We start from the raw sequence: 115995 nt of genomic DNA, 5'->3' as shown, positions 1-115995 counted from the left end.
GCCAGAAAGATACAAGGACACGCACAGACAGAGGGAGATGGAGAGAAACGGGTGCATCGACCAGGAGATCGTGACAGCATGTAGATGGGACGTGCAGTAACCTGGAGAGTTTGTTAGAATGATTGTTGTGTGATGTAATGCAGATTCTTCATATTTCTTTTCTCTGTGAAACTCGGAGCTTTCTGTGTGAGAACAATCTGCTGGTTTGATGTTCATGTGTTGCAGTAAAGTCCTACGAGTCTTTGACGTAGGTCTTCTTTTGTGTTCTGTTTTTTTATGCTTTCTGATGGCAGCATGTCTCTGTTGCAGTCTGGTTTATGAAACCCTGGTTGTTCCTGCCTCCCTTTCTGTTTCCTCAGTCATGTCTTGTTTGGTTCTGTCAAGTTCACACGTCTTAGTCTTGTTTATTTAGTGTGTTTGTTTAGTTTTTTGTTTAGTGCAAATAATACAAATTTTAATTTATCAGATGCCTTACAAATATCATTTATATAAATAATAAATTTTGAAATGCAAAAATATGAAACAAAACGCCCCAAACTGTCAAAGCTGAATAATAAACAAGAATGGATCTCTTCAGTTTTGAAACGCTTCCCATGAGAAGTCGCAATATATCCATAATGTCCTTAAATATCCTGCCTATGAACGCAGCTCAGGATTACATGATGTTTATTTCTTAGTGTAGTTGAGTTTGTGTGTTTCTGTGTGTTGTAGAAAACTATAATATTGTTGTTAGCGTTTAGAAATTGCAGGTAATAAAACAGTATGAATGTGTTTTGAAACATGGCGGTGCAGCGTTTATCACTGTCAACTCACAGAAAGGTCCTGGGTTTGAATCTGCCAGCCAGCTGGAGCCTTTCTGTGTGGAGTTGGCCTGTTCTCCCTGTACCTGCGTGGGTTCTCTTTAGGTACTCTAGGCTCGTCTCACAGTCCAAACACATGCATGACTGTGTTTGGACAGTCATGCATGTCCAAACACATGCATGACTGTGTTTGGACATGCACAGTCCTGTTAGACTGCTAACTTGTCCAGGGTGCACCTTACCGTTCACCTCCTGGCACCTGCATAGGCTCCAGTCTCACCACAACTCTGGATTCGATAAGTGATTCAGAGGAAAAAAAAGGAGATTTTCAAATGTTTTTTATGTGAAAATTTTCACATGAACATAAACTACAGAAGCATTAGAGCGACACCTTGTGGTCTCTCTTCGCAGCTGCAAATAATAATCCTTTGATTTGAATCATATTCTTCCTCTGCACCATAAACACTCAGACTCTTGGACTCTGACCACGAGTGACGTCCTAGTGGATTCATGAACTGTCAGTGCAGATGCTTGTCAGACACCTCATGTGTCTGACAAGCCTCATGACATTGAAAATAAGACTGTAAGTGGACTCCTGATTAACGACATAAGTGACCATCTTCCAATTTTTACAATCTGTGATAGGAATTACAAGATCAATAAAATGGACAGTAAAAAAGAGTACAGACGAGTAAGAACAGAAGAAAGAATGAATGCATTTAAAAAAGATTTATTGAAAGAAAACTGGGGTGAAGTATATCAGGAACGGGACGTTAATAGTGCTTATAATGAATTCCTTAGAATATTTACATTACTGTACAATACCAACTGTCCAATAAAGCAATATAGTAGGAAACAGAAATATATGGACTGTCCATGGATAACAAAAGGTCTGCAAAATGCATGTATAAAGAAAAATGCTCTATACAGAGAGTTCTTAAGAACGAGAACTAAAGATGCTGAAATCAGATACAAAAGATATAAAAATAGGTTAACTAATATACTTAGATATAGTAAAAAGGAATACTATAAGAAGCAATTAGATATAAATAGAAATAATAATAAAAGATTATGGGAAATCCTGAACAGTGTTATAAAATGTGGGACTGGACAAAAGAACTATCCCAAGTATTTCATTTGTAATGACCATGAAGAATACAATATGGATGTTGTGGCAAATAGTCTCAATGAATTCTTTGTAACTGCTGGACCAAATTTAGCAAGAACAATCACTCATCCTGGGAAAGCACAGGAAAAACCCGATACACTGATTGACAGAAATCCATATTATATGTTTCTCACAGCCGTTGATGAAAATGAAGTTTTTGAAATTGTCAAAAAATGTAAAAATCAGAAATCTTTGGATTGTAATGATATTGATATGATAGTGGTTAAAAGAGTCATTGAGGCTATTATAAAACCATTTACATACATCTGTAATTTATCATTTCAAACTGGTCGATTTCCAGACAGAATGAAAATAGCAAAAGTTATACCTCTATACAAATCGGGAAACAAACACCATTTCACAAACTACAGGCCTGTCTCTTTACTACCTCAATTCTCAAAAGTTCTTGAAAAACTGTTTAAAAACAGACTGGAAAAATTTATAGATAAACATAAACTACTCACTGAGAGTCAGTACGGATTCAGATCAAGCAGATCAACATCATCGGCACTATTAGATTCAATAGAATACATCACAAATTCCATAGACAAAAAGCAATATGTGGCTGGGTTATTCATAGACTTGACAAAGGCATTTGACTCTATAGATCATGATATATTAATAAGAAAACTGGAACTTTATGGTGTCAGAGGGGTAGTTTTAGATTGGGTCCGAAGTTATTTAAGTGACAGAAAGCAGTTTGTGAAAATAAATGGTGGTTGCTCCTTATGTATGGACATTGCTTGTGGTGTACCCCAAGGGTCAGTTTTAGGTCCAAAATTCTTCAACTTGTACATTAACGACATCTGTAAAGTGTCCAAAGTATTAAAAATGGTTCTCTTTGCTGACGATACAAACATTTTTTGCTCTGGTGATGATCTGCAGAATTTATTGGAGGATATGACCAATGAAATAAGTAAAGTGAAGTTCTGGCTTGATAAAAACAAATTATCATTAAATTTGAATAAATCTAAACTGATGTTATTTGGAAATAGTAGTTTAAATACAAATGCAAAGATTCAAATAAATGGTGTTGATATTGAAAGAGTCAGGGAAAATAAATTTCTGGGGGTAATAATAGATGACAAACTTAACTGGAGAGCTCACGTAAGATATATTCATTCCAAAGTATCACGAAGCATTGCAGTACTAAACAAGGCAAAACAGGTATTCGACAGAACATCACTTCATATTGCCTATGTTTACTGGTTTCACCATGCTTAAGCTAATGTGCAGAGGTCTGGGGCAATAACTATAAAACCACATTACATTCACTTTTTACTCTTCAAAAAAAAGCAATTCGAATCATCCACAATGCAGGTTATAGGGAACATACAAACTCACTATTTTTGCAGTCTGAAATATTGAAAATTGACGATATAGTGAAATTCCAAACAGCACAAATTCTATTCAAAGCAAAAAATAAAGAACTGCCAGGTAATATTCAGAGTATGGTTTTTTTTGAAAGAAGGAAGTTATAATTTAAGGGGTTTTTGTAACTTCAAAACAATGAAGGGACGTACTACAAGAAAAGGCTTTTGTGTTTCTGTTCATGGAGTGAAACTATGGAACAGTCTGAATATGGAGTTAAAGCAATGTCCAAACATAAAACTGTTCAAAAAGAGTTATAAAAATATGATCTTCTCGAACTATAAAGAAAAGGAAAATATTTAAATTAAGTGAATGTCTCTATTTAAAAACAAACAAACAAAAAACTCATGATGTGATATTATAGTATATAGTATATCAGAAATCTGTTCACTATTTTTATCACAAATTATATCAGTAAGGAAGCTGACTAAACATTAACTGATAATTTATGGCAAAGGGGTGGGATTAAATAAGTGTATACTTCTTCCCACTCCCTTTCAACATGTAAATTAATCAGAATGTTTTTTTGTATGTAATTTGTATAGTATTTTTTTCTCTCTTATTTTCTTTTCTAAATGTACTTGTATATTGTTCACATGTTGAAATAAATTACCAATCAATCAATCAATCAATCAATCAATGTGTGCTAGTTTTTAGTGTGACAAAGAAACAATAGACAAGACTTCAACACAGGAAAGAAGCAGCATTTGTTTCGCAATGACTGTGGTGCACAAGTGGTTTCAGCATCCGCACGTTAATCAGTTAGTGCTATAACGTATATGTAATTAACAAAAAAAACCATGACAACCAGAGGCTGTATATAACTTTATGCTTATATGCTCTGGATGGGTTAGAGGACAGTGTCTTATTGCCTAGAGAACATCTTAACATACATTTTATTGCCGTTTCTTTTTTAAAACCCGATTTTTTGTCCTTTTGTCAGCATTTCCAACAACACTGCAGGTCCTCTTGTTAGGAATCAGTCTGCTCCACTGAGGGAAAGACACGGTTGTTTAAAAGTTTTTGACTGTGTTTATTTTCTCATAATTAAATCTGGACTTGTTCTCCTTAACATCCCGAATAGATGGAACATATTTAATAAAAACACACATTTTATCATCATACATGATGGTTTACTTGCAAAGATGGTTTCATATATGACTTCAGAAGCATCACTTGGAGCCCACCAAAATGACATTTTTTTTCTCTTCTCCCAGCTTTTTGAATTTCATGTGTATCATGTTTGCATGTTTTTCAGTTGCTAAAAATGTGTTGTAGAATTCCTATGTTTTGTTTTACGAGAAACAAATCACTGATGATGTAGAAGTCTCAAAAACTCATGTATCAAATATGATGCACTTGGCTTTACTGGGTTAAAAAAGTCTTGTTAAAGAGAGGGATGATGCAAAACATTGGGAAGCCTGTCCCTGTTCTTCTTCTTTTATCGTTCCTCTTTTTTCAGCTGCTCACTCACCACAGGAAATCATCTGCCTCTGCATCACCATGTGAATGCTATCCTCCTCTGTCACACCAACCCTCTGCATGACCTTTTGTCCTGTATATCCCCTATCCCTCCTCTCCACATGTTCAAACCATCTCAGTCTTGGCTCTCAAACTTTCTCTACAAATCGCTCATCCTGAGCTGTCCCTCTGATGCACTCTGGCAATTACAAAATACATGTTATTAAACTAGCTGGGATAGGCTCTAGCACTTATCCTGAAAAGGATAAGTAATTTTTACTTGATACTTAAAAACCACAGCAGGGTTAGACTGGTCTGTTTACATGGTCTATACACAGTTTGATATGAGCCATAAACTCCACATACAAACATGACTGAGGGACAAAATGCAGGCGGAAGAAATCAAACATCGGGGGGAAACCAATGAGGATGGAGCATAAAGGAGCAGGAAGCAAAAGACAATGAGACCATCAGTGCAGTGACTTACCTGCAGTTAACGTTTGAATGGTGTTTCCACAGTGTTTCTGAATTGTGTGGGACTACTTGAGACGAGAAAACTGTGAAAAATAAAAATATGTGTCAGGGCACAGCATGTGCTGGGCTAATGTCAAATGTATTCAACAGATATATTAATGATGAGACTTTAAACCTGTAAAATCTGGAGACAAAAACACTCTCAGAATCAGTTAAAGGAACTTGCAAAGAAAAGCGCCTGGACTTCTTTTTTTTTTTTTTTTTTTTTTTTTTTTTTTGGCCTGTCCCGTTTGGCTCTTTTGCCATCAGAATTGTTGCCTAAAGGCAAAGAAAGATGCCCAACGGATTTACTTTACCATCCAAGCCTTGCCGTAATGGTCCATTTGATTCACCTTTTATTGTTTATTTTATTTTCACTTACTGAATACGGGACAGACTTGACTGGGGGAAAGAAGGGGAGAAAGAAAGAGGGAAAGAGAAACAGCTGAGAAGAGGGACGGGGGAGAAGGGCAAAAGACAAAAACCAACAGAACGGGCAGAGAAAAAAAAATGCATCTATCAATCACCTGGATCACCTGCTGAGAAAGAAAAAAGAAAGCAAGCAGAAGAGAACAAGAGTAATAGAATAAACAACATCACAATGATATATGGGAATATGACAGTAAATACTAAATGTTAAACATTATTGTGCAGCACATAAGATCAACAGAACACAGTGTGCTTTGAGGTAGGAGCCAAAAAGGGTGTAGTTTGTGGGTGTGATCACCCGTGTGTACACCTGTGAGCATGGACGCGCTTGTTTTTTGTTTTTTTAAAAGGTTCCTTCATGTAATAATCTGCTAGAGGGTGTGGGGGGGCCACAGCCCCGTCCTCCAGGGCGTGAAGCAGGTGTGGAGGAGATCAAAACTCCAGACATCCAGAGGCCCCCAGAACACAAGAGACCAAGGAAGACCAACAGAGGGGCAGCCGCGCCACTGTCCCGGAAAGAGCTGAGGACAGTCCCAGATGAGGGCTCACTCAGCAGCCGCGGAGCAGAAGCCAGGGGGAGTTGCAGTGACGCGCCCGTGAGCTCCGCCGGCAGCCAGCTGCGCCTGAGTGACCGAGCCCCAGGCCGAGAGGCCGGGGGCACCCCACCTCCGAAGTGGCCCGAGCGAGCCCCAGGCTCCAGGCCCCGATAAGCGGCCGCCAAGGAGTGAGCCAGTGTGTACCTGGACGCCCATCCCCGGACACAAAGAACCACCAACGCACCGATGTCTGAGGGGGTCCGCCACTGGCAGGGGAAGTGGTGGTAGGGGGAGATAGGCCTCCAAACCTTGGAGGGCCTGAGATGTCCCCAGAGAGGTGGCGCCTGACACCCAACCTGACATATAGACACAGACATACAGGCACACACAGACACAAACATCCATTCCCACCCTCATGCTCTCATATGCACTTACTCCACACTCAACCAACGTGGAGACAGACATAAAGAGACGTTGTACACACGATCACACTCCCCAAGCGTACTCTACAAACCGGGTCTAGGTGCCCCCGCCCCTGGAGGGGGGAACTGCACCCAGACCCAGGTGGTGTTTCCCTTTTCCCTGCGGTGGGGGGAGGCAGACCGCCCCGACTCCGCAGCAGCAGGAAGGCTCCACACTCCAGACCGCAGTCGGACGGCCAACTCCTCCTCCTAGTCCTAGCCCCCCTGCTCCAGCAGGTCGCAGAGAACGGGGGTGAGAGAAGACTCCGAACCTCCCTCCACCCGCTCATTGTAATGTTGATGCATGTGTGTTCTAAGGTGCATTTAAAACCCAGGAGGGCTTGGAGCTACCTGCCAGAGAGCAGCAGGTAAGCGCATGGTCCCTCCTGCTAGCCCTCAATGTCTACGTGTATTTAAAATTGAGAGGTGGGCAACGATGCCAGGGGTGGGGTGTACACCCTGATGGTACTTTGGACTCCGTGTATCGTGCCCACCCCCAAGATCCTATATGTATGTGTAATGAGAGTGTGAGTAATGTGAATGTCTAAGTTGTGGGATAAAATTGAGGCAGAGGCAGCCAGAAGGGGACGGGGGGGGGGGGGGGGTAGCCTCCTCTGCACCCTGGTGACATACCCCTACTCCAAGGCCCTGCATGTGTGGGTGGTTGTGGTGGAGCGGGAAGAGGGAGGCAGCTGGAGATGGGGAGGGAAGGAAGGGAGGGGCAAGTGACCCCTCCCTGGGGCCAGCTCCCCCGCTGACCCCAGTAGGCACCCCCATACTCCGCGACCCGCCAGGGAAAGGGGGCCCAGGCCCATCCAGACCGGGTCCAGTGCAGCAGCGCCGCCCGGCCCCACAGAGCCCGGGACAGTCCACCCAACCCCACCACAGAGAAAACTGCACCCACCCCACCATCCACTCATCTTCCAGACTACATAAGACAATAAACACCCAGGCTGAGATCTTCCTCCACCTCTCCTGTATCTCCCCCTCCTGCAGAGGCAGCTCCTGAGGAGAGGAAAGCTCCTGCAAGATGTGACAATCTCCCCCACCAGTTGAAGAGCCCCCCAGGTGGCTCGACGCACCGGCGGCACCCTGCTCCAGGGCTGGGCCCCCATGCACCCACCCGCCCACAACCCCGGCAACACACCAACCAGGACCCAAGCCCCCGAGGCCCGGTCCGGGTCCCAGCCCAGAGACGGAGCGCCCCCAGAACCTCACGCCCATCCCGGACCCACCCAGGGGCAGCCAGGCTACCAGGTCAGTAACCCACGTCCGTCAGCACAGACCCTCCCCTAGCCCCGCTGCACGCAGCCGCGAGGAAACAGTCACCGGAGAGCCAACAGAGCCCCTAACCGGACATGACCGCTACCCCGGGTTGAGCCCCCCAAGGAAGATGCCTCCGGGGAACCCCCCGACGCCCTAAGCCTGTCCCTACCCCCACACCAATCACAACAGTGAAGGCGGGACCAAACTATGACCCCCCACCCCCACTAGGTGATGGAGCTGATCAAAGGAGCCCAGAGCAATTGATCTGATGTGGTGGCAGAGGCTGTATCAAGACTAATGTAATCTAATAGATAATTTCTATATTGGTTAGAATTAAGATTATTTTTATTTTTCCAGTTCATGAGGACTGTTTTCTTGGCTATGCATAGGGCAGTGAAAACCATATGGGCGATATTCTTTTCTGAAGTGACATTATCTAAGCTGCCCAACAAGCACACTAAGGGGGAAGTTGGAATGTTACATTTCAGACACTTCGATAAGTCTTCACATATCTCGCGCCAAAACTTCTGAACTGGTGGACAGAACCAAAGAGCGTGGATATAATTGTCCGGTGAATTGGTTTGGCAGTGTGAGCAGTTGTTGGTAGACGTAAAGCCCATCTTGAACATCTGATGACCTGTATAGTGCACTCTATGTAATATTTTGTATTGAATTAATTGAAGACTGGGATTTCTAATTAGATGAAAGGTTTTTAAGCAAATCTGAGACCAGAAGTTTAGGTCTAAGTTAACTGATAAATCCGCTTCCCATTTTGCAATAGGAAGTGATATTGATTCATCTGTTTTAGAAAGCATTCTGTATATTTTGGATAGTAATTTGGGGGGTTTAAGAGTAAGAAATTGAACCACACTTGGTGGTGTTTGTAGTTCAACTTGACCCGGTTTAAATTTCTTTTTTACTATGGATTTAATTTGTTGATATTCTAAAAATCTTTTCTTGTTGATCCCATATTGTGTAACTAGTCCGTCAAATGAAATAAATTCTGTTCCTTCTAGTATATGTTCTAAATATTTGATTCCTTTATCACTCCAATCTGAAAAGTTTATCATATTATTGTTTTGTAATATGTCAGGGTTGTTCCAGATAGGTGTACGTTTGCATGGGATTAATGAAGACGCCGTCAATTTTAGAAACTCCCACCATGCTGTCAGAGAAGAGCTGATGTTGATGCTTTTAAAGCATTCATGTCGTTGGATGTTTGAGCTGATAAATGGTAGGTCTGAGATCTCTAGATTATTGCAGAGTGCTTGTTCTACATCTAGCCAAGATTCATCTAAGAGGGTGTGTTTTAGCCATCCTGAGATAAACTGAAGCCTGTTGGCTAAGAAGTAGTGCTGAAAGTTAGGCAGTTCTAGTCCTCCTTTATCCTTGGTCTTTTGTAGTGTTTTTAAGCTTATACGTGGGGGTTTATTTTTCCAAAGGAATTTGGACATACATGAATCTAGAGATCTGAACCAATCTTGTGGCGGTTTAGTTGGGATCATTGAGAATAAATAATTTATTTTTGGTAAGACCATCATTTTTATAGCGGCAACCCTTCCCATGAGTGATATGGGTAGACATTTCCATCTAGCCAGATCATCTTCTACCTTCTTTAAAAGTGGGATATGGTTTAATTTAGTTAGATCTGCAAGCTTGGGAGAAACATTAATACCTAAATATTTTATATTTCCCGATTGCAGTGGTGTAGAAGAGGAATTATGGAAGGAGCAATTAATCGGTAGGACTGTAGATTTTGACCAGTTAATTGAGTAATCTGATATTCTTGCAAAAGAGTTTATCAATTCAATCACCCCAGAGATATTGGTTTGTGAATTTTGGAGAAAGAGTAACACATCATCCGCATAAAGGCTGATTTTATGTTCCACGTTCTTGCATTTTATGCCCTTAATTACTGAATTCTGTCTAATTGCTGCTGCTAGTGGTTCAATAAAAATTGCAAATAGTGAAGGGGAGAGTGGGCATCCCTGCCTGGTGCCCCTCAAGAGACAGAAGCTGGAGGATGTCTGGTCATTTGTTCTAACACAAGCTGTTGGGGAATTATATAATATTTTTAACCAGTTTATGAAAGAGGATCCAAAACCAAATTTGTGTAAAGTTGCAAATAGAAATTTCCAGTTAACTCTGTCAAATGCTTTTTCTGCGTCTAAAGAGAATATTGTAGTTTCTAGGTTTTTACTGTATGAGTAGTCTATCAAATTAAGTAATCTACGTGTATTTGTTGATGAGTGCCTACCTTTTATGAAACCAGTTTGGTCAGGATGAATTAAGAGGGGGGTTATTTTCTCCAGTCTCTTTGAGAGAGCTTTGCAGATTATTTTAAGGTCTACATTTATAAGGGATATTGGACGATAGCTTGAGGGATATACAGGGTCTTTGCCTGGTTTTAGCAGGAGATTAATGTTTGCAGAATTCATATTTGATGGAAGTCTGCCCTTTTCTTTAATTTCCAACAACGTTCTGTAGAAAACTGGTGCTAGAATCGACCAGAATTCTTTGTAGAATTCTGCAGGAAAGCCATCTGGACCTGGAGCCTTATTATTGTGCATACTTATCAGGGCTTCCTGGAGTTCACCTGGTGTCAGTGGTGAATCCAGTGCCATTGCTTGAGTGTCCAATAATTTTGGAAGAGTTATGTTGTCCAAAAACTGATCAATTTCTTTTTTAGATGGGTTTATTTGTGGTGAATACAGCGTTTTATAGAAATCCCTGAAAATGTTGTTTATTTGTATTGGATCATATATTGTGTTCCCAGATGAATCTTGAACAGCACATATAGTTGTTTTTTCTTTATTTATTTTTAGCTGGTTTGCTAGAAATTGACCGGATTTATTACCATGTTCATAATTTTGTAGGCGTAGTCTTTGTACTAAGAATTTTGTTTTTTTTATCAATTATCTCATTTAATTCTAGTTTTGTTTTGCGTATTTTGTTCAATGTTTCCTGATCTTGGTGGGACGCGTAGGCTTCTTCTAGTGATTTGATGTTTTTTTCTAATTCCTGAATATTTTTGTTTTCTTTTTTCTTTTTATGTGATGAGAAAGAAATTAGCGTCTGGACTTCTTTAAGTTGCTTGAAGACGTTTCACCTCTCATCCGAGAAGCTTCTTCAGTTCTACGGTCAAATGGTGGGGAGTCCCAGATTTAAACCTAGTGGGAGTGTCCCCCCACAGAGGGACAAAAGGACCCCCTGATGATCCTCTAATCGCCTGAGCCAAGGTGTGAAACTGGGTGTGGGTCCCAATCAGCCAGGGTTTCGGGTGAGCTCTTTTTGAAACCTGGCCCCACCTTATCATGCGAATTCCTGAGGTGTGTCTGTGTGTCTTTGTGTGTCTGCAAAGACGTGACGTCCAACACATGCAGACACACAAAGACGCAGACGCACTCATAAAGTGAGTCAAGTTTGTTTCTCTAGCACATTTAAAGTACAGCTGTTGACCAATATGCTGTACATCTAAAATAATTAAATAACACCCAACACAGGATGAAATTACAGAGTTTAAGAAAGGAAACATAAAATTAGAAAACCTGAATAAAAACAGGACAAATAATTGTCATCTACACAATGAATTGAGATGCTCTTTTATTAAAAACTAAGCCAAAAGAGAACATAAACTGAGAAAAAAAAACTGGCTCAAGGAAAAATATCAGATGCTAACAAGGCTAGACCACATGAAGATACTTTCAGGGAAGAAGAAATAAAAATGAAAACGTGTCTAATGGTCAGTGGAGGAATTTACAAAATCTGTGTTAGTTTTATATCAGCAACACTCCTCAAAGTTTTAAGACTGCTTCCTACACCTTTGCAACAATATTAATTCTTAAGAAAATCTCTTTAATGGCCAAAATATAAACACAAGAGGTTGGTCAAATACCTTTCATTTTATTTATTTTTTGCCATTTGTTTACAATTCAGGTTGAAATTCAGAGTCTGATCAAAGCTAACCAGAAAGAAAAAGGAAAAGCTTGTTTATGCGCTGGTATATGTTGCTTTAACAGCATCGCTGAAGGTTTATGCCAAAGGATGGTTGCACACAAGCATCACTTCATGCCTTTGGACTTTTCAGAGCTCCAGATTTCTTCGCACTCTCTGTTCACCACCAGTTTGCCGTCATCAGTCAGTTGAAGACGGCACATGTTGCAGTCAGGTCTGACAGAGCTTGTGTGCCACCTAGGCGTGTCACACTTGTTGTACATGACCAGGTTGCAGTCAGCCTGCATGCACAGACGGACGGCGTCTGATCCATAGGTGTCTGAAGCCCACAAAGGCTTCCAGCCATAGATGACAAAGTTACCATCATCCTGTAGCCATAAATTATATGTTAGATAACTGTCAGCACGCATGACTGGGAAACAAGGCTTTTATGAGCTTCTGAACTGAGAACATTTAGTCACCTGAAATATAGCTTTGAACTGCTTGTTGTTGGACACCAGGTAGTCTCCCCTGCGGAGCTCATCATTTTTGGACAAGAAGTTTCTGCTCATGATTCTAAAAGGAGAGAATATAGATGAGCTTGTATCCACAATATGCATTTAAAAGTATCAGGAATGTGTGAATCAATCAGTCAGTAGAGATGCGTAGAATACTTACAGGTTTTAATATTTCACACCAGCCGGTCTGCAAGCAGAAGAGAAGGGAAGAGTTAAAACTGAAAGCATATCACTTCATCTTTATATAATCTTGACCGGGGGTGGAGTCACACTCACTGCCCTTTACAGTAAAGGAATTGCATTTCCTAAGGTGTGTGTGTGTGTGTGTGTGTGTGTGTGTGTGTGTGTGAGGAGGGGGGATTAGTGGAGCAGCAATGTAATGGAGTGGAGCAATCGCAATTGCTGACGTGTTGTACAGGGGAGCTTGCTGCTGTGTTCTCCAGCTGTCCTTTGGTTGGGGTGAGGGTAGGGTTGCCAACTCCCTGAAAAATAAATAAGGGACACCTCGTGGCCAGGGCCGGGCAACCCAGTTGTCTTCACCCTTCCCAGTGTGGTAGCTCTTTTTTTGTGTGTGAAATTATTTTTTAACCATTTGACTTGAACTTGATTTAAGCAGATGCATATTCTTTGTGATATGACCATATGGGAAACAAATGATCATTTAGCCATTTATTTTTAGCTCACAATGACAACATTAACACAGTAAAACAGGTCTCTTTCTTAAACAGAAGCCTGTCATGCTTAACTTTTGAGAATATAAGTAAATCTTTCTTTAAAAGAACTCTGTTCTGCTTAACTTAAAATTATATAAATTAATAGAAAGCAATAGAACGAAAAATATTCTTGTAACAGTGCACATTTAGTGCATTTAGTACAGTTGGCTTCAGTTGAGGTATTATTTCAGCTTTTCTAATGCTAATCAGCTGCTCCTGTTTGTAAACCCACTTGTTCCCATGATTACGCATCTTAACTCATCATCATTATTCATCTATGTATTACTTTTATGTATTAGTGATCTATTTGTTGTAATCATCTATCCTTGCAGTTGTTTATTACACAAAATAAATTATATTATTACACTTCTGGCCACATAGCCCTGATATTCACTGCACATGCCCATATTAACCTTAACCAGAGGGTTTAAAAAAAACAAACCAGTGTTTACATACCATATCTGCTTCTGCCATGGCCTGGCGGACAAAAAATTGGTAAAGGGTTCCCCGAGCTTTCACGCCCCTCATGTTCTTCATGTGCCCACCAATAGAAGCATGCCTATGGAAAAAGTGCGCCAGCACACAGTGCAGTGCGCTTTATAGTGCACTTTTCCAGCCAGGTGTTTTCCTTTTCCCATTCCTCCCTGTACTTTTGCAGCCTTTTTTTTTCTTTCTCTGAGCGAACAAACATTGCTGCTCTAATGCTGGGCTCACACTGTGCGATTTTTGGCCCATTTTGAGCCGATTTTTGAGTCGTGCGACCGATTTGGTGATCAGCCCGATTTTGGCCTTCATCGTGCGTCGTGTAGTATACGTGGGGTAACGAGAAGCGATTAACACCTCACGACCAGCTCCCGATCATCAATCGCTCGTGAGGGTGTCACCGCAGCTGCTCACGCGCAAACACGTAAACGTCGGTGAAAAAGACTTGCAGCACAGCTGTGCAGCGTGTGATCTGGACACAAGCGATGGAGGCACAACTTGTAGAACTTTGGAAAGCTCATCCGAGCCTTTTCCATGTGGCATCACAAAATTATCACGACCACAACAACCGTGAAAATAGTTGGATTTACATTGCTGCTCAATCACAGCTGCCTGATCATGTTTTTCATTAGCAATTTAGCAAAGTTGATGTGGTGGTGTGTCTGTGTGAGTGAAAGACAGAGAGAGCGAGCGACAGATTTTCTGTTATAACCTTCATTTTATGGACGCACAGTGTGCCGTCCGAGACTTGCACCGCAGTGTCGGCGTTTGTTTCCCTGTTGGCCATGCTTGTTGTTGTGGTCATCGGTTGTCTTCCGGTATTTTCTCCGTAAGCGACCTTTCCTCAACCAATGAGATGAGCGGTAATCTGACTTGTCATACTCGAATTGTCATAAGTGTGCTGTCAGCTCATTGGTCACAAAGCAGGAGAGGGGCTGGGAATTATGTTTTCAAACAAAGCGTTAATTCCATTAAAAGTTATAGACTACTTTTGATTCTCACTGTATTACGGGACAAAGTGCGTCCCTTATTAGCTCAATACGGGACGTGTACTTTTGTTTCGAAATACGGGACGATTCCGTTTTTTAAGGGACGGTTGGCAACCCTAGGTGAGGGAGAGGGGATCGGGGGGGGGTTTGTTTTATGTGTTGTTGGAGTGTCTCTTTTTTCAACCCACAGAACTCATATTGGGTGTGTATAGGAATTTCTTTTACTTGTGTATTAATCACATTATTTTATTGTATAATGCATTGGTGCCACTTGATTTTAACAAGTCTCACACTCATACAGTAAGACAACTGGTGGAGGTGTAGTAAGGAAGTTGGGGGAAGCAGGAACTCCACAGGAAGAGTCTTTTGTCTCTTCGAGGACTCTGGGAGGTAGCAAGGGAGTGTGAACCTTAAGGTGTGAAACAGCTGTGTACTGCCTTTTGTTCCTGGAGAAGGTATTTAACTGAGAGCCATGCTAGGCTCAGGGAGACTCTGCTGACCTGCCCCGCAGTCATGTAGGCTCTCCACAAGCTTGGTTTTCTGTTCTTTGTGTGTTTGGATTAAAGAATGTTAGCTACCGCTCACTGCTCGTCTGCAGGCTTTATTCAAATGGAAAACTTCCACAACAGGTGTTATACCATGTTCTGTTCTGGGCTTCTCTCATGCTTTTCTGTTTTTGCATCCCTTCATTATCTTTCTATAATCTTACATGATTAGTCCCATAAATCTGCTCAGCTGGAACGTTAAACCATCCTATTAAGAGAGGAAAGGTTTTTGCTCAAATTAAACAAGAAAATGCCTCCATTGCCCTTTTACAAGAAACCCATGTCAGAGGTTAACTCAGGGCTTATGTCTCGGTGGGCGGGGCAGCAGTTTCATTTATGTTTTGAGGCCAAGGCCAGAGGAGTATCAATTCTCATCAGCCCCAGGGTTCCATTCAAACAATATGTTATTTCAGATCAACATGGTTGTTTTGTCATTGTTTCAGGGAGGTTGTATAACGTACAGGTAGTTTTGGTCAATGCATATCCTCCTAACACAGATGATCCCAAGTTTTTCAAACATCTTTTTTCGAATTTACCAGACGTAGGCTCGTACTCTTTGATACTTGGCGGAGACTTAAACTGCTGGTTTGACCCTGTTTTCAAGGGTTCAAGTTTCTTTATTTGTCACATGCATAGTTATACAAGTATGACACACAGTGAAATGTAGCCTGACACGCTCCTCGACATGTGGAAAAATGAGGGGGGGGGGGGGGGGGGGGGGTAGAGGAAGAACATTATATAAATATATAGTATATACATTGGGTGAATGAATGTGCAGTAGTAGCAGCAAGCAGGTGAATTCTGTACATTAATATGAATAGACATCTGACTATTTTACAGGATAGACAATATAGACATATTTAAAATTAAAGGAATTTAAAATGTACATTGTGCCTTGGTTTAGTGTCTGGAAGAGTCCTGACTCAGTCAATTATAGATGATGTGAGAGGGCGGGTGTGTGTGTTTAGGGCCCGGATGGCTTGGGGATAGAAGCTCCTCTTGAGTCTCTCTGTCCTTGCCCGGAGGATGCGGAACCTTCTACCAGATTGCAGAAGTTGGAACAGTTTCTTGCCAGGATGGGACGGGTCCTTCAGTATCTGCGCTGCTCTAGTCCGGCATCTCCTGGTGTAGGTGTCCTGAAGCGGGGGGAGAGCAATCCTGCAGCAGCGTTCTGCTGTACGGATCACTCTCTGGAGAGCTTTTTGGTCCTTCACACAGCTGTTCCCAAACCACGATGTCATGTTCTGTGTGAGGATGCTCTCCACAGCGCCTGTATAGAAAATCCTGAGGATCTTTGGAGAGACCCTGAACTTCCTCAGTTGTCGTAGGTGATACAGGCGCTGCCTAGCCTTTTTGGTCTGGACCTGAATGTGGGCAGCCCATGTCAGGTCTGAGGAGATGTGGACACCAAGATACTTGAAGGACTGCACCCTCTCCACTGGAGCTCCATTGATGATAATGGGCTTGTAGTCTCTGTGCTGACCCCTTCTGAAGTCCACCACCAGCTCCTTGGTCTTGCCGACATTCAGCTGGAGGTGGTTGTCCTGGCACCATGATGCCAGATTCTTCACTTCATCCATGTAGGCCGCCTCATCGTTGTTGGAGATGGCACCCAACACCACTGTCGTCAGCAAACTTCACAATGGTGTTGGAGCCATGGGTGGCCACACAGTCTGAAGTGTAGCGGGAGTAGAGCAGTGACCAGAGGACACATCCCTGAGGTGCTCCTGTGTTGATGGTGATGCTGTTAGAGACGCATCTACCCACCCTCACCACCTGAGTTCTGCCAGTGAGGAAGTCCAACACCCATGCACACAGACGGCTGTTAAGTCCCAGATCCCTGAGCTTTGTGAACAGTCTGCAGGGCACTATTGTGTTAAACGCTGAACTGTAATCAACAAACAGCATTCGCACATAGTTACCCTGTTTCTTGTCCACGTGGCTGAGAGTGGTGTGTAGGACGTGGGCGATGGCATCCTCTGTGGATCTGTTGGATCTGTAGGCAAACTGCAGCGGATCTGTGGTGTCTGGGATGGAGGAGGAGATGATGTTCTTCAGCAGCCTCTCAAACACCTTCATTACTACCGAGGTCAGTGCAACTGGCCGGTAATCGTTCAGGGATGAGGGTTTGCTGTTCTTGGGCACAGGGATGATGGTGGATCTTTTGAAGCATGTGGGGACCACAGACTTCGCCAGGGACTCGTTGAAGATGTAAGTGAACACACCTGCTAGCTGGTCCCCGCTGCTTTCCTTGTGTTCACTCTCCTCAATGCCACTCGGACGTCATGCTCCGCGATGCTGGTCACCGGTCTCTCGCTGATGACGTCACTGTCCTCGGTAGTCAGGCGGCAGATAGCATTAGCCGCCTGGCTAACCTCGAAACGGGCGTAGAACCGATTCAGCTCGTTGGTGAATGCAGAGTCGGCGTTGATCGGCGCAGTGTCCCTGGCTTTGTAGTCCGTAATGGTGCGTAGTCCGTGCCACATACTCCGTGTGTTGCCCTGGTGGAAGCAGGATTCCACACGTTCCCGGTACCGGCGTTTGGCATCTCTCACCGCGCGCCGCACGCCGTATGAGGCCGCATTGTAGGCGCTCATATCGCCAGTGGCGAGACCCGCGTTGTAGGAGGCGGTCCTGGCGTTTACTGCAGTGCGGATCGATCTGTCCATCCACGGTTTCTGGTTTGGGAATGTGGTGACTCTCGCAGTGGGGATAATCTCCTCCGCTAGCATATTGACGAAGCATACTGCTACTTCCGTAAACTCGTTGATGTCGACTGCGCATGCTCTGAACATGTCCCAGTCGACGTCGTTGAGTGCGTCCTGTAGCGTAGCTTCTGATTGGGCAGTCCACCGTTTTACCTCTCTCGTGGTTACGTCTTCCATCCGTATGCTTTGTTTATACTGGGGAATGAGGAAGATGGCATTGTGGTCAGACTTCCCAAAAGCCGGGTGTGAGACAGCTTTGTAGCCCTGCTTGTATGGCGTGTAGCAGTGATCCAAAATTCGATCCACTCTCGTTGGACACAAGACATGCTGGTAAAAGTTTGGCATGACTTGTCTGAGGTTCGCTTTGTTAAAGTCTCCTGCTACAATGAGGGCTGCGCCCGGGTCCTTGTTTTGAAGCAAGCTCAGCACATCATGTAATTCGGACAAAGCCATACCTGTGTCCGCTTGGGGTGGGATGTAGACCACCGTGGCGATGACCGAGGTGAACTCACGGGGCAGATAGAAAGGGCGGCACTTAATGATCAGGAACTCCAGATGTGGCGAGCAGCCGCTGGAAAGAGTAGAAATGCTCCTGGCATCACACCACTTTCTGTTTACCATGAAACACACTCCTCCACCTTTGGTTTTGTTCGACTCTGCCGTTCTGTCCGCGCGGAGCACAAAGAATGAATCCGATGGCGTTACGGCCTGGTCCGGCACGGTGGGGGTCAGCCATGTCTCCGTGAAGCACAGAATGTTGCAGTCCCTCATGTCACGTTGGAAGGTGACCCTTGCTCTTAGGTCATCGAGCTTGTTCTCCATGGATTGTACATTTCTGTTAATAGAATTTTGAGTCTTGTCATTCATTGTGTTTTCTGTGTATCTTATGTTTCCTAGTTCAGTTTGTTTACACTCTTGAGTTTATTCAGTATTTCTAGTTCCTTGAGCTCCATCAGTCTGCGCCTCGGTGTGTGCGTTCCTCGTACTTCATGTTTTACTTTCAGTAATGGTCTCCTGTCTGGTGTGCGTCATTTTCAGTTTTGCATCCACCTGTCTCGTCTGTTAGATTTTTGCCAGCTGTGTTTCCCAGATGTTTCCTCTTTGCCTTGATTTCCTCTTGTATTTAGTGTCTGCGTCTCCCTCTGTCCTGCATCCCGGTCTCCCTCAAACAGGGAGAACGAACAGTCGGGGGGGGGGGGGCTGTGTTCTGCCAGCCTGTTTGTTTAGTTTTCCTATGCCTCCCAGTTTTGTTTTATGTACATTTGGTTTCCAGTATTAAAGCTGAGGATTAAGTTTAGCCTTATCTGAGAGTCTGTATTTTGGGTCCTCAATCCTGCCTGCCTCACACAGTACATGACTAGTCCTGAGTGTTTGTCACGTTTCTCATAATGTTCTCTTATGCATCCCTGTCTAATTCTAACCCTGTTATCTCATCATGACCCAGAAACATTTTCTGTAAGTCAGTTCATGGAAGCAAACTAGCCACCACTAATCGGAAACAGAAATTTAGTTGAGCAACTTTTGGGTGTAGAAAGTTCAGAAAAAATGGATGTGAAAGCATGAGTGGTTAATTTAAAATAATCTAACAAAAACTTACAAAATCAAGTTTGCTGATGGTTTGGTGTGCAGTGGGGAAAATTCTAGTTTTCACATTGTCAGACATTTAGATGTAGGTGTTTATAATCTCATTCTAGAATTTTTGTATATCCTTTGCATGCTTGGATGAAGTATGTGAAAACTGCTCAGCTTTGCTTAACGATGTTTGACTATGTTATCTGCTAACTGTGTAGGTCATAGAAGTACAAAATTCCCAAGATGACCAGTGCCAGGAACTTCCTTGGAAAAGATAGTGGGAGTTGCTCTCTGCCCAGCAACAGCCTGTGGGACAAAAACCTGTTGTAACTAAAAGATACAGAGAGTTGTGTGTGAGGGGATAAAAGGGATGCTGCTAACAAGTGCTCATGCTGACATGCAAAAATGCTCCACATGCACACAGACTCTGTTGCAAGAAGCCATTGAACACTTAGAATGCATTTCATGCCATCCAAAGGGCACTATGTACATTTAACAAACAAAGCCTATAAATCTCTGCCTATGTATACAATGTCTGTGTGTAGTGAGAAGGTGGAATTTCTTGTAGACTCCGGAGCCACTCACATCCTGGGCCATCTGACTTCAGGAAATCACATGATACGGTGAGGTTAGGTTTCACAATGAGCTCACCCGAAACCTTGGCTGATTTTTGACCTACACCTGTTTTCATACCTTGGCTCGTGTGATTAGTTAGAAGATCATTAGGGGGCTCATTGTCCCTCTTGGAGGGACACTCCCACAGGGCTTAAATCTGGGACTCTCCACCATTTGACCCTAGAACTGAAGAAGCTTCTAGGATGTAAGGTGAAACGTCTTCAAGCAACTTAAAGAAGTCCAGACGCTTTTCCTTAATTCCTTAATTCAATTCAATTTTATTTATATAGCGCTAAATCACAACAACAGTCATCTCAAGGCGCTTTATATTGTAGGTAGACCCTACAATAATACATACAGAGAAAAACCCAACAATCATGACCCCCTATGGGCAAGAATTTTGGCGACAGTGGGAAGGAAAAACTCCCTTTTAACAGGAAGAACCAGCAGAACCAGGCTCAGGGAGGGGCGACCAGTTGGGGTGAGAGAAGGAAGACAGGATAAAGACATGCTGTGGAAGAGAGACAGAGATTAATAACAGATATGATTCAATGCAGAGAGGTCTATTAACACATAGTGAGTGAGGAAGGTGACTGGAAAGGAAAAACTCAATGCATCATGGGAATCCCCGGCAGCCTACATCTATTGCAGCATAACTAAGGGAGGATTCAGGGTCACCTGGTCCAGCCCTAACTATATGCTTTAGCAAAAAGGAAAGTTTTAAGCCTAATCTTAAAAGTAGAGATAGTGTCTGTCTCCCAAATCCAAACTGGAAGCTGGTTCCACAGAAGAGGGGCCTGAAAACTGAAGGCTCTCCCTCCCATCCTACTTTTAAATACTCAAGTAAACAACAACAAGTTGGCCTGCAGAGCGAGAGCGAAGTGCTCTAATAGGGTGATATGGTACTACAAGGTCATTAAGATAAGATGGGGCCTGATTATTTAAGACCTTGTATGTGAGGAGCAGGATTTTGAATTCAATTATGGATTTAACAGGAAGCCAATGAAGGGAAGCCAAAATAGGAGAAATATGCTCTCTCTTTCTAGTCCCTGTCAGTACTCTTGCTGCAGCGTCACACTAGAGATGTTGCGCAAATGGAAGAACGCAGTCTTACATATTTGTTTAATATGCGCATTGAAGGACATGTCTTGGTCAAAAATGTCTCCAAGGCTCCTCACAGCGTTACTGGAGGCCAAGGTAATGCCATTCAGAGTAAGAATCTGGTTAGATACCATATTTCTAAGATTTTCAGGGTTTATTACAATAACCTCAGTTTTATCTGAATTAAGAAGCAGAAAGTTAGCAGCCATCCAGGTCTTTATGTCTTTTAAGACATTCCTGCAGTTTAACTAATTGGTGTGTGTTATCTGGCTTCATGCATAGATAGCGTTGGGTGTCATCAGCATAGCAGTGAAAATGTATGCTAGCACCCAGCACTGAACCCTGTGGAACTCCATAATTGACCTTAGTGTGTGAAGAGGACTCTCCATTTACATGTACAAATTGGAGTCTATTAGATAGATATGATACAAACCACTGCAGTGCAGTACCTGTAATACCTACAGCATGTTCTAATTGCTCTAATAGGATATTATGGTCAACAGTATCGAACGCTGCACTGAGGTCTAGCAGGTCAAGCACAGAGATAAGTCCACTGTCAGAGGCCATAAGAAGATCATTTGTAACCTTCACTAAAGCTGTTTCTGTGCTGTGATGAGCTCTGAAACCTGACTGAAACTCTTCAGATAAGCCATTCCTCTGCAGATGATCTGTTAGCTGTTTGACAACTACTCTTTCAAGGATTTTTGATATGACAGGAAGGTTGGAGATTGGCCTATAATTAGCTAAGACTGCTGGGTCTAGAGATGGCTTTTTAAGTAAAGGTTTAACTGCAGCTAGCTTGAAGGCCTGTGGTACATAGCCGATTATTAGAGATAGGTTGATCATATTTAAGATCGAAGCATTCATTAATGGCAGGACTTCTTTGAGCAGTTTTGTAGGAATGGGGTCTAAAAGACACGTTGATGGTTTGGAGGAAGTAATTATTGAAGTTAACTCAGAAAGATCAACTGGAGAAAAAGAGTCTAAATGAATATCAAGGGTACTGAAAGTACCTGTAGATAATATTACATCTGTGAGATGATTTTGAGTAATTTATTTTCTCTAATTAAAATTTTATTTGTGAAGAAGTTCATGAAGTCATTACTAGTTAACGATTGTTGGCTCAAAAGAGCTCTGACTTTTTGTCAGCCTGGCTACAGTGCTGAAGAGAAACCTGGGGTTGTTCTTATTTTCTTCAATCAGTGATGAATAGTAAGATGTTCTGGCTTTGCAGAGGGCTTTCTTATAAAGCAGCAAACTATTTCTCCAGGCTAAAAGATGATCTTCTAAATTTGTGACACGCCATTTCCTCTCCAGCTTACGAGTCATCTGCTTTAGGGTACGTGTTTGAGAATTATACCACGGAGTCAGGTACTTCTGATTAGAGACCTTAGTTCTCACCGGAGCTACAGTATCCAGAGTCGTACGTATTCTTAAACGTAGTTAAAGCGCTTTCAGAAAGACATCTACTGTAATGAAGTCTGTTCTCCACCGCTGTGTAATCAATTATCGTAAATGTAAATGTTATCAGGAAATGATCAGACAGGAGAGGGTTTTCAGGAAACACTGTTAAATGTTCAGTTTCTATGCCACATGATAAAACAAGATCTAGAGTGTGATTAAAGTGGTGGGTGGGTTCTTTTACAGTTTGAGAGAAGCCAATTGAGTCTAATAACAGATTAAATGCCATGTTGAGGCTGTCATTTTTAGCATCTACATGGATGTTAAAATCACCCACAATAATTATTTTATCTGAGCTGAGAACTAAATCAGATAAAAAGTCTGAGACAGAAAGTCTGAGTTTCTGCCTTACACAGACAGAAACTCTGTGTAAGGCCCAGGTGGACAATAGATGATAACAAGTAAGACTGGTTTCTGAGTTTTACAGCTGGGGTGAACAAGGCTAAGCATCAGGCTTTCAAATGAATTAAAAGTCTGTCTTGGTCTTTGGTTGATTAATAGGCTGGTGTGAAAAATTACTGCCACTGATGCTGCCGCTGATACTGTATTGTTCTTTCTTTGTGATTGTTTATGTTTAAGTTGTTTGTTGCTGGTTTTTAGTTTGTTTTTTGTCTTTTTGGGAGCTGACACAGTCTCTATTGAGATGGGTTTTTGGGGGGGGTAGCAGGAGGAGAGAAGCTGCAGAGAGGCGTGTAAGGCTGCAACTCTGCTTCCTGGTCCCAACTCTGGATAGTCATATTTTGGGGGGTTTAATAAATTTGTCCATGTTTCTAGAAATGAGAGCAGCTCCATCCAAAGTGGGATGGATGCCGTCTCTCCTAACAAGACCAGGTTTCCTCCAGAAGGTTTGCCAATTATCTATGAAGCCCACATCGTTTCTGGGACACCACTCAGACAGCCACCAATTTAAGGAGAACATGCGGCTAAACATGTCACTCCTGGTCTGATTGGGGAGGGACCAGAGAAAACTACAGAGTCCGACATTGTTTTGGCAAAGTTGCACACCGATTCAATATTGATTTTAGTGACCTCCAATTGGCGCAACCGGGTGTCATTACTGCCAACGTGAATTATGATTTTACTGAATTTACGTTTACCCTTAGCCAGCAGTTTTAAATTTCCTTCAATGTCGCCTGCTTTAAAGTATTTAAGTGCATATGCATATGCTTAGTTGTGACACTGCGATAGACTTCAGTGAAAGTTTCTAAAACTACATGAACCTATTTCAGCCTCAGCAGTTGGAGAAGACAACTCCCTTTACAGGTGCTGATAACGCAAAGGCCGTAAAACAGTAGACCCATTGTTCAGTTAGGTTTCATAGCGAGGCGCGTGATGTGTGGTATGATCAATTTGTAACTTCCTCCCTCTTCCTTGGAATGCATAAAGGAGTGGGAGCACCAATTCTGTTTCAGAACGCTCATTACCTTGTGTCCCTTTCTGTCTGTCCTGTTTAGTTCTGTCAAGTTCATATGTCTTAGTCCTGTTTTTTTTGTTTTGTTTTGTTTTTTTAGGGTGTTTGTTTAGTTTTGTGTCCTGTTGGGTTGTTGGATTCTGTTCACTTGTGTCTTTTCCCCAGCTGTTTCCTCTCTCCCTAATTGCCTTGTGTGTATTTAAGTCCAAAATTGCTGTCTGCTTGTTGTCTTGTCCGTCCTCGCAGAATGTTTTGTTTGAAGATTCGTAGATGTTGAATTCTTTGTTTGGCTGGCTCTTTTGAAAATCTGGATTATTTGTTCTCAGTTTAAGTTAATAAAGCTGCTTTTTTACTGAATTTACGTTTACCGTTAGCCAGCAGTTTTAAATTTCCTTCAATGTCGCCTGCTCTGGCCCCTGGAAGACAATTGACTATGGTTGCCGGTGTCTCTAGCTTCACATGTCTGAGAACAGAATCACCAATTACCAGAGTTTGACCCCCGGCGGGTGTGTTGTCGAGTGGGGAAAAACGGTTAGACACATGAACAGGTTGGTGGTGTACCTGGGGCTTCTGTTTAGGACTATGCTTCCTCCTCACTGTCACCCTCTTTCCCCAGCTGCTTGGGGTCTGCCGGGGAACAGCTACTGAGGCCTACGCTATCTTCGGCTTCACTGCGTATAAGGGCCTGGCAAGCTACAGGTGAATAAAGGATGCGAATCAGAGTCTCCAATTCAGTAATCCTGGCCTCCAGAGCTGCAAATATGCTACATTTGTTACAAGTATCATTTACCATTTACTAAAGGAGGCCGAGGAGTAACTAAACATCTGACACAATGAGCAGAAAAGTGCAGGAGGGACAGGTGAAGAGGCCATGGTGCTAGCGAGTCAGCTACGAGCTAAGCTAGGCTAGCAAAACAATAAAGACACAATGAGTGAATACTTTGGCTATAAATTAGGGAGTGACTACGATGACCTGGATGACTTAGTACCTTCACAGACACAGAGTTGAAAATGATAAACTAACTGTGAAATATTTATTTTGAAGCTTTACATTTGCTGTGCTTGTGATTTCACTCACTGAAGAACAAAATAGTTGTATGGATGCATTCACCCCACACATTTCCCTTACTGGGTCTACTGACTGCAGGTGGGAAGACCTGGGCAGACTTGTGCGCAATTGTAACAGAACGTGTGACTGGCAAGTCAGGGAGGAGCCAAAAATGTTGTTCTCCCTAAAACTGAATGCTTATAAAACAGTTATGCTGTCTATTGTTATACTGTTCACTGTGTTCGCTCAGTTGAAAATGGTGGTTTAATTGTTTATTGCAGGTCACACCCTGTGCAGACTCCTCTCATGCACTGGTGTCTGACAGCCTGTGGGCCTCATCTAAATATGATGCAGGAATGATTAAAAATTGCAAACCAGTTTACCTCATCTTTTCCTGTCAACTTAGTTGGTTAAGAATTGATATATAAATTAGTTGATTGTTATTAGATCAGGGAAAGATCATTTGATCATAACACAAGTGAATAGAATGTTGCAAATGAGCGGAGACTAACAGACGGAGTTTCTTGTTTCTGATGTATGTGAAGCTTGCACCTAGACATACATGCACGCCTGCTTCAATGGAACAAACTGGCTTTGTCAAATACATGACAGCAATCTCAAACATTTTTATTTTACAAGCTAAGTACAATGATTGGGTGTGTGACTAAACTGAGTGCAACAGTACAAACCTGGGATGAAACATTACAATGAGGTGTTTAGTAAGCATCTGACAGCAAACATTAGTGTTGTGTGAACTGTGCAGCTGCTAACAAAAATTTATTATTGTATTCAGCAGGTGGAACTATGCCAGTTGACACCAGACCCCAGATTCTGTCAGTTAGTTGTGTGGATGCCTGCTATGACTTTTGGTAGTCATAACTTTTATACTTTTTCAGATATTAAGCTTTTTATGTCATTTTTTGGCCCATTTTGCTGAATAGGACCACATTATCAGTGTGATCACAAGTTTTGCTTGCTTGGCTGAGCCATGTTTTAGCTCAGTGAGATAAGCAGCCGTTCTCAGAGAGGGAGGCCCGGGTTCAAATCCAGGTTGTGGCAACATTTCTTTCACTTAACAGTTAAACTTTTTTAACTCTTTTCAACACAAATTTCAGCTTTTTCACCGCTTATCAGCACAATTTTCAGTTTTTTCTGATGTTTTCAGCACAAATCCAAGCTTTTTAAGCTGTTTTCAGCAAAAAACCTCTTTTCAGCAGAAATTCTGCTCATTCAACTCTTTTCAGCAGAAATTCTGCTGATTAAACTCTTTTCAGCAGAAATTCTTCTTATTCACCTCTTATCAGCACAATTCTCAGCCTCTTCTGCTCATTTCAGCACAATTATCAGTCTCTCCACCTCTTCTTTGTCAGAAAGATGTTGGCGCAGTGAGATGAGAACCTGCCTTGAGTACCAGAAGGGCCAGGTTCGAATCCTGCTCAGAGCAACATTCTTTGCTTTTTTTTTTTTTCAATTTTTTCAGCTTTTTTCAGCAGACATCTTCAGCGTTAAGGCATCCACACAGCATTTTCGCAGGAAATGCAAATTTTTCTAGTTTTGGTTTGTTTCCTCTTTCCAAGAGAAAGGCAGTTTTATGCTTGGACATGTCCTAAACAGTGCACTTAAATCAAACCTGTCAGGTGTCATCCCTCCAGGGAATGATATTTTGTGTGTTGTTGATTTAATAATCAGCTCTCTTTTCAGCAGGCCTGCAAAATTGATACTAAAGCGCTATAAAATATTCTTATTGAAAACAATCAAGTGTGATTCTCCGGATTTCAATGGGCTTATAAATTCACTTATCTGGGACACTGATCACATCAGGTGGTAAGTCCTGAGTTTAAAAGTGTTGTAGCAATAAAAAAAAAAAATTTTATTGGTTGCATTTTGCATACAAATGTTAGACTTAGATGAAGAAAAGAGGTTAGTGAGAGTGAGGATGAACATGCAAAATTTTCCCTCTAACACTTTAGAATGATGCACATAGTGAACCTCTCTGAGTATGCTGTTGATGCTGAATGGTGTTGAATTGGAAATTTTGTTTTGGTGATTTTATAAAATAATCAAAGGTGGGATGTAATAGAAAATTTCTATTATATTCATTTAAAGTATTTAAGTGCATATGCTTAGTTGTGACACTGCGATAGACTGTTCAGTGAAAGTTTCTAAAACTACATGAACCTATTTCAGCCTCAGCAGTTGGAGAAGACAACTCCCTTTACTGGTGCTGATAACGCAAAGGGCGTAAAACAGTAGACCCATTGTTCAGTTAGGTTTCATAGCGAGGCGCGTGATGTGTGGTATGATCAATTTGTAACTTCCTCCCTCTTCCTTGGAATGCATAAAGGAGTGGGAGCACCACTTCTGTTTCAGAACGCTCATTACCATGAAACTGATGTTTTGATGTGTTCTCCTGCATGTAGTAATAAATAGCGTGACCACAGCTGACTGTGTTGCAGACTTTATTTACAGAGAATTCAATGACACCAAAGTGCAGTTTGAACAACGCCGTCTGTGATTAATGCAGATGGAGTGTTTACAATCTTACGAAGTCTTTGACTTAAAGGTCTTCTTAGTCTTTTTTTTTTTTATGGTGTTTAAGTTTTGTGTCCTGTTGTGTTGTTGGATTCTGTTCACTTGTGTCTTTTCCCCAGCTGTTTCCTCTCTCCCTAATTGCCTTGTGTGTATTTAAGTCCAAAATTGCTGTTTGCTTATTGTCTTGTCCGTCCTCGCAGAATGTTTTGTTTGAATATTCTTTGTTTGGCTGGCTCTTTTGAAAATCTGGATTATTTGTTCTCAGTTTAAGTTAATAAAGCTGCTTTTCAGTTTATCCCTCCTGTTTCTGAACCCTTAATTTGGGTCAAGCTCTCCCAGTCATACAGCAAACTTTTCCAATTTCACTAAAAATGCAAAATATGAAACAACAGGCCCTGAAATCTCAAAGCTGAGTAATATTCAAGAATGGATCTTGGCAGTTTTGAAACGCTTCCCAGGATAAGCCACAAAATGTCCTTAAATATCCTGCCTATGAACGCAGCTCAGGATTACATGATGTTTATTTCTTAGTGCAGCTGAGTTTGTGTGTTTCTGTGTGTTGCAGAAAACTACAACACTGTTGTTAGCGTTTAGAAATTGTAGGTTATAAAACAGTATGAATGTGTTTTGAAACATGGCGGTGCAGCGTTTATCACTGTCAGCTCACAGAAAGAAGGTCCTGGGTTTGAATCCGCCCACCGGCTGGAGCCTTTCTGTGTGGAGTTGTTCTGTTCTCCCTGTACCTGCATGTTTTCTCTTCAGCCTCCTCTCACAATCCAAACACATGCATGAATGATTGTGCGTCTCAGTGTTACTCCTGCAATAGACTGCTAACCTGTCCTGGGTGCACCTTACCGTTCACCTCCTGGCACCTGCATAGGCTCCAGTCTCACCACAACTCTGGATTCGATAAGTGATTCAGAAAAAGGGGATTTTCAAATGTAGTAATTTTCTTTTTATGTCAAATGTTTCACATAAACTACAGAAGCATTAGAGCGACACCTTGTGGTCTCTCTTCGCAGCTGCAAATAACAATCCTTTGATTTGAATCATATTCTTCCTCTGCACCATAAACACTCAGACTCTTGGACTCTGACCACGAGTGACGTCCTAGTGGATTCATGAACTGTCAGTGCAGATGCTTGTCAGACACCTCATGTGTGCTAGTTTTTAGAGCGACAAAGAAACAACAGACAAGACTTCAACACAGGAAAGAAGCAGCATTTGTTTCGCAATGACTGTGGTGCACAAGTGGTTTCAACATCCGCACTTTAATCAGTTAGTGCTATAACGTATATGTAATTAACAAAAAAACCATGACAACCAGAGACTGTATATACCTTTATGCTTATATGTTTTGGATGGGTTAGAGGACAGTGTCTTATTGCCTATAGAACATCTTAACATACATTTTATTGCTGTTTCTTTTTTTTAAACCCAAATTTTGTCCTTTTCAGCATTTCCAGCAACACTGCAGGTCCTCTTGTTAGGAATCAGTCTGCTCCACTGAGTGAGAGACACGGTTGTTTAAAGGTTTTTGACTCTGTGTTTATTTTCTCATAATTGAATCTGGACTTGTTCTCCTTAACATCCCGAATAGATGGAACATATTTAATAAAAACATACATTTTATCACCATACATGACGGTTTACATGCAAAGATGGTTTCATATATGACTTCAGAAGCATCACTTTGTGCCTCTGGACCATGTGGAGCCCACCAACATGACATTTTTTCTCTTCTCCCAGCTTTTTGAATTTCATGTGTATCATATTTGCTTAATGTGGCATGAAAATTAAAGTTTATGAATTTAAAACTGAAATCAGATCTGCACTCGGTGCCTGGAAACACTCGACAAGGAATTGGCTACCCTCCTCTGACCTACAGTGGCTTGCAAAGGTATTTGGCCCCACTTTTCAGTTATTTATTTGTAAAAAATGTTTGGAATCATGTATGATTTTTGTTCCACTTCTAACGTGTACACCACTTTGTGTTGGTCTTTCACGTGGAATTCCAATAAAATAGATTCATGTTTGTGACAAAATGTGGGAAAGTTCAAGGGGGCCGAATACTTTTGCAAGCCACTGTATATAAGTTGCTCATGGATTCTGGGTCCCTCAGACCCAGGTCCCTGACATCTAAAGTTATTGGAGAAAACCAAACAGCATATCAGCACAAACACCTCATAACAACTGCGCTGCCCAGTGGTGGAGGGATGGTGATGCAGGCTGGCTTTACACCTACAAGACCTGGGTGCCTTTCAGTCATTGATTCAACCATAAGCTCTATATGCCTAATTACTCTAGATTCAAATGTGATGTCTGATAGCTAAACTACTACCCCCCTGCACCCCTGCTACTGTCACATGTGAAAATGATCCCAAGCACAGCAGCAACAACACCAACAGGATGACTGAAAATGAAAGAATGAAGGTGTTTGCAATGGCCCAGTCCAAGTTTGAAATGCTGTAGTGGAAGCTTAAGAGAGCGTTACATTAACAAATGTCCTCAAACCTCAATGGACTGAAGCCACATTGTGAACAAGAGTGGGACCAAAATTCCCACACAATAATGTAAGAGACTGAAGATGATTACTATGCTGAAAATTTGCACTCTGTGCCTCCAATTAAAATAAAAGCTCAAAGTAGTTATTTCTGTACTGTAGTGATGGGTCGTTCGCAAACGAAATGGCTCTTAGAGCCGGGTCTTTGACGTGAACGACGCCAGCCGGCTCCTTATCGCGAGCCGTCAAGTGGGTTTTTTTTTTTTCTTTCTCTCAGCCTCTCTTGCACTTTCTGCTTCACTCAGCAGCAGCCTTGTGCTTTAGGCTGGGCAGAGGGGGGAGGGGCGGTAATTACACTCAGTAGCACAGGAACAGAGCCAGAGGGGGAGAGAGGGAAAGAGAGCCAGGGACCAGTGTTGCCAACTTAGCGACTTTGTTGCTATATTTAGCGAGTTTTCAGACCCCTTAGGAACTTTTTTTCTAAAAAAAAGTCGCTAAAAAAAGACGTGAAAGCGCGTATCGCTTTTACTCTCAACAAGCAGCGGGTGCTGTAACGCAGTCAGTTCTTCTTTTACTCTTTTACTCTTATGCTGTTTTGTGGATCACAAGGTTTAAAACTACTTATAAACACACACACAAAGTAACTCCACCAGAGTGCCTATTTCGGGTCACTTTTACTGGTCCAAGCCCGGGTAGAGGAGCAGGGTTGGAATTGTGACATTAAAAAAAACAATAATTGCTAAAAGAAATTTAATTTGTAGTTCTAAATAAACTCTAAATGCATTTAGGACGTTTTTAACTCACTTTATGTCTCTTCCACGATGTTATTTCTCTCTCCAACAACATAGGTTACAATTAGATTAGCATGACCAATTATGCAAATTAGGCGATGATGTCATTTAGCGACTTCTAGCGACTTTTAGGACAGCCAATAGCGATTTTCCTTACTGAGGAGTTGGCAACACTGCCAGGGACAACAACGTCACATTAGAAAGGTATAGTAATCATCCACAACTATTTTCAGTTGCAGATGATAAAGGATTCAGAAAGTTTATTCATGCAGGTCCATATGACAGAGAATATGCATCTTCTTTTTGTTTTCATATTTTAATTTATATTTAATTGTGTTGTGGTTTGCAGTGTTTTGTGTTGTTTTCACTTTAAATTTGTAAAAGGAAAAAGCTGAAAATTTAAATAGTTAAAAGTTGAAATGTGAATAGTTGATTTTTGTATTAAATGATTTATTTATTACATTTTATGTGGAGTGAATAAATAAAAGTACATTTACGGTGGCCCCTAGAGACAAAGCACATACAAACTTCAAATCACGTATGAACTCTGAAGTAAGTACAAACTCTGAAACACGTAAAAACTCAGAAGCACATAAAAACTCAAAACACGTACAAAAGACAACAGAAGTGCTCCAGGATGCTGGGCGCAGTGTTGAGCTTTTGTTACCTAGTGGCTACACAAGCCAGCAAGTACCAACAACCGGATTTGGTGTGTGGTAGTAGCAGGTAAATGAAAATTTTTTTTTAAATTATTTGAATATATATATGAGTGCCTGTGTATAAATACACAAACAATACACATATGCTTTCAATTGTGTAATTTAAGTGATCTAGTAGCTCTGCTTTGGAAGTTCAGTTCATGCTAGAAATGTGTTTTGGAGTTGCGGGACCACCGCATATATTTATATATAAACATATATAAATAAAACCACTTTTTTTTACGTTAGTAATTCCTTTTGTGCATAATTTTATATTATTGTTAATAACAAATTAATTGCAACAAAACAACTTGAAGAGCCGGTTCGGAGCCGAAAGAGCCGGCTCTTTTTAGTGAGTCGAACCGAAAGAGCCGGAAATCCCATCACTACTGCACTGCTCACAGCCAGTCTTTGTGGCATTAGTACTTACTTTAACAAAGGAAAACATGTGTTTCAAACAGGTTAAAGAGTCTAAGGGTGGGAATGTCCTGATGTGAAGCAACAGCTTGTCTACAGTTTTGGAGCCACAGATGAAATGAGGTACTGTATTCGTTTTGTAAACTGAGCCAAAGGAGAGTATATAAACTGAAAAAAGAACTGGGCCAAGGAAAAATATCAGTTGCTATTAGGTCTAGACAACATGAAGATACTTAATTCAGGGAAAAAGAAAGAAAAATGAAAGAATGTTTAATATTCAATGCAGGCCAGAGTCATCTACAAAATCTGTGTTAGTTTTGATATCAGCTACATATCTCAAATTTTTATTATTTATTAATACTTAAGAAAATCTGTTTAATGGCATGAATATAAACACAGGGAACAAGAGGCTGGTCAAATACCTTTCATTTTATTTTTTGCCACTTGGTTACAATACTTTGTGCTTTACAGAGGGAAGCTGTAAAGAGAAAAAAATGCACATTCAGAGCTAAGATTCAGAACCTTGCAAAGCTAACCAGAAAGAAAAAGGAGCGGCTTGTTCATGCGCTGGTATATGTTGCTTTAACAGCATCGCTGAAGGTTTATGTCAAAGGATGGTCGCACACAAGCATCACTTCATGCCTTTGGACTTTTGAGAGCTCCAGATTTCTTCGCACTCTCTGTTCACCACCAGTTTGCCGTCATCGGTCAGTTGAAGACGGCACATGTTGCAGTCAGGTTTGGCAGAGTTGGCAGAGTTTGTGTGCCACTTAGCCGTGTCACACTTGTTGTACATGACCAGGTTGCAGTCAGCCTGCATGCACAGACGGACGGCGTCTGATCCATCAGTGTCTGAAGCCCACAAAGGCTTCCAGCCATAGATGACAAAATTGCCATCACCCTGCAACCACAAAGAAATCACACATTAGATAACTGTCAGCATGCATGACTGGAAAACAAGGCTTTTATGAGCTTCTGAACTGAGAAAATTTGAAGTAGTCACCTGAAATATAGCTTTGTACTGCTTGTTGTTGGACACTAGGTAGTCTCCCCTCCGGAGCTCATCGTTTTTGGACAAGAAGTTCCTGCTCATGATCCTGCAACACACAACAAAGTCAGAATTTTATTTGCGCACATCAATGAAACCTGTTCTTCTTACATTCATTTTTATCCAAAAACTTGATAACAATTGCAAACTTCTCTTCATTTGCAGATATTTAACAGAATGCATTTATTTTAAAGTATACTTACAGGCTTGAATGTCTTCGACCAGTGAGAGTTCAGCAAATTCAGAGAGGTGATGTGTGAGAGGTAAGATTTACATTTTTATATACCACAGATGAGGGCGGTGACAAAAAGTGAAAAGGGGGCTGAGAAAGGGGCATTAAGCCCTCCTTTTTACGCTTTTGTTCGTCTGACATTTAAAATTTGACAGACTATACTTTAATCGTTCTGACCTTTCCATCTTGGCAAATCAGTAAACATCTTTGTATAGAAAAGTGTGATTATACAGCATGCAGCATTCAAGGTCATGCCTTCAGGGTCTTTACTAAGTACCTCTTCAACAAGTTTTGTCCTGTAAGGGCAAATCCTTTTCTAGGCAGCCCTGTGCTTTGAGTAATTTTAAGTAGTACTTTGAGTTAGCTACGTTAAGAATTTCCATTTCTGTCTTCTCACTCTTTTCTCTTAAGACTATAACATTAAAAAATACATGTAATCTGTGCAGTTTAACGGAAAAAAACCTGGCTGTCATTCTTACCTTTTTACATTTTTATTTTCCGGTTCTGTTCTGCTCAGTTGTTCAAGTAATACCAGGATATTAAAAGGTGAAGAAAAAAAACAATCTTCAAGGTTTTCAAACAACCTTTAAAGCTTTTAGAATTCAACTTTGAGCCAAATTTAAAAATCATGTTAATTACATGAAATAGTATTTAGGTTATTGTAGAATTAAATTTACTTGTACGTATTATTACAGTGACATCTGCAGTCTTAACCAGCTTAACGTTGCTGTGTTCCTTAGAAGCCCTGCAGAAAAGTGGTTATTAGATGAGACAGTTTTTCTTGTTAGTGGGCATGTTTCTATGATGAGGAATTTGGCCTGTAAAGAATCTGGATTTCTAACAAGTTTAAACAACACAGTAATGCATTGTTACATTTCCTGGGTAATGCAACGGTTGGGTAATTTATTACACACACAGCTGTTTGTCCTCTTTTTTATTATATGTCACACATGGAATGCAATGAGTTCAACAAGAAAAAAACACTTCTTTCACACGTTTATCACAAATGAGTGAGTGAATGATAAAAATTAAAGTGGAGTATGCATTTAACCAGTTAACTAATGGTTACTACAGATTTCTTTCCTTATAGCTTTCTGGATATATTTGAGCTGCAATGGGAAATCTATGCTTTCACAGCCAAAAGTGTAGGAGCGCCACTGTGGTAGACCATTTTTTTGTAGTGATCCTCCCTGGCTTTCTTCATCTCCTGAATCAAGAAAGAACACAAAAAGATGAATGTGTGAATATTATTCACACATAGAAAACTACACGGAAAGCTAAAAAATGTCCAGAGTTTTAAAAGTAAAATAGAGAGCAGAAGAACATCAAAAGCAAAAACATAGAAAAGGACAACAACCCAAAATGTTCTTATTACACATGAGTAATACTACCTCTGTGAATCTCGGTTTCTGGATACAGTGAACGTATGGGTTGGGTTGGGCTTCTATCTGTTCTCCTGATGTTTTGTAGCAAACTGCACAATCCATCAGAGGCTGTGGAGCAATGACAACATGAAGAGCATAACAGTGGTGCTGATGCTTTGATAGACGGTAAAGTTAACACTCCTTTTTTAAAAACACATTTGCTCACTCGATCATTCCTGTAGGGGCATCTCTGAGGGTCAGTCTCAGTTGTTCCTTTCGGACACCTGGTGGGTTTCAGGTGGAAGTGGTGGTAGAAGTATCTCATACCAAATCCACCCTGAAAGAGAACATAGGATAATTTTATGGGGAGCTACAAACACGTTGTTTGATACGTCTGTTCAGCTGATTTGTCAATGCAAATATCTTAACAGACAATCACATGGCAGCAACTGAATTGATGTAAACACTGCTGAGACAACCTACTAAAGTTCAAATAAAGCATTAGAAAGGGGAATTAAGTGAAACTAAATCTGGCATGGTTGTTGGTGCCAGACAGGCTGCTTTGAGTATTTTGGAAAATGCAGATCTGTTGGGATTTTCCAACACAACCATCTCTAGGGTTTACAACAACTGGTTTGAAAAAAAGAAACTATCCTGCAACCTCAACATTTAGATGAGACCATGGATCCATCCTGTCTTGTATCAAAAGGACAATGCACTGTGTGGACTTTGCATATTCTCCCCATGTCTGCGTGGGTTCTCTGCGGGTACTCTTGCTTTCTCCCACTGTTTAAAGACATGCAGTTAGTGGGTTTGGGTGACTCTAAATTGCCCTAGTGAATGTTGTTGGGTTGTTTTGTTTGTCTTTCAGTGTTAGCCCAACATTAGGCTGCTGACCTTCCTCTTGCCCTATGCTAGCTTGGAAACCCCGCAACCCTGATAAGGATAAATGGAAGAGAATTGATGGATTGAAAAGGTCGAAAGCACGATGGTTAAGTGGAAACTGCACCTTGGACAGAAACAGCTGCATTATACTGCTAGGACAACTTCAGCTCTTTGCAAGTATCTGCACACAGCATGCTAACATTGAACTAGCCAGACAGGATGCTAACGTTAAGCTAGCCAAAAACCCAGAGTGATTTTAAAGTTGACTGAATGCCGACCCCAGCCCAGCAGCCAGACCCTGAACTTCAACAGGTAACAAACCAATGAGCAGTCAGCTGCCTCTTTTTCTAGCTGCTCATGTTTCTAAAGTTGATCATTTTAAAGTCTCTGTGTGCTGTTTTTCATTTTTGCTTTGTGTTTGCAGCTTTGTGTTCAACTACACAGCAGGCAATTAATTTGCACAAATGTAATGTCTTTGATATACTGCCTAGTAATTGTGGTGACTCTCAAAATAGAGCCATCCCAATGAGAATCAATAAGTGGTAACAATAATTCTAACAAAATTATTGATTCGATAACAAAATCCTTATCATCTTTCTCATCCCTAATGGCTGATAAAGCCCATAAAATAAATGCAATAAACTGAATCTTTAATGTGTTTGTGTGGGAACAGCAGCCACAGAGAAAAGGTTCCACAGAGAAATCTGTTAGAAATGTAGTTTCTTGATGTAATTCCAGTTCAGTGTGCACAGCCCACTAACAGGCTTCAGAGCTTTTCTTTGGTTGTTTGTGATGGTCAGAATTTAATCTGCAGGGGCTGTGGCCTCCACTTCGCTCCACCTCCTAAACTATGAGACAGTTTCTGGAAAGAGGACACATGTCAGGATGCCAGGAGGCAGAATAAAAGTCCAAATAAATCTTCATGCGCAGAGGTCATGCAGAACAAGGCAAACAATCAAGGACTAAATTCCAAAAACAGCAAACTGATAAACAAGTAAGCAGGCCAAAGGGAACATAAGGGAACCAAGGACTACGAGGAAGACGTGATGAGTGTTATAAACACAAGTGAAATGGAAAACTGGCGTACTAAATAGTAGCATATGGGTAATTTAAAGCAACTGACAACACCTAACTACTGATTTTATTTTCTGTTTATTGCAGGTTATTATGCACAAGCTCATTTTCATCAAAGTTTGGAGAATAAAGAACATATTTGCCTGAAATAGCAGATAATCCACTGCAGCTGAGCCTCTTGGCTTGAAAGTACATCACCAGATAAATTGCACTTCCGCTGGTGACAGCCAGAGCTTTATTATGAGTGTGTGGAGATATCCACCAAATATCTCTCTGTTCTTCAGTATACGTGCAGGTACAGTAGCAATACTCAGCTGAAGTGATCAGCAGATCTGAGATAAAACCAGCTGCAGTTCAGTTATCTGCCTCGCTCTCTCCCCATAGCACCCTGCATCTCACCATTCACATGTCCCCACATGTACATCCTGATGTGAAATCCTACAACTTTTTACCAGATATACATCTTTTTTGATTGTAAATGGTAAATGGGCTGTTTCTTAAATTGTGCTTTTTTACTCTATTTGAGCACTCAGAGCACTCTATACAACAATACCTATTCAAAAAAGCATGTTTTATTCTATGCCTCTTCCTAACATTCATATACATTCACACCACAATGAATCCTTTATAGGGCAACTCTGGGTTTCTGTATCTTGCACAAGGACACTTTGGTATGCAGACTGTGAAAGGCTCCAGTGTTTGAAAGTTTCACATTCAACACTTTCAGTTTTAGCTAAACCTCCTCTGTAAGGCCTTATATTTGAAAAAGAAAGGAGTGAAAGCAGTCTTTAATGTGTACATTCTCACAGAGACACACCTCATCCTGTTTTTTTCTCTGCTGGAAACATTTTCCTCCCTGACATTTAACATCTTGCGTACAGATAGGAAAACAAGTATGAGCCAGAATTTCCCGGAGCAAGAGAGAGGAAAAGTGTGCCAAGTCAGTGTTAACTGAAAGCAGACTTTTGGGGTTTTTTCTCTTTTTAAGATTACAATTCAATGTTTGTCTTTTAAATTTAGGCTGAAAATATCCTGCACACATTTGGGAGAGTGTGGTCTTTATCTCACCCCATCAGTGACGCTACATGTTTTCAAAGTGGGTGTCATTATGAAACAAAAAAACCCGAAGAGCTTGTAAAAGAGCTAAAGTTAAAAGATGCTTACCTCAGTTTCTAACTTCCCCACAGTTTTCAGAAAGCGATAATGCTGTTGGACCCTAGCGTGGGTGCTGAGCTGTTGCATTGCCAGATCCACTCCTTTCTTGTAGATTTCAGGCAGACCATTGTAAGAATCCTGAGCTTCAGCAGAGTACAGCACAGCAACTGCACAAACCAAAAGCAGCAAGCCAGCAGCCATTTTTCTCTGAGTCTGGGAGGAGAGCAGCTTAGAGAATAAAGACCCAAGTTCAAAACAAGTCCTATTATGGCTCTGGGAATCACAAGTGAAACTAAAAACATTGATCATTGACAGACCAGCAGCCGTACTCACTATTTACTTAATATCCCACCCGCTTTCCTGTAACACTCAGGAGGTCATAGCTTAAAACTTTCCAACAGAAAACATGCTCAGTGCCAAAAGAGGACTTAGATTATTACAATCAAGCCATGGTTCACTGATTCAGATCCTGGAAACAAGCTAAGTATGTGGTGCCAAGCTTTTAGCACCAGGACAAATCTAAAGGTTAGCAGTAATTAGATGAAAAGTTTTATTTTCATTTCATTAGATGGCTCTTTGTTTTTACCAACAAAAAAATAAAACCTTTATTTCTGCCAGCAGAACACAAAACAGGCCTTGTGGTGGCTTCAAAACATGATGATCCTTGTTGGACATCGGTGGCAAAAGAAATCAAAGGCTCAGTACTCCAAAGAAAAGTACTTAAAATTCTGCTTAAATCAAAAAAAAAAAAAAAAAGTGAATGCACAGGTATTACAGAAAAATGTCCTTGTTAGTGTAGCAGAGCCAGTTTTACACACTTTATAAATATAGTTCCTTAAAAGGTTTCATGATAATACAGTTAAGGAGAAAAAAAAGCAGCAGTTTGTAAGCATTTTGTGGGGATTACATTATTTTTACATTATTTTTCTCCAGTAACCTCTTTGGGCCACAGTAGAAATCATGTGACAAGAGATCTAACTGAGAGACCTTTCAAGGGTTGATGGACCAAAAAGGTTGGGAAACACTGGTTTAACAAGTTCACGGATTAAATATTCTCTGTGTTTTTACAGTTTTTCTCAGTCGCTTTGGTGCTTTTCTCAGATCAGAATGAAAATTCTCAAAGCCATTAGTGCAACCTCCACAACATTTAGTCATTTGTGCACATCATAGTAGCAATTTCTCCTTCCTCTGAACAAATTGTAAATGCTCATGGACATGTATCAGTTGCTTTCATACAATTCTCTGCCGTCGACAACATTATCATTCGCTTATGTCATGTCAGTCAAAATGAACTATACTTTTAGATGCTGAATAGTCGTTCCCAATAAAACTAATAGTCTTCAATCATTGCATACAAAATTGGTGAATTAGTTTTTAAATGCTGAACTTCAGCTTTCACTGATGAGGAGGTGTGTGAAGTATCAGTTGTAATCAATGATAAGCCACTTGTTCACAGTCACTCATCAATCAATCCCATGAACCCTCAATTGGCAAGCATATATGAACCGAGCAGGACATAGTGTGTACCATTTCTACGATTCTGTGACACAGAAATGGAAGGTCAGCATCGTGGAAGAGGGGTGAGGATGCGGTGGGGACAAAACAGGGGAAGAGGGAGAAGACGCCAAATACATAGGCCGATTCCTAATGAAATTAGGGCAACACTTGTTGACCACGTTGTCAATCACGGCCTTACTGTTCTGTAAATAGTTTGAAATGTTTATTTAAAAAAAAACACATTGGCTGCATTTTTAGGTAAACCGCTGCAAAAAACTTTGTTGTTTGCATAACTCAGTAACTTTTTTAAGAAGTAACTATATAATTAATTGCCCAACATTGGTCATTATTTACTGTATTTTGCAAACAGAGAGTTACTGGACTCTCTCCCAGACCACAGACTCATAATAAGTCAGAGCTTTATTTTTTTTTTTTAAAAAAAAGTTTTTTCAAAATTGGAGTTCAAGTTATTTTTACTTCCAATAGTGTTAAAATACTACACAGGTCATGAACAAGATTTTTTTACATTTTCATTGTAAGTGGGCTAAAGCACTTAATTAAAAGTCTAACATAAATGTAAATGCTGTAATTTGATTATTTTAATAAACCATGTAACTTGGATGGATTCGATGCTGGCATGACCACAGTGCACACGTCCAATGTTGCTCACAGTGGTCCAAGGGATCGCTCAGGGAGTTTGTGTGTTCGCTCAGACACATGAAAGATTAGAGGGAATATTGCTGCTCAGTCACCTGCTCAGCACTCTGTGGCTCCCACGCCGCCGCCTGTTCCTGCTGGAGGCCCAGAAGAGCCCCTCCAGCAACCTTTCTCATTCGCTGGGGGTTCAGGAGAACCTCTCCAGACTCGTGCCACGTCAGCTAGGGATTCTGGAGCGCCCTTCCAGCTGCCTGTCTCTGCTGAAGGGTCCGAGATTTGGGTTTGGGTCCTTTTCCTGCCTGCACACAGCCGTTTTATGACAAAACCTCAATGACCCAAAGCAACACTGTAAAGAAGACAGGGCCAAAATTCCTCCACAATGATGTCAGAGGCTGATAAAGTCAAACCAAAGATGATTACTTCAAGTTTTTGCTGCTAAACCTCGTTAAATTAGCACTTAGTATTTGCAATTAAAGTAAAAGAATTGGGGGGGGGGGGGGGGGTTTCCAGTTTTTCTCACAGCTGCGGTGGCAGAGTGGTGAACGAAGGGCTCAAATGCAGGCACTAGCTTTGATGTGAGTAAGCTTTATTTTCAAAATGGTGAGAATACAGACTGAGCGAAGATGGGAAGGACAGAAACTAATATAAACCTAAACTGGCAAAAACTAAAGAAACAAACCTGAAACCATGAATCGCAGAAGAAAATGCAGAAATTATATGCAGAAAGATATGCAGGATAACACGCAGAGGTAACACAGATGGACCAGTCACAAGCAGAGGAAAACACAGGGCTTAAATATTCACAGGAGCAATCAGGGAATGGGAGACGGGGGGAATCAGAGCTGAAGAGACAAGGGCTAGGAAAACCAGACACAGCTACACACAGGAAAGGAACCATCAAAGTAAAATAGGAAATATAACAGTTACACCCAGACATGAGCTTAACACTAAGACATCAGACATGGGAACAGGGATCGAACACCGGAGCTCAAAACAGAAGCCAAACCCTAAGAACAAGAAAATCTTAAGAATTAACCCGAAACATAAGATAATAATAATTAAAACCAAAACCACTGAGTCCACAGACTCAGGACCATGACAGTTTTTTACCTTTTTTCTAAAAAAATATATTTTACTGTTCTGTTCTACCTAATTGCTGAAATAATGGCATGATGTTAAAAAGTGAAAACTTTCAGGATTCAGCCATGAGCCAGATCAGCTTAGGTAAGTGAAATGGTAGCCTGACCTGGGTTAGTATTTGAGTTATTATGGAATCTGATTTACTGGGATTTATTGTTATTACAGTATCTGCAGTCTTAATTAGTTAAACACCAAACCAGTGCAAACCAGGGCAGCTATCCATGACAAGGATTTTGGTCTCATCATGGAAATCTTGCAGACACTAATGCATTGTTGGTCGCTGACCCAATGTTTTGAGTTTGCTCTGGACTTATTATTCATCTCTTTGGAATCAAGAGATTTTCATGTTCTAGCTATGAATTCGTCTTGAGTTTAGTATTTCCTAATACCTCTGAGTTAGCTGTTGGTTCCTGTTTGATTATGTTAGTCACCTCTTTGTGCCCAGTTTGTCTCTTCTCTGTTTGGTCTTTCCGTGCCCTGTGTCTTTTGTTTTCTTGTTTCCCTCTCAAGTCCTGGTCCCTGTGTTTATCACTTCCTGTTCCCTTGATCATCTCTCTGTGTTTCATTCTTTTGTGTCAGTCATGTCTCCATGTCTGTTCCCTGTATCACATTTTCACATCTTGCTCTGTGTCTTATGTCCTGTTTTATTTAGATAGTCACTCGTTCATGTTCAGATTAGCTTCACCTGTCTCGTAAATAACACACACATCTGATTTTCTTTTCATTGTGTAGTAGAGAAAGCATACAATTATCATTATCTTCAACACATTTATCATTAGTAAGTAAATAGTAGCAATCAAAGTGACACTACAGTTGAGTATGCAAGCAACCACTTAACTAAGGTAACTTAGTAACTAAAATATTTTCTTACAGCTAAAAAAAACCATATATTTGTGCTGCAATGAGGAATTTATTTTTAGTTGGCAGTCAAAGCAAAAAGTGTAGGAGCGCCACTGTAGTAGATCATGTTTCTGTAGTGACCCAACCTGGTTTTCTTCATCTCCTGAATCAAGAAAGAACACATAAACACATTTGGTTATTCACACAAAGGAAACTAAACAAAGAGATCCAACTTTATTCCAAACCGATGAAGCCATTTCACCAGGCTCAATGGTTTGGGGGCCATCAGAAGAGCAGTTTGAGACAAAAAGATTGACTTATTGCAACATTTTTTTGATAACAGGTCAAATATCTAGGAAATTAATGTAGGAGAAGAACATAAAATGTAAGACACTTTTTAAACATTTACATTTGAGCAATAATACCTCTGTGAGTCTCTGTCTCTGGATGCAATGAACGTATGGCTCGGGTTTGCCTTTTATCTGGTTTGCTATTGCTTTGTAGCAAATGACACAATCCATCAGAAGCTGTGGAGCAATGGTGGGTTTCAGGAGAAAGTGGTGGTAGATGTATTTCCCGTCAAATCCACTCTGAAAGAAAAGCAGCAAGTCAATGGATTTGGGCAGGTAGACATGGTCAAGCAAACCTGCCAAAGTTCAAATTGAGCATCAGAAAGAAGACAGGGGAATTAAGCGACACTGAACATGGCATGATTGCTGGTGCCAGACAGGCTGGTCTATTTAAGAAACTACTCGTGTACTGGGATTTTGTGGTCGACGCATCACTGCAATACGGACCACTATATCTGAGGAATGTTTCAAGCAACTTGTTGAATCTATGCCATGAAGTTTTAAAGCACATCTGAAGGCAAAAAGGAGTCCAACCCAGAGAATGGATGCATGCTTACATTAATGCTTAAATTAATGAAATGTTTTTATAAGGTAAACACATTCAAATTCATGCAACCACAGAGAAAAAGTTCCACAAAGAAATCTGCCAGAAAAAAACTGTTACTCAACGTAACTCCAGGTCTATGCCCACAGCCCACTAACAGCCTACAGGGCTTTTCTTTGGTTGTTTGTGGTGGTCACACTTTAATCTGCAGGGGCTGTGGCCTCCATATGGCTCCACCTCCTAAAATATGAGACCGTTTCTGGAAAGAGGACCCAAGTGCAGGATGCCAGGAGGGAGAATAAAAGTCCAAATGAATCTTCATGTGCAGAGATCACGCAGAGGAAGACAAACAGTCAAGGGCCAAATTCCAAAATATATCACCGTGGTGAACTCAAAATATAGAACAGTGATTTTGACCGGTGCACAGAGGCTGTGATGCTCATGGTCAGTGTCCGACTACATCAAATGATTCAGAGACTAATTCATTTAATTCCACCTTAATAACAACTGAACACTGTCTATAGTATAAAGACAATATACAGTATACTACAGTAACAGTATTAAAGTGGGAAATGGCAGTCAGCCAAGATAGCTCATCAAGCTTATATCTTGTTGAACTCAGCTGTGTAAATCCACAAAGAGCAGCAGGTCAGCTGATCACAGTCTGTACACTAAGAAATTATTGGTTTTCCTCACACTGAGCCCCTACAGCCAGTTTTAGGTTTCCCCCACTTGCTGAATCCCACTTTAACCCCTTATTGTACTCATTTTCCTGTTTAGATGTAGAGTCAAATTCACCCTCTACAATGTAGGCAACACAAAATAGATATTTACTTTTTTACTTTGAGTGCATTTCGGAGCCTGGACCTTTTCACTTTTACTTTAGTAAAGAAGTTGATTCAGTATTTAATCTTTTACTGGAGTATTTTTTTCTGTATTTTTACTTAAGCAAAGAATGTCTCTACTTTTGCCACCTTTGGCTATTCTTAACTTTAATGTCTAATTATGCTGTCGTGGCTGTGCAACTCATTCATTATCTGCAGGAAGAAACGTGAAATCCTGCAAGTTTTCACCAAATACACATCAGTTTTGATTCTAATGAACAGCTGTGTGGAAACATCAGTCTGTTAAATAGCACTCCAGTCTTTGCACCTCATTATCTAAACATAAACTGTCAACAGTTTCAGTTTTATCAAACCTTTTTCTGTACAGCTGCTATTTGGCAAAAAAAAAAAGGAGAGAGGAAGAGAGAGAGGAAAGTGCGTCAAATCGGTGTTACCTGAAACCAACATTTCAAGTGTTTTTCTCTCTCTTTAACATTAGGATTTAACATTTGTCTTTTAAATTTTAGCTGTTTCTGTTCTTATGCAGACCTTTAGGAGACTGTTGACACAGTCGGTAAGGTTATCACACCCCATCAGTGAGGCAGCTACAGGTTTCATTAGAAAATAAAAGAAAAAGGGGAAGAGTTGGTGAAAGAGCAAACATCCAAACCAAAAAGATGCTTACCTCAGTTTCTAACTTGTCCACACTTTTCAAAAACTGATAACGGTGTCGGATCTTAGAATGAGTGGTGAGCTCTTGCCGTACCAGATTGACTCCTTTTTTGTAGATTTCAGGCAGCCCATTGTAAGGCCGCCAAGCTTCAGCAGAATACAGCACAGCCGCAGCACAAACCAAAAACAGCAAGCCAGCAGCCATATTTCTCCAAATGCGTGAGAAGAGCAGGGAAAACCAAGCACTGAGTGCAAACCAAGTTCTATTATAGGAGATTAAAACACACTCAGTGGGTAATATCACAGAAGACCACGGTTGTCAAATGAGAAGTTAGACTACATCCTAATGCATTATTACAATTAAGTCCTGGTTCACTAATCCAGATCCTGGAAACAAGCCCAACATGTGGTGACAAGCTTTTGGCACCAGGACAGGATATAAAGTTTAGCAGTAATTAGTACAAATTTTTTTTGTTTCGACTTCATTGGATGGCTCTTTGTTGTCACCTGCACCAAAAAACAGTTGTATTTGGGCCAGGAAAGCAAATGGATGGTCATTTAAATATTTTATTTCCATGAAATGAAAACTCGTGAAGATTTCAGAGTCAAACATAGGCCTTATGAACACTTAACAAACGTTGATCCATGTATAGTGCATCCAGAAAACATTCACAGTGCGTCATTTGTTCCACATTTTACAGCGTTATTCCAAAATGGATTGAACACATTTTCCACTTCAAAATTCCACACAAAAAAATGACAAAGTGAAAAAAGTTTGCATGTAAATTTTTGCAAATGTATGTACTAATATGTACCTTATGTACTCTCAGCCTTTGCTTAATATTCTGCTGAAGCACATTTGCAGCAATTACCTTTGCTGCAATTATCTTTCTTGTTGCTTGTTTGAAAATAAAATTTGGCCTGTAAAGAATCTGAATTTCCAACAAATATAAACAACACAGTCATGCATTGTTGTTGGGTAATGCAACAGAGGGGTGACTTATTGCACACACAATGCTGTTTTACTCTTTTTATTTCATGTAACACATGGAATACATTTAGTTTAAAAGGAAAGAAGCCTCCTTTCACGTGTTTATCACAAGTGAGTAAGTGAATATTAAAAAAGTGACACTACAGATGAGTATACATGCAACCTCTTAACTAAGGTAATTAAAGATTGCCTTTATAGTTTTGTGGATATATTTGTGCTGCAATTAGGATCTTATTAGCCGCTAGTACGAGACAAAAGTGTAGGAGAGCCCGTGTGGTAGATCATCTCTCTGTAGTGCTGCAGCCTGGCTTGCTTCATCTCCTGAATAAAGATAGAACACAAAAAGATGTCTGGTGATTATTCACACTCAGAAAACTAAACAGACACCACAGACCATCCAGATCTAATCTAGGTTTTTGAGCCATCAACAGCAAAAAAAAAAAAAAAAAAAGGTTTATGCAGCAAAAAGTATAAAATGTAAGAAAAAAAAAAGAATTTTTTTAAACACATGAGTAAAATTACCTCTGTGAGTCTCGGTCTCTGGATACAGTGAACATATGGATTGGGTTCATCTTGTATCTGGTCTTCAAATGCTTTGAAGCAAATTGCACAATCCATCAGAGGCTGTGGAGCAATGACAACATAAAGAGCTTTAGTTCTGATAGGCAATAAACTACTTTTTTTTTTTAATGTTAGCATTCGCTCACTCGATCATTCCTGAAGGGGCATCTCTGAGGGTCAGTCTCAGTTGTTCCTTTCGGACACTTGGTGGGTCTCAGGTGAACGTGATGGAACAAGTATTTCACACGAAATACATCCTGAAAGAAATAGAGGTAAATTTTATGAGGTGCAATTGCAACATGGACTAAAACCTAGCAGGTTTCATCGCTGATTTTTCTGTAGTAGTCAGCTCACGCAAAGCACTGCAGAGGTCATGTACAGGAAGGCAACAATTATGGGCCAAATTGCAAAAACAGTCTGAGAAAGTGGTAAACAAGCAAGAAGACTACAGTAATAGGAAACACTTTAGCTTTAGTATGTTTCAGGCTTACTAAATCCACTGCAGCTGTGCCCCTTGGCGTGCATCAACAGATAAACAGATACATGTTTACTGTATGAGCCCCTGCGTAATTATGAGTGTCTGTAGATACGTAGCAAACATCACTGTCTTCTTGGCAACAATACTCAGCTGAAGTCATCAGCAGATCTGGGGAGCCGGGGATGAAATCTGCTGCAGTTCAGTTATCTTTCTTACTCTCTCAGTCTCACATCTGTACACTCTTTGTTGGTTTTGTTTAGTCTGTTTGGCCCCCAAAGCACCCTGCATCTTACCTTACACATGCAGCCACATGTACACCACTCATACCCCTGATATCAGTCTAAAAATCCAACATGATTTTTGCCCCATTCAGATTTGTTGCATTTTCAAAGTGTTCCTTTAATTTTTTGAGCAGACTGTAACTGTTTTGTTTTTCTGCACATAAATCTAAATGCTTGTGAATGTTTTAAGTTTCAAAGTTCACATAATCCAATAGAGATGGGAAAACAAGTTTGAACCTGAATTCTCCGGAGCCACAGAGAACTGCGGCTGAAAGCACTGAAAGCAGAATTTAAAGTATTTTTCTCTTTATTAACATAATTCAATGTTGTCTTTTAAGTTTTAGCTAGAAACATTTATGTTCTTCAGCAGAGCTTTAGAAGACTGTTGCTGCAATCAGCAAGGCTATCTCACCCTATTACAGATCTGATACTGATGTTTTTATACAGAATGTTAAGCAAAAACACTGATAACACTGATTCTGGTCAAGAGTTTTCAAAAGAGTCGACAGCCAAATCTAAATGATGCTTACCTCCTGTTCTAACTTCTCCACAGTTCTCAAAAAGCGATAATGGTTTTGGACCTTATCGAGGGTGCTGAGCTGTTTTATTGCCAGATCCACTCCTTTCTTGTAGATTTCAGGCAGACCATTGTAAGAATCCTGAGCTTTGGTGGAGTACAGCACAGCAACTGCACAAACCAAAAGCAGCAAGCCGGCAGCCATGTTTCTCTGAGTCTGGGAGGAGAGCAGGGCAGCTTGGAGAATAAAGACCCGCGTTCAAAACAAGTCCTTTTATGGCTTTAGGAATGACAAGTGAAACTAAACATACCTATCAACAACAGACCAGCTGCACTCACTGTTTATATCCCCCAGTTTCCTGTAATACCCAGGAGGCCACAGACTAAAACTTTCAGATGGAAAACATGGTCAATGTCATAATAAGAATTTGTTCTTACAATAACTAACTTATCCAGAATACGATCTAAAGTGTGATTAAAGCTGTGGATTAGCTCATTGACAATCTAATGATACATTTAAAGACGACCATCTTCAGCTTTTATGCTCTAGGAGCAGAAACATTCTCTGCAGGGATGGGGTTACATAACACCTGGGGATGCTTACGTAACAACTTCATTTCAATGAAACCACAACTCATAAACATTTGTTAGTCACACACATTGCAGCAAATTATCACAGCAAAGAAAACTCATTTCATTCTACTTAAACCAAAGAAAAAGTAAATGCACAGGTATTACACTGTTGTAGCCGTATATACTACATAGATCAGAGTTCCCAAAGAGGCTTCATAATAATATAGTAAAGGAGAGAAGTAACAAATGTTTATAAACATTTTATGGGGATTAGATTGCTTTTATCCAGTAACTTTTCTGGACCACAAATGACACCATGTGACAAGAGGCCCCACTGAGGGACCTTTCAAAGGCTCGTGGGCTAAAAAGATTGAGAAGTACTGGTTTAATAACTTGCCAATATCCTCTGTTTTAAATGCAAAACTTTAACATCAAGAATAATGACTAGTTGAACAGTTCAGAAGATTAAATACATGTCATCAGATCAATAGAGTGGAAAAAAGTGAAATAATCGTCACTGTTCTGACAGAATAATTTATATATGCATTTATTTATATTTATAGTTTTGCCTGTTGTTACCACCACAGTGGGTTTTAAAAATAATAAAAGTAAGATGTGATCAAAGGACAGACTTCTAGCTTTAATTCAGAGGCTCTAATAAAAGTTTTATATTACCTGTTTATGAATTAGAGCCATTTTTATACACAGTCCCCCCCCCCCAATTTTCAGAGAGTTAAAAAATAATCAGATAGAAGTAAAGCAGATAAAATTTTGGATTCAAAGTTTATTAGAATATAAAAAGAATGCATACATTTACTTAGCAAGGGAGCTAGGAAGGTTGCATTTGAATGAAATATGTTCCTCACATGATGAATGCCTCTCAGAGTGAATAATAAAATATATAATAATAGTTTAATAACATTTCAAAAGACAAGATGCAAACATCATACGTACATCTACCAAACTACAGAAAGGTTAAGTGCAGACTGACAAGAATTTACCTGTCTGATTGTAGTTTTTTAGATATTTTCAGAAGCAAAGACACTAAATGCTGCATGTTTTCTAACAAAACTTTCACTCTTTGCCTGTTGATCCCAGAAGAACTGTTGACCCGCTGCTGTATCCCAGTGTATTGCAGTGCTCCAGTCTGCCTGCTGTCATTGCCTGCCATTCATAACCAAGTAAAGATAAACATGTTTATCATTGCAGTGCGGTTTCATCACTTATGACAGGCCACAGTTAGAACTTTGGGAGAGACTGTATTAAAGGTAAAGCAGGAGATACTGACTTGTGTGATGGCCGGTTTACGGAGGCAGTGAATATACGGTTTGGGCTCTGGTTCGATTTCTCCTCTGTGCATTTTGTAGCAGACTGCACAGTCCATCAGCGGCTGCATGAATGCAGAAAAGCAAAACAGCATAGACAAGTTAGGGCAGGCCATTATCCTCACATTCCACAGTCCTGAGCCGAGTAACTTGCCAAAAACTTACTCTGTCGTTTCTAGGCTCACACGCTGAGGAGTCAGTGGTCCCTTTTTCACAAGTGGTGGCTTTAAGGTAGAAGTGGTGATAGAAGAAGCTTACATCAAAACCCATCTGAGAAGAAAGAAGCAAAGCAACCCAGATGAGTTTTAGTTCATGAAAGCATCATATTCTTTGTTGCTTATAGCACATTTCCTGATGATTTTAATCCAAATACACCATAAACCATAAACTAATAACCAGGTCTTACAAAATAAATGATAAAAATTGAGCAATAAAACTGGATTTGCTGTTCAGTACCTCATAGTCCGACTTTGAGACACTTCTTAAGAAGACATAATGATCTTGGATTCCAGCGAGAGAGTGGAGCTTCACTAAGGCCAGATCTACTCCTTTCCTATACGTTTCAGGGAGTTCCTGTGCATTCGAGGACAAGAAGAAAGCTCCGACGCTGAACAGCCAAACCAACAGAGCAGCCATTGTTCTCCTTGTGGCCATAAGAGTGAGGGTGATGTGGAAAGAGCAACAGACCACCCCCTTCTGTACTGTTTACTCAAAGACAGAAGAACACCCTGCCCTTACAAGGGAGAAAAACAGGCGTTTCTGTTTTGATTATGCCTCAGTGTTGATCCAGAGTAGATGTCTGCATCCTCCCAACTTCTTTCTTTTATCAGAAAGATTTTTGACATTTAAAAAGTAGTTTTAGTTTTCTATCAGCACAATGATAATAAAGTAGTACTGAATTTCATGTAGAAAATCACAAAATAAAGTTGGATTGATAAAGTAACAAAGAGAACACATACTAAACTGATTTACATTATTTTACTGAAGGGAAATCTGTTGGCGCTCCACAGGGTTCAATTCTTGGTCCTCATTTTATTTAACAACTTTATAGTTTTGTACTATAAATAATGTAAAACAAATATAATAATTCTTGGCATAATTTTAAATGTTAGTCGTAAATATTAGCTGAACTGACCACCGACTGTATATAAAGGATTGACTAACCATTGTGATATTACTGGCTTGTTTGCCCATTTTCAAAGGTTTTGATCTGAGCATTTTAGAAAAAGTGAGTGAAGTTGCAAACTCGTTGGGAAGGTTTCTATTGAGCTCAGTGGATCCAAACAGCCATTTTTAAAAAACAGTCAAAGTCTTTATGGCGCCACAGCAGTCACACCCCCCCCAGTTGCAATTAAAAAGAATGTAGGTTTTAGGTACTTTTGCATTAGATACCAATTTCAGACCAGCAAGCATACATCCATCCTTTATATACAGTCTGTGGAAATGAGTGTTATAATTTCCTCACATAACAGGTAAAAAAAAGCTCATCTTCAGTCCCTGTCTATTAAAATTTCAGATCAAGTCAGGAACTGAAATTAATTGAAAACAGATACTTTAAGAACCATACAAATAAAAAGCGGAGAATAACATGTAAAAATACTAAATGTGTAAAAATATCCTGCTCGCTGATAAACTGCTTGAAGATGGCCAGATTCAAACCTGGAAACTTTCCCTGCAAGTTCTGCTCCATGTTATCATCATTGCACCATTTCACTCCTCATTCTAGCTGCTTGTCTTTGGTAGCCGATGAGCTCATGAGTGAAGACAGAAGAGATGCTGTCTGTGTCAAAGCCTGATTCTTCTACCTCTGCAACCCAGTGGACAGGTATTCAGTCCCAGCCTTTCTAACCATATGTTGTTGTAACTATCCACTGTGTTTTCATGTTAAAACACCTATGTGCATAATAATTATTCTTCAGCATTTCTTCAGCATAGACAAGTCATCATCTTCCATTGAAACAATGGGCGATCGCAGGAAACTGCAAGGAAATTTTTACCGACCAATCAGGGGTTAGACATTTAGACCATAGTGCAGACTGGTCGTTAGGCCTATGTGACTTAGGCCTGACATTGTCACCATGATTGTAACACATCCAAAATGGCAAATAGGTTAATGTCACATGGTTAGGGGTCACATGCCTGCAAAACCTCCATATGCAAAGATGTGAATTGATGCAAATTCAAAAACAGATATTTGTCTCATGGCAGCCGCAGCTGTTTTGTATGACTCAGTGACCATATAAAGGAATTTTACTAGTTAATAGGTTCACCATAGTTTTGAGAGCTTAAAGTCAGATTTGTGCATTATATTGTAAAGAACCTAATTAAAGTTAAATGAGGCCTGGGCTGCGATTTCATGCAATTTCCATTTGTACCACCAGATGATGCAGTGGGCCTGTGTAAGCTTTCAACACATTTTTAGGCTAAAAAGAAAAGATGACGTTAAACGGGGATCACTCAACTGATAAAATGTTGCCCCCTGGTGGTTAAAGTTTTAGTTTAATTCTCTGTGTAATTATAAAAAGTCCCTTTAAAACACAGGAACACGTCAGAGTCCAAATGTGTTTGAATGGCAGTGGGACATCCCTGGAAACACATGAAACAAACAGAATCAGACGCAGGTTTACTCACTTTAACCCAGTGATTGATTATTTTGGACAGTAACCAATTAAAATGACTCAGGAAGAAAAGATCCAGGTTTTCCATGCTTTGTTATTTCTGTATCCAAAATGAAAAATTATGTGCAAGTATAATTTGTCTCTTTCCACTAAACGTGCTCGAATATTCTGGATCATATTATAAACACAAAGCCCTTAACATCAGTGTAAATAAAGGAAATAAACCTCCATATGCAGCCACTGTCGTCCATGTTTACAGACCGTCACGAGTAAAAGCTGAACCAGTGTGTGGCAACCTCTGGTGGGCTTATGAAAGAGGAGACTATATTACTTTTTATTATACATGTTTATTTTTTGTTACTGGCTATAATTTGAAAATGTGTCTTACAAAAGATTCCAAACTTTCCATTGTTTCTTTATAAACACATGATACAAATTCAGTTTATCATCATCTAAGCTAGAGATTTTTATTAAAGCAAACTATCCATTAATAGACACACACACGACCCTGAATTGGATAAGTGGAAGAGAAAAGACGGACAGATGGATGGAACAGCTGAGTAAATGTCCATCCATGTAAATGTGAAGCAGTGTAACATTCATAAATATGTAATATAAAGGATTTAAAAACACATCACAGGTCTGATTTTGGGCATTTTACATTAATCATCTGTAAGTCTTGTGGTAGGGCGACGTTCCTCTTTAAGTGGGACTGCATCGCATCTTTATTCTTCCTCCTCCGTCCCACATCTCTGGAGTCATACAGCTCACCAAAAACATACAAGCTTAGCAGATTTTTTGAATATGATGAAACTATCACTGAGAAAATGAATCAGCAGTATGTACTCACATATCCTCTGTGTCCTGTCCAAACTACAGTGTGTCTGTAGAGGCCTCTGACGGTTAAGCAATAACTTAAATTCAAATTGGTGATGTGTCCCACACAAAAAACTAAGCACATCTATTTTGTTGGGACCTGGTCGCTCTAAGTGGAGCTGTATCTGCCCTATGAACTACAGTACAAAGAGCTTGATGCCCCTGTTGTAATGTATCCGACTCCTTCATCTGTCACTCACTAACACTGCTTTTCGTTTCTCCCCTTAAATATTTAACTCCTGTCTTGCTTCAAGTTTCTAAATATCACAAACACCTGTTCCTACATGTACACCCCCTTTCAGGCTCCAATCAGTTCAGTTACAAATACAACTCAGCCTGTCCCAAGTTACTATGGTAAACAGGGCTTTTCTACTATACTTGAGCACTCAAAGTGTTTTATATGTCATGTCTCATTCATACATCACATATTTCTACAATGCATTCTGTTTAACATTCATACACATTCACGCTGAACACATTGGAAAGCAAAGTGGGGTTTAGCATCTTGCCCACTAAGAATTATGCAGACTGGGACCAAACTTCCAACTAGCAGATGATCTGCTCAACCCCCTAGCCACCTGTCAAGTGCTCTATGAGGGTAGAAACGTTTTTGCACAGCAAATGAAGTCAGCTGCCATGAATCAGATGTGCTAAAAGGCTGTACTGTTTTCTTAAGCGTCATACTGTCCGCTCAACAAGCCCTGAGCTGGAAAACACCTAGACCACAGGTGGGCAACTCCTGGCCTCGAGGGCCAGTGTCCTACAGGTTTTAGATTTGTCCTCAATCCAACACAGCTGACTAAATTACCTCCTCAAAACGTCTTAAACCTCTCCAGGGGGCCTGGTTATGAACTAATCATGTTATTCGGGTATGTTGACACAGGTTGTCAATAAGCAAATTCTGTGGTTTCAGGTCACGATGGAGCACTCGGCGACAGTGACAGAAGTAGATGCCCTCCAAAATCTGGTAAAGGTAGCTCTTGACCAACATAGAGTCCATGTACTGGCCAGAGGGGATGGAGTCCAAGTATTTCTTCAGGTCCATGGACAGGAACTCGAAGATGAGGTAGAGACGAGATTCTTGCATTAGGACGTTTAGGAGTCGTACAACATTGGGATGTTTCAGCTCCTGGAGCAGAGAAACCTCTCTGACAGCTGTGCTGGGAACGCCCTCCTCCTCACTCTACAGTCGGATCTTCTTCATAGCCACAATTTGCCCCGTTGCCTTTTGCTTACCTTTATACACAACCCCATATGTACCTTCTCCGATTTTCTCTATTTTCAGGTAGTCTTCCATTATTGCCTTTTTTTTTTTTTTTTTTTTTTTTTTTTTTTTACAGACACGAACAAACCTCTTCAGTTTTGCTAACGCTGCACTACCAGCACATAAAAAACCTGCACCTGTGACCTTTAACTAAAACTGAAACTAAAGCTTCAGGAATACTTTCATATCACTTCACACTTTTTGCTCACTGGCTTCCCTTCAGGTTCCAGGTTTTACAGATTTTATTGCTGAGAATCAGAAAGTTTCTTGGTCCTCTGAGCCCTCTGCTCACACACATTGCTGGTCCCTCACTTTTAATATGTGGCCAGCATTAGGAGTGAGACCCGTGCACCTGTCCACACTCTTGAATATACCGTCCATGTAATAGTAAATTGAATGCATGAACACACTCATGCTTTCTTCATGCTTCACAGCATATCATAGACCAATATGTGAGTCAGATTGTGTTCTTGGAGACTCAGTCTTGATGTTTGTTTGCACATTCATTGAAACCATCATATTTGTGCTGCCAAACTCTTTTTTGCTATTTTAAAAACTCTTGGATGTTAATTTTACAACTTTTTTAGTCAAATACCAGATCATTAAGAGAAGATTGCTGCCACCTGCATAATTTCTGTTTGGTGGTATGGCTGCTCTGGGACTTCCTCTACCTTTCAGTGGAAAAGCAGTGGAAAGGAGAGCAGCACCAAGACGTGATAGTTGACAATCATAGAGCCCAGTTCCTTGTATGTGCAGTTGGGACTAAATATGTCTTCTGTGCATCTACCTTTTCTCCTTCCTCCAAGGTGTTTTACATAAAGACAGCCAAACAGACTCAAACGATAGAAAAGAACTTTTATTCATCATCAATATTTGAACCATTATTGTACACGGGAACATCAGCAATAGCCTGAAGACTTTATTGCTTTGAAATGAATCCACATACTTTTAATCATCAGCATACTTTGACATACACAGACTGCCTTCACTCCAATCACAGGCACAAGAAGCAGACACAAAACTGACACTCAAATCCAACCTCTCATAAATATCGCCTTCACTGCCGTGGGCGTGCTGCAGCTGAACGTGTGTGTACAGAAGAAAAAAATATTGTGTGACGTAACCCGATTAAGGCTTCTAAAGCAGCAATTACTCCACAGATTATAAACAGATAAATAACAGAGATTTTTGATTTATGCATGTCTCAAATGTGCAAACTACTGTAACGTGTGCCATCCTTAAAACACAGGAGACACAGATCACTTCATGGTCCCACAGGCACTTCAGATTTTGTGCGACTGTGACATGAAAAAGGCAACAAGATCACAGCAACAGTGAAACTGGCCCGCCTGGAGGGAAACGTAGTGCTTGAAACATGTAGGTGAGAGTAACAGGGGCTGAATATTTAAACTATTTGACACAGTCAAAGCTTTAACCAATCCATGAGATTGTCTAAACAGGTTGTTTGGAAATTTTGTCGACCAGGCTGACACAATCGCGAGTGACATATTAAAAACGAGGAATGTCCTGCTGTGAAAATATTTAAAATTAGGCTGAAAATCCTTCAAGTTAGAGGAGATCTAACGTGACTGAAGTGCAGCTTATTTTTCTGACCACAAAACTATTTACACGAGACATTTGGCACAAAGAAACCACCGTTAACCGACCACAGGAGAAATGAGACCTCAGAACAAACTACATTAGTGCCCTACACGTGTACGGGTGTGTGTATATATATGTGTGTGGAGACATTTTAAAGTACACTTAATAAGCCACAGTGTCATTTTCTGTTTTAAAAAAAGTGTTTGCACGATGAGAAATGTGATACGATGTCATTAGTTTAGAGAGAAATAGCATTTTTTTTGTACAGTTTTCTTTTTTCTTATGGAACGTCATAACAGTCCCACAAGATCTCCCCCTGCTGGTGATCTTCACTCACCACAGGTGAAATATAAACATTTAAAATGCTTCTGCACAAAAACAACAAATAGTTAAAGTAGGCTAAAAATCACTCACAGATCATTTAAGAAGCAAACTAAAGCAACACTGATTACATAAAATACAGTCATTGTTCAGATTTTGTTATGTTAAAAGTGCTACAAGCTTTCGTGTAAAGTGATCAGCTGTCTAAAATAAGACAAAATAAAGAAAAAAAATCTTAATACCTTTATATTTCCTTCGTAAGGCGCTTGGTGATCTTAAAATGTGAAGAAAAGAGTGTGAATAGCAATAACTCATAAAGCATAAAGGAATGTATCCCGTATATCTTCCACATATTCAATGTGAATCAGAGCAACTTTCAGGGCTAAAAATCAATCGTACACGTCTATCTACTGTTAACATGTTTAACTCGAGCTCGAGATAAAGTCATTTGATTCGGTATCTCCTGTCCCCTGAAATGTTTAAAATAAAAACAAATAAACTAAGCGAAGAGTTTCCAGCTGCTTTTCCATTATTTGAGACACAAACTGTTATTAAAGCAGCAGAAAAGCTTCTTAAATAGTGAAAAGTTAAAAGCCAAAGCAACCTTTGACATACTGCATTTCAATGTCTTGATGATGATGATGAAGAGGGACATCGCTTGAAGGACGCCGTCCCAGAACTCTAACTGGTGATAACTGACAGATTTTCGGTGCGATTTGACGATGCGAGGGCTCGCTGTGGATCACACCGGCATTTGCATCTCCGAGTACTCGTCGTGACACTCGCGCTCGTCAAACTTTGGCTCTGCGTCGTCAGCATCCAGCTAAAAGAAAGACAAGAAGTCACATTCAGTAACCTGAACTAACTCCGAAACAGTTGTGACTCATTTAAACGACTATTTTATCGCAAATTTGTTTTATTTTTTAAAAATTAGTGAAATTTTGATCTGATGTTTTGTGCTACCCATCTCTGTGGATCAACATCAGAGCCATAAATGTTATCGATATTATCAATCAGTTCTAATCATAACATTTAAATTACGTTTCCTTTTTTACCTCTACAGTGTGTGTCAGCGTAAAGCAGGGCACTGCGCCCCCCTGTGGTTAACTTACGCATGCCATCTCTTTGACAGTGAAGACCCGTCGCAGCACAAACATCTTGACGGGGACGGTGAGGATGAGGACAAAGGGGAAAGCCAGAGACGCCGCCGTCGACATAATGGCCCACAGCACCGCCAAACACACCAGCTGGATGCAGGTGAAGAGATGCATGCGCAGCGTGCGGACCTGAAGGATAGAGAGGTCGCTCACATATCTGACAAGGACAACAGTTTCTGCAGGGAGCGCTCAAAAAATTCCCAAATGTAGATACGTATAACCTTTGCAAACTATTTTAGGGGTTTAAATAAACGTTTAGAGGTTGTGTGGATTAACATAGATAAAGTCTCCCCTAGCTGGAAACCACTCTGAGGGAACTCCGGCGTTTTTAAGTGTGCAAAACATCTTTTTTGTGACAGACCGCAAAAATCCTGAAACTTCTTTTTCTGTTTGTTTCTGCTACAGCAGAGCATCTCCATCCTCACGTCCTTTACTTTGGCTGTAAAAGTGTGTTTTCATGTTCCTCTCACCTTGCGTACATAGGTGTGGTCAGGGTGATACTTTGGTGGCATGAGCAAAAGCATCATCCGCTCCGTTAGCTGGATACCGTTGAGCGACATCACTCCCATGTAGAGGAAGATCCCGAAGAGCACGGCGAGGGGGATCTGACACAGCAGGTCGCCGATCACGATCGACAGGCCTAACGGAGGAGAGCGTTAAAGGGTAAAGTTCACACAGGACACAGCCACGGGAGGAAAGAAAAGATGATAAGTCTGGAACTCACCAACTAAGATTGCAACCAGAAGCCCAGTGACCCGCTGCTCCTTCACCTCCTGGATGCGAGGTTTGTCTCCGGGAGCGACGGCCTTACTCATGACGGTGAGGGCGTTGACGTGGGTCACCGAGCGAACGGTCGCAGCGGCCATCCACGGCAGGCCGAACAGAGCTGAGGTGCCGCCCAGCACCACGATCAGAAGCAGGTCCAGATGGAAACCAGAACCTTTGACAAGCATGCGCTCCTTTTTACTAACTATCAGCCTGCAGGAAGCCGGGACAGAGCCAAACGTAAGAAACACATTTCAGATTAATCACATATGATGAGGTACGGCATTTTTTTTTTGTGTGTGTGTGCTTGTTTATCTGCATTTTGATGCGTTACAGAAGCTAAAACACTAAACACATCATTTAGAAAACAGCTTAAACATCTGATGGGTTGAAACTGGGAAATAGCTGGAAAATTCAATCTTTGGTATGACCACCTTTATTCTTCACTCTGGGTAAACTTACTCCTTTTGTCCTCAACTTTTTTAAGGACACACTGCACACCATGTCAATTTGACTAATAGTTTTTTGCAGACAACCCTGCTAGTTTCATAGATTCAACTAAAGGAATCAGAACTAATTGTGTGTTTTTGTGACAGGCTGCTAGTAACAAAATCCCTAAAGATATCATTTCACACTGGCTCTTTGCTAAATTGTTGGTTATGTGTAGACACAACAGAAGTTCATCCCTTGAGTAAGGAGTTTATTTTATGCTTGAATGTCTCATGAGGGCAGTGCTGAGCAATTTAAATAAACAAACAAAATATTCCTCTGAAAATGGTCAGGTACATGGAGTGGACTGGACATGAGTGGTAAAAGCAGCCAATGTCCAACAAAACTCGTCCAGAAATTTTGGTCAAGATGAAAAAATGATAAGAAATTCTGGCTCCTTGGAAGAAAAACAAATAAATGAACAGTGGTTAAACGTTTAAACTTGTGCACGGTACTGTGCATCACGACTAAAATACACAAAACTTCCAGAGAATCTCCTGATTCAATAAAATGTTGGTCACTAAAGAACTCGGCTGATGTTTTGTTGCTGTAGTTTACCATTTCAGTTATGGTAAAAATGTAGAAAATAATGGAAAAAAATAAAGGAATACTGCCCCCAGCAGGCCATTGTAGAAAGTGTTAAACTGAAATAAATATCTTTATACTTTAATATCCTGCATAAAAAAAGCTGAGTGACATTTTCCCCGTGTTTCATCTGTTACATTATCTGCCTTCTTTCAGTAACAGGGTGTTTGTCTGTTTTTGGAAGGAGGTTATTAAATGTGCAGTCTACTCTGTACAACTGTGTTTAATTAAAAAATGATCTGGCTGTTTAGAAATATCAGTTAGGAAATAAATAATGACCAGGTGCATTTATTTCTTTCTTAGTAAAAAGTTACAAATAGTTCTCTACTAAACTTGTTTGACCCCACATTTGGATATGAATCTGATAGTTTTGTACTTTTAAAAACGTAACAGATTTTATTTATTTGATTACTGAATGACGTTCATACAAAACTATTGAAAAACTGTCAGTGCCCTCCACCTGTAAAACCATTCCTGGTTTGGGGTCTGTCCCTCTCTCTGTTGTTGCACCTCTAATGTGCGTGTTGTTAATTTCATTAACATCCAAGCAGCTGAAACCGATTAACAACCTCCTCTGCTACTACACTGACCAGATCAATATCCCAGGACTTTGACTTGATAGTGTCCACAGGGGAAAAAATAAAAAGTGTTCCTTAAGGAGTTTTTGAGCAGCGTATAAATGTACACCAGCAACTCTTCAAACATCTGCCTGTGTGATGCGGCTCCAGCAAAACTCACGTGGTGATCTGAGTCTCCATGAAGATAAGGATGAAAACCAGCAGAGCGGGCAAGCAGCAGGCAAACATCATCCAGATAGGGAATTCCCCATTTGATCCAAGCGGACTGATGAACCAGCCGCGCTTGTCGGAATTCGTCACTGAAAATCCACTGGGGACACTCAGTTTCTGTAAGGAAGACACGAGACAGACTCCCATCAACCTCTGAGATAAGGAGGTTCCTTATTTTTCCAATATTTTGCATGATAAACACACTGCACAGTCCACTGAGTCTCACCTGTGTGAATGTGTCTTCTATGGAGTAATCCACCAGAACCATGATGAGAATGGCGATCGGTACCCCAAAGTCTCCAATAATCCTGCGTATCTAAACACCACAGACGGCGCGGTTTAAAGAAGACTGCAAAATGTGTCACATCAAACAAGATCAAATATTTGCTGCAGATCTTAATTACAGATTTCAGCTCCTCACCCTTCCAGGGAAGAAAGCGCTGTTCTTGAATTTGCGCAGGTAGAAAGCGATAAAAAACGTCCCCGCCATGAGAACCAAAGAGAGCAGCGCCGTGTTCGGTTCCCCGCTGACCTTCACAGTCGACGGCTGGCTGCTGTTTTTCATCATTAGGGTGATGTTTTCCGCCAAGTCGTCTGCATCGGTGCCGTTGAGGGAACAGCTTTTCAGCGGGTGCTCCTTGAAAATCTGCACACAGAGTTTCATATTATAAAAAGGTGCTCACGCAAACACGCTGTGATTACTTTTCTTAGACAGATTAACAGGTATCGCAACCACTCTTTCTTTGAAATGAGATTAGCTCGTAGCAAAATGCCTTTTAAGTCCGTGCCATAAAACTCTAAAAATAGCAGATCTTCCAAAAATCATAAGTCTGGACCATAATTAAAACTCTAAATCCATTTAGGATTCAGGCTCCATCAATCAGAAAAGATTTCAGGTGTGCTTGTTAGAAAAACACGCTCATTTCGACCCCGACTTCTGAACCCTGTCCAGAGATTAGTCTGCTCTGCTTAGCGTCAGCGGCGCAAACACACAGCGTGCCAACAAAAACTTTTTCTAATCAGGAGCTTTTCACGTCTCATGTGTACCCTGACAAGCTTGATGAAGGTCTCGCAGATGAAGATGAGGGAGATGAGGAAGGAGAAGATTTCCTGGGTGAAGCGGGAGACGAAGCGCACCAGGAAGCTGCCTTCGAAGGCCACCATGGTGACCACGATGATGATGAGCCAAAAGCCGATCCAGACGCGGCCCGTCAGGTACTCTATGTTGTTTGATGTGCAGAACTGTGAGCACAGAGACATTAAGCACATTTGTTTGCCTATTTAGTAAGTCACCAGCATTTTTAACATTTTTGAAATTAACTTCATATGTTTTTATGCAACTTACACTGTAAAAGGCTTCTTCAAAGACCAGCAGAGGTCCAGAGAAGCCCACAACCAGCAATGGCTGAGCCCCGAGCAGACAGAAGACCACCCCCTGCACTGATGTTGACACAATCAGCTCAGAGACACCGATCAGGCCGTTTGTCTTCTCACCTGGAGGCAGACCCGGGGTTAAAAGGTTAATCAAGAGGCCACTATTACCAAAACACGGAGAGGATTTGCGATATGAGGCGTGAATACGCTCTCAATTCCCTCACACAGACTCACCCAGCAGACCTCCAAATGTTATGGCCGGAGAGAGGGCAGCGAAGTAGATGAAGATAACTGCGGCCATGCACTGGCTGTTCAGGGAATCCTTGAAGTCGCTGACATACTTTGGGTAACGCCGCTGCACGTCTCGTATCAGCCCACCAAAAGGCCGCCCAGTACGCTCTAAGGGGTCATCTGACTTTTTCGAAGGTTTGAGGAGTGCCTCTGAGTGACAACAGAGCTTTACGTTAAAACCCATGAGAAGGCACCTAAAATCAAATCGAGTGAAATTCCTAATTGAAACGGAAACACTTACCTTTTTCTTCAAGGCTTTTAGGCTCTTTGGCCATTAGTTTGACCTCGAGTTCCTCCCTCTTCCGCAGCATCTCCCTCTGAAAGCGGGCGACAGACCGCAGCAGTTCATCACCTCCCACCTCTGAAGGTGGCAGCACGATGCTACAGTCCAAGAAGCTGTTGATGGCATTCAGCAGGTCCTGCCTGTCATCTGCCAGGTAGGCCGCCTCGTGGAATTGCTGAAAGATGATGGCAGAAATAAACCAATTTACCCAACATCATTGGTGCCAACAGAAACCTACAGGTGTTATTTTATTTCATATAAATGTAAAATTCTTCTATGTCCTCCTTCACATTTTTCAAAGTTGACCAGTGGTCCGGATTAGAGCCTTTGCTGGGCCAATCCTGGCTCCAGGGGCTTATTTTTGACACCCCTTGTCTAAATCAGCACCACCACTCACCTTATCAGACATGAGGGTGGAGATGGAGCGTCCTATCTGGTGGTAGTCCATGCTTGTAGTGGCGGGTCCCAGCAAAACAAAGAGAAATCTGACCGGCACTGGCACTTCCAGGACGGACTCCAGCTCCACCGCTTCCTGCAGCCGCACAAACGCCATGGTGGGCTGCTCCAGGAAGTCCACGCTGCCTGGGAAACCACAGGACATGATGGTCAGTGTGCAGAAAGCGCTACATGCAACCAAAGGCAAAGTTTTGTAAGTAGTAACCGGTTTTTAGACTAACTGTAGTTATAAAAAAACAAAAAAAAACAACTAGTGGTACAGCATTACCTGGCCTGTGATTTTAGTCTGTTGCTAGGTGGTTGCTGGGGAACATGATGATTTCATATATAATTCAAGTTTTTCTGGGTATAAATTAGATGTTACAATCATGACATTAAATTTATACCATGCTTTTATAAAAGTGTTGTAGGTGCATAAAAACCTATAAATGGGTAATCTTAGCCTGTTGATTGATGGTTGCTAGGCAATGTGATGCCATATTATGTGATATAGATGAGAACCTTCAGGGGCCTAAGATGTACCTGTGTGCCACAACTGCTGATGCTGTAAGAGAAGTTCATGGACAGATGAGTAACTTACCCACGAGGACCACTGTAGCCTCGGCATTTTCAGGAATCTTCTCCAGCAGCTTCAGTTCATGTTTGGACTTGGACCGATGCATACCAGGTCCAATGCTTGGCTCTCTCTGCTGGAAACAACACAGGAAGTGTAAATAAGGACGGTAAAGATCCCTGTGATATTCTGCAAACTCTGCAGACTCGGACTTACCTGCACTTCATTCTTCTCCATGTCGATGTGCGTGTCTGTGTCCCCCGTAACGTGAACTGTGCCCATGAGGGGGTCGGTCACTGACGGCTCTGTCTGGTTGGTGTGGTTGACACTGTGGTGATGCGCTATCAGACTGCCGAGGCTGGCTGCGGAGATGTTCCTGGGGAAATGGCTACTGTGCTCCTTCTCATCGCTCGGGTGACTAGGGGAGGCAGAGGTGGGGAGAGAGAGGTTGAACAGGAGGAGGAGAGGTAGTGACCAAGCATGAAGCCATCTAATAGCAGGAAGTGTGTAGCGGTGAGGAAAAGAAAACACAGTTTAACCAGCTTCCATTTGTTTGTGCACATACATATATCCGGTCTCCATTTTCCACACCTTGCAATTTATCATTTAACTACCTTGAGACATCATCGCCATTGCAGTGCACAGCATGTGCCACATTTTTTCAGATCATTAACAAGAACAGGTTCACCTCAATTGGCACTGAATGCCTCTGTAAGATGAAATCTCTGCTAGCTTATTTGTAGCACTGAGGCGCTGCCAATCACCTGTGTTTGAGCAGCAGGGCTCTGAGGACGTTGGCCCGGTCCTCAGCTTTGATCTGGTCAGAAATAATCATCTGTTCCACCACCTGGTGGGCGATGCCAGGCAGGGTCTTCTGGTCCAGGTCCAGCAGCACCGCACCTGCAAATACACAAGCAAGCTGAGCTCAGTCGTCTATGAACCAGACGAGAGACTTTCAGGCATACAGCTTACACAAACACACTCAGTCTCTCTCTTTACCGTGGGAGATGGTCCTTCTGAGTTCCAGCAAACTGCGGAAAGACAGCGAAGCGACGTGAGGCTTCCCCCAGCGGTCCGTCTCCTCTTCAACATCTTCCTCAAACTTGATCCAACGGGCCGTCTCCTTCCACTGCAGCTCCTGGTTCTTGTCCATTGTCAGCTCGTTCAGCTCCACAAAGACCTGAGGTGGTTTACATGCATACGGTCCACACGTCATCACTTGCACATCCGTGCCAAACACACAGAAACAGTGAGTAAAGCACTCTGACTGGTCATTTTGTCCAACTTTTCTCATTTCTGTTTTGTGCCTCATCTCATCTGCCCTTGATCCTGCAATCAATCTCAAATGCCACGCTCGAGGATGTCTCCACACCTGAAGGAGAAAGGAGCTATGGTGGTGGATGAAGAAACCCATCATTCACTTTAGCATATTAAAAGAGGCACAGGATAAAGCTAGAATACACAAATAACAGCAGGAGGACCTAACAAATGTTGGCGCTAACATTTCTGATTCCTCTTGCCTTGACTCATACGTTCACATATCTGCTCAAAACTTAAGAAATGAGGAGGGGAAAATTTAGTGATTCATGTCATGCTTTCCAGAAGTGAGCTATCTAAAAAAAAACATACTCAGCACACAAAGATAAGTGTTGTTAATCCTTAATCTAAGTTTTAAGAGTAGAATCTGTACAGCCTTAACTTTCTTCCCCTTGAGCATCCAAAAGCAGTTTTTATAACTGTACAAATTTGTAGTTTCCAACAAAATGTGATGTAGCTGGATGCGCTTTTTACAACTACATTTGTCAAAAAGCTTCTTTCGATGCCAAAATATAGCTTAAAAGCAGCAACTACAATGTTAATAACCACTTCAAGCATGCTTAAAATGTGTTTACAACTATTACAAACTAAACAATTTACACATCCAGCTGCACTTGAAAAACAAGCAACTACAAAGACTGCTGTGCATCAGCAGCAGCAGTCTCCCAGCTGCCAGGATCAGGATCTGTTAGGGTGAGATTAATTACGCCATGCTGGGTCAGTCGAAGTCCTCCGAGTAATGATGTCCAAAAAAAAAACAAAAAACAAAAAACAAAAAAAACAAGCTGCAAAATATTCCCTTATTCCCTGCTGCATGCCTGTGAAGTCATGCTCACACAGGATCAAACCTGACTCTTGCCGGCCATCCAGCCTCACCTTCTGACGAGCCATCTGTCCGCATCTGTGGACGCCTTCTGTCCACGAGGCAGAGCGGTACAGAACCACCGGCTGCAAACGGTGCAGGAAACGACTCAAACGCTGACCCGACCGACAGTGCCACAAAGGACGGGACCTTCACTTTCACACACATCCCCACACAAGTAGTTCTTCCTCATCACACACACCTGACAGGGACCTGTTGTTTACTGGGGCTGCTGGGGGCTCGGAGCTGCGTATGGGAATCTGTGTGTGCGTGTTAATAAAACATAGCTCCCCCTTTCTCAGGAGCTCCCAGTGTCTGGTTACCCAAGCTCCCCTCTTTTTTCCTTTCCGTGTGTGAAAGGAAAGAACGAACTCATTCATTTTTAATTGTCTCCTTCTCTCCCCAGCCCATCGGCAAAAGAGTCGAGCCACTGCTAAATTTGAGAGCGAAAGAAGAGAAAACATTTCCTGGACTTTGAAGGATTTGAAATCTGAAGTAGAAAACAGAGCCAACCAATTACGACTGGGTTTAAAAGCCCTGCTATTTACTTTCTCACCACACAAACTTGTTTGTTTACTTCCACTACAAAAGTGGAAGAGTTTCACTTTTAAAAGCTGCTCGTCTTTAAACTCATCTCTTCCAAAGATCCCTGAGGTAAAGAAATAATTTGAAAAATCAAAGAAACTCTTAAACTTTCACTGAGGTGACAGCTTCCAATTCAAACTCTGACTTTCCTCAGTTTTATCTCGACATCTTTATCTCAATTAGGGTCATTCAGACTACCACACACAAGCTAATTTAAGACCTTATTCTTAATTCAGCCCAGTAGATTATAAATGTGCTATAATAAGATTTTTATGCAGTTTCTTAAAATGCAGTGCTTACTAACAACATCAATTTAAGACACCTGTGCGACGTCAGTGTGAGGTGTTGTCTCACCTCATGGGGGGTGCGATCCTGCTTGCGACTGCGAGTGGTCGGCTCCTTGTGGTCCTTGCCGATGTGCACCACTTGGTTCTTGGTGCTCTTCCGGACCAGGTGTCGGCGCATGCCAGGAACATCTTCAAAGCGATGACCTGGAGTAACGGAAATAAACATGCAGCAAACTGTAGCTCCATGCAACACAACAGCATCAGGTCTTTAGTTTGTATGGCACATTTTGTTTCTTTAGCCCAGAGATGGCACACATTGACCTTCCACCCTTTTAAATCTCAACCCATTTAATCACAGGCCTCTTCGCTTTGTATCTAAGGGAGTAGAGTTACTCATGCTGGCAACACACCAACCACTGAAAGGATGAGGAGAAAGAAACATGATGACAGAGACAAATGGTTCTGTCAGGTGTTGGAAGTTCAAAGATCAACAGATCCGCTGATTCATTCAAGTTGAATTCAGAAACCGAGGAGATGACAGCTTCACACTGACAAATAAACTTGAGAAAATGAACAGGCCTGCTCTTCAACAAGAAATATGCAACAGACATCCAATTACTTAGGTTTTAACACTAAAACACTATTTTTGAGACCATAAGGGAGCCTCGACTCAATCTCACATTTAAATGCATTAACTGTGGCCATGAAAACCGGATCATTGAACAGGAAAGCCTACACAAACCCCGAAAAGCTCACATCAACCTTAAATGACAGTCTGCATCTGTTGAACAAGCATCTTTTCTCTGAGCTCACTCAAACATACAACCACAACATCCAAGTTTATTATATTTTCAGGACTTCTACTACAACCTTTTGTGACATCCTGTTTATTCTAAATTGATCTGTTAATAAGTTAAAACACATTCAACACAAAAACGAATGAAATTTTCCTTAAAAAAATATCAAAGCTTACCATTATCAGAGCTTGCATATCCTATGTAAAAAACACTGAGGCTTTTCTGGTTCTTCATCAAGGCTTTAACTCATCATCTGATAACCGGGCAGGCCTCGCCAGGACAAAAGATGAAATTCTGTCCAGAACTGACTCATTGGTTCTCGCGTCACTCGTACAACCTTCAGGTTTTATTGGGAGGGCCCCTTGTCAGGTCACTACATGATGTTTGCCTGCACTTTGGGGCAGAACCTGGAAAAAAAATGAGCCCTGGCTGGCGTTAAGGAAGAGGAGGGTTTCTGCTGCAGGCATCGAGAGCATCTGGCGCTGGCGCAGCCACCTTACTGCGTGACCCCAACCCTCCTCGCTGCTCAAACTTAAGTGTTGGACTTGTTTTGACAAATTGGAAAAAGTCGCCACTTCTTGACCGGCTCCTGACCCCCGCCGGAGCTGAAGCTTTCAGAATGCATCAGTGAGCAGAGGTGCTAATTTGCTCGGGTCGAACAAAAGGGGAGGGACAGTGATCTAATAATTCCTATTGTTGAGCGGCAGCCAGAGACGGACACTTTCCCAGGATGATTTAGGGTGGCGGGAGGTAGATAAAAGAGGACAGAAAGTATGTGACAGTGAACCTGTTTGCAGGCTCACCTCTTTCATAATGATCAAATATCACGCCCACACTTCCATCCTCAGCTGCCTTGTTTTGGCCCTCGGGTCTACTTAATTCTTCCTCTGGTTTCACTCCTTTAATGATTAAAGGTTGGAAACAGAGGTCCGGATTTAACAATTAGCCACCATGTTGGCTCAGGCCCGAGTCCAGGGCCCTCATCTGACAGCGGGAACAGCTAATTTAATAATGCAGGCCTGTCTGCCACAGTTTCTGATAAGCTGCTGCTCTCTGCGGAGGAGTCGGCTCCCTGACGCAAATCACCTCGGCCCTGGACACTACCCCACGCTGGGCTTGGGGCTGGGAATGTCACAGGGCAGTGGAAAGCAGTCTGCAGTCAAACAGAGAAGGGCCCCACACCTTCACCCTGATGTTTGCGAAGGAATCTAAGCAAAGTGACTAGCTATCAGTTCAGCTGTATTTAATCATTTCTCCAGCTTCTTTAACACGCAGAACATGTTTTAGTGCAAAGTACAAAGTTTGTGTTAATGCTGGTGAAGATTAACAGCAAATGATATCTACAAGAAAGAGTAACGCGTGAATAATACCATATTTTTAAAATGACATTCCCAACAGTGTGTTTTAAACTTTTTGTAAAAAGGTGTAGTTAGGAGATTTCCTGAAAACAAAAGAATAATCTACTCACATCAAGGCACTTTTATTGTAAGGCAAAGATCCTAAAATATTAGATAGAAAACCAACAATCACACAGCCCCTCTGAACGAGCACTTAGTGACTGTGGGAAGGAAAAACTCCCTTTTAACAGGAAGAAATCTTCCGCAGAACCAGGCTCGGGGAGGAGGGGCCATCTGACAGTTAGGGTGAGCAGAGACGGACGGGAGAAAGACACAATGTGGAGTGCCAGAGTTTAATAACTGCTAATGCAAATACAGTGAAAAGAAATGAGTGAAGAAGAAGCACCGTGGGAAGCCCACAGAGGCCTAGGCTTATTGCAGCGCAACTACAGGAGGGTTCAGGGTCATCTAATCCAGCCCCATCTTGAAGCTTTATCAAAAAGGAGTTTTAAGCCTGTTCTTAAAAGTAAAGAGGGTGTCTGTTTCCCAAATTCACAGTTTGAGCCTGAAAGCTCTTCCTCCCATTTTACTTTTAGTTACTCTATGATCCAACAAGTAAGCCCACAGTCTGACAGTGAAGTGCTCTAATGGGGTGATATTCTCGCCGCGGGATTTTGAATCAGCCGAAGACTACAATAACATCAGTTTTATATGAATTTAGAAGCAGGAAATGTAGGGCCTTTATCTTTATTATCCATGAAACATTTTCAAACCAGGATAAAAAACAAAAAAAGTGAAGTCCCATTGATTGACCATCAATGGGACTTTTTTCTTTTTTGCATTCACAGTCCAGAGACAAACTGATGATTGTAAATATGTGATTATCTGTATCACAATGACCTGTATCCCACTTCTCTACCTATGACAACCTTAGTTTTGTTGAATAAATCAATAAAAGCAATGGTTGGATTTTTTACTAATAAATAAAATACTCTAATAGATCCATCACCTCAGACATTTTGCCCACAAACTGCATATAAATACTTAGTCTTAGGCAAAGAGCAAAGCAGACACAGACAGCTGGAGACACCACAGATGAGTAGTCATACCTGTTGTGCTTTCTCTGGAATCCACCTGAAGAGTGTGTGCAGAGTTGATGTACTGTAGTCTATTGTCTCTCCTCATAAGAGTCTGGACATGCGCAAAAAGCTAGCAAGCACTCTTTTGTGCACACAAAGCCCTGCACTCTTCACCTGATGACGAAATTGAAGTCATATGGCCCACCGGAGGCTCAAGGATGCAGAAACAATAACAAACCTTTACAGCCTGAGATTTGGTGGATTATGCTGTTTAATCACCGTCGTTTTCTTTTAAGAAAACATCTTTCTATGTTTAACAATAAGTCACTATGTACTGCTGAGCAGGTAAGTATACTTTGTACTATTTTTTGTCCAACCTTGCAAGCTGTAACAATCATCATTTTGTAAAGCAGACAGAAACTGCAGAGTAAGGAGATGATTATCTGTTGGGTTTATCATTACAAGGAGCTCATTTTACATACAGGCAGTCATGTGAGCCACTGGTGATCCCAGAATACAGATAAAAAGAATGCTACATATTTACCAGAATACACAAAACATAAAGAGGTAACGAGTCCTCTTTTAACAATATCAACAGCCAATAAAAAGCAGGAGAGAAACGCTTTATTGCTCACATTACATCTCACTTCAATCAACGCTCAAAGTGCGTTTCCTTCAAAAACACCCCTCAAACACAACCACAGAAGGCTAGTTGGAGGGCACCTATGTCAAATACCCCTTTACACTTTTAGTCTGTGTAGGCTTGAACTTAAGCCACGATTAGTATCTGCTTGCCAAATGATTCGCACTCACTCTTGATGCCGTCCAGGTCAGCAGAGGCCAGCGTCTGAGCTTCGCTCTCATCAGTGGGGATACGCTGGTACTTGGCCTGCTCGGCACCCGTCATGTTGCCCGTGCGTCGACGCTCTGTCAGGTCGTAACTGCGGCTGGCGGAGGAGACGCGGGTCAGTGGCGTGTGCTCGGCTGGGACTGACTGGGCAGTGGGGCTGGAGGGCTCAGATGAAGGCAGTTTACTAAAGAAGAGCAGAAAGATTAGAAGTAAAAAAAGGATTGTTTTTCATCTTTTATCTTTAGGATTGAACATTTCCCCCTTTAAAAACTGGGAACTGTGCACACTCAACCACACATAAAAATCCTCCCAATAGTTATTTCGTTTTAACAGGACTAACATTGTCGAAGTATTACAGCCTTCTACTGCTTCTCCTACTCTGATAAATGCATTCACGGTGCAAGTTACACATTTAGCTGCAAAAAGCAAAAAAGTGGACAGAGGACAAAGAATTTTAACAACACATCCAGCAAAAATAGACATAATTAACTTACCGTCTAGCGTAAACGCTACTTTACAACCTCGTCTTTAAGTCAACTTCCTCCACTTTAGGTAAGAATGGTTTAAAAGACAAATCTTCTGCGGTTAAGCTGATCTCTAATCGACTCAAAATAAGCAAAAGGTGTATGTGCAGCTTCTTTCAAGCTCAGATTTCTTTAAAAAGGAACAAAGTAAATGTCACAGGTGGAGTCAGGGCTGCTGAGTAGCAACAGGTGATATATGGGTCTCTGAGGACAGGATTCCTCTGGTCCATCTGATCATGCCCAGCAGGCTCACTGGATGCCTGAGACATGGTAACGTACAGTGCATCACACACCCCCGCCCCCCGAACAGGCGTGAGCCTCAGTGCTCTCACCCAAACAGGATGGCTGTGAGGACATTTCATCAAAAAAGACAAAAACATGCATTAAGCAGTCATCGCGGCAGGTAAGGCATGATTACCAACCTAACAATCACGCCCTTTTTCACTTCTTTTTGAAGTCTATGAAGCACACTTGACTCACTCTGTGGAAGTTGCGTCTTCATGTTCACCTCCCACACCGGACTGCAGTACGATGTCGAGCTTTCGGACCGAGTGTGGGCTCTCTTTGACACTTTTGGATACATGGTCATCTTCGGAAACGAAGAACTGTGGAGGGAAAAGGAAGCGTGAGAGTGCTGCTTCCTGTAACACGGTCAAAAATAAATAAATCAGATAAATCTAACGTCTCTCACATCCAGACAATGGAGAAACAAAGCCTGTGGAGACTTTTGCACATAAATCAGAGTTATTTAGATGTTGCTGGATTTCAGTATGAATTCAAAGGGAGCAAAAAGTTTCATGCAATCGTTTGATTATTACTTGTTGATTTTATGCGAACTCATTCAAGTGGGTTGAGGCAAATAGCCACCCACTCCGAGTCCGGTTCTGTTTGACATTCCCTTCTATTAAAAAGGGGGATTTTTCCTGCCCAGTGTTGATTAGTGTTTGTTTAAGAGTATAGAGTTTCTTCTCAAATTCCACCAAGCCTCAGGAACCCATCAACATTTATTCTGGTCTAGCTTTGGTCAGCAAATCAAAAAAAAAAAAAAAAAGTCTCTTTATGCTTAAAGTAGAAAATCAAAGGTGAAAAGTTGTCAGACAATTGCAAAACCCAGAATTCAACATAATTCAAGCTTTTAATTACTCCCGAAATTAGAACAAGCCTAAAGGTACACAGTAGGTTTCAATTTGGTTTAAAAGAGAAAAGTTACATCACATTGTTCCATTTTCTCGAAGCAAATTTGTATTTAAAACCCATTTTCAACCAATTTTTGTATCAAATAACGCTTCTCGTGGGGTTTTATCTTATTTGCTCCCAAACACTGTGTTAAAAAGACTCAAATGAATCTAATAATAAAATGATTACCTCCACATCTTTGGTTCTCTCTGACTCAGATCGCTCTGACAGAACAGAATTTAGCTCTGTCCCCTCTTCTTCCTCTTCCTCCTCATCTTCACCTTCCTCTATGGGGACACTGCAGAGAGGATGGCTGCTTTTGTGATCTTTATCCTTCTTCCTTTTCTTGCTGCCCTTCCTCCTGCGTACGTCAGAGGGCAGTTTGGACAGAGGCCGGTGGATGTGGTGAGAGGAGTGTCGGTGGTCTGAAACACAGATAAATACATCAATTTCAGAGCTGTTCGCACACAACTGAAAGCATCTCCATGCTTTATGAAGCTTCTGTGCACGCTCACATTCAATGTCTTCGTCATGGTAAATGTGGTGCTCCTTATCAGGCACGGCAGCAGCAGGCGTGAGGATCTGCTGGAAGCGCTGGACACCCAAGGCTTTATTCAGGTCCCCATCATCCTCCTCTTCTGGGCGCGGAGACCCGTGTAGTGATGAAGCAGCAGGAGCTTCTGGCTGCAACAAAAGATGAAAATAAACAAGACAGCAGTGAAATAAGAATGAGGAAATGCTTCAGATTGGCAACCTGTCCAGGGTGTACCCCGCCTCTCGCCCTATGTTAGAAGAGATATGCATATGTCTAAGAGTGCATGCTGAAAACCCAGCTCAGAATGAACAAGTGTGCGCCTCACTTAAAACCACCACTAGAGGGCGTTCTGTCCTAGCTGTGAACACATCAGTTAGGTCATCTCTTCTTCAACATGAGCTTTAAAGTCAGAAACCATAGCCATGAGCTTTGATCAGTTCCAACAGGGATCACATGGGTGATAAGAGATCTGTTTTCCTGCAGCACGACGCAGTAACCCGCTGAGCCTGCAGCGATATGACAAGAGTACCCGCTCAGACACCATTCAGCAGGTGGCAAAACTCGGGGATCGCAAGTCATTTGACACCCTGTTAAATGTTCCCAACATGGTGGTCCTACACTAGGCTTTCCTGTGCTGCAGGGAGCAACAGCAAACGTGATGATAGTTTTGTGTCTAGGCTCAAAGTTTTGGCACAGATGGTACTGTACTCTTATTGTTATCAAATACTTTTCTGATGGGTTTAAACTACAAAACTTCAGTTTAACTACTAGTAATTCAATTAAAACGACAATAAAAATGTCGTTACTTAAAAGCACGCTGTAAAATATTTTTATCGTTTTTTTATAGCTCACATCACATTTTCTACACCTTCTACAGCACCTGTGTGATGTACAAAGGTCCCCTAGACACACGAAGATTATGAAGTCCATCGAGATGAGAAAATTTAAGCGGGAAACTTTCTGGTTAATAATAATTATAGGTCAACAGATGATCAGACATGCAGGCATGTGCAGGAAGAGTGTGGAAAACTGACTCCCATAGCCTGTAACACCATGCTTCTTTTTGCATGCCACACAAAGGTGACAGCAGCGGTAAGCCCTCTGCTGAACGGAGGACGGGCTGAAAATAAAAGGCTTTCAAGAAAACGTTCAATATTGACCCAAGGTTCAATTTCTCAGATCTCTCTCCACCCCCCCACCCCCCCCTTTTTTTTTTAAACAAGTGCCTAAAAACAGGAGTGAGCAGACTCACTGCACCTCAGTGACCTCCAGAGTCAAGAATTCAGCTTTAAGGACCAATAACCAAGCAGATCTGTGCTATTTTGCTATGAACTGAAGCATCAGCCTGCATCCACATCACCATCAACCGTTCAGCACTTAATTACTGATCCAAAACCCTGCAGCGCATTATCCAGACGAGTGAAGCCCTCAGAGTGTAGCTAAATGATCTCGTTGTTTGTTTTTACAGGGCCCTCATTCATATCATGGTTTCACGGTGAATCCCTCGAGGTGGAAGCAACGTGTGAAGGATTCTCGAAGGGGTGCAAGAATTTTCCACAACCGAAGGCACGTATGAGAACAAGCTGAGGGAAGCATAGTAGGGGGAAAAAGAGAGCAGAAAAAAAACGAGTAAATTGAATAAGATCAACACTTCTTCTGCAGTTTCAGTGACTTACCTCACTCATGACGTGAGCTTTATCAAAAGCACGGTTTTTGGTGACAACAAGCGTCAGCGCCCTCCACCTTGACAAAACTGGATCTCTTACTTCACTCAGCACCTCTATTAAAGAACTGCAGGCAGGAGATATCCCTCTCCCCCTGCTTATCAAAGCCTCGTGATGCCATAATCAGAGCCCTATCGCCCAGCCTGCCACCTTCACCAGGTTGCGTATGGTGCCGAGGCCGAACAAACAAGACTCGCATTCTCGCTTTGAGGACAAGTGTGGCCTGAAAGGACAAGCCGTGTTTAAACAGTCAAGAACAAAACCCGACGCTGACATTCATCCCCACGTTTTCCACATAAAGTCTAAATATTTACCTGGGTGCTTTAAGTGCATATGATCTAAACCTCTTACACTTCTTTTTTTTTGAAGGCTAATATTGACAGAAGTAATGTTAAGCAACGGGCTGAAAAGAAACATGAAAGACTCAAAAGTGACTAAAATCTGACCTGTGAATTACAGTCTGTCTCAATTACAGAAACTAACAAATGCAGCTGTTTTCACCACATATCTACAGCTACATTTAAGACTTTTTAATAGTACATTAAATGATTTTGATGCACGCTCAATCATCCAGGTAAGGAAAACCTAAAAAAGCTGGACACGTTTTCTCAGACTGAAAAGAGATGAACAGAATCTACTTATTTGGGTTCTACTTTAAATGAAACTAATTAAACTTGACATGGAACCAAAGAGCAGTGTGAAAATAGACTCTTTCCAAGAGCTCGAGTTTATGCACGTTGCTCAAATATATTCATTACGGCGAAAAGAAAAACAAAAGTGTGACCCATCTTAAACACACAACGCAGTTTGTTTCATAAGCATTTCCAGTTTTTAGCTTGAGCTAGAACTGTTAAGTTAGACATTTTACAGTCAATGCTTTTTTAAACATGTGAAATTAATACTGAATTTGCACTGCATGATCCAAATGTGTAGACCGGGGCTAGAGATGTGCGGTTTGAGACCCGGCAAAACTGAGTTTAAGACATTTTAATATTTTAGCTTTAGCCAGAAAATGAGAGAAGTTTAAATGCATTAGTAACATAATTCAATCTAAGCACACTCTTCATCAATCCTGTTTAAGTGGTTCAGCTATTTCAACAAATGATCTATGTTCATGTATGAGAATTAGCAGTTGAGGGAGCTAATGTACGGTAATGCAATCTAATGGATCCAATACAGAGAAAAAAAACAGTTTAGGATTTCAATTGTTGTGAGCTGAAGAAGGAAGAACAGTGCACAGAGTCCTGGGAGGACTTGAGACGGGGTCTGGGTGCTAGGGAAGACTTATCAGATGACTGGGGAAAGTTCAGCAGTAGTGCCAAGAAGGTGTTCGGTGTGTCCTCTGGACAGAGCAAAGAGGACAAAGAAACTTGGCTGTGGAATGAGGGAGTACAAGAAAGTGTTCAAAGAAAGAGGTTGACAGAGAATAAGTGGGATAGGCAGGATGTTTAAGAAAGTAGACAGGAGTACTGGGAAGCGAGGTGTACAGGAACGAGAGGTGGTAAAGACAAGGAAAAAGTTTATAGTGAGTTGTACCTACTGATCTCCAAAGGCCTGAGCATTTCAAAGGTTACTGTGTCTGATGTGGGCATGTCTGATCATTACTGTGTTTTCTTTGAAAGTAAAATCTCAGCCCACACAAATATATCAACAACAGTGATCACAAAACGGTGTATAACTGAACACAGTAGTGCAATTTTTAACCAGGTCTTCCCATTAACACCTGACCTGTCCAGAGGGTCAGTCAATGAGCTCGTCAATAGCTTCAATGCTAACATGTTAAATGTAATGGACACTATTGCTCCCATTAAGGTGAAGGTTATCTCTGGAAGGAAAAAGTCTCCATGGAGAAACTCCACACTGGTGAAAAATGAAAAAAGAGAGTGTAGGAAAGCTGAGCGCAGATGGAGAAAAACAAACCTCCAGGTTCATTATGACATTTATAAAGAGAAACTTCACAATTATAATTTACAACTGAGGAATGCAAGGAGGTCCTACTTCTCTGACATCATCACTAAAAACAGCCATAATGCTCGGGTCTTATTTTCTACAGTTGACAGGCTAACAAACCCTCCTGTGTCAGTGGCAGCTGAACTTCATTCGACCATGGCCTGCAATGACTTTGCCAAATTCTTCACTGAAAAAATCCAAAAAATTAGACAAGCAATTGGTACATCAACAGCAGATCCAGGATATGTACTGTGTCCACCAAAAAACTGTTTAAACACCATGAAACAGTTTCACCCTATTAACAGCAAAGACCTGGAGGACATCTTAGGTCAACTGAACTCCTCCTCCTGCTGTTTAGATGTCCTGCCAACAAGTTTTTTCAAAAAGGTCTCAAAGACTTTAGAGTCAGGCCTGTTACAGATCGTCAACTTTTCTTTATTATCAGGTGTGTTTCCAGAATCACTAAAAACTGCTGTAATCAAACCTATACTGAAAAAGGACAATCTTGACAAGACACAAATGAACAACTACAGGCCGATCTCAAATCTCCCGTTTTTAAGTAAGATCATTGAAAAAGCAGTTTCTCAACAGCTCAGTTACTTCTTAAAACAGAATAATTGCTACGACGCCTTCCAGTCAGGTTTTAGACAGAACCACAGCACTGAAACCGCTCTGACCAAAGTGTTCAATGACATATGTCTGAATACAGACAGTGGAAAAATGTCAGTCTTAGTTTTACTGGATCTCAGTGCAGCATTTGATACAGTTGACCACAACATATTACTCAAACGACTGGAGAACTGGACAGGTCTTTCAGGAACTGTACTAAACTGGTTCAAAACATACGTAGAAAACAGGAAATACTTTGTATCAATAGGTAACTTCACATCTGAGCAGACAAGTATCACATGTGGAGTTCCCCAAGGTTCCATCTTGGGACCCCTTCTGTTTAACATCTACATGCTCCCACTGGCACAGATTATAAACAACAACAAAATAAACTATCACAGCTATGCAGATGACACACAAATATATATCACAATGTCACCAGGAGACCGAGGCCCTGTACAGGCTCTTGGTAAATGCATTGAGGAAATCAATGACTGGTTGTGCCACAATTTTCTCCAGCTAAACAAAAACAAAACTGAAGTAATAGTCTTTGGCGCCAAAGAAAAACGATTACAGGTCACCAGAGAACTTCAATCTATACATCTAAAAACCACAAACCAGGCGAGAAATTTGGGTGTAGTGATGGATGCAGACCTAAACTTAGAGAAACACATTAAGACAATAACAAAGTCAGCTTACTATCACCTCAAGAATATTTCAAGGATAAAAGATCTGATGTCTCAACAGGACCTGGAAAAACTAGTCCATGCATTCATCTTTAGTAGGCTTGATTACTGTAACAGCATCTTTACAGGTCTACCTAAAAAATCAGTCAGACAACTACAGCTCATTCAGAACTCTGCTGCTCGAGTCCTCACTAAGACCAAAAAAGTGGACCACATCAGTCCAGCTCTGAGGTCCTTACACTGGCTGCCTGTCCGTCAGAGGATAGACTTTAAAGTTCTGATGCTGGCCTATAAAGCTCTGAATGGTTTAGGACCAAAATACATCAATGACCTCCTGACCCAGTATGAACCATCCAGATCCCTCAGGTCATCTGGATCCGGTCTTTTATCAGTTCCCAGAGTCAGAACCAGACACGGAGAAGCTGCATTCAGCTTTTATGCTCCTTATATCTGGAACAAACTCCCAGAAAGCCTCAGATCAGCTGAAACACTCAGTTTATTTAAATCCAGGTTGAAGACTCACCTGTTCTCAGCTGCATTTGAATAAAGCACCAAATCCACACTTTAAGCTTAAATTTCAAAACTTAAATTTTAACTACTGATTTTATCTACTGTTCTGATTTTATCTGTTTTGATTTTATATACTGTTGTTTGTTTGTTTGTTTGTTAATTAGTTAGTTTATTTGCTTGTTTTAATCAATTTTAAATCATGCTTTTTATTTGTTCTTGTTTCTAATGTCTCTGTAAAGCACTTTGAATCACCTTGTTGTTGAATTGTGCTATACAAATAAACTTGCCTTGCCTTGTATGTGAGGCTGGATACTGAAGGAGTGTTCATAGCTGCACCGTGCTGTTCTCTTCAAGGAATTACCATTCCACTGCTTTGATAGCACTTTAAAGCATATACCTAAGGTTAGAGCATTTAATATTAATTCAGTGCCAACTGAGTCATGTGTGATTCAGCGAATTTCAGTTATTTACCCACATTAAGGCCTGTTTATCTTAGGCTCAGCTCTTTTGTGTTGGTGCAACCTGACAGGAGCCCATCCACTCGCGTTACATATAAAATGTTATAACGCAAGTTAAATCATCAGTCAAGCAGAAGTTAACACCAAGATAAAAGTAGCGAGGTAGTGGCTGGATTTCATCTTTACTTTTTGCGGATGATGTCATTCTGTTTGCTTCAACAGGTGGTGACCTCCAGCTTGCACCGGAGCAGTTTGTGGTCAAGTATGAGACGTCGAGAATGAGATTCAGCACCTCCAAGTCCGAGATGATGGTTCTCAGCTGGAAAAGGGTGGCGTGCCCTCTCCTGGTCAGGGGAACGTTTCTACCCCAGGTGGAGGGGTTTAAGTATCGGGGTCTTTTTCATGAGTGAGGGGAGAGTGAAGCGTGAGCCACAGAAAGGAGTTTCCTTTAGAAGTGTCCTGGACTGTGTTAAACTTGATTTGGACTTCTTTGGGAAATCTGATTTATGACGAAACCAGAAGTCACTCTTGACCCTACACCGCAACTCTCCACGCCATTCACACCGTTGTGAGCTGCATCAGTCTGATGTGTAGTTGCATTTCTCAGGAGGTGCACATCAAAGGTTATAGCATAAGGTTAAAATGAATTCACAATTACATTGTAAATTACATCATAGATTTGCCTTCGAAGCATGAGTCACGCATTAGAAATAGGGTGAGGAGGGCTGTCTGTGTCAAAAGGAGCCAGTTGAGGTGGTTTGGGCATCTGACTAGGATGCCTCCTGGACAATTCCTAGGCATGTATTTCAAGTATTTCCTACTGGAAACAGGTCCTGGGAAAGACCTAGGACTCTGAAGATATTATCTCTCTCAGCTGGCTTGGGAACAACTTTGTATCCCCCTGGATGAGCTGGAAGACGTGGCCAGGGCGAGCAAAGTCTGCCTGAGCTGATCCCACATATGCAGCAAAAGAAATATGGATGGATAATTTTAAAAGGGGCATGTCTAGTTAGCTTTTCCTCAAAAAATATATATTTTGTTAAAAGCGATTTTCAAATAGCTAACAGGGTTTATCAAATACTGTATTTGCCAATTTTAAAACCTTTATCCACTTGTGAAAGATTTCCTTTCAACATTAGTTTACTGTATCTGCCGCACTAAGACTGCTGAAACATGTAATGCATCCATTTTTAATGCAGGTTTTAGTAAGTGGCATGCATGTGCAGAGACTGTTGTAGAAAGAAACCAACACTCAGCATGTGGAGGCTGCAGGAGATTATTTGTGTGGTGAGGCAGTCGCAAATCCTCCACAGTCAGCACTTGGAAGCAAAGTGGAGGCGGGGGTGCAGACACTGTAGTGATCATGTCGTGCATCATGGCTGATGTGTCGCTGTATTAACTCATATCTTTAAAGTAAATCAACTGCAAGGAAATCCCAGTGCAGATTGTGCTCAGTTTTCCAGAACAGTGTGTGAAAGCAGAAGAGTTGTAACCCAGGTTTTACCTCAGCCAAATTTCTATTACAAACATTGATTTCAACAACCTTCCTGTTGCATCATGCATTAAAAAAGGCCATGTTTAAAGTTTTGCTTTTCCCAGCCATCAGTCTGACGCAATTTGGTAGTATACACAGCCTGGGGTCGTGTTTCTACGCCTCATTTTATTTTAAAATGTCCAACTGACAAACTCAGTTTACAAACCTAAGTGAGATGAGTCACATACAGAGGGAGTCAGATACACGTCACAGGAAGAATGAAGCTAGAATGATATATAATAATTTTTTTTTAAAAAGTGTGAAAGAGGAGGTAGTGCAAACCACAGAGGGCTGATCCCAATCATGGACGACCAACAGCTCACTGAAAGAGTTCACTGAAAGATCAAAGTTCAATGCCGCAAAGACAAAGTGTGCATTTCAATCTCAACGTGAAGTTCAAGGGTGAGACTCCCTAAAAGGAATCAAAGAGGGGGGCGTGATTACGATTGTGAAATAGTCAACAGGCAAAGAATATTTTTATTTTAACCTCCAACAAGAGGCCATCTATCCTGTTTAAAGCTGATTTTTTAAGATTTTTGTAGCATCCCTTAACATAACAATTGGAATCACGTGTACCATGTTTATAAAGCTCTACATACTAAAACCTGTAAAGCGGGAATGGAACCTCGTGAGAAATGCCACAGTCGTGGAGGGCAGCACCAATAAGCTGAAATAATTCTACTCAGTAGAAGTTTTCTCTCCTTATTAGCTTATTGATGCCGTTCTCCACAACAGTCCCAGTTAGGGCTGCTCGATTATGGCAAAAATGATAATCACGATTATTTTCACTGAAATTGAGATCACGATTATTTGACGATATTTATTTAACCCTTTAAGACCTACTATAGAACCAAGTCCACCAGAGCTTATATTATTTTTATTTATTTATTTTTTACATGCTGTAGTGCCATTTATGGGAGCATTTCAAGTTGCTATACATCAATACAACTGTTATAGCCCATATTTTAATAATATGTATGCATTAAGTCCATAGTAATTACATAAATTGCAAAAAAGTGCAATAAACTACAAAAAAAATTGAAAATCGCTTTTGTTTTGTTTACATATATTTCTACTTGGAGAAATTTAAGAGGTTTATCCCTCAAAACTTTAAATACAATAAAGTTGCAAAAAATAGTTTCCCACCACAGGAAATTTATTTTGAGTGTCTTCATAGTTTTATTTTGGAGATACAGCAATTTTTATATACTGCAGGAAAAACAAAAAACAATCCTATGATGCAAATTTGCAAAGAAAACAGCATGTGCATCATTTTACTGTGGGAAGTGTTACGAACAGCTGATAGGAACGGCAAAGCGTGTTTCTGGAATATTATGTTTTTGTTCATGCAAGCGCTTTTTATGCAATTTTTGCAAAGCTATATGTGGAACGAAACCGTGACCGAGGACAAGCTGATGGCATCAGATGTAAGTACAACTCCTCCGGTTTCATATGCAAAACAAATTATTGCGCTAGCTTACACGGTTCAGGTTCTACAGGGATTTAAAAATAGTTACGCAAAACGGAGCGTGCTGCTCTGACCGGCTTTAAAGGGTTAACAATGACCTTAAAATAATAATATAAAATGGTGTGCAACACCACTGAAGTTTTTTTTTTTTAAACTCTCTTTTCAACCAACGGCAGTCACTCTCCAAATAACTTCTGCTTAGCTTTCCGGGCTTCCCTCGGGTCCTCTTAATCAGCGGTCTCCACCCTTTTTTGCGCCACGGACCGGTTTATGCCCGACAATATTTTCACGGACCGGCCTTTAAGGTGTCGCGGATAAACGAGGGAGGGGCTAATAATCGGCTCAGTCATTTTTAATGATCGTTGAAAGCCCAGATCGTAATCGTGATTTAAATTCGATTAATTGAGCAGCCCTAGTCCCAGTGTCAGTTAAGTGTAACATTTCCCATTAAAAAACAAAGTTTAATAGTCTAAACCTGCAGTTCTCAAAATCACTGATGACAAATTTTACGTCACTTAAACTAAAGTGGACCCAACGAGGCTCACAGACGTGTAAACTATAACAACTATTACAGGGGAGAAAATAAAGGATCCTCCCCAATAATTCTAACACTGACTCAGCTAATTTGCTAATGTGGACTGATTAAGCCATTTCTCCATGTACTCTGTTTACATTCCTAATAAGGTGACCTACGCAGCAGCAGGGGCAGAAGGAAGCATGTGTTGCACCCCGAGAGAATGGAGTGAGTTAGCTTAGGGTCACCAACCAGCAGATGTTCTGTAAGAAACCGTGACTTCAGAGTTTCATTTCCAAGGAGAGAAGCAGAGGTGTGGACTCGAGTCACATGACTTGGACTCGAGTCAGACTCGAGTCATTAATTTTATGACTTTAGACTTGACTTGAAAAAATGTTCTAAGACTTGTGACTTGACTTGGACTTTTACACCAATGACTTGGGACTTGAATTGGACTTGAACCGGTTTACTTGAAAAGACTTGATATTTTACCCCAAATATAAAATTTAACATGCATATTATATAGAGATTGAAAATGTGACGTCATTCACGGGTAGAACCGCAAAGGATTCTGGGAACTCGTGGCAAGCGGTACTAGTGTAACAGTGTTTATATGGTATTATTCCACTTGCCACAAATATCAGTGCAATGGGGAAACAGCGCCCCCCCTCTCGGTGTGGCTGGTTAGGTGAGGCTGGCTGCAGTAATCGCTGCCAGTCTGCCGTAGCCATACGAGAGGTGAGTTGTATTGTTCCGCACACGATATAGCCAAGTAGTACAGACACATAAAACATGTTTGATTAGCTGATGAGCACCGAGTGTAATAAGTGCTTAGTGGACACATGTCCAACACCAGTTTTATGTACTTTTCATTTGTTTATTAATGTGTGAAACTGTATGCTAAAGCGGAATGCTAATGGATGCTCTGCCGTAGTGTGCTGTGCGGAGTGGTGTGTGGCGAGCCATTTGCACTGATACAACACCGTTGTTTCCATTCAGGTACATCACTTGTTGTTGCTGTTATTTTATTGTATACTAAAAATTGTAATATGGCTGCAGTAATCGCGGCCAGTCTGCCGTAGCCATACGAGAGTGTGCTGTGCGGAGTGGTGTGTGGCGAGCCATTTGCACTGATACAACACCGTTGTTTCCATTCAGGAAATAAAGTGGCAACGATCGATCAGAGACTCCTTGTCTTTTTAAAAACACAACACAACGCAGAGTCGAGGAGTCTGTTTGGGCCGAACTGTTGCAGCGGGATGAAGCAGAAACCGGTTACACTGGTGCCGTGACCCCAGCTCCTGCAATCCTGCGACCGCAACGGGGGCCGTCTACTTCCTGGAAGGTGGAAAAGTCGCGGGAGACTGGCTTTTCTTAGTCCCGCCATTTTCTGCGTTCTTTAGAGACATCGGGGCGGGGCTCTCTGTGTTTCTTTTTTTTGGAGAGTTAAATAGAAAAAAAAGGGAGGGACACATTGAGCCATGGCAGATTTCCCCAGTTTTGGCAGGGGAAGGGGGGCAGTTGGTTTTACCCCTCTGCATTCATTTGGCAGAGGCAGATCAAGGTTGCTGACAGCCCCAGTTTCCTCCACACCTAAGCCTGTCCTTGCTGAGTTAAATGAAAACCCTATTGATGGGAACTGTGATAATCTACAAAATGCTGGATCAGAAACCAGTCCCACAAAAGAGGACCTTTTTGCAGAGATTGCAACGCAAATTGGGTTTTCTATTGGGGAAAGCATTGCCTCTTGTCTTGAATCTCGGTTGGGCTCTGGAGTGGGAAACAGTGTTGTTGGGTCTGCCAATAATGTGTTATCTGAACCCTTACTATTGAATGTGATTGTAAAGTCTGATGTTAAAGAACCTGTGTGTTTTAGAGGGGATGGCTGTGATTCATGCAGTGTTCAGGAATGGGAGGAAATGATGATGACTTTTTTTAAGAGAAGAGGGGTACCAGTTGCTGAACAAGCTGATGATGTGCTGAGTAAACTGCTGGGGAGGGCACGAGAAATAGTCAAGGTGGGCATACGTAGTAAGCCATCTGTGTGTCTTGAGAGGGGCCCAGAGCCCATTTTTGAGATCTTAAAGCAGCACTTCAGTGACACTGCCTGTTCAAGCATGCCTTTAGCTGATTTTTATGCAACACTACCCAACTCAGGTGAAACACCGTTTGATTACTGGCTCAGGTTGAACAGAGCCATGGAGGTGACTGAAGACTGTCTGAAGAGACAAAATAAGTCCTTTGCATATCTGACAAAAGAGCTGACTGCTATGTTTATCCGCTACTGTCCAGACTCAGAACTGTCTCTTATTTTCAAGTGCAAGCCCCTGCAGCAGTGGACGGTTGCTGATGTGCACGAGAAATTGCTGGAGCATGGCAAGGACCGGAAGTGCACCCCTCAGTTTAGTGCAGTCAGTGCCTTGAGTTTTCAGCAACAGGAGGTGAGTCCTAATGTGCAGCAGGCGACAGGCAACAGTAAGTGTATTACACCATCACCAACCTCTCCCTCAGCATCACTTCCTGGCCTTCATGCAAAACCACCTACTGATCGTCTTGATCATGTGATAGCCCTGTTGGAGAAAGTCCTGGAGGGACAGCCTCGACAAGCAAAGCTGCCTGCTAAGGATGATGTAAGGGTCCCCCGTAACCAAACACACAAAATTGTGCCTTGCGTGATTTGTGGTGACACTGAACACTCTACGTATCACCACTGTAGAGCCCATCAGCTATGTTTCATCTGCCATGCTGGCGACCACACACGGGCTCAATGCCCCAGGGCCGTGTCTGTCAGAGTGAGGGGGCCTGACTCAGCCACCCAGCAGCTGGGAAACTAGATGGCCTACATGTGGAGGGGGCAAGTGTTAGGCCTGAAATCGCCCCCAAAGAGGATGATTTTGATGATTTAGAATCTGTATTACACACTGTTTGTGAGGAGCGCCAGCTTGGCCGGAGACCCGTTCTTCAGAACACACACAGACTAAAACAGCATGATGAGCTGTTCTATGAAAATGTGACCCTGGGTGGCAAAGTGTCTGTTAAAGCCATGCTTGACAGTGGCTCTATGGCCTGCACCCTCAGCACCAATATGATGCCCCAACTATTACATCATGCAGTGCTGCAGACCCCCACCTTGCAACCCACGGATGTCGTCCTGATTGGCTGTGGTGGTTCGAGGACTGTTCCATCAGGTGTGTGTGACATTACGGTGGAGATATATGGCTGTAAAGTTGTTGTGCCAATGTTGGTGATTGCAGGGCAGAGTGAGGACCTCATTTTGGGCAGCAACCTAATGAGGTATCTGAGTAATCGCCTGAGGGAAGAGGGACATTTAGGAGAGGAATGCAGCAAGACCCTGAGTGTGGGGGAACAGATTAATAAAAATCTGCTGAGTTCAATGTCAGGAGTGGTGGCCCCAGGGCATGTTGGTGATAAGATCGGAACTGTCAAGCTAAAGAGAGCTGTAACATTAGAGCCCTTGACAGAACACCTTGTTTGGGGCAGGCTGGAGCTAATGGATAACGGGGCAGTGGGCAGTGCTGTCGTTGTAGAGCCCACCGGGTCAAGGTCTGGACCGAGGTCAGTTATGGTTGGGAGAACTGTAGCGCATCTAAACAGTGATGGGTGGCTCCCTGTGAAAGTGCTGAACCCCTTTGACAAGCCGATAACACTGAAACGGAACATGAAGTTGGCTGACGTGTCCCCCTGTGCAGCAGTGGAGAACTTCAGCCCCACTGGCTCCTACTTGCAACAGAACATGCAACAGTCTACTGGCTCAGCTTGGTGCCATGATGAGCAGAGTCTAGTCACTGATGTTTCCACTCTGCCAGATGATTCACCCTCACAGGAGGTGACAAGTGGTTGTAGCCCCTTACATGCAGTGCTGCAAAATCTGGGGCTGTCTGATATCGACATTGATTCATGTGCAGTTTCGCCGGCTGGCAAAGAAAAACTGGTTGGCCTTATAGCCCAGTTTGAGTCTATCTTCTCGAGAGACAAGCTGGATTGTGGCAAGGCTAATGGCTGCCTACATCGAATTCGAGTTGTGGACGACAAGCCATTCCGGTTGCCATGCCGACGTGTGCCACCGACTCATTATGAAAAACTAAGACAGGCTCTGAATGACATGGAGGAACGGGAAATAATTCGGAAGTCTTGCAGTGAGTTTGCATCACCCCTGGTGTTAGTTTGGAAGAAGTCCGGTGAGTTGAGAATCTGTAACGACTTTCGCTGGCTTAATGCTAGAACTGTCAAAGATGCTCACCCACTCCCACATCCGGCTGACGCACTGGCTGCTTTGGGAGGGAACGGATTGTTCTCCACAATGGACCTGACTTCGGGTTATTATAATGTGGAGGTGCATGAAGAGGATCGTAAGTACACGGCATTTACGTCTCCATTTGGGTTGTACGAATATAATCGTATGCCACAAGGACTGTGCAATAGTCCGGCCACCTTCATGAGGATGATGCTAGGCATTTTTGGGGATCAGAACTTCCTCAGTGTGCTGTGTTATCTTGACGATGTTCTGGTTTTTGCCCCGACAGAAGAATTGGCACTGGAGCGTTTGCATATGGTGTTCCAGAGACTCCAGGTTCACAACCTTAAGTTGGCTCCAAAGAAGTGCCATTTCCTGAGACAGTCTGTGAAATTCCTGGGGCACATTGTAAATGCTGATGGGATACAGTCAGACCCTGACAAAATAGCATCCATTACATCCCTTGCAGAGGCAGACCTTATGGAAGCGGGTTTGAGTGTCCCATCCCAACAGAAGGTCCGCTCATTTTTGGGGATGGTAATGTTCTACCAACAATTTATTGAGAACTGCTCATCCATCGCAAAACCTCTGTTTCGGCTGACATCTGGGGATAAAGGCCCTCGTGGTTCACGGCGAAAGCACCGGCTGGTGCGTAAAAAGCTGTGTGAGGAGGACTGGACGGATGAATGCAGGGCAGCTTTCAATGAGCTGAAGCAGGCCTTGTTGGATCGAGTGCTCCTGGCCCATCCTAATTTTGAGGAGCCCTTTTTGCTCTCTGTTGATGCCTCCAGCAGTGGCCTTGGTGCCGTGTTGTCGCAAGTTCCTTCTGGAGCTTCTACATCAAGACCGATCGCCTTTGCCAGTAAGACACTCAATCATGCACAGTCCAAGTACCCAGCGCATAGGCTGGAGTTCTTTGCATTGAAGTGGGCGGTGTGCGACAAGTTCCATCACTGGTTGAGGGGTCATCAGTTTACCGTATGGACGGATAATAACCCTCTCACCTACATACTTTCTAAGCCAAGACTGGATGCATGTGAACAGAGGTGGATCGCAAAGCTAGCGCCTTTTCAGTTTGACATAAAGTACATTCCTGGTCCTAAAAATGTGGTGGCTGACGCGCTGAGCAGGGAGCCCTTCGTGCACCCCAGGGCCTCCCACCGGTTGATAAGGGTTCCATATAATGAACTTCTGGCAGAGGCAGAGGCAGTTGCCACTGGTGGGGTTCAGGAGGCCTTCAGATGGACTGTTCACTCAGCTGATAAGGCCTCAAGCAATGACCAGCCTGTTGTTTCGCAGTGCACGGCTGTTGCACAGACAGGAATGCTGACATCTTCTGAGGTGGGAGCTGTCTTCCAGGCCCATAGTGAACATGAGTTCAGGGTGTGGCCACATGCTCTCCTTCTGCCCCAATGCTCTCAGAATGTACTTACGCCAAACCAGTCTGACTCTGAACCCTTCTCGCATGATGACCTAGTGGGACACCAGCGGCGTGATGATGTGCTGTGCAGAGTGATCTCCTATGTGGAAAGGGGACGGAGACCCTCGAGGAGGGAGCGGGCAAGTGAACCGGTTGATACGAAGAGATTTCTAAGGGCTTGGGACAAGTTAACTGTGAGGGATGGTGTGCTGTATCGAGTCTCCAAGAATCCCGTCTCAAAGACAAAGACTCATCTGTATGTTGTTCCGCCAACCTTGCGGCTCGCTGTACTGAAAGGCGTCCATGATGAAGCCGGTCACCAGGGACAACAAAGAACACTTTATCTGGCCAGGCATAGATTCTACTGGCCTGGTATGGCCAAGCATGTGTCAGAGTATGTACGGTGCTGCAGAAGGTGTGTTGTTAGCAAGTCGCCTGAGCCAGAGGCGAGAGCACCTTTGGAGAATATCAGAACATCAGAGCCCCTTGAACTGGTCTGCATAGATTTTTGGTCTGCGGAGGATTCAGCGAACAAATCCGTGGATGTGCTTGTGGTCACAGACCACTTTACTAAGATGGCTCAGGCCTTCCTATGCCCCAATCAGTCTGCCAAGGCGGTGGCACACCAACTCTGGCATAACTACTTCTGCATCTACGGCTTTCCGAAACGCCTTCACTCGGATCAAGGAGCTAATTTTGAGAGTGTGCTCATTGCCGAGCTATTGAATGTGGCAGGTGTCCAGAAGTCTCACACGACCCCATACCATCCGATGGGAAACGGCTCCTGCGAGAGGATGAACCGTACCTTGGGCAACATGATTCGTGCATTACCCCCAAGAGCCAAGCAAAGGTGGCCTGAGGCACTGAAAGCTCTCACATTCGCCTATAACTGCACAGTCCATGAGACAACTGGCTATGCGCCATTTCTGCTGATGTTTGGCAGAGTGCCAAGACTGCCGATCGATGTGATCTTTGGCTCTGTTATTGAGCACCAAGACATCATGAACTATGATCGATATGTCCAGACATTGAGGAGGGACCTCAAAGAAGCCATGGATTTGGCGCAGGAGGTGGCACGCAAAAATTTGAAGCGTCACACGGACCTCTACAACCGGAAAGTGCGGGGAGCCCCAGTAGAGATTGGTGATCGCGTCCTTTTGGCCAACAAAAAGGGACGTGGCAAAAGAAAACTTGCTGATCGCTGGGAGAGTGTTGTCTATACAGTTTTTGACAAAAATGAAGAGAGTCACACCTTTAAGCTGATGGATGATTCCACAGGGCAAGTGAAAGTTGTGCATCGCAACCTGATAATGCCAGTGAACTTCCTCCCTCTCAGTGGTGCTTCAGTTCAGGATGATGGAGATGAGCTTTCTGAGTCTGGCTCGCTGATGATTGGATGCGACGGAGAAGCTGTCTGCAACTCATCAGTGGGCACGGCTGAATACAGGACGAGAGCTTGGGTGTCTGACTTACCGTCTGCAGTGTCCAGTGGCTCGCTGATGACAGGGGTTACTCAACCAGAAGGCAGCATGGTGGATCAAGAGCTTGCCTGTACCAGTGTTCCCCCTGTTGACACTGAGGAGCAGGTGGATGCCACCTCTGGTGTTCAACATTCTGACCTGCTTATGTCTGTGGCCCCAGTTGCAGCCTCCTCTGTTTTGGAGTTGGCAGCCATTACTGACGGTGACCAGGACAATGAAGCTGCTACTGAGGGTCATGTCTTAACCACAGTTGTTCTGCCCAACGCAGACCCGATTGATGTTAGCAGGGTGGTGGGGACCCGTGCTAGATCGAGAGTGGGACGGTTACTTAAGCCTGTTTCCAGGTTGATTGAAATGATGCATCAGAGACCTGTTAAAGTGTAAATATTGTTGATAACTGTGAGTTGATTCTATTGTTGTGGAAGTGGGACTTTCATCTTTAGAACTGAAACTGATCATTTGTCGTTGATTTTTCTGTGTCAGAGTGGCGTACAGTTGTGATGTGATGAAATATGTAACTGGCATATTTTGTTCTTTTTTTTGGAAGGGGTCTGGCCAACTTCTTCTTCTACTTCCTTTGGGGATAGTCCTCTGACTGAATTTTCTTTGTGACTGTACGACCTGGTATTACTGAACAGATTTATCACATGTTGATAGCTATGGATTAGCTATTGGATTTTTTTTTATCTTGTTCTTTTTTTTGAGGATTATTGGGTTTTTGTCCTCTGTTTGTGTTATGGTGACTGTGGTGTACCTGGTTTTTTTGAGTTTTTTTTTTTTTTGTGGTGTTTGTTTATTTGAGTGTGCAAGTGGAATTCAGCAGGGGGGAATGTAACAGTGTTTATATGGTATTATTCCACTTGCCACAAATATCAGTGCAATGGGGAAACAGCGCCCCCCCTCTCGGTGTGGCTGGTTAGGTGAGGCTGGCTGCAGTAATCGCTGCCAGTCTGCCGTAGCCATACGAGAGGTGAGTTGTATTGTTCCGCACACGATATAGCCAAGTAGTACAGACACATAAAACATGTTTGATTAGCTGATGAGCACCGAGTGTAATAAGTGCTTAGTGGACACATGTCCAACACCAGTTTTATGTACTTTTCATTTGTTTATTAATGTGTGAAACTGTATGCTAAAGCGGAATGCTAATGGATGCTCTGCCGTAGTGTGCTGTGCGGAGTGGTGTGTGGCGAGCCATTTGCACTGATACAACACCGTTGTTTCCATTCAGGTACATCACTTGTTGTTGCTGTTATTTTATTGTATACTAAAAATTGTAATATGGCTGCAGTAATCGCGGCCAGTCTGCCGTAGCCATACGAGAGTGTGCTGTGCGGAGTGGTGTGTGGCGAGCCATTTGCACTGATACAACACCGTTGTTTCCATTCAGGAAATAAAGTGGCAACGATCGATCAGAGACTCCTTGTCTTTTTAAAAACACAACACAACGCAGAGTCGAGGAGTCTGTTTGGGCCGAACTGTTGCAGCGGGATGAAGCAGAAACCGGTTACACTAGCGCACGCAGGCTTTCAATTAAAATCAGTCACACAGCGATAAAAAGAAACACAAAAATGTCAAGAAGCCGTTGTATTATTAACTGCAATAGCCGGTCGCATGACAGCCACGGGAAGCCGACGGGTAAAGAGATCGGTTGTTATCGGATTACGTCGTTGAAGAGAAATTGTTCAAGCCATGTTTCCGAAGTAACAAAGATGCGACGGATGGCCTGGATTGCAGCCATTCAAAGATCAAATATAACGTCCCAGAACACTCCAGCTCACAGGTTAGTCTGCTCCAAGCATTTACACGAAGGTCAGTGTTTTTTAGTAGTTAATACGTCATTTTCATAACATAATTGGTGATATAGGTTACAAGCAAGTCTGGCGCTGAACAGAAATGGTCGCGCTATGCTCCTTTATTTATTGTGCATAAATAGTGAATTGTCCTGACACAATATTGCGTTTCGCTTCTGTTATTATGGTACATTGACAAAAACATATGCTTTTATTCACAGGATAAAACAGGTTTTTTGTATCACTAATTGCCCAGTACGATTACAGCATACAATATTGTTGTCACTGCTACATTTCTGTGATGCTACCAGAAATTATTTCCACTACTAATTAATTACCGTTGAGCTCAAAGGTCCTATTAATAAACGGTTAAGGAATGTATATTTATGACGACGATTTGTGAGACTGGTAAACTTATGATACGTACGATGGTCTTTCGTTCTACACGGTGCGTTTCAAGGTCCTGCACCCATCTGTCAGTAAACTGTACCTGGGCTTGTTGCAGTGACCGGAAGTTACTAAACTTCATGAGTGTGTGCACTCACTCCAAGAACCGTATGATTATAAATATGCATATAAATATGCTAAGATGAGATAGCTGACTTCATCTAACTAGCAAATGTTGTCCAGGCTACGTTGGTGATACAGTTTTTTTTAATGTGTATGATATTTTTGTCATGCGATTTTAAAGCCGGTCCTACAACCGCATCCAAGAATAACATGCGGCTTATCTCAGAACTGTCGGTGAAAATTATTCTTGGAGCTAGGTTTAATTGAGCTGCATTTTAAAGAGGTGCAATTTCACAATTTGTGTATATTTTCTAAGTTCACTATTTTGTCATGTGTTGAGAAAAACACAGATTTTAAAATTACATGGTCTAATATTTACATTTAGCATATAACTGCAACATTATTTTTTCGTTTTTTTTTTTTAAAGACTCGAAAGGACTTGAAATTCAAAATTTCAGACTTGTGACTTGACTCGGACTTTTACACCAGTGACTTGAGACTCGACTCTGACTTGCCTGACATTACTTGAGACTTGACTTGAGACTTGAGGATAAAGACTTGAGACTTACTTGAGACTTGCAAAACAATGACTTGGTCCCACCTCTGGAGAGAAGTAACAGAGAATACTGCCACAACACTTGCCCCGTTATTTTTTGTAGGAAGTTCATTTCCTTGTTTGCTTTGCAATTTAACAGTTAACTCGTTGTGGTTTGGTTACAACCACTGAAGAAAAAAAAAAAAAAAAATCTCTGTAAGCCCCTGTGAAGAAAACCCATAATCTCACTGCTGACCATCAGAGGAGTGACTATGTGCAACTACTCGCGCATTAAGATGACATAAGGAAGTAATTATTAACTTCTATTTCTGCAGCTTAAGGAGAAAAGGAAATGAGCTACTGGGCATAGAAAAAAAAACCCCTCAAGAACAAGACTGAACATTAAACAGCTGCAGGGGTCGTGCTGAGGTTAGGTTTACCTTAAGAAGCAAAGTCAGACAACATTTGGAACAATCTCTGTTCGGGGAAAGATAACATCAAGCCAAAATGTCACACAAACAGCCTAAGCACAAAGGCGACAAACTCACCTTATACAGGAAGTCCATCAAATGACATTACAGGCGTTTTTGCGATGTGAACCTCAGAGACAGTTTTGGTTTTTCTGTATCAAGGTAGTGCTGGCTCCTTTCCTAGAAGGCAACGCGTTTCCATTTCAGTTTGCCTCAGTCACGTGACCAGGGCAGATCTTCACGGCAGGAAGACGACAACCACTGACATTAGTTTCAAAATGTCAGCACATAAAATCCAGAGTGGAGTAACTGACCACTCCTTGACCACCCACACACACACACACACACAGCTCAGGCGTTAATCATTTACCCAGAATTTTTTTTATCTTTGTGCTACCAACTGGCAAATCTCATCACAGCCAAAAGAAATTATGGATCACAGGCTCAGTTGACTGCCATAAACCTACTAAGTACAAACACAATAAAGACATGCAGAGTGCTGTAAATGAACACAGGAGCTCTGCCCTTTGCACCATGTTCTTCATAGCAACTAATGCCTTTGGTATTATACACAAACTGAATATCTGTGCATCTAAAAGCACTGTATTAGGAATTTACTGCTTCTAAATAAACAGCATTTTACCTTTTTCGCTTTGTCAGGAACAGAAAGTTTATTTAGTTATTATCATTATTATTATTTAGTTATGATTTTGATCAAGGGAATAATCTGATCCTGAAGTGCTGATTAGATGTGAGCTGTGCAGGATGTAAGATAAACAGTCATACGCAAAGCTATGCATCCATCTATCCACAGCGGGGTGTAATATTAGTCAGATGACTTCATTTAAATGCTTAAATGAAGCAGCAGCACAAACATGGTTGAGAGGTCCAGTTCACTGACTGGCAAAGGTTGCCCAAGTCGGCATGCCTGTCAATCGAAGCAGCAACATCCCTAAATTTAAGCCTTAGTAGCATAACTCAAGGAAGAGTTGGATATAATTAAATAAATAAAAAATCCGCCCATTACAGTTGTAGAACTATTACCTCCAATCTCAAGGCCACACCTGGAAATGGGTGCAGTTCAATGAGTTGGTGCTCCAAGTTTCTCAGTGTCTTGTTAATGTGCAAGCAGGAGACTAACAGATTAGTGCAGCATCTGCACTGATGTGGATGCTGAATCAGTCTGTTGGGGTGGAGAGAGCCGAGTGTAAAAGTGAAACTGCAGATTTTTACCGATAAATCGACAGCTTTACTTTTGTGTTTTGATGTACGTTCCTACCCTCACCTATTGCCTCGAGCTGAGGGGAATGATTAAAAGAATGAGGCTGCAGAAACAAGCAGCGGAAATGATCTTCCTCTAAGGGCTGTCTGGGCCCTTAGAGACTCAGTCATTCAGGAGGAGCTCAGAGTAGAGCTGCTACTCCTCCACATCGAATGGAGCCAGCTGTGGTGACTGGACACCTCCTAGGTGAGGGGAAACAAGCACGTCCTGCAGGGAGGAGGCCCCTAGGCAAACCAAGGACATACAGTAGACATTGCATCTCTTAGCTGGCTTGGGAACACCTTGGAATATATATCTATATCTATCTCTCTATATCTGTATTTATCATTAGACATCTCAATAGATAGATCAGTAATTGCGTTTAGTGGATCGAATTTCATCTAAATGCTTCTAATTCTCTGCGTTAACTAGTGAGATTCGACTTCGAAGTGTGTATGCCTGGTGATTCAACCTTTGTCTAGTTCCCGAGTAGTTGCAACATTTGAAATGAAGTCCAAAGCTAGGCTCAAGGTGGGATTTCCTCGATTGGATCTGCCGTGAAAAACTGAAAACAACGGCAGAAGACGAACGTGTACTCTCAGTCAGTAGTGGCCTTCATGACTGGTTATTCAGAAATAAATGTTTTCCCATTTCTACCTAGCTGCACATATAATTCACAGTAAAGTTATCAAAAATATGGCTTGTCATTCTGGGAAAGAGAGCTCCTGGGAAAGGTGAGTAAATCAGTTAATAAAACCGCAATCCTGATATTTCCTGGTATGAAATTGAATGTATGCCTGGAATTTACAAACCATAGTCATAAACGGATCAGCTCTAGCAATATGAGAGTATTCACGGCTGGATTGTGATTATTTTCTGCTGCAGCAAGATAATCACGAGAGGACCTTGTTGAGAACCTCTGTGGAGGAATTCTGCTTTCTTTGGCCACTGACCAGCTGCCCTCAGGCCTTTGCCAGCCATGTTTATCAACTCGTGCTCCACCAGCAGCCTCGCAATCAACTCTCATTATGTGCCAATATTGTTTTCACTGTTTTCAACAACGTCAACTTCAAGAAAAGAGGAAGGAAACAGATTTAACTGTGTGCCTGCTGATATTTTCCAGTGCTGTAATAAGAGGGCGAGTTCAACAGGAGCTGCTCTCTGAGCGTTCCTGAACATTTTTATGTTGTAGTCAGAGCTGCTGTATGTTGGCAGAGAACTGGATGTTACTAGATCTGCACGGGAGGGAACATCACTGTCCAAAATACACACTCCAATACCAGAGAGGGCAGAGGAAGCTGATGCAGCATAAATCCAGCACAAGGAGAACTGATAGGAAAAGACCAAACTAAGGAAAGACTAAGTCCTGCCAATGTGTTTAGTTTAATGTGGTTTTAAATCAGAGCCACTATCTCATATCCTTTATCATGCAGCCAGTGATGGTGTAGCCTGACCTGATAGGGCAGGCTGAAGCTTTTGTGCATGTGGGCGTGCGTACTTACTCCGTGAATAACCGAAGCCACGGCGTCCGTAACCTGGCTGGGAGCATCGGGGTTGCTCATGGCTCTGCAGTAGAGTCGTTGCTGAAGAGGCGCTGGAAAGCTGGTTTAGACTGGTGTGGCTTTAGCCCTTCTCTTTCTCACTGGGACTCAGACAGCTTTTGGGCAGCATAACCTGGAGTCAGATGCAGATCAGGGAGTTAGATCACATGATGACAGATTTAAAACTTCAAGGTGAACAAGAGTGCAAAAGCCACCAAATACAAATCTAGAAAGAATAAGGACGAAGCTATCTTTGAGATTTAAACGAAAATTGTCAGCGTTACACTTTTTTTCAAGGTCAGACAGTGAACTGTCCTAGTCAATTAACCCCGGGGGGTGGGTGGGGTGGGGAGGCCCTTTTGTTTCTTCAGACTTAAACTGGTCACTTTTATGATGAAGAAAAATGTAATACATTATATTTGAGCCATAAAAAGGCAACAACTTCAGAGAACTACATTACATCTTTCTTTTCCTTTTTATTTGATTCTTGCCTTGAAGCCCTGCAGAGCTTCCCAACTACCATTCAAGGTCGTTGACCAATTCAGCTCGATAAGATAAGAGCCAGATAACATTAATGCTACTATGAAGAGGAGCCTTTGATAAGCGGCAGCACGTGCCTCAGCCAACCTCCGTCATTCCAGAGTCTCCGTCACGTATGGTACACATGTAATCATAGGTAGAGATTGTGTAAAATGTTATTGAAGGGGCTTTCGGTACAATACGTACAAAATTAATTGTATCTCTCATTAGATTTTCTTTTTCATTATTAAATCAAAAGTTGTGAAATGGTGTGGTTCTGACTTCTTCTGAGTGCACCCTGAATGTCCTTGGCTGTTGATGAAAGCAAGAAATTGAAGATGCCATCTTAAGCACCTGGGGAAAAAAAAAAAAAAAAAAAAAAATTCTCCCAATTAAACTTTAACTTACAGAACTCAATAAATGGGGGGGGGGGGGGGGGGGGGGTTACATTTTACAGTAAAATGTAACCATATTGTCAGGCTAAAAAGATCAACCGAAACTTTAGCCAAATTAAGCAAACTGGTTACTTTTGTATATATCAGGTACCCAAAGAGTCCTTAAACAATATTAAAGCAGCAGGAGGGCCCTCTGTGGGTTCATGTTCTGCCAAAGCTGGCTTTCTGACAGCATCTATCAAAGAAATGATAAGCCTCCTTGGTGCCTGAACGCAATCATATCACTGACCTCGTTCACAGTGAGCAATTTCATAGAGGTTTCTCTGAAGTACAATCAATGATATAAATTTTAATTTAAGAGGCAGACTTGAACTTTTGTTTGGACATGGATTTAGCAAAGATAGTACTTCACTGCACCAAATGTTAATTACATGCATAGTTTGAGATAATCCCATCCGTGCGGCAGTGGTAATAAAAGAGTCCGCCTGAGTTTGAGCTTTGGGCGTGCATGAAAATTACTTTCTCAGTAAACCTAGACCCCACCACAGTGGAGGAGGCAGAGCTGGCTACACAGGGATAAAGTTACCAAACCCTGGGATTCTGGGAGAAAACTATGGGAACCAGCTCATCCACCTAAGGGCACGTCTGTAATCATACCTTTAGGATAACAATAATGATCAGAAAAGGAAAACAATAATGACTGCAGTTGCCTTTTCGAGCAGGTAGGTTAAGAAACAACATGGTCCTCTGTCTGACATCAGGTACACTTAGAGGACTGAACAAAAGAAAACTGGTGGGTCCCTTGTGCAGGAACTGAAAAAGGCACTGATAAGTGCTGAGGTCAGCATGTTCCTTTTCCCACCTGGAAGAAATCCATCAGGTCTTCCAAGAGTCATCCACGAGTCTGGTACTTTGTAAAGAGTTTCTTAGATGAGGAGGATGGAATTTTTTTTCTTTATAAGCTTGAAAACTTTTCCGTGTTAGACTTAGTCACAGCCTTTAAATGTGCAAACACAAAGCTTTGGGAAATCTTTCCTTCAGGGAGGAAGTAAGTATGAAAACAGGAAGAAGGTAACAGCAACAGACAGATGCCTGTCAGTAGGAGCTGTAAACTTATAGAAAGAAATGGAACAAGTGGTTTCCAGATTTCTTTCTAGCAGCTGAAAAATAGGTCTGATCCACACATACACAAGTCCAAAGCTTCAAATGCAACCAAATTAGCTGAAATTTTAGTGCCATGTGTGTAAACTAAACAGAAGTCAAAGACGCACAGCAAATGTTGAAATTGTAAATTTTTTGTTTTGTTGAAAGGTATACTCTTACTTTGAAACCTATTAAAGCAACAGGTTTCATAAAAGGCTAAGTTAAGGCACCACCTCTTCTTTGAACAATACTTTTGGTAACTGAGGAAACTTTTTACCAGCCAATTTTCCCGTTATTGCTTAATATAGGACTCTAGCTAATTAGCTAGTCAGGCTTCCTTTGTATTATGTGCCAAAGGTTTTATTTTGGTGAAAGGTCAGTAAGCAGCAATGAGACTGATGACACATGCAGAATGTGGTTTGGCATTACCTTGTTGGAACGAGGAAGGCCTTCCCTGAAAAAGGCTTGTTTGAATGGCACCATACACCAATCCAAACCATGCAAATATAACATTAATGGACCCTTTACAGATATGCAAGGTAAACACACCACGTGCATTAACTAACCGCCATACTATAATGGATGCCGACCTTTCACGTGAATCTAATAACCTGCATGGTGCCTCTCCTCCTTAGCTCCAATGACTAGTCAAATTCTGAATTGCTCATTTTAAAAGCGCTCTAGCCACCTGGGAGCTTGTTTGGTTTGCATGGTAGTTGGATTTGTTGATGTGCTGCGTTCAACGAAAATAGCCTATGTGTTACTGAGCCTTTGCAGTTGTATCGACGGGCTTGTAGTGGTGAGCCTGGATTTATAGTAGGCCCAAAGACTTCATACTCAGAAACAATACTAAATTGCTTTAGCCTGAACTCTTTTCATCTGTATTTGTTAAAGACTCAGCCTTGTTTGAATGCCTTTTTTTGTGTAAATATAGCAAGTCTTGGTCAAAGGACAACGTCTAAAGCTTGGCTGGGAAAAAAATAACCTGGTGCAAAAATAAAATGAATAAAATCACATTTACATTTAAATGTAATTTATAAGTAATAAAAACATTTTAATGCATTTACGAAAAAAAAAAAAAAAAAAACTTCCACCTGACATCTAAATTTAAATGTCATTCTGCTTGACAGGTGCCCCGACTGGTAAGTGTTCAGTGTTTTATTAGCCTGTTACTGAGGACAGCTATGCATTGCACCCATAGAGATTACAGATGCAGATTGCTATATAGCCCTCTAGCTTCAGCTGATAAATGGCACTCCAGCCTTTCATCCATATAAGATAACTTTAAGAAAACAGTAAAGTTGAGCTTTCAACACCAATGAGTGACATCTTTCATGCCATCTGTGATTAAGACACTAGCCTAATCTTTTATGAAGTGACGTACAAAGATGATTTGTTTTTCATTCTAAGCATACAGATTAATAAAAAATAAAATCAATCACAGCTAACATTTTTCACCCAGATCTACCTCTCATACTTTTTATTATACAAGCACTGTGCCAACCAGGAGATTACCGCTTGAGAATTTAACATTTACACTTTTTCTTCAGCATGTGCAGCTTGACTGTGTCCCTAAGCATATAGCAATGTAATGGAAGACCACGATTATAAGTATCCCTGCAACAGATGGTCTGCCCCCCCAGAGACTACTGATGTCAGCATCATCCAGTCAATTTGGGATTACTTACTTATTAGAGAAGTCACTGCCCCAGCCTAAAAAAACAATAGAAATTAAGCCAGTTCTTCAAGATCCTCAAACAAATTAAGTACTTAATGCTTATGTCTGCCTATGGTTACCTTCAAAGGGGTCACACCCAGTGTTGACTTGAATCAGATTTTTACAGAAAACAAGCGGGTGTAGCGTGTAACATGTTATTTTATAGTTTCTAACGCGAGACTGCAATAAATCCCAAAAGCAAACACTTCCTTTGCTTTTAATTACACATCAGATTAATCTGTAAATCTCCAAAGATCTGCATCCCACTTTCAGAAGAAGAGGATAACGGAGTGGGAGAGTGATGAGAGCTTGACATTTTCTCTTTATTTGGATCTCTGATGTGTACTTTGTGATGACTCATCGCTCCCAAAGTGTATGAATGCACCTGACTCTTTGGCTCTGTGGTATGTTGTAAATTTCCATTCCTGATGGAAATCCCTCTATGTTTTTAAACTTTTCTGTGAGGAAGAGTTCCCTACCACCTGATGCATATCACAGACACATTTATGGGTAAATGGGATCCTTGAAGACAGCAGGTTATAGAAAACAGAGCGCTGGATTAGGAGTCAAGTACTGATGGTTTGGCGCAAGAAAATCTCAGAAAAATAGCAAAAATGTCTTATACAGACCTACAAACTGCTTATTCTGCACCTGTGCATCTTCCACTTTGATGTCATTTGACCGTTTGTGTTAATCGCAAGCAAAAGGTTAAAAATATCCTATGTCGTGCCCTCATAAATACACGAGACAGTCAGACGACGGGACGGAGGTTATGAGCCAGAAGAAAACCCACGACAAAAGCCCACATGTGCGTTAAACCAACGTTCTGTCAAGACGCCGCGGCCGGGCCCGGCTTCGGTTGGCAGCTTGGCACGTGAGCGCCAACCGCAGTCTCCCTGCACATCTACAAATTCTATCAAAAACAAAGCATAATTAAAGAACAGTTCAATAAAATGTGCACACTGCCAATAAAAATGCCCGTGCACAGAAATAGAAGCTTGATCACAATGTCCAAACCTCAACCAATACACTGGCCTGTATTTATGAAAGCAGGACAATGACAGGGAAGAAAGAAGAAGTATGAGGTTTCATTAAAGAACAGAGCTTTTCCTTTAGATGACAGTGCAGGTTTGAACAGACAACACCATTTTTTTTCCTGAAACACCGACTGTGTTGCTAACCTATTATACTATTAACCTTTTATTTAAAAAAAAAAAAGAACAAAAAAAATAAAAAAGAACTAAAGTGGGTGAAGCGACAAACACTTTAGAAAAATCACATCGTTTTTTGATGTAGCCACAAATGGTCAAATTCTGATTTAACCACATCACTTAGAAAGCAATCCAGTCCTAAAATGTGTCCTTTGAAGGCACCAATTTAGGATTTACAACACTGGAAAAACATGTTTGTGCTACTGAAACACAAGTGGGCAACAAGAGAGCTCATTTAAAGATCATTTAAAGGGCTTTTTGTTGTTTTTTTGGTTTTCTTACCCCCTTACTTTCCCTCCTTCCTCAAACTGTGTAATCTGTGGAGCATATTTTGATTTGTTTACAGCTGGCTACAGATCACTGTGGTTGAACCCTGAGTCAGCTCTAATCTCACCTCAAATGTTTCATTATCAGGAAGGATTAGACTTGACAAATAACGGATCAGGTTACTCTTTTAAGCACTAGCCCATATGAATAATGAATTAATAAACCAAATAAAAATGAATGGCAAAATCAATAATCTGTAAAAAAAAAATACATACAAATGTGACAAATGCAAATAGTTGAAAACCTAGCAACTGTTAAAGAAGCAGTAAAAAAAAAAAAAGCTTATTGATTGTACCATACCTTTGTGTGCTTTACTGCAGAGAAGCCACCGCAGACATTGTAGTGCAATTCTGAACTCTGCTGTGAATACAGACCCGGGGCTGATCAGAGTGCAGGGAGAAAACAAACAGAGGGAGAGGAGACAGATAGGAAGACAAAAAAAAAAAGAAGGAGAGAGAGCGTGTTAGAGATGTGGAGTGTCTCGTCGAGCCGAATGCCCTCTCAGACCAACATGCACAGACTGATAACGCCAGCCTTCCTCCTCGGGATTACGTTTCCTCCTCCAGCCTGCTGACATGTAGCCATGTGACTCTAGGACCCATTCAGCACTGAGTCAGAGGCTCCTGCACGCACGCACGCACGCACGCACGCACGCACACACACACACACAGAAAGTGGAAATGCGGCGATCGATATCTCTCTTTACATTCTTTACAACAAACCGAACGAGGGGAGTTGGATGTTTTGACAATTTTTTGCCTTTGTGACATAGACTTGCATTTGCTTACCACTAACTGTGACCAGTTCAGCTAAAACTAAACAGTGATTTTCTGCAATTTAGTTATGCTTTTTTTATTTTAGAGACCTTAAAATTTCAAATAACCCATAATTGGCACGCACCAAAAAAAGAAAACAATGATTAGACGCAAGTTAGGAAGGGTAAACATACTTTTGAGCAGCTGAAGTGTTATTTAAGAGTTACTGTAGATATATCCTCAGGCTCCAGCCTCCAGGTTATGTTTTTGTGCTTTTTCACAGACAGTGCAGAAGTGTCTTAAATATGCTAACCCTTTAGGATTCACCGCAGCAGATCATCTGTCCCCATCTAGCCCCATCCTCAGCATCTTCCCGTCACACAAGCCCTCTGCATGAACCCCATCCACTACATCAATGAATCTTCTGCTGGCTTTCTTTTCTTTCATGCTGAAAGCTCCATATTCAACATCCACTGTCCCTTTCTCTGCACACGCCTGACCTCGCCAAAAAGATTTTTGGTTGTGTCTCTGGGAAAACACTTGCTCTGTGATGTCAGTGAACACTTTCCTCCTGGGTTTATGGACTCAGTTGCTCGGAGGATTATCCAGAACCTGCTCATGTCCCTGCTGTCATTGTCATAGATCTTCTTGTCATTTTCATGATGGCAATGCCGAAAATGCTCAACTCAAGCCTAACGGGACTTCACTAACCAGTGGGTGACGTAAGAGTAGCTAATTTCGTCTTTTATACTGTGCATGATCCTAACATGTTAAACTGAAAGGTTAAATTAATAAAAACAAAATTAGCCAATATATTTCTGGCATGTTTGCATACTGATATTAGCATGAAGCTGGGGGGGGGGGGACAGTTTGGGGGATGCTAGCATGTTTACAATGGGCAACACAAAGTACAGCTAAGGCTTATGGCTAATTAGTGACCAGCAATGAGCCAATAAGCACCATGGAAGTTACTAATGATGTTTTCTCACTTGTTGTCCAGCTGCGTGCTGAGACACCATTGCTATCCTATATTCATTATCTGCCTGGACCCACATCCTTTATCTCACTGAAATTGTGGCAATATTACGGCTAACTAACACTAATGTTTTGTGCATAAACAAACCAAGGTGGGAAAAACAAATGTAGGTGTACACTCTGTGTACATACTGTTTGTTTTTCCAGTCAGTTTAATATCCGATTAATGTTTTAAATGAAACATGAGGGGAATCACCAAAGCAATTACAGGTAATCGTAAAGGAAATCTGAATACAGTCCACCCAAAAATTGTTGCAGAGACCTTTACTTCAAAACCACAAATGTCAAACTCGTGAAAGTTGGAGAGGAAACATGAGGGGATTTCTAAAGTCAGTAGACGTCAACTGCTGGGGACAACGACTGCATGTCTAATCTAGCATCTGAGGGGCCATTCATAAGGGTAGGTTTCACCTGAGCTCAGCTCCAAGTTTCACAACAAACTGTCTCCTTTAAAATAAAGAAAAACTTCTCATTGTAATTAGATGATAAAAGAATTGAATGCACTTTATGACAAACTGTGTAAACCCTCCAGATGCACTGTAGGTAACTGTAAACTGTAAATATTAAACATAAATAAAAACATAAATTAATAAATTAAGTGTTTCTTAATTGGTCGACCCAGTAAACGGTCAAACCATACAAGAATATTTTGTGGTTCTCCAGTTTTTCAAGCATCAAAGTCACATGAGGTTTGCACACAGTGCTTCCCATGTATTTGTTCTCAAAATATCCATGACAAATCTCTTTCTCAACCTAAAAAGGGTGAAACAAAGTCATGTGACACAAACTTAACAGGTGACCAAAGATGGCAAAGAACATGACAGGGGGATTTGTGAGGGACATGAACTGGACAGATTATTTTCTTGTTATCGTTTATCATCTTCTCATTTGGGCTATGAAACTTCTGCTTTTATTTCTAGCTCCCTCTGCAGGTTATTTACTACAGGTGTTTCTACTTCGCCACCCACACCTGGTTTTCAGACCCTGCTGAAAACACATTGTCTCTTTCTTTATTTTGTTTGAAAAATATATTTAAAACGTTGTTTTACGCGAAGACAGAGTGCTTTAGTTGTTCCCTATGGTTATATCTGCATAACAATAATTATTACAGAACTGTGAGAATGTGTTAAGCCACCCCTCATTTCTTTAGATTTTACTAGGCAAATGAGAAAAAGGTGCAATGATTGGATGCAGTTTTGTTCAGTTCATTTTCAGTCCAGTTCATGTATAACTGGCTAACCAACTACTTCAACCTCCCCACTTCCCTTCCTTAAGAATGGCTTTTTGACAGGCACCGTTCCACTGTGAACACTGTTTTATGTCTCGAAAACTGTTATCTTTGGCATTTTTCATAGAATCACCTAAAGAAGTGGGAACAACTGTGACAGTGCCTGAAGATACAATTTAGATACAATTCAAAACAATTGTATCTAAATTGACTTTTGTGTGTAGACACAACACTGATTCATCCCTTGAGTCAGGTGCCTTTTATATGCTTGAATGAGTCATAGGTCTGTGTTAAGTGGCTTTAGAAAAAGATAAATAAATACTAAAATAAATAAATAAAACACTTCCTATACAAATAGTCAGCTACAAAGACTGAACTGAAAATGAGTAAATGAGCAAGGAATTTTTTTTTTTTTTAAGCCTTCAGAGTCTACTGCTAAAGTCAGCTTAATGATTACAGGAAACTCTGGAAGCAAAATAGAAAGCAAAATACTCCTTGGAAGCAAAATAGAAAGAAATGAGATGTTGAAATGTTGTTCTTTAAACATCTACCTGCTTCACTAAAGAGCGCCCGTCAGATCAGCCACGCAGCTCTTCTTTTCTTCTTTAATTATTAAAGGGTAATAGCTTTCATCTAAACATGTAAACAGTGGGTGCTGAAATTAATAAACAAGTATTATTTTATTTTATTTTTTCCCCTGGCCTGCCGCAGCTTTGCAGCATAGTTGGCAATGGAAAAAAAAAAAAAATCCTCTCATGTTATGGAAGAATCAACACCATTACACAATTAATCCCACCTAAAGTCACAAAAGCCGCCACATTAATTGTGTTTTGCAGCGAGCAAAGAACAACCCTGTGATCTAAACAAGTTGCTTATCCATTCGCCAAATAATCAAGCACTGCATTCCACAAAAGCTTATATCAGCCTAAGGGCTAAAGAAAAACCAAACGCCAGCAGAAGTCGGAGGGTGTGTGTGTGTGAGAGAGGTATAGTTGTTTGTCTCCGGGGATGTAAGCTCACTGCAGAGTCACATGCATATCTTGCGGGGGAAAAAAGCTAAAATTAAAGCCACTTCAAAGTCTGGGGCTTTCCTCAATAATAATAGCATTATCCACTGTGGCCAGCTCTAAAAAGGTGCGACTTCATACACACATTGACAACAGGTAGTCATTTCTTAACCGCAACCACCAAATGAGAAGCTTACATCACATCACCAACCTGCACAGAATATGTCAAGTTAATGTTAGGTTAATATACCGAGCCAGATGTGGCCCAAAAGCTGGACTAAATAAAGAAATCTGTACTTCGGTCGAAACATGAAAGCAAACACAAAAATGACATTTGACGAGAATTCTTGCACGACAACAAGCTGCCTTAACGCAGTGTTAGTGTTAACGCATTTCGGAAAACTCCCCTCAGCTTCCTGTAATTCTTTTCTCCACTCAAGTTTAACACAAGGCAATATTCTTAGTCATAAAAACACACAAACACACTGAAGTGATGCAGCTGAGGCTGGACTTGCAAAGACTATGCATTAACACAGAGGTTCACTACAGCAGTCAGACCCCTTGTGCTGCCTTCTAATGCAGACTGACCTCGATGAAGCTGTATACCTCTGACAGCTGCCCTGCCTGTGGATCTCTATGGCGATTTGGCACTGGTGTGTTGATAGCGTTCACTCAGTTGCCTCCGAGTGTTTTAGCCTAAAATAGCTCAGCAGTTTAGAAGTGACCCCGCCAACTCCTGAGTTTTGTAACATGCAGACATCTCTTCACAGCCCAGTGGCCACACCAGCTTCACTCAGGGTTTTGCACGGTCTAGAGACTTCAGCATGACTATGCTTGTTATGCGCACAAAGTCACTGGAAGAGCTCCAGTCTAACACAGCGAACAGCTGCTCTCAGTCAATCTATGCACATCTTATATCAAACTCCCATCAGAGGGTTCAGGCAGAAAATGGCTGTGCTTACAGCTGAAACAGCACCTGTCTTTGGAGTGACGAGAGATTTCAGAGACTGCTGAGTCCCAGCCAGTCTATCGTCCTCACCTCCAGAAAAGAGAACGCAATCATCTCTCAAGCATTCACATACCTCAGAAAGGCTTAGGGTATACGAGACACAGCGGCAGGCTAAAACAGACGCAAGTCTTCGCTCTACTTGAAGAATATCAGTGTCCACAAAACCGAAACAACCCAAGACTCAGCAAGTTAGAAAAGGCTGCAAAGACTTAATGTGTCTGCTATAAATAGGAGGCATGGAAACTGAACAATGCATTCAATCAACATGAAATAGGTCTTTTTTTTTTTTTTTTTATCCTTGTTTGACCTTTATTCCCCGTTTATAGAGATAAAAGAGATGTATTAACAAAAGCTTCCACTCTTTGTCCTCCTCCTTAAAAAAAAAAAAAAAAAAAAAAAAAAAAAACAGTCAACAGGAAGTAGCAAGCCTCTAATAAACATACAAAGTAAAATACGTGTCTATGTTTTCATCTTATATCTAGATATTAGTTTGTAAGGAGTCAGTGGTTAGCCAAAACAACCAGTCACAAGCTTGAAAATCACAACAACGAGCTTAAAAAGTAAAAACAATAAAAATGTTAAAAAAGCCATAAAGAGCCAAAGGGTAGTATTCATATTATCCACCCATTTCATCCTCTGTTATTAAAAAGATATTGATTTTTGCAGCTCTAACAGCCTCCAACAGCAATTGTGGTATTGGTCTCAAAGTACCCATATCAGATTGTAATAAAACCACTGAGCTAGCACAGTGAAGGTTCTCTCGTATTCTACTTCAGTGAATACTGAGATAAAGCACCTTGTCTGCAGCAATGTAATTACAATGCTGGATTACACATAGTAATATAAAGGGGGGGAAGCACACAGTGTAATAATGGAGAAAAGACGAGTTGGAGCCCCCCGAGACCGGTCCTATCCAGCTCCAGTAGTCTTAGGGTGTGGTTCTCCTTCTCAAAATTGCATCAAGGGCTGCTCAGGTTGCAGAAAAACAGCAATTGTGAAGCTGTGACCCGGTGCACTTAGAATAACCACTTATTGTCCTGAGACTTAGAAAGGCGCGGGAATAAAATATCCCCTGGACTCCCAGACCCAAAACAAAGCCCTAAAAGAGATCTCACACTATGCCAAATACAAGTCAGCCATTTATTCATTTCTTGGGAAACAACGTAATGTGATTACGTTTGTGTGGCTGGCAACACAACTTGGGAAACCTTTGCCAGACTGAGAAAATGAATGAAATTTGAACTTGTGTTTGCTTGGGAAAGGATGATGAAGGCAAAGATTGATCCAAGAGGAACAGAAAGGATGTCAAACCAGATCATATTTAGTCTGGTTTAGATGCTCCCAATAAACTACAATCTGCAGACAACTTAATGAGCTTTAATGTAACAGGACGACAGGCCTAACAATGCACATTCCAACGTCTACAGCCAAATCACATAATGATAATTAAATGCAAAATAGCAGGATAGAGCCGAGCAACAGCTGAGCAACAGCCAAGCAAGCCAACGTCATGGTTCCAGATAATAAACAAGACAAAAATAACAGTGTTTAGGTTCAGATACATTTTTCAGGATTAATATGTTTATGGAAAAAGCAGCATGCTTGTTTATCTGCAAGGGGAAGGTAAAACAAACATGAAGAGCTACAAACCCGTGATAGATTATTACCAAAAAAAACATAATGCAGAAAAATGGGTTTGGGATAATGCAGAGAGGATATAATACTCAGTTTGTCCAGCTTCTCTTTTTATTGCTTATTGCACTCTCAGCATAACATGTAGCAGAATGTTAGGGGTGCAACGATACACAAAATTCACGGTTCGGTTCGATACTTTGGTGTCAAGTAGGGCTGCCACGATTAGTCGACTAGTCACGATTACGTCGACTATCAAAATCGTCGACGACTGATTTAATAGTCGACGCGTCGTTTGAAGCTTTGTAAGATCCCAAAAGACGCAGGAATAAGTAGTAGGATTTAAGAGTGTAATAACGGACTGAAACAGAAGATGGCAGCACTGCATGTACAAGGATGCCAGCTGCCGTTAAACCCCGAAGAAGAAGAAGAAACTGTGTCCCAGAATTCATAGCGCAGCCCAGCTCAGTTTCCAACAATGGCGGCAGCTAGCTAGTTTTAATTTTACTCTTATTATTCTTTCTGGGTTACAAAATAAACGTTTAACATATTTTCAGGCGAGAATGTAGCTGTGTAAACCTCAAATATCTGCTCAGTTTATCAAGACACCAAATATTTTCAAAAGCGCTCCGACGTTTTCGGAGACGTCTGTTACCCACTAGCTCGTTAGCTAGGCGGGGGCAAGGCTAACTAGAGCCGTGAGAACACCGGACTCCCGGCAAATCGTTTTCAAACCCACCACCGTCTTTCGCTACTCAGGTTAAATATATATAAGTCACTTAGATAACTTAACAATGTTATTGTTTGGCTTTTTTTAGTATTTTATTTGTTCCTGAGTAAATCGGTTTGGCTGAGATTAAAGGTATAGTTTTTACACAGCTGAATAAACGTCAAGCAGACAGCTGATTATCAGAAGTGTGAGATGCTCCAGAATTTACTCCAGTGTCCTGTTATATTTTAGATAGCAAGGAGTTTATTAAACTTCACTGAACCAATCTGCAAATTTCATTAAAATTTAATAAACTATCATCTTGTCTTTATTTTTAGTTAGCACAGACCTTAAACACTTAAAGCTGTAAGCTAATGATAGTTATATAAGAGCAGATGCTGCTGGTGCAATAAGCTGTACGTTTTACGTCCAATGGATGATGATCTGATTAGTCGACTAATCGCAAAAATAATCGGTGACTAGTCGACTATCAAAATAATCGCTTGTGGCAGCCCTAGTGTCAAGGTTCGATTTTTTTTGATACAAAAAAAAAAAAAAAAAATGTTCATGCCCGTTTAATTTGTCATTTATTAAAATTATAAATATATATTTAACTCAAAAGTACAGTTTTTAAATTTAATGTTGCTGAAACAACAAAGTAATAAAAACATAAATCTGATTGAGGAATCACTCATCTTTGGAAAAGAGAGTTTATTACAGAGAAATGGCTCTTTCCAAAATAAAAGCTATACTATACGCTTCTTCTGGGCTATACTCTCAGCAGCATATTAAACATATCAGGTCCCCATAAGGAGAATCATATGCTAACGGCTGTCTAAATGACTCGGGTAAAGTTTGTAGCATCTGTGCTTGTTGTTTTTGTCTGCTTCCACTTGTCTTTGCACTAGGATGGCGTCGGAGTAAATGTGCAGTCATATTCGTTGTGTTCCCACTAGTGCTGTCAGCGTTAATCTCGTTGAAATGACGTTAACGCCACAACACGGCAAATCTCCGTTAACGAGCTACCGCGGATCGCCCCGTGCGTGGGGCTAGACGGCCAACACGTTAACGAGCAAACTGCGCTAACACACTAGTTCCCACCCATGTAATTGAGCATTGCGTGGCACATCCAACATACTGTTTTACTTTAGTCCATGACGCGCTTACCTTCAGGGTCATACGTCACATGAAAACCAAAATAAGCTAAGTCCATCAATGAGCTTGTTTCTTTTTGAGGCAAAGATGTGAGATTTTTGTCATTTTATCTACCTTGTTTAGGTGTCTGCCTCCATTAAATCAACTCTACAAAATATTTACATGTGAGGTGCAGTGGCTGAAAAGCTCCACTACCCTACTTGGCTTATTAGATTGGGACTGTGCAATTATCATTTTTGTTATGACTATTATTTTAATTACAAATTGTCCCTTTTTTTTAACCAATGACCTGAGTTTGTGCAAGGGATCGCCAACCGGTCTCTAGGCCCGTGTAACTGATGCCCAACACAAGAAAATCAAGATAAAATAATTACAGTGCCACATCCTTTTCTTTTATCGTTGCTGCAGTCTGAAAATCCATATTCACATTGGCATCCATTTGTGGCTGTTCAGTTCACTAAGCTATTTATTTATTCATTCAGGTTTTTCAGTTGAACTGCCCTCCATACAGTGGAAAGCAGTTTAACTGAGAAGATAACTTGTTTATGTATAATAAATACGCAGTTTCTCCAGAATCTGTAAATAATTGCGTTAAATGATCTCAAGCTTGTTACTGACCAAATTAGTTATGATCATGATTTTATAGAAAATTAATTATAAACATTTGGTATACTATCCTGAATCATCAGGCGTAGCACTGATGGTGGTGGGTTAGAGAACTTCAACACATAACCTGACAACTCTAGTTAACCTCCTAAGACCCAAACTCTTTATGGCATGCATTTTTTTATTTCTCTTTCCCATTGTGACTTTATAGTGTTCTATCGAACACTATAAAGTCACAATTGAGTAATGATGTGCAAAACTCTTTATTTACAAAAACAAAATAAGAAACAACAATTGTGCGCCTTTGAGCAATATGGCTCATTTGAAAGCAATTTGCAAGAGCAAAATTTAGTATTGTGGTCTAGACAACCCCAAATGTGATGTCCCCATATTTGGACGCCAGATCCTAGGAGATTAAAACAGTGTGTTCATATTAACTAATTTGCAAAAGTGTGAAGTTAGACATTAAAGATCATCCTTCTGATTCACTAATATCTACATTTTTCACTCCTTACAAATCAGCATCAGAGCAGATATCCAGTGTCTGCCATGCTCTGATAAAAACGTTCAGCACATCCCCCCCACTTTTCCTTCCTCCCCTTCTGCATGACCAAGCAATTCACAAAAGGAATGTGGAGACGCTCTGCTCAAATATTTATCCTTCAGCATTTTTTCCCCCCTTTCCTCTAAAGCACAACACGCTGCTGTTGTCAAACCAGCTCGCAATAAGTCTGTTCGACATATTTCACAGAAGCAAAGGAAAACAAATAAAAGCTGAGACTGATCACACTGATAAGTGTTCAAGCATTGCAGAGCTTTATGGGACAAAAGGACATCGAAGGACTCGGGAATTTTATTTATTTATTTTTTTCTTTCTCAAAGATCAAATAAGTTCAGATTGACCAAGACAAACATTTCACATTCCTCCATCTAGCCCTCAGGTTTTGAACAGTTATAAGGGGGAAAAAAGCATCACTGTGGTTTATATCACTTAAACTTAATTATTGGAAACGATAATCAGTTTAGCCAGTGTATTGGCCTTGCATCAAAATAAAAATATCTCCTCAAATAACCTGCAGTGCACAGAGATTATACTGGTGAGTCAGCAGAAGAGACATCCTTCCTCCATCCTGCCAGAGGACATGTGTCCTTACATCCATTAGACAAAATACACGGTCCTGGTTTCCAAGATGGGGATTTCAAATGGTGCAGATAATCATGAGTTATTAATTCACTTGAAATTACACCTATCCATTTATGAATCCAAACAGATGATAGACTAAGATGGGGTTTCTTTCTCTTTTTTCTTGCATAAATTATCTTATTTTCTGCAACATAATCTGTGGAAACCAGAAACAAAACAAGCCAAAATGGATTTTTCCTCATTAGTTTCTGTTGCAACGCTTTACTGACAGTGAATTTAAAAAGGGATGTTGCCCATTTTTGCCTCCTTAGACTTTGCTAGAGTAGTTTTGCATTAGTCACAATCCACAATAATCCACTGTTCATCCACTCTCTGAAACAAGCTATTTTAGCTTTCTTCTGATTGGCTGCCCCTCACAAACTTGAGGTTTAAACAGCAGATGGATGTGGCTTTTTTGCTTGGAGCCAGAGCCTTGTACTTGAGATGACCATATAAGGAATATCCACTCTCTGTGACATCATAACGAGGCAAAAGTAGACAAAAGTGTTTTAAACTAGACATAAAGCACAAAGTTTTTAATATTTAATACATGCATGCACTATTGTAACACCCTGCATGTATGACAGAAAATAAGGAAGAGCATAGTAATAGGTACAGGTCCACTTTAAAAGCAAGTTAAGTTTGTATTTACCGTAACCTCAGATATCAGAGAATGCGTTACTGTAATCCGATTACTTTTTTCAGGTAACGAGTAAAGTAAGGGATTACTATTGCAAAAACAGTAATTAGATTACCGTTACTTTCCCGTAGGAACGCTGCATTACTGCGTTACTAAAACCGTGATTTTTTTGCGAGTACGTCTCATGACGGTGACGTAAGCGAGTGCAACGTTTGTGACAACAGCTGTGTGCAGATCAACAATGGATCACATATCGATTGTGGGAGAGAGTATGAGCGTGCAGCGTTTAAAGCGTGGAAGTACTGACTTTACTTTGAGTTTGATTCCATAAAAAGTGACAAAAACATTAGTGTCCGTTGTGCGTGGGAAGAAAACTTCTTTTTACAGTGAAACCCCCCCCTAAACTTCCAAGCAAGCACCGAGTGCGCAACGACGTAATGGGAAACTCAGAAACTCGCAGATTCTTCAACTGACCGCTGTGGCACACCTGCACCAGGGTAAACCTCCGCCTACCCTACTCCTGCTTTACAGGTGAAAATAGAGCAACAGGACCGCTGAGTCTTTGATTTTATTTATTTTCTGCTGTGTTTTACTTGCATCTATTTGAAAGACTGAGTGTAAACACACACAAAAAAAAATTTATGTGCTGGAATGTGCAGAAAATAAGTTTAAATGTTAAACAAATTTCTTCAAGTCAGAGAATGTTGCATATAATTAAAATTTTGCTTGATGCATAAAGTTAAAAGGTTAAAACTAATAAAACAAGTTTTAAAAAGAGACTTTTCCATTTGATTACATTTTGTATGATAGATTATGCAGAAAAAGTAGAATTGGGCTGAAAGATCTATCGCTTTATCACCTATTCAGGTTGTAAATCATGTTTTTAAAAAGTAATCAGTAACTAAGTAATTAATTACTTTTGAAAATAAGTAATCAGTAAAGTAACAGGATTACTTTTTTGGGGAAGTAATCGGTAATTAGTTAGTGATTACTTTTTTCAAGTAACTTGACCAACACTGGATATGAGCATCACTGTTTCCTTTGTTTTTTCCACAAAAAAAACAAAACTATGTTACTTGTAACCGAGCCCTCCTGTGTCTTTGTTTCCCCAGATAAAATCAGATTCAGACCTCTTTTGCATCACATGCTCTGCCGCAGCAGGAAACTCACAAGTGGCACTACAACATAAATAATGCTACGTTCCAGTAATTAGTCTAAGGCAACATAACCTCACGTCTAATGACAAAGCGCCATTCAACATTTCTCTTCTTGTCATGTGCAACCACCGCATGAGAGCCATTTACAGAAACGGTAGATGTTTCTTACAGGCTACAGCATCAAATGATACGCATTAATGCTTTTCTATGCTGTCTTATTTGGAAGAAATATGCCATTTTTCTGTCATTTCTCATAATCTGATAAGCCTAGATGTCTGTTATTCTTAAGTAAATTAAATCCCAGTTAACAAAACTGATTACAGAAATTATTTTATTACCTGCTGATTTCCTTTTGGCTCTAGCCAGAACTTGACTGCAGGGGCGGGGTATCTGTTGCCTCAAATCAATGTAAAACTTTTAGAGCAGTTTGTCTTTTTTAAAACAACAAAGATATACATTTTCTTGAACAGACTTGCTTAACAAGCTAAATTAAACAAAACTGTTCATTTGAACATTGGCACAGGCCAAATTTCAAAAGTGGGACATGGCCATTTGCCGCCATGTTGTGTAATAACTTCAGAAATCATTCAGTAATTTCTTGCTGTGGTGTCTAAAGAGAATACCCAAGAAACTGCTGATCGGCTGAGATTTTCCCCACACACCCATCTTTAGAGTTTACAGAGACTTGTCAGAAGAGGAACTATCCAGTAAGTGGAAGTTCTGAGCAAAAATGCTTAGTAGAGCTTCTGAAATCAACAAACTCAAACACTCGTTACAACCAAGGGATGCAGAAGAGCATATCTGAATGCACAACATGCCAAACCTTGGCAGCACCCACTCAATGCCTCTCCTGTCAGCTAAGAACAGGAAACTGAGGCTACAGTTCACAGTTCACACAGACTCACTAAGGCTGGATAACTCTTATCATACTGTACTTTGTTATTCTCTCTGCAGAGGATGTGCAGATTTAAGTGCAACTATTGCAGTGTGTACTTGTACTTTAGATGGAGGAACTGTACAGAGAGATAGCCAGAGGCAGGAATGATTTCCGGTGTCGTTCAATGCTGCATTTTGGTAATCTCAGGCTCTCACTGGACGTGCTCCTATGACTGGCCAGGAGGTATCGTCTAGCATTTGCCCATCTCTTGGCTAACATCTGCCTCTCTGACACCACTTTTAGAGACTCCAGCTTCATCCCCACACATTACTGGCCTTCGGGATCAGTTTATTGAGTCTGTTGGCCTCTGTGACCTTCAACCTGTGGCCCTAGGATGCAGGGGCATGGAGGATGGCACTGGCCACAACAGACTCTTACTGTAGAAAAGCAAAGTTTAACTGATCTTGCATATTGCCTTGATCTCATTCAGATTGTGGAATCTGAATTTATTTCAAGCATCCATCCTGGCAAGTATCAAGGTTTCAGGCTTCTAGTGCAATGGTGTGGGGGGGATACTTTTATTGGCCACCTTTGCGTCACTTAGCACTAACTGAGCCTGTTTAGACACCACAGCCTTCTTGAGTATTGTTGCCAACCACAGATTGTTCATCTTCTGATGTCTGCTTCCAGCATGACAACACACAAGGTCACAAAGCTCAAATCACCCCAACTGGTTTCCTGAACATGACAATAAGTTCACTGTACTGAAATGGGCTCCACGGTGACCAAATCTCAGTCAAACAGAGCACCTTCGGAATGTGGTGGAACAGGATATTCATATTGTCATGTCTGCAGCAATTGTGTAATGCTACCAAGTCAACATGGACCAAAATCTCTGAGGAAAGTTTCCAGCACCTCGTTGAATCTATGCCATGAAGCATTAAGGTGATTCTGAAGGGGCACACCCAGTATTAGCAAGGTGTACCTAATAAAATGTCTACAGAGTGTGTATTGAGAATATGTCTTATCCTATGTGCGTTCACGGTCATGTTCCCAAAGCTCCACGCCACGTGGGGGCAAAAAGGAAAAAAAAAAAAAAAAAAAATTTAATATTAAACTTTTTTTCCCTCCTAAACATTAAGTCTTGATGTTTCTTTTGAACCTTTATCTATAAATTTATATGCATATGTAACAGAATGATAAAACCGATTGACCGTGCTTTCGTCATCAGGAATCTCAGCTTTGGAGTGACCTTCCTGAGAAGATAAAGCAAAATCTACAACTTGCTCCAAACCACTTCTAAAAACAATGTTTGGTTTTTTTAAACCTGCTGTTATCTCCTCTCCTCTCCATCTTTTTTTTTTTTTAAATATATCTCCCTCTTACTGTCCTTACAGTATTATCTTTTTTTTTTTAACTGACTATGTGTTTTTCTTTTTACTCTAACTGACAATTTGTCTTTATTACAGAATGTTCTCCTCCACCCTAACTAAAAACCATTATTCTAAGAGGCAGAACAGAGACACTTAGTGTTCAGTGTTACAAAAGAATGAATAAGCTGGCAGATGGGCAGACAGAGAGACCCCTGGAGATCAGAGGAGAGCAAAACAACATGTGTGCATATATTAAACATCATTTTTTTAAAAAGGAATAAAAAGCTCTGGCTTCTTCAGTGGTATTTTAAATTCACACAGCAGTCATTTTACAGCTGTAATCATGTTTTTAAAAAAAAGAAAGAACCGTTGTAGTCTGTAACTTTATAACTTTTGGGTGTATGATTAACACAACAAATAACCAAAATAGGATGAAACGGCTTGTTACAGCTCCTAACCAGTGCTGGCATGCCTCGTTTAATAACTGATTAATGTATTAACAGGAAGATAACCAGACTGACGACATCTGGATTAACTATTCCCCTTATGACCTGAGAGACCATAATGCTCCTGTTGATCCAGTGAGTGAATGAATGAATGAATGAATGAATGAATGAATAAGACCGACCACACGTCCACTCCCTTCACTGCTGTGTTTAAAGCCGTCTGTCCTTCCTGATGACACAACGTGAAACAACATCCTAGCTCTTAAAACAAAATCACCAGCGTGGCTTTGGTCAGGAGGTGAAAAGCACTAGTCTATGGGATGAGGAACTCCCACGACATCAACAAAAACTCTCAGTCCGACCACATTTCTACCACTTTCCCCCCTTCCTCTTTGTTTTTTCACATTACCTGGTTAACAAGCTGGGAAACAAAGCTAAGTCATCCACCGGCGGAGGTAACGGACACTTGACTGCATGTGTGGCAGTTGACTGGCTGTCAGCTCCGCTTCTTCACTACACAGCAGAACAAGACGTCGGTCGAAACCCGTTAACTGACTTCAAAATTACGCCGCTCTGAGCGAAAAAAAAGATGCTTTTTCATAAAGCTAAAGTCGTGTGAAGCGCTCACTCACACACAGATTACAGCTTAATTACTTACCGGTTCCTGGTACTCGACCCCAAACTCTACGTGTGCTCAAGCCGGTGTCAACACTCCAGAAATAAAAGCATTTCAACTTCCGGCTAGACTTTCAACTTAAAACAATTTCGCACCAAATTCGTGCATTTGCCACGGTCACGTTAGATGCATGACATCTTGAAGCTTAAAGCAAGAAAAATAATCAAAAACGTGACACTGCAGTGAGACAAAGGACTTGATTGTTTCTATACTGCATCGTGCACCTTTATTTTGAAGTTACACCAATCTAATTCCGGTTTAATCTAGGTAACTTTTGGCAGCTGTCGCCGTTTTCTTCAAACAGAAGTTGCTGCGCCTGCGTGAACTATAAATCACATTTCAGAAGGCCTGTGACGGCGTCGTTCCGTTATGATGCTTATGACGTTAATATAAATAAATGTACGTGGGAAAATAAACATTAAAAACAATAAAAGGTTTTCTGTTTCTTATATTTCTATTTCACATTTTACGCAGATCAAAGTGCAATATGACATTAAGTTAAAATAATAACGACAATTTACTTATCTTGACTTAGGAAATTTCCAGAAAACCCTTAGTTTGACCCCCAGAAAGGACGGGCAACCTTTATTAGGATCACTAAAAATCATTTAAGGCTCATAATTTCATAATTTTATTCTGTAACAATGTGAATTT

General features: G+C 41.3%; 6 protein-coding genes across 14 annotated transcripts; all 6 read right to left on the bottom strand.

The window, feature by feature from the left end:
- Positions 1–11649: 11649 nt before the first annotated feature.
- On the bottom strand, positions 11650–14730 carry LOC146662395 (B-type lectin plumieribetin-like). 2 transcript variants are annotated; one of them, XM_085418995.1, is made up of 4 exons: positions 14365–14730; positions 12617–12643; positions 12421–12514; positions 11650–12327 (listed from the first exon to the last, which is right to left on the bottom strand). In XM_085418995.1, the coding sequence occupies exons 3-4, from the start codon at positions 12508–12510 to the stop codon at positions 12067–12069; spliced, it is 351 nt and encodes a 116-aa protein (XP_085275121.1). In that variant the 5' UTR covers positions 12511–12514; positions 12617–12643; positions 14365–14730; the 3' UTR covers positions 11650–12066. The 2 variants fall into 2 exon arrangements, with proteins under 2 accessions (XP_085275121.1, XP_085275122.1); XM_085418996.1 differs by lacking the exon at positions 14365–14730 and adding an exon at positions 13626–14091.
- Positions 14731–32488: 17758 nt separating this feature from the next.
- On the bottom strand, positions 32489–33478 carry LOC146662394 (B-type lectin plumieribetin-like). Of its 2 annotated transcripts, XM_085417812.1 has the most exons (3): positions 33295–33340; positions 33047–33140; positions 32489–32944 (listed from the first exon to the last, which is right to left on the bottom strand). In XM_085417812.1, the coding sequence occupies exons 2-3, from the start codon at positions 33134–33136 to the stop codon at positions 32675–32677; spliced, it is 360 nt and encodes a 119-aa protein (XP_085273938.1). In that variant the 5' UTR covers positions 33137–33140; positions 33295–33340; the 3' UTR covers positions 32489–32674. The 2 variants fall into 2 exon arrangements, with proteins under 2 accessions (XP_085273938.1, XP_085273937.1); XM_085417811.1 differs by having other exon boundaries at positions 33047–33478.
- Positions 33479–34116: 638 nt separating this feature from the next.
- On the bottom strand, positions 34117–38125 carry LOC146662393 (uncharacterized). The gene is made up of 4 exons (XM_085417810.1): positions 37811–38125; positions 34914–35024; positions 34715–34816; positions 34117–34530 (listed from the first exon to the last, which is right to left on the bottom strand). Exons 1-4 carry the CDS (start codon positions 38108–38110, stop codon positions 34447–34449), a joined length of 597 nt encoding a protein of 198 aa, XP_085273936.1. The 5' UTR covers positions 38111–38125; the 3' UTR covers positions 34117–34446.
- Positions 38126–44907: 6782 nt separating this feature from the next.
- LOC146662392 (uncharacterized) lies at positions 44908–47414 on the bottom strand. The gene is made up of 4 exons (XM_085417809.1): positions 47167–47414; positions 46024–46134; positions 45839–45940; positions 44908–45637 (listed from the first exon to the last, which is right to left on the bottom strand). The coding sequence occupies exons 1-4, from the start codon at positions 47356–47358 to the stop codon at positions 45551–45553; spliced, it is 492 nt and encodes a 163-aa protein (XP_085273935.1). The 5' UTR covers positions 47359–47414; the 3' UTR covers positions 44908–45550.
- A 1078-nt stretch (positions 47415–48492) lies between these two features.
- Positions 48493–49741, bottom strand: LOC146662391 (uncharacterized). Its single transcript, XM_085417808.1, has 4 exons — positions 49508–49741; positions 49217–49321; positions 49015–49116; positions 48493–48890 (listed from the first exon to the last, which is right to left on the bottom strand). The coding sequence occupies exons 1-4, from the start codon at positions 49703–49705 to the stop codon at positions 48801–48803; spliced, it is 495 nt and encodes a 164-aa protein (XP_085273934.1). The 5' UTR covers positions 49706–49741; the 3' UTR covers positions 48493–48800.
- Positions 49742–54650: 4909 nt separating this feature from the next.
- On the bottom strand, positions 54651–115375 carry slc4a2b (solute carrier family 4 member 2b). Of its 7 annotated transcripts, XM_085418987.1 has the most exons (26): positions 115324–115350; positions 115075–115238; positions 100154–100233; positions 94503–94674; positions 71803–71971; positions 71477–71712; positions 70592–70716; positions 69551–69771; positions 65592–65728; positions 64667–64738; positions 63473–63653; positions 63238–63373; positions 62690–62891; positions 62501–62609; positions 61862–62046; positions 61423–61639; positions 61125–61331; positions 60862–61010; positions 60564–60758; positions 59938–60162; positions 59743–59832; positions 59467–59633; positions 57614–57867; positions 57360–57529; positions 56845–57018; positions 54651–56555 (listed from the first exon to the last, which is right to left on the bottom strand). In XM_085418987.1, exons 4-26 carry the CDS (start codon positions 94560–94562, stop codon positions 56475–56477), a joined length of 3762 nt encoding a protein of 1253 aa, XP_085275113.1. In that variant the 5' UTR covers positions 94563–94674; positions 100154–100233; positions 115075–115238; positions 115324–115350; the 3' UTR covers positions 54651–56474. The 7 variants fall into 7 exon arrangements, with proteins under 7 accessions (XP_085275113.1, XP_085275114.1, XP_085275117.1 ...); XM_085418988.1 differs by lacking the exon at positions 115075–115238 and having other exon boundaries at positions 115324–115375; XM_085418991.1 differs by lacking the exons at positions 100154–100233; positions 115075–115238 and having other exon boundaries at positions 115324–115372.
- Between the last annotated feature and the right edge of the window lie 620 nt (positions 115376–115995).

This window comes from Rhamphochromis longiceps, linkage group LG9 (genome assembly GCF_057381845.1).
Source record: "Rhamphochromis longiceps isolate RC_006_pf linkage group LG9, R_longiceps_female_GT1.1, whole genome shotgun sequence".
Taxonomy (NCBI): domain Eukaryota; kingdom Metazoa; phylum Chordata; class Actinopteri; order Cichliformes; family Cichlidae; genus Rhamphochromis; species Rhamphochromis longiceps.
Note: the sequence above shows the minus strand (reverse complement) of the source record. Positions and strands in the feature narration are given on the sequence as shown.

What these genes read in the sequence shown, in the direction of transcription:
- LOC146662395 (XM_085418995.1), bottom strand. Translation starts at nt 12,510, where the DNA reads ATGAGCAGAAACTTCTTGTCCAAAAATGATGAGCTCCGCAGGGGAGAC. An exon ending in AGTTCAAAGCTATATTTCAG is followed by an intron (nt 12,328 to 12,420) that starts GTGACTAAATGT and finishes TTATGGCTACAG; the next exon opens with GATGATGGTAACTTTGTCAT.
- LOC146662394 (XM_085417811.1), bottom strand. Translation starts at nt 33,136, where the DNA reads ATGAGCAGGAACTTCTTGTCCAAAAACGATGAGCTCCGGAGGGGAGAC. An exon ending in AGTACAAAGCTATATTTCAG is followed by an intron (nt 32,945 to 33,046) that starts GTGACTACTTCA and finishes TTGTGGTTGCAG; the next exon opens with GGTGATGGCAATTTTGTCAT.
- LOC146662393 (XM_085417810.1), bottom strand. Translation starts at nt 38,110, where the DNA reads ATGATCAATGTTTTTAGTTTCACTTGTGATTCCCAGAGCCATAATAGG. An exon ending in GCCCCTACAGGAATGATCGA is followed by an intron (nt 34,817 to 34,913) that starts GTGAGCAAATGT and finishes ATTGCTCCACAG; the next exon opens with CCTCTGATGGATTGTGCAGT. An exon ending in AGAAACCGAGATTCACAGAG is followed by an intron (nt 34,531 to 34,714) that starts GTAGTATTACTC and finishes TTCTTGATTCAG; the next exon opens with GAGATGAAGAAAGCCAGGGA.
- LOC146662392 (XM_085417809.1), bottom strand. Translation starts at nt 47,358, where the DNA reads ATGGCTGCCGGCTTGCTGCTTTTGGTTTGTGCAGTTGCTGTGCTGTAC. An exon ending in GCCCCTTCAGGAATGATCGA is followed by an intron (nt 45,941 to 46,023) that starts GTGAGCGAATGC and finishes ATTGCTCCACAG; the next exon opens with CCTCTGATGGATTGTGCAAT. An exon ending in AGAGACCGAGACTCACAGAG is followed by an intron (nt 45,638 to 45,838) that starts GTAATTTTACTC and finishes ATCTTTATTCAG; the next exon opens with GAGATGAAGCAAGCCAGGCT.
- LOC146662391 (XM_085417808.1), bottom strand. Translation starts at nt 49,705, where the DNA reads ATGGCCACAAGGAGAACAATGGCTGCTCTGTTGGTTTGGCTGTTCAGC. An exon ending in GTGAGCCTAGAAACGACAGA is followed by an intron (nt 49,117 to 49,216) that starts GTAAGTTTTTGG and finishes GCATTCATGCAG; the next exon opens with CCGCTGATGGACTGTGCAGT. An exon ending in GTAAACCGGCCATCACACAA is followed by an intron (nt 48,891 to 49,014) that starts GTCAGTATCTCC and finishes TATGAATGGCAG; the next exon opens with GCAATGACAGCAGGCAGACT.
- slc4a2b (XM_085418988.1), bottom strand. Translation starts at nt 94,562, where the DNA reads ATGAGCAACCCCGATGCTCCCAGCCAGGTTACGGACGCCGTGGCTTCG. An exon ending in GACAGATGGCTCGTCAGAAG is followed by an intron (nt 63,654 to 64,666) that starts GTGAGGCTGGAT and finishes AAACCACCTCAG; the next exon opens with GTCTTTGTGGAGCTGAACGA. An exon ending in CCTTCATCAAGCTTGTCAGG is followed by an intron (nt 60,163 to 60,563) that starts GTACACATGAGA and finishes CTCTGTGTGCAG; the next exon opens with ATTTTCAAGGAGCACCCGCT.